The sequence below is a fragment of the Myodes glareolus genome, chromosome 1 (assembly GCF_982192425.1).
Source record: "Myodes glareolus chromosome 1, mMyoGla1.1, whole genome shotgun sequence".
NCBI classification, from domain to species: domain Eukaryota; kingdom Metazoa; phylum Chordata; class Mammalia; order Rodentia; family Cricetidae; genus Myodes; species Myodes glareolus.
Window position 1 is genome coordinate 32,000,073 of NC_142026.1, and position 144,179 is coordinate 32,144,251.

Sequence of the window (144,179 nt, forward strand, 5' to 3'; positions counted from 1 at the left end):
GTTGTGCCTTGGCCTTTCAAATGGAAACCCCAGCATGCTGGTCTATCTTCCGGGTGTACAATACCACCACTCATCTCCAGAATGGCCCAAGGTCTGTCATGGCTGAGGTCCTGTAGGTAGCTTGTCCTCAGAAGGACAGGAACTCAGGGGCTGAAGGAGCTGTCTGGAGTCTCCCTAGGTCTTTCATGAAAGAAGTAGGAAACAAGGCCCCAGGCCATCCAAAGCTCCACCTCTGCCTACAGCTGGCCTGTCAGACTTGGTACTCAGAACTTGAACCCCTCCCCGGGACTTCTTTGGCCCTATGCCTAGTGGAGACACCCTCACAACGTGGCCCCTATCCATGGAGCTCTCCTGGGGAGCAGCTGTAGGACCAGCTAGTGAATGAGGTCCAGCTGGGAGCTGTGGTTCTTGCATCAGCCCTTCCTGCTGCAGCTGGGGTGTCCTTTAACTCCCATGAGGAACAGCAGGAAGAGGATGTTTACACAGATCATAGAGGGTAAACAGTCAACATCATCTGAGCACCTGCCTGAGTGTCTTCTGCATTTGCTGCGCTGGTTTGGTCCCTGCCGTAGCTCCCGGATGTGGCCTGAAGGCCCAGGGTTGTGCAGGCCAGGGCACCTGCCATCTACCCTCTGAGGAAGTGGGGGACTCAGGGCTGAGTGTGTGCATGTGTGTAAACCTGTGCATATGTGAGTGTATATGGTTGTACGTCTAATCTGTGTCTATGCTTGTATATTTTTATATGCATCTCGGTGCGCATCTGTAGTGGTGGTATGTTCATATGTGTGAGCTTTCTGTGTACATGTGTGTATGTGTGTGTATTTGGCATAGTTTTATGTGTGCTTGTGAGCTTATGAATGCCACATGTGGTCATGCATGTAATCTGCATACAAGCATGCAAAGTGTTTGGTATTCTGTTTGCATATATGTCTGTATGTATGGGTGTGTTTGTATGTGTGTGACTGTACTGGTGTATGTTGGACTCAGCCCTGTCCCACTTGGCCCAGAGTAGAGAACCATGAGCCTCCTCATAGGCTGCTGTCTAGTCTAACTTCCTGTCAGGCTGGGACTTAAGAAGAGGAGGGGACAAGGCTCTAGAGATGAGGGGCTGCATCCCTGCATCCCACGGGTTTCCTAGGTGATACAGAGCTATGGATTCAGGAGAGCGTGACTCACACACCTCATCTGACTCCGACAGCTGATGATTCCCGAGGGCTGAAGCTAGTGGCAGGAAACGCGACCTCTCACACCAGCTCCCAGAGTGGTCCAGAGTTTGTATATACTCTCATCCACACAGCGTCTTATGAACGTTCATGACCACTGAACCACCCAGGAACTTCCTGAGCATCACCTAGAAGGTGATGGCCCATGGAAAGATCTATGAAGCTAGCTGAGCTGCAACTGAGCCTCTACAGAAACAGGATTGCTAAGGGACCTATGTTAGCAAGTGAAAACCCCTGAGAAGAGTTGTTTCAGGTGCCCTGCATGCTTTGGTTCAGGGTCAGCAGGGTTTTCCAAATCTTGCTCAGGCAGATGGTAGCTGGTTCCAGATCCTTCTGTTTTTACTAACATCATCCCTGCCTCCTTCACAATAAACTCTCAGGGTTTCAAGGACATCGGGAGCTACCTTCCTCAGTGGCTTAGGTACCACAGTGATGACAGAGAGCACAGCTGGGGTACAACTACCCTGTGATCACCTGCCGCAGGGCTTGCCTTGGCCACGTACGCCGACAGGTTCGGAGGAAAAGCCTCAGGAGCAGATCCTTCTGCATTAGGTTTCTGAGCAAAGGGGCTTGTCCAAGGACTGATGGTCTCTGGGGCACTTTGTGAGGAATGCTGGGGTGCCACGCAATGGTTTGGGGACCGGGATCTCTCTCTTCACAAGTGCAGGCTGGGTGCGGAACCATCAGGGAACTCTAATTCCATGCTAATCAGATGCCATGTCATAGAATGCTCCCTTAATGAGGGTTAATGACATTAATTACTGCCCCCCTCCACTTAGGAGCATTCTCAAGAGGAGCTCATTGCCACATGACGGCCCAGGCATAACCAAGGCCACGGCAGAACTGCAGAGGTGAGCATCCCCTCTTCTCATGCACCCCTCCACCCTGCCCTGCACAGGCTCGGCCTTAAGTGCGATTTCAGGCAAGCCTATCAAGTTTGACAGTTGCAGCTGCTTTGTGGAGTAGGGCGGGTCAGACTTAACCCAGAGCCCGAGCGACAGGACTCTCCGATGTGTCTCTAACTCTTGCTAAAGGACAAGGCCCAGAATCCGAAGAATGCATCAATGACTGGGCCCAGAAGTTTCTCTTCTAGGAATTTCTCTGGGACAACTGAGCTTTCAGGTGTGCACAGAGCATGTCTGAGACTTGCGGGTCAGCGAGGGTCTCTGTGTCTACTTGTTTGTGCTGCACGCCACATACAGATGCAGGCTGGGACATGTGTGGCTGATTGGATAACTAGTCTTCTGTGAGCCATGGGTCATGCTGCTGGGTCCTGGAGTACTTGGTTATCCGGCCTGGCTTGTTACTGGGAGATGTAGCGACTCTGCTGTATCCAAAACTGTTAGATGAGGTATCCTTAGCACTGAAATGACATCACCCCATCTCAGACATCTCAAATATTTTTATTTATTTCCTTAAAGTTCTCCATTTGGGTGTCATTTTATTTGCACTTACCCTATTTTATTTTTAAAAAGGATTTATTTTTTTAAATTATGTGTATGCATCTGCTCCTGTGTAGGTATATATACGTTAGCACGGGTGCCCTCAGAGGTCAGAGAAGGTGTTGGATTCCCTGGAGTTGGGGTTACAGACAGTTGTGAGCTTTGCCATATGGGTGCTGGGAACCTAACCCAGGACTTCCGCAAACACAACACACTCTCTTAACCATCTTTTCATTACTTACCCCAATTTTATGTTGTGGTTTCTGCCTAGTCTTTGGTCTACAGAGGTCAGATGTCTAGGAACCAGCCGTCTCAGTGCTGTGGTCCAAACATCAGAGGGGGCGCCGTACTTCCTGAGCCTCACCTACATGGGACAGACCCCGCAGTGAAGACCTTGCTCAGCTCTGACAATCCAATTACTGAGTCAGTTCAAGGGCAACAGCTTTATTTCATTATGTGATATTTATTACTACAGCAAATAATTAATTTATTAAAATATGTGCAATAAAATATACAGTGCATATGGGTTAATAAACAGCTAGTACTGACAACACAAAGACGGTGCTCTCGTCACAGGAGAGACCTCTGAAACATGTTGTAATCTTGGAGCTAATATGACAGGTGTGTGAGCTGGGGAGAGTGCGGGTCACGTGGAAAGCAAACTTAAATTATAGACAGACTTGGCAGGAGTTAAGGAACAGTGGCAAGCAGTAGAAATGGCTGTAAAAGACATCTCGCTTAGTGTCCAGACTCCTAAAGGGTGGCTGAAGAAGCCCAGTGGTTAGCGGGCAGTGCCTGGGAAGGGCTGCTTGCATCTTAGCTTCTCCTTGGGCATCCCCGGGTGGGCAGGGGTGAGCCTCTCCCGGATGAGCTGGGGCCGCCACCATCTCAACGATGCTCAGGGTGGCTCCTGAGGAAGAAGTTACTTCTTCTTTTTCCCCTTTTTCCCTTTCTTCTTTCCTTTTTCCTTCTCCTTTTCTTTGTTGCCGCCGATCGTTAGTGACAGCATTCGTTTCTTCCCAAGAGGGGTTTTGGCATACCAGTTCTGAAATGAGAAGATGTTGCGGAAATGATTGGACGTGAAAATACTGAGATAATCCTGGCGGTCAAGATGTATCTGCTAAGAAGGAGACAGTAAGTGGCTGTTAGACACTAGGCATTTGACGTGTGTTCAGTACAAACGTCTCGTTGAATTTCTAACTTGGGTTTCTGTGACTTGAAACTTTTCCTCAGGTAGTTAGCAGTGCTAGAGAACCACACAGCAACCTCTCCACACAGCCCTGCCCAATTAAGACTGCCCCGAGGACGCGGCTTTCCTGGTAATGCGGTCATTACCTCACATGTGGTCAGCTATTAGTAGCTCAATTGGTAGACATGTAAGACCACAGGGGGCCACTCAGCATCCTCTGTGGGAGATGTGCAAAACATGGCACTGATAATATTTTATTCACAACCTGAGACATATTCCAATGAACAACCTTACAGATAATTTCAGAAAATGATTATACTGGATGTTATTTATCCATTTTCTTAAAATTCAGTTAAAAAAGTTTTCTTTCTCCCTCCTTTGCCTCCTCTCTCTCTTTCGTGTGTGGATGTGTGTGTGTGTGTGTGTGTACACGTGTGTGTGCGCACATGCACGCGCGAGTGTGTATGTGTCCACATGTGTGCAGGTACCTGGAGAATCCAGAAGAGGGCACTAGATCCCCTGGAGCTGGACCGATAGCAGCTGTCTATTGCCTGATGTGGATGCTGGGAACAGAACTAGGGTCTTCTGGAAGAGCAGTAAGCACTCTCCTGAATGCTTCTCTCTCTAGCCCAGCTCACAATTGTGCAGCCCCTTGACATATGTGAGGGGACTTCCTTAGGAACAGTGTACAAAAAGTGAATTCCTTCTGGTTACATGATACGGACCCACTTGCTGCTGCTCTTGGTGAGTGAGACACTATTTCAGTCATCTGTCTCAATTGTCTTTGTCTTCTCCTGTCACTTAGATGCTAGTTTAGCTGGATAGACACATTAGTTAGATGATCATTTTCCCTCAACACTCTGAACATGTAAGTTACTGTTTTCTGGCATCTTCTGCTGTCAAAGAGATGTTTGATTGCACATGTTGTTTCTTTGGGGGCGATCTGATAGCTTTTAAGTGGAGTTTGTTATCTTATTCTTAGACTTCTAAGAATTGATAAAATGGACTCACTCCATTTGTCTGGCTGTCTGCCTGGAGTTTACTTTTGATCTAATACTTCATGCTTTTAATTTGGGAAAACTCTCTGCCAGTCTCACTTTGGACTTGTGTTCTTTTCTTCTGAGAATTCTGTTAATTGAAGGTTAATTCCTTTCAAGTTGTAGATTGTCGTTTTAGTTTTATAACTTTACGTGTTTTGCTCTTCTGTGATCCTCTGTAGGGGAACTCCCCAGGTCCATTTTCCAGTTCTGTGATTCGCTCTTTGACCTTACCTAGTCTAGAGTTCACGCTTGCCTTAGTTTTTGCCATTTAATTAACTACTATATTTTTTTCGCATAGAAGGTTTGTTTTGTGGTTTTAAAACATAATGATCTCTTATTTAATTTTTTTTGTTTTAAAAGTGCATTTCTATGGAAGTCATATTTTTCCTTATTTTCTTGAACATGTAATTATATGTATTCAAAGCATTTTGTCATATCATTCTTTTTAAAATTTTTAATGATTTTTGAGATTGTAATATAATTACATCATTTGTCTCTTCCCTTTGCTGTCTCTAAGCCTTCTGATATACACCTCTCCTGTCCTCTTTCAATGTCATTGCCTCTTTTCTCATTAATTTTTGTTACATGAACACTATATTTTCTGCAATGTTTTCCTCATTCATATTCATTTCCACATTCCTATCAATGGTCTATGGTTCCCTGACCCTCACAGGCTAGGTTTAGTGTCTATGGATAGCCAACAAATAGCACATTCATTGAATGTTTACTTTAATGTTTGTTAATTTTTTCGGTATCAGATATCCTGTTTGGTTCTTTTTCTCAAGTGTATTGTATTCCCCTTGTAATGTTTCTGACTTTCTGTAATTTGATCATACTTAATATGTAATGTCCCTCAAAATGTTCTATAAGTTCTTAGTGGTCCCAATTTGGTACTGGTATGTCATGTCATTTCCTTCTGGGTAAGGATGCTTTTTATTATGAACTTGTTTCCATCAGGAGTCGGGTTTCTTGTAGGAATCAGATGTCCCTTGACTTGGATGCACTTCCACATAGAATGTTTTTTCTCCTTGCTTTTCATAATGATTTCAGGGGTTTTAATGGTCATGCAACTTTTTAAAACATGTTAGCATTTCAAGTGAGATTCTGGTGTCCTGGAGTAGTGTATATATGAATTCTTGATGGACAATGTACAGGCAAGGTGTTTAGTATTATATGGAACATTTTTTTATTGAACAATTCCTGATTGTGACCCGAAAGCATCCCAATTCTATGCAGGACCCATTTTGCCATTACCTGGGACCAAGGTTCCCACACATGTGTACCTTATGCTCCCAGGACTCAGCTAAATGCATTATCTCAGAGGCTAGTACCTGTCTGAGAGTTCCCTAAAGACCCTTTCCTCCTCCTCTTAGCCTTGGCCCCACTTCTAGAACTTCAGTACTGAGTTCTTTCATCTTTGGTTTAGAGTCCTGCTAATGAACTTGATCTTGAAGTAAGCCAGGGATCATAGCTCTGCCGCTCTTGGCTGAGTGACTGTACAGTCACCGTTTCTTGTATTGCTTCCCTTTCTTCTCTGGTGTTTTGGCAAATTACTCAAATCTGTATTCAAAAACAGCACATTAGGACCTCACAGTCCTGGAAATGGTCTCATGCCAAGGCATCAGTAGGACTGTGCACCTCTCTGGAGGCCCCAGAATTTCAAAAAAGATTCTATCCCTTTTTAGAATATCTGTTAACCAATACAGTTAGTGCATCAGGATGTTAAGCAGTTGACAGGACAGAACAAAAAACTCCAGTACTCAACAAACTGGCTGCAGTTGGAGTTTTTTTCTTTTTCTTTCTCAGTTTTGCAAGAGCTGGGTCCATAAAACATAGCAATAGGCCAAATCCTGTCTGTTGTCTGTCTTGCAAAGAGTGTTGTATTGGGACACAGCCATTATTATCTATGTACACACTGGGTAAGAGGTTCTCTCATTAAGATTCACGGGTGACCCAGGCAGCAAGGCTGGCAAAGTCCCACATTCTTTCTGGGTCTTTTCTTTTTCCTCCCTTTCTGCCTTCTTTCTTTTCTTTTTTTCTAGATGGCGTTTCTCTGTGTAGCCCTGGCTGTCCTGGAGCTCGCTCTGAAGATCAGGCTGGCCTCAGACTCAGAGATCTGCCTGCCCCTGCCTCCTAAGTACTGGGATTTAAGGTGTGTGCCACTATGCCCAGCTCTCTCTCTGGGTCTTTACAGGAAACGCTCACCACCCTGGTGACACTAGCTCTGGGACATAGTTATTTTTTTCTTTTATTTTTGGCTCTTTTAAAGAACACAGATTCTTTTCTTTTTTTTTTTAAAATTGAGCTATACATTTTACCTACTCCTATCTCTTCCTCCTCCTACCCTCTCCCATGACCCCCACACTTCCAATTTACTCAGGAGATCTTGTCTTTTTCTCCTTCCTGTGTAGATCTACATATGTCTCTCGTAGGATCCTCTTTGTTGCCTAGGTTGTCTGGGGTTGAGGAATGCTCCTTCATTGCTGGTGGGAGTACAATCTGGTACAGCCCCTTTAGATATCAGTATGGCAATTTCTTAGAAAATTAGGAAACAATCTACCTCAAGACCCAGCAATACCACTTTTGGGTATATACCCAAAGGATGCTCAATCATACCACAAGGACATGTGCTCAACTATGTTTATAGCAGCATTGTTTGTCATAACCAGAACCTGGAAACAACCTAAATGCCCCTCGACTGAAGAATGGATAAGGAAAATGTGGTCCATTTGCACAATGGAGTACTACACAATGGTAAAAAATAATGACATCTTGAAATTTGCAAGCAAATGGATGGATCTAGAAAGAAAAACATATTGAGTGAGGTAACCCAGACCCAGAAAGACAAATACAACATGTACTCACTAATAAGTGGCTTCTCGACATGAAGCAAAGGGACATTATTTTTATGGTTTCTCACTTCCCACTGAAGCACTTGGGGACAAAGTAGGAAGGAAAAGCAGTTTAGGCTTGGTAGAAAAGTAGTGCATTCTAGAGTGGAACTTTGAGCAGGCGCTTGGAGGTGAGACTCTTGAATGAAACTCTGAAGCCTCCTTTTGGTGACAGAGTGACACTGTGGTGACCTTCTTTGTCACAGTAGTTCTCATCCCTTGACCTAGGACACACCTCTGTTCACACTGAGCTAAAGTGGTGGTTCTCAACTTGTGGGTCTTGACCCCTTTGGGGAATGAATGGCCCCTTCACAGGCGTCTTCTATGACCATCAGAAAACACAGACACTTATATTATGGTTCATAACAGTACCAAATTTATGAAGTAGTGATTAAATAATTGTATGGCTTGGAATTACCACAACATGAGGAACTATATTAAAGGGTCCACCATTAGAAAGGTCGAGAGCAACTGAGCTGAAGGAAAGAAAACAGTCTTTGAGGAATGTCTGCCAGTCTAGGCACCGGGACAAGGGCTCCTGACTGTGTCTTAGCCCAGCTACGTGAATGGAGAGAGCATGGTCTTTGGGTAGCTTTGTTCTTCACAGAAAGAAGGATGTGGGATGAGAGCTTTCTAGGCCTCCTCTGGATCTAAAACCTCCCACAAACACATTGGAATGCTCCCAAACACTAGCAAACCGAATTTTGATAAGCTGGATCATGTTTCATATTGTGTGTATATAGGAGACTGAGAAAAGAGGGAGTTTGTGAGGGCAGGGGCCAGATAGCTTCAGTTTGATAGTTCAAGAGTTTTCCCTACCTCAAACTTGTTCCATAATATGAAATGTGAAGTGAAAACAGAATAAAGGATGAGAGAGAGGGGGATGAAAAAAAAGGGGGGGAGAGAAAGAGAAGGAGGGAGGGAGAGAGAGAGAGAGAGAGAGAGAGAGAGAGAGAGAGAGATTGAGATTTTGTTTGCGGCAGGCAGGGATGGAGATCGAACCCAGGGTCTTGTGCACTCTAGACAAGTGCTGTACCTCTGAGCTCCGCCCCCACATTCCCAGCTCAGGAATTAGCAGCTTTGAATCCCGCAGTTTGCTGATACTCTCTAAGATCACAGACCACTGCCTCTCTGAGAGCCAGAGACATGTGCTCCATCTTCCAGGTGCAAAGAAAACTCAGAAGACCAAAACCTCAAAGAGGTCGTGATTTCAGAATGGTGGGCTTCAAATTTCCCTGAATGTGCCAGGACTCGAATCCATGGAACCCAGGCAACTGGAGGGAGAGAGGAGGTCACGTGATCAGAGTTTGCCTAGGATTTGGCTAGCAGGGCGTTACCTTAAAACTCTCTTCTTCCTCCTTGTACACGGGGCTCATGCTGGTCATCATGGTGATGAACTCGACAGCCGTGAGGGGCTTGTGTGACTGCTGCCGGACCCTGCGGTCTGTGAGGACCTCTTTGATCACTTTGACGATCTGCCCCTGTGTGAAGCCGTCGGTGACTTTAGACAGGCAACTGATGTTCAAGGCATTGGTGAGCACGCCTCCGTTGCGCAGGATGATTTGCTTCCACAGAACTGTCAACATCCAAGGTGGCGGGAAAGACGGAGAACAAAGTCGCGGCAAGGTTAGCAGCCTTAGCCAAGGTCTCCACCCAGAACCCAGTCTCACCTAGAGAAGAATTTCTCAGAGAAACCCACCCCAGTCGGCTTGCAATTCAACTGAGCAGCCAGCTGAATCCATCTCCTCTGGGGATTTCTCCAGCATCAGAGATGCATATTGGAGACCCTCAGGTCTGTAGTTCCACTTGGTTCCCTTGTAAAGTCTCTCTCTCTCTCTCTCTCTCTCTCTCTCTCTCTCTCTCTCACACACACACACACACACACACACACACACACACACAAAACTCATGAGGTTTTAATGTAGCACCTGTAAAGATATTTACAAACTTCCAAGATGGGAACCACCCTGGGCGTGTGTGTTGTCATTGCTCATTGAGTATCGCGTTTCTCCATGAGTGTGGATAAGGGGGAGATGCATGCCTTTGTCTTTTTAATTACAAGGTTCATTTCTTGTATTATCCTTGTAACCGGAATAAGAACACAGAGTCCCATTTTTATTAGCTGGTGCTGGACTCCACATAGCAACAGCACACACTGGACCAAACAGAGCAAATGTGCTCTCTGCCTCTGAATAGCTGTCCACACACTGGCTGACTGCAGCCCATCAGAAGGTGCTGGCTGAGAGTCATTTCTATTGCAGCACAGGGATGTGGAAAAAAGGAGTTGTAAAATGCTTGATGGTGCTTAACTTTAGAGACAGATTGATTGATGCCTTGTGTGATCTTCACAATAACACCATGTCCGGCACGCTGTGTCCCCACTGCTCAGGGACCTTTAAGGGGATTACTGGGGCCTTCTGTTTCCAAACTGGGCCAGATGAGGAGTATTCTTGTGACTGTCTGTCTGTCTCTTCATTTGGAAGGTCTGGTGAGATCCCAGAACATTTTAACTTCCTCAAGGAATACCAAAAACTACATTTTAAAAATGACCCAAATCTGATGATTGGGTCCACTGGTCAGGGATTCATTCTGGGTCTATTCAATGACTCCATGAATCCATTCACCCAAAGCAGCCAAGATGTAAAGTTCTGCTTATGACAATGAGGGATAAAATGGCAGAGGGAAGAGCCATGGCAATGTTAGGGAGTGCCATTGCCCAGATAAGAATTGCCCAGTGTTTATCGCTGGGTTGGGTGCATAGCTCCTGGCTTCCTGGGCTGTGTGTATGGCTCTTGAATGAGTCAAACTGCTGCATCATTAGGAAAGATGTTTTTGGGGGCTTGTGGAGGAAGTAGCCAGGGCCATGGGGAGCTCCTATTGGCTCAAATCAACACAAGAGCTGACTTCTTGGAATCCTGCTATATCCTTGATGGGTTTATTGGGGTTGGAATTTCAGTAGGTGCTAGCAGGAGAAGGAAGTAAAGCAATGTACCTGAAATACTTGGAAGTCCCATCATGGACAGGGATTTCTCTGTACCTGGATTATTACCGTTATTCAAATATTCAAATTAATAATGCCTTCAAGTTTGTTTGTTTGTTTGTTTCTATTTTCTTTCTTACTCTTCTTCCTCTTCCTCTTCCTCTTCCTCTTCCTCTTCCTCTTCCTCTTCCTCTTCCTCTTCTTCTTCTTCTTCTTCTTCTTCTTCTTCTGGTTTTTTGAGATAGGGTTTCCCTGCGTAACAGTCCTAGCTGTCCTGGAACTAGCTCTTGTAGACCAGGCTGGCCTTGAACTCACAGGGATTTACCTGCCTCTGCCTCCCGAGTGCTGGGATTAAAGGCTTGCGCCACCACCGCCCAACCCCATCCCCCAATCATCAACTATGAAACATGAACTATAGAACATTTGTGTGTGAATACATGTGTGTGTGTGTGTGTGTGTGTGTGTGTGTGTGTGTGTGTGCGTGTGCATGTGGAGACAGAGCGTAACAAGCCTGGAGAATTTGCATCCAAATATAAACACCACAGGGTGAGAAATCAGAAAACACAATCTCCAGCAAAAACAGCAGCCAGCAGCCTCGGCTAGACAACGGTGTCACTTCCAAACAGGTTTGGCTTCTGCCCAAGCATGTTCAACCTACAGAAAGACCAGTGGTTCCCAGTGGTGACTCTGGCAGGTGAGGAGGGGAGAGAGAGTCACAAACAGCTGAAACCACAGCCAGCAGAAACCAGGCTGGAAACTCAGATGGCTTTGGTCTTTGTGCACACAAGACTGCTACTGGTGGCCTGAGGTGGAACTGTCTCCAAGTGAGCAGTAAGAGCCCGGACACTCCAGAATCAGAGCCTCCATCCCGTCTCTGCGCATGTCAGGTTGTAGTCGGTACGGCCTTGGATGCTCCTGGCCTAGACCATCCAACTGCCTAATGTGAGCGATCTCTATCTCCATCAGGGAGGATTCACTAGTCATGGAATGTACATGTTTGGTGTAACCAACTATGTTTCCTATATACGGAAACCAGGCTTACACACACACACACACACACACACACACACACACAAACACACACACCATGCACACTCACGCACAACATAAAAACAGAAGAGAGACTATCTGGGGGGAAGAAAGGCACTAGAAGGTGGAGGAGAAGGGAGCTGGAAGGGTGGTGGGGGTTCCATATTAGCAAGCTACAATGATACTACATGACACCGTTTTAATGAAATTATTTTGTACAGCAACCAAAAATTATTTAAAGAAAACAAAAAAGAAATGTGTGATGCTAGAAATTGTGTAGCATTGTTCTGAAAATTTCTCAGGGTGCACACATTGCTGACAGCCCAAGGCTCATTACCCTGAGTGGAGGCACAATGCGAGAGCAGTCAGAGGACTTGTCCACCTGCTCACAGTCACTTAGAACTCAGGGTGGATGAGAGCAGAAGCCTGATTTCCACCTTGTGGCTGATGAACTTGACCTATTCACCTTTAAAAGAATGTGTCTGATGGGTGTGGTGGCACGTTCTGGGACAGAGGCTGGCAGATCTCTGGGAGTTCAAGGCCAGCCTGGCCTACACAATGAGTTCCAAATCATTCAGAGCTGTGTAGTGAGATTCTGTCTCAAAAGAAGGAAGAGGAGGAGGAGGAAGAGGAGGAGAAAGAAGAAGAAGAGGAGGAGGAGGATGAGGAGGAGAAAGAGGAAGGAAGAGGAAGAGGAGGAGAAAGAAGAGGAAGAGGAAGAGGAGGAGGAGGAGGAAGAAATACCCTGTGATGTCACTGGAGCCACTGTCTTCAGAACCTATGGGATCTTGCATAGGAAGTCTCAGTTGAGACAGGAGCTCCACAGTGGGCCTAGCTGACTGACAGCTGGTGTAACCTAGGAGTACAGAAGGGGAGGAACAAGCACAGATGTCTTAGGGCTGGTGTAGGTGGGGGGAGGACCCTGTCAGGACTCAAGAGTGTCCCTGACAGCAAGGGGCCTTCTGGTAGGGACTGTGTGTGTGTGTGTGTGTGTGTGTGTGTGTGTGTGTGTGTGCGCGCGCATCTCTCACATGTAAAAGCCAGAGGCTGATGTCCTATATCTTCCTTAGTGACTCTCTACCTCATTTCATTGAGACAGGGTCTCAGATTGAACCCAGGGTTCACTGATTTGACGGAGCTGGCTGGTAGGCAGGGGGAGGTAGGTGGAGGTAGGGAGCCCCCTGTCCCCGCCTCCGCAGAGCTTGAACAACAGGCATGCATTACCATGTGCAGCATGGAAAGTGGTCAGCAAGCAATTGGCTGCTTGGGCCATCACTCCAGGTCCATCTCGCACTTCCTCTTTAGGAAGGGCAGGCCCCTCACTACAGACCAATCCCCATTCCCCCTCCTTTGTGGAGAAGGGGAAGAATCTGGGCTCTGCCATCTGCTTTTGATGTCCCCAACTGACCTGACCCTGGCTGGGTTCACCATGACATAGTATCTTAACATTCGTTATATCTTGAGCTTCATGGGTGAAAGAGTTAAGTGATATGATCTGGGGGAGTGTCTGACCCTCTGGGGCCTTGAATTCCAAACAAACGTGAAGACACGGCCTCTGCATTCATCCCCATGTGGGTGGGGTCTGTGATGAATTGTGTAATTAGTTAGGTAGACCCTGGGGGAGATCAGCTATACTGAAGCATTAGGGTGGTCCGGGGGGCTTCTGAGGACCACACAGGGCATTCATCAACCTGGGGGTGGTTTGTATAGCGACTTGATTTGGGGCTAGGTGGGAGGTAGACACTGAGTTATGTCTAGGAAGCTTTACTTGGAGCCCCACAGCTGCCTGCTGATCTCTCTGGGCCCATGTCACCCCACTCAGCCCCGTGGCATTTTTTGAGTTGTGTGTGTGTTGGGGGGTGTTTATAAACCTCTGGAGCTCTTGCTGTTGGTAGATAAATGACCGAGTAGCGGCTCTGCTATGGATCTGCAGCCCCCGCCCGCAGGGCTGGAGGAAACCACGGTGATCACCTCCATCACCTCGAAGGCAGAAGTGGTCTTTCTCTAAGACAGATGCTCTACCGCACTGATAGCGAAAGCCTCAAGGTCCCGTGGGGAACACGGCAAGATTAATAATGTCAGCAAAAATGGTGGTCAGACAAATCAGTACCGGTAAGAAATGTGTGAGAAACAGCCACGTGGTGAATGGGCCCTGGGCCCAGCAGAGGTACTTTCCATCCCAGAGGAGGGGCTGCCTTCTCCACCACAGTGATGGAGTCAGAAAACATTCAGGAAAGAATCCATAGTTCTTGGACTTAGGAAAGAAACCCAAGTTCTTGGAGATGCCCAGCATTTTGTCTCAGACTGCAATTGCTGATGGCTTCCCTTTTGCCAGACAACAGAAGCCACTCAATCCAAAGCTGGGCCTCGTGCTGTGGTGCCTTAAAGTGAACACCCCACACAATAAAAGAAGAGGAAAAGTGAGCGAGATGGAGAGGGAGGGGAGGCCTGAGAGCAACGGCGTCCTCCACAGTGCTGCGGGAGCAGGGTCTTTATCCCTGTTCTGCACGGCACCCTCTTCTCTCTGCTCCCTACAGTGCAGCCTCCTCATTTCTCCCCATCTCCGCAGTCTCCTCTCCCATCACTTCTGCCTGGCTCCTGGATGCTCCATATTCTCTTCTCCTGTCCCATCATCTGTGACACCTGCCAACCCACCTTCCTTCTGCTCTGGTCTGGCTGGCTATGAAGAACCTGCTGTGGCCCTACATGATAGACAAGCCGTAGGTAGATAGAGACATAACGGGTCCCAGAGTCTTCCTTGCTACGCATGTAACATGGATTTTATGTAGTCAGGGTCATTCTCTTTGCAGATAGAGTGACTAGCAACCTAGGGCCTGAAGTGCCCAGGGTCCTTTAAGTCAGTGGTTCTCAACCTGTGGGTCGAATGACTCTTTCACAGGCCGCCTAAGACTATCGTAAAACATAGATATTTATATGATGATTCATAATGGTGGCAGAATTACAGTTAGGAAGTGGCGATGAAAATAATTTTATGGTTTGGGGTCACCACAACATGAGGAACTGCATTAAAGGGTCGCAGCACTAGGAAGTTGAGAGCCACTGCTCCAAGCCCACCTGTGGTCCTCCCGCGCTACCCGCCTGCATTCAAGGCTCAGGAACCAGGCCTCGGTGCTGCATGGAAGGTCTTATAATACTTGCCATATCTGGAAGCGTAGTCGGGGCGGGGGACCAAAATAATCTTTTGGTATACCCTGCAGAAGGACTGGAGATCGGCATCAAAGGGGCGCTGTGTGGTCCCCACTATCAGGATCCTATCATCCGGCTTCAGGAGCTTCAGGAGTTTGGGGAGGTGCTTTTTTAGGCGTTTTGGTTCATTCTGAAAAGAGAGGGGAGGAAAGATTAGGGCGCAGAGAAGCTGAAGGGGAGGGGGTGTGGTGATGTGCACTAGGTGAGGGGATTTTGAGGTTTCCATCGTGACTTCTCTAAGTGTGTCCCCTGGCTGAGCCCTGGGAGGTGCCTCCTACTTGACTTTCTTTTCTGTGGCTATTTCCTACCTCTGGCCTCTGATATTCACACTCAGGATTGAGAAGGACAGAAAGAAGGAAGGAAGCACCCAATGGAAGACCCAGGACTTGGACCCCCAGTGGGCCACTCCAGACGGCTAATCTCTTAGCAGAGGGACCCCACTTTGTTCTGGGCTGTCTGGAAGATGGGCTCACGCTTTCCTTTGCTGCTCAAAGAACCACAAGGACTGGAGGTGATGGCTCTCACGTCACCACGGGCTCTGCAGCTGGGGCAGCTTGAAGGCAGCTCAAGGCTGAGCATTCCAGGTCAAGTCCACACCAAGAGGGAGGGGCGGGTATGGGGAGGAGTCTGCTCTGGATCCCAGGGAGAAGCAGGGTTAGCCCTGTTGCCCTGGGTAATACCTGCCTCGCAGTTAAGCCTGACTGGTACAGCTGAACGAAGAGGAAGCATGGGAAGGCAGCTTGGGTGGAGATGCCCAAGGCCAGCCCTGCTCATTGTGGCTCCTATTGGCTGGTGTCTAATGATATTCTGCATCTTTTCATGAGCTTAGGGGGAGTCAATCATGGGTCTTCTTTGGAAAAATGCAGATTTTTAGCCCAGTAAAAATTAGGGAGCTTTATTATTTTGGCTGGGTCACTTGGATTTCCACATAAACTTTAGGATTAGCTTTAAATGTATATGAACGAGGCAGCTGCCATGTTTATGGGGGTCACACTGCACCTGTAGGGTGGCTCTTGGGGACGATGCCACCTGTGCTTGTTAGTCAGCACAAGCTAGTGTCACCTGCGGAGAGGGGACCTCAGTGGAGTGACATGGACTGACGGGTGACATGGAGGCCTCCGTCAGATTGGCCTGTGAGCACAGCTGTAAGACAAGGCATGTTCTTGACTAATGCTCGACGTGGGAGGTCCTAGACGACGGAGGGCTGGACCACCCCTGGGCAGATGGCCTGAGCTCTATAGAAAAGGCCGAGAGAACAGTGGGGGCCATGCCAGTGAGTAGCATCCCTCCATGGTCTCCGCCTCAATTCCTGTCCCCGGGTCCTACCCTGGCTTCCCTCAATGGACCTATAAGATGCAATGAATCGTTCCTTCCCCGAGTTGGTTTTGGTCAGTGTTTTATCGCAGGCACAGAAACCCAACTAAGATTCCATCTTAGCAACATTAAATCTTCAACCCATGTATACCAAATGTCTTCCTGTTTATTTAGGTCTTCGGAATTTCTCAAGGCTTTTGTAGTTTTCAGAGGAGACTTGTGCTACTTTTACACCACAGCACTTTCTAGAAACATTTTTCTGTGGTGTAGAGATGGAACGGGGGTGGGTTGAGAGGTGAGGGATGGTGGGGAGGGTAGACTAGTCCTTTAAGAAACAAAGTAGGGCAAAGAAGCCTTGCAGGGTGGATAGCATGGCGGGGGGGGGGGGTGCACGGGCGAGCCACCCAAAGACTGGCGGAGAAAGGACTGATCTGAGGGCTCTAGAAGGCTCGAAACAGGGGCACACCTGCATGGCTCAGTCCACCCACTCTTAGTACTCCGGTTGCTATGGAGATGGCAGTGTCCACTCTTCCCTTTCTGAGGCGAGGTATTGCTATTTGCATGCCCTGAAATGGCAGGGAGATCTAAAATTAAGTAGCCTATTTGGATGACAAATGTTGATACTGGGTGGCATCCATGGTGACATCTTCACACCGAGGGGCGGTCTTCTGAGCTGGGAATGAGGAAGCAGGGGTGTGTTCATCCGGTCCCCAGCTCCCCAGTGCTCAGGCTGGTACTGTTCTATTTCAGAGCTGTTCATTCAGCACAAGACGTGCTCATCAATCGTGCCGGGAACTGGCTTCTGATTAGCTGGCCACCTCCGCATCCGCCACCCACCATGGCTGGCCTGCCAGTCCCTCACAACTGTGTTACTGCGGGCAATTTCAAATTAGTGGCTAGCGTCCATACGGCAATTTCAGTTTGCTTTTCTGCAGTTAGCTCCATGAACCGAGTGTCACAGCCAGTGCCAGCAAGGCAAGCCATTCCCCGGTGGGGACCTATTGTGGTGGCAGGGAGGGCTGGGACTAGATGGAGTAACACGGGGCAATGGTGCAGAAAATGCAGGAGCAGGCACCCTTGCCTCAATCTTTACCTTCGTCTCTGACATGACTGACTGTCTGGCTAGAGCAACATCATGGGGCAGGCACCAGCAAGGGTTTACCAGGGCAGGGCTGGCTTCCTCAAAGCAGCATGGGTGAATCCCCGCAACCACCCAGGATGTGAGGTTTTCTGACATTTCTGAGGCCTTGCCAAGGGTTGCTGGGGTGACACGGAGGAGGATTGGGAGTGAGTAGGAGGAGGGGCAATTTCAGCTTCTCATCTTTGGCCCCTAAGACAAGGGGTCTTCAAAGGCGGGTCCCCAGGTCCCAGGAGAGGCCTAGCACGGTCTCAGGGGCATTATGGGAGGTACAGAGGAACAGAGGACTGGCCCTATAGCAGATGGGAAATTCAGAGTCACACTGAGGGTCTTCCAGTGTGTGGTGGCACCCAGCCAGGTTGAAGGTATGGCCTCCACACTTAGCCTGGTTCTGAATCCCACAGTACCCCTTCCCAGCTGTGCTCACTTGGATCTCTGGTCTCCTTTTGTGAGCGATGAACAGGCTTCCTTCAGGGTTGCTGGGAGTTGCTCTCATGGATCTATTGTGCCTCTTCTATCTGCCATCTCTGTCAGAATCTGTCTTCATACCCCACAAGTATGGCATCCTGACATAGGCTCCACATTCCGGCTTTCTCATGCTTGGCTAGGCCTTCTCCATCCCCTCATCACACAGAATGGGACAAACTCCATGAGTTTTACTGTGTGGGACCTTAATCCCAGGCAGAGGTACTGGGGGATACATTCCCATGGATATGATTTCGAGGGATGCTCCTAGAATCTCCGAGCACGGCGGGAGGTCACCCTAAGCCAAGTGGCCTTGCTCTTTGTGCCATGGTTGTGGTCATTTGGATCTGGCCTCCTGGTTTTAGGTAGATGTTTTCTTCTCTGGGCATTGGCAGTTTAGAGATCAGAGAATCCTTTGGGATAGAGGCTGGGACATGTGGGAGAAAGGACTCTGGGTCCCATGTGGCCAGGAGCTGGTGAGAATGCTGCCCAAGTCCTCTTTTCCAGTGTAACAACTGCTGGACCTGGCCTTTGCCCCTTCCCTTCTGAAACGGGTGCCCACTGCTGTTGGTTCCCAAGATCTGGTGACTGGGAAACATGGGTAGGGCAAGTCCAGCCTCAAACCCGGTGTGGTCCTGCTCTCCTGGGTCAGGTAGGAGGTCGCTGTGCCCGAGATCTTCTGGAGCTTGCCATGCCCATATGTGACTCTTTCCCACAGCACCCACCTCCTGCTGGGGTGACTGGGTCACCCCTGGGCCTTGTGTTCAGACACCTTAGGAATGTTTTTACTCGAATCCAATGGGATATTTTATGTGGTGGCTTGAATGATAATGGCCCCTATAGGCTTATAAATCTTAATGATTGGTCCCCAGTTGGTAGAGCTGTGTAGGAAAGACCAGGAGGTGTGGCCTGTCGAAGGGGGTGTGTCATTGGGGACAGGCTCTGAGGTTTCAAAAGATTCATGCCATTCCTAGTGCGCAGTCTGCCTCCAGCTCTCAGAGCCAGGTGTGAGCTCTCAGCTCTTCCAGCTGCCATGCCTTCACTAGGCCATCGTAGACCTGAGCCCTCTGAAACCATGAGCCAAATTAAGTGCTTTCTTTTCTAAGATGCCTTGGTCACGTTGTTTTATTGCAGCAACAGAAAAGCAACTACCATGTTCCGGGATTTGTGCAGGGTGCCATCTGTGGTCTTCAGAGTGGGAAATTCCCCTGACATCCAAGGATCTTCTGGTCAATGTGAACAGAGCAAAAGTTCAATTTGTTCCCAGCCTCCCCAGCCTCCATCACCTACAGACCAGACTCAGCTATGGATGGTGTTTGTGGGATCAGGGAGACAAGAGCGAAAGGGTGGCTGCAGAGACTGAAGAGTTGTCCGTCTGTACCACCAACGTCTCCATTGCTGCCAGCTTCCCCCCTTGCACACTGCTTCTCCACGGGAGGTATCTCATCTTGCTGCTTGCTACCAGCACTCCCTAAAGGCAACCCCAGCCCTCTGCCCTGGCATCAACGGGCTGCCCTCCTCGGATTCTCTGTGGAACTAGGTTGTAGTCGTTTGTGACAGCTGATTGGTAGAGCTAAGAGGTTACGGGAGAGGAAGTCAAAAAAATTTCCTGAAGTCAGAGGCTCTTCTGGCTGATAGTTAAGTAAGTAGAGACTAAGAAGGTTAAGTGACTTGCTGAAATACACACAGCCAGCTAAGGCGAGCGTCAGAACCCGCCTTTTGAATTTCACATCACTCAGGGTGAAGTCCCGTGGGAGAGCGATTCTCCATGTCCATTAGCAGCCCACACTATGATGACTCCTGTCTAATATGCATAGCCCTGCATGCCTCTTTACACATCTGATGCCCTTTAGACGTATGATCACAGTTTCTGTCATAGGTTTTTCAGATTGGGACTTTTTCCTTCCTCAATGTCTTGACACGGTCAGCAGAGGGCGCTAGCCACCAGATTCCCAGAACTATAACAAATGAGTCTTCCTAAGAGGTTTTGAAATGACAGGGCAATCAGGGCTCATTTGGAGAAGCAAAGATTGAGCTTTCGGGCTTTGCCCAAATCACCTCTACCTGCTGAAAATGATGTATAATACATAAGTGATTAAAATCCTTACCGATTTAATCAGAATCCACGGCTAACCACTATTTGCTTTGCTACAAATTGGTGTGGAATAACAAGCCTGTGTATCTGTAATTTTTTTTTTAAACTTGTGGGAAATTTGCTGGTGATTTGTGGGGGGAAGTGTGGGGGAGGGGGGCCATTGAAAAGAGAGAAAAGGAGGAAGGAAGCAATTGAGACTGAGCTCCCCAGAGGCCCCGAATGCGGGACACTTAGCTTTGCTATTGATGGCCTTTGTTCCTGGATTCTAGGCCCTTTGCTATTTATTATTATGAACAATAGGAAATTGTAATAATAACTCCGTGTGCGCCCCTGGCTGTAACTGAGCGGAGTTTTCGGTATTGTTTCTTTCCTCTGAATCATGTTTGGGCTGAAAAACCTCCCTCCTTCCTTTTTTTTGCCCCTCATTTTTTCTTCCAAATTATGCCTCATAAAAATCAAGGCACTGGCTTCTTTCAAATACTGACAAGCACTTAGGGCAGAGAGCCTACTGTGGGAGGATTTAAAGCCCCGGCGGTGTCTCCCTCACTGTTTTGAAAAAGCTAAGAGTTTCTTGAAAAGTAGAGATGGTTCCTGGTGAGCTCCCTCCCCCCGGAGGAAGGAAAACAAAGAATGACAAGAAGGCCACCAGGAGGACTCACCTGCCTCTCAGCCAGCGGGACTCTTTTGTAGAAGGTTTTCTCCGTGTCTTGGATCCACACCACCGATGGCTGAAACTGTCGAGCCACCTGCGGAGGAAAAGATCCGGCCTAGATGTGAACGTGTTTCTTCCTGAGGGGTGTTTGCTCTCTTTTCCTGTGTCATGACTGGGGCATCTCTGGCACGCCTCAAGGAGGGCCGGCTCTCAGGTCACCTGGAAGTGTGTCTGTCCCCTGCCCCCTTGCACGGATCATCTGTGCACTTTGCATCTCTGTTCCTGACTGGGAGGTGAGGCCATGGGGTGTCCTCAGGCCTGTCTTAATGGACACATCCCTGTAGCCGTGCCCAGAGCCCCTGCCTGGTTTGGTTTGTAATAAACCCCCGGGTTGCAGTGGAAAGTGAATGGGAACGGAGCCACGTGTCTGAGTCGCGGCCTATTCACAGTTCCCAGGTTCATTCACGTCTGCTTGCTACCGGAAAACAGTTTCATCGGGGCTCCCATGATGCTATTTGTTCGTGGCTGTTCACCTGTGCCTTTGTGACCGAGGCTCCCCTGCAGGATGGTGGCTCCGAGCCTTGCTAGGGCGAGCAGGGCTTCATGGCAGAGTTGGGACTGGACTAAACCAAGGCCTGCGAATAATTGCCACACGCCTAACAATTTCTTCAAAGAACCCACCTAGTAGTGGAGTTCAAGTATTTTTGCAACAATTTGAGCTTTGTGTGAAATCGTGGTGGACAAAGGCAATACCAGTTACAGCACACATACAGAGCTGGGAACTCTTATGTATACATTTCTTGAAACATCGTTGATGGAACATCGTTTTGGCAGCAGGTGGGATTTCAAACCCAGTCATTTGTTCAATGGCTGACAGAAAAGACACTAGGGGCTTGATGGCGGGGTCTGTCCCCTGGCATTATATGTGATATGGGAAAGTAGATTATGGACCTTCAATGACAAAGCAGGTGCTGACTGAACTTGATCCAGCACCTGTGTCAGATGCATCGGCGTGCCCCAACACACTAGGATCCAGCACAGTTGGGGAGATATTCGGCTTTTAGACGCTGTGCCACAGAGTTCGAGAATTCAAGTCTTATTTTAAAATCCCAGTCCTCAAGTGGTGTGGAAAGTAACTGAGGATGGTCTAGTGGTGAGTGGTGGAATAGCTTTGGACCAGACACAGGGCAGGGGCACGGCACACATCGGAGCCAGTGCGTGTGACACAGCCATCACCCGCTGAACCCTGCCCCCTCCCCAGGGGGTCACATGCATCCAGTGTCCTCACCTCGATCACACAGAGTGTGTCCCATTACCACACCCTATTCATAGACAGGAATGCTGAGAGTCAGAGATGACCTGAGCTACACAGCTGCAAAATGGCAGAAGCAGGACAGAGGCCAGGATGATGCAGAAAGCACAGGCGATGCCCGTGTTTCCCTAGTCTGCTCTGGACCAAGGACATGGGGCAGCTCCAGAGTCCCTGCTTCAGAGGAGAGAAGCAGGGGCCCTGAAGGTGAATGCATGGAGGATGGAGACCCAGACGCTCTGCTGATTCCACAAACCCAGCTCTTTCTCCCTAGACATGACCTCTACCTGAACCACTGTGACCTCTGAATCTGGGGCAACCTCCATTTATGGGGGCCTAATTTTTGCCTTGTTTCCTGTGGTTTATTTTTGTCACTAGCTATTTTCTCCTTTCTAGAGTTTGATTGCTAGAAAACAGAGAATAAAAACCTCAATCAAGGGGAGGAGTAGATGGCTCAGTCCGGAAAGCATTTGCTGTGCAGGCGTGAGGACCTGGGTTTGGATCCCCTGAACCCAGGTTTAAAGCTGTCATAGCGGTGCATGTCTGTAACCCCAGTGCAGGGAGCTAGAGACAGAAGGACCCCCTGGGGCTTGCTGGCTAACCAGTCCAGCCAAAACAGCCAGATCAGCTTCAGTGAGAGAGACCTTGCATCAAAAACTAAGAAGATAATCATTACTAATCTCTGGCCTCCACTCACACAGACACACACAGACACACACACACACAGACACACACACACACACACACACACCCTTCTGTCTATGCTAGTAATGGACTAAAACAATTTGTCTATGTTGTGTCTGGCCTGACCCTTCCATGCAGCTCCCCTCTCTCCAAATCTCAAGTCCATTCATTGCCAGTGATCCCTGGAATCGTCACAGCCATTCCCTCCAGCTCTGGTGCAGCTTTGCAAGGCTGCTAGTGAGGGTGAGGCTGCCTGGCAGAGGGCTGAAAAATCTCAAACCAATTATCTGATGAGTGACCAGCACAAACCAGGCCACCTGCCTGGCAGCTGTCACCTTTGCAGTGGATACATGCCACAAGATAAAGGGATACCCTCTCTGCTTCTTTCGTCCTCCTCTATGGCTTTTTATTTAATAAAATCAGTGCCCAGAGATGTCAAAACATCTTATTTCATGACTCTCCAGCTTCAACATTCTTCGAGTCTCAAGGGAAGGTCATGAACGTACTGCAGGTGGAGGGTTGGAGCCAGCGATCTATTATGTTGAGGCACCAAGATCTTGGCTGGGGTGGTGAGGACTCAGAGAAGACAATCTTGGAAGGAGATGAGGTAGGAGGTGGGTGGAGCGAAGGAGAGAGGACTACCACTATGGGACACTGTGACACTGTGAGAGTCTAGGAGTTGACTCCTTGGTGGGCAGACAGCGACAGGGGTCATTGCTAGGCAACAGAGGTGGCAAATCTCTAAGATGGCCAACTTCTTCCTCACTCTTCTGACTGGAGTCAGAAGCCTGGCAGCCTAAAATAGAGGCCTTGTGGGCTTTTATCCCTCAAGTGCCCCCCACCCCGTCTCAGGAGGTCACACAACAGTTCTGGACCAATCAACCATCCTTCCTTTCTTCAAGCCGATTTACCATAAACTAGGGGCAGGGGAGACTCTTCAGGGGCTTTCAGACCTCCAGCCCTCAAGAAGAGACTGACCAATTTCAGCTTCTCGGGTCACCCTCTGCAGAGCCTTCTCTGTGTGTGTGCCCGCTGCATGTGTGTTCCCTCACCCCCAGCAAGCACTATTCCCTGCCTGTTATTCTGTCTGCGGTGTAGGTTTCTCTCCTGCTATGGTTGTGGTTCAGATGGTTCCTGCCTTTTCATTAACTGGCAGAGAAAAGGAACCCAATCAAGACCCCTAGACTGTGTCATTTTGGGGACTCTTCTTGGATTTCTTCTGAAGATCGTATCAACTGGACACTGGGCAAACATGCCTGCCAAGGAGAGGGTCTCCACCGGGCAGAGCTCCGGAGCATAGACTGGCACAGGCCTCTTGAATCTGTCCATTCCACAGCTGTCTTCACACATTTCCCATCTTTACAAACCCCTCCCTGCCAGTCACAGACATGGGAAGGGTCTCTGGCTCTGAGCACTGCCCCACGGACTGTCGTGCAGGCTGCCTGTTCTCCAAACAGGAAATGAACTTCTCTGACATCCTAACACGAGGGACCTTCATTCACGGTTCTCTCTTTATTTTGAACATAGAGATGACTTCTGACCCACCTTAGACCTACTGGTACTTGGATGGGCATTGTGGGGGCACATGGTTGATATTCCCTTAGAAGGACAGGGCCTGGTAGAAGTCACACACAGACTGTGTGGCTTTAAAGTCATAGTCTCTTGGAGGGTCTACCTGTCTACACCCACTCACCTCCAGTGAACAGGTAGGGACCACAAGGGGACTAAAAGCTGTAAACTCTGGGCCATTAATCTGCCATCTGTTAGAAGTGTGGTGTGTGGATCTTTGCCTGGGTCCTTATACTCTTTCAAAGCTTTGTCACAAAAATAACCAGTTTAGGTCACAAGGTCAGACTCTGACTAGGCCATCATAGGACTAATGTGTTGAGTTTGCTTCCAGCATGGCTGTGGATAAGGCCTCTGGCATGGCAGTTAGGATGAACAATGGCCACTTAGGTCACCTTGCAAAAACTGAAAGTGGTGGCTTCAATAAGAATAACCCCCGTAGGCTCATTTATTTGAATGTTTAGTCATTAGGGAGTGCTGCTATTTGAGAAGGCCTGGAAGGATTAGGAGGCGTGGCCGTGTTGGAGAGACCCTGTCCCTGGGGGTGGGCTTTGAGGTCTCAGAGGCTCACCCCAGGGCCGTCTCTTTCTTCTAAGTTCTTTTCAACTTTCCCTTCTGGTGTTGGTTGCCTGTCAGGCTTGGGTTAACATTTAGCCTTTGATTGAGTTTATTACCCACTTTGGACGTCATTTCTAAGCAACCTAACTCTGGGAAGGACCAGGCCTAGGGTGCCAGGGCCACTACTGGCCTCTCAATGGCCACAGTCACTGCGTGGATCCCATTTGTATGATAAGGCCGTCTCTTTACAAGATCCTGCTGATATTGAAAGTGATACAAAGTGCTTGACATCTGTCTTTATGTCCTATCTGTACCCTTCACTGTCCTAAGGGGCCAGGCTCATCTCACCAGTACACAGGCCTGTTGGTCACCCAAAAGTATATTGTCAGATGGTGGGGATGCACACATTTAGTCCTAGCACTCAGAAGGCAGAGACAGGCGAATTTCTGAGTTCAAAGTCAGTCTGATCTACAGAGTTCCAGGATAGCCAGGGCTACACAAAAAACCTTGTCTTGAAAAACATAACAAACAAAAAGTGAGAGAGAAGAAGAAGAAGAAGAAGAAGAAGAAGAAGAAGAAGAAGAAGAAGAAGAAGAAGAAGAAGAGGAAGAAGAGGAAGAGGAAGAGGAAGAGGAAGAGGAAGAGGAAGAGGAGGAGGAGGAGGAGGAGGAAGAAGAGGAGGAAGAAGAGGAGGAGGAGAAAGAAGAAGAAGAAAAAGAGGAAGAGGAAGAAGAAGAAGAAGAAAAGAAGATGTTTTGCCCAAGATAACAATCCACGGCTGACTTGGATAGTTGCCTGCTAGAACACTTCTATTTCTTCCACCCCACACTTGCATTTTTCTACAAACTTCACCAGAGGGTCAGTGAGCCATCATAAGGCCAGGACATTATGCAAGAGGACTCTGGCCCCAGTAGCCCAGCAGTCTGTGAAGGAAGTCAACCATCTCGAACTCACCAAGTACAAGGTCAGGCTGTTTCTACCTGATAAGAAACGCTTTTAAAGCCACAGTTATCATCACCAAACCATAGCCGGTTCTTCTCCCTCATCAGCTAGTGGAGCAGTCTGGCCACTCGGCTTAGCACCGGCTCCTTCGGCTTGAGTTGGTGAGGCCTGGACGGCTGAGTCTCATCTCTGCTATTTCCATGTCTAAGGAGCTGACAGCCACGGTTACTGGAGGCTCTACCTGCCTGTACTCAACCATCTAGCGGCTTCACCTGCCTATCCACCTCTCTTGAGTGGAGGCTCTGTTGACCAACAATAAGAACTCGGGTCTGCTATTCATACGTTTTGTGTATGTTATTACTAAAAATCCCCCAAAAGGTATTTGACAATTTGTTAATGAAAAATGCTATTTTTTTGCCTGTTTAATTTTCATGCAGCTATGGAGAAGCTTCATTTAAATTATACAGCTAGTTTGAGGTCATGGCCAATTAAATGTAATTGAACCTCTGGATATCATGTGGGATAGTTCACACTGCGACCAGCAGAGGGCTCTTCAGTCCTACCAAATATCAAATGTTTCTGTCAATGACTAAGTCGGAGTGTCAGGAAAACAAGGCATCCTCAACGAGTTCTGTGATTTCTCCGAGGACACTGCCTGGTTACCACAGGCATCAGACCTCAGGGCACACTGTCTGAGCTGTCAAAACATGCTTACGTCATATGTGTTACAGACATGAGCCCTGGACATGTTAGGATTCTCTCCCACACAATAGGGAGAACTTTAGGAAAATAAAACCCAACTGATGCTGCCTCAGTTTACCAAGCTGGAAAGGACCACTCATGCCCATTCCTCCACCCACTCGCTCTTTATTCCGTGAGCACTGGCAGAGCATTTGTTATTGGCTGAAGGGAGGGGATCTTTGACGGTGGGGACCCCTCCCTGCCTGCAGGGGTACAATATCCCGAGTCTGTATGCAAGGTGCTGCCATGCTAGAGAGGAACAGAAGGGTTCAGGTTATTGGAGGTTCACATTCTTTACTAGCTAGGGGTCCATTTGAATAGGATATGAAGACATTTTCCTCTGCACGTCCACTATTTCAACATTCTATTGTTAATCGCTGTCGTCTTTTGCCATCTTTTATATAATCTGTGAAATGATTCAAGTCCTAGCAAGGGGCTAACTTAGTTGTGAAACTGCAAATGATAACCAACAACAGAGCAGAAGTATCCTAAAACTGATGAAAAAGTGGTAAACTGAGGAAGGGGAGAGGAGAAGGACTAGGTGTTCAGGGACTCGTGAGGAAGGCTTCTGATGGGCAGTGTGTTGGGGGTAGGGCAGCGCTGACAGGAATGGACACAATGATGCTGTAACTGTAAGGGGAGAGGTCAGGATGGAATGTTGTGTTCACACGTGCGAGGATACTGTGCTGAAAGTCCCATTCCTTCCAGTCCACGCCCTTCTGTACACTGGCCGAAGGACTCCCTCCATATTGCACTAATGTTGGAGCACCTTGGGAAGAACAGGGCATATATGGGCTAAATACTCAGGCACTCTTAAGTCCCCAGGGTAGGTTGAACTGCAGTTAATGTCCCATCAGCCCCCTAAGTGTTTCCAGGGTGGAGAAGCATCCTTCCATGCTTGTGGTGTCTAAGCCTGACCACAGATCACTCACTTCTCCATGAACAACATCAGCAGTCTTCAATCCCGCAGTCGGGACTTAGTGTCCACTGTTTTCCCTCACATTCTGCCGACAGTGCAGGGTGCTCACGGTCTGATGTGTGCTCTCTCCTCTAGCCCCGCTTGTCCTTGGAGGGCAGTCAAAGCTAACATCTCCCTGGAGAAACTGACTTCCTTCCTTCCTTCCTTCCTTCCTTCCTTCCTTCCTTCCTTCCTTCCTTCCTCTCAAATGACTTCCCTTCTTCCCAGAGCTGGAGACACACCTACTACATGACTCTGTGATCAAGAGATCTTACCTTTCCTTTCCTTTTTTCTAGATTACAATGCCCCCAATTTGGGGTGGATTTTCCCACATGGTTCCATCTGAGATCCTTTCGGGGTGTTCTCGACTTTCACTCTATCCTCCCAGGATTAAATGCTGAAGACTCAGAGAGTATAATATAATATAGATATCTCTCTGGCTACTCAGACACCTACCACTAACAGGTGTGATGAGGACATGGCATGCGGAGTCCTGGACCACAGCGCATTCACACTGTGGGATGCTGGTGGTGGGGGCCGTATGTGAGTGGGGAAGAATATAGTGAACTCTCCACACATCCTGCTTAAACCTGCCATTGGCTTAAACCTGCTATGAATAAAGTACGTGTGTAGGTAAAGGCTTGGGAATTGCTCTGGACCCCATCCCTAAATCTGAAACCACCCTCATCGTGCTGTGGGAGGTGACCCTGGCCTTCATACAGACACCCTTATGGGATTGATGCTCAGTGTCCAGGCCCTTGGTGTTCACACCTGAACAGTGCATATAACTCCTTATGTGCCTCACTTCCGGTTGGACGTCTCCCAAAGTCCAAAAGGTACCCTGCCTCTGACTGACTGTCCTAAGAATCTGGAGAGATGTGTGCCTGTAGATTCCTGGGAAACAGCCTCTCTGCCCATGCATACTTATTCGGTGATCGTCATATACCAACCAACCAATGTTTTGTTCTTTCTGTCTGCTTAAAAACAGAAATGCATTGGCTTATATTCTGGGGCTGCGAGTCCGAGATCAAGGCACCTGCAGAGTTGGGTCCGCTCTAGGACTCTCCCATGTCGTTGCTTCTGTCCCCTCGGGCTTTCTTTGGCTCCCTGAAGATGAAAGTTCTCCCTGTGTCTCCCCATCTTCTACCCCTGGTTCTCCCTGCCTACACCAGGAGACAGAGGGACGGTGACAGTGTTCCAAATGTTGAACTGATCACACGAGGAATTTCTAGTATTTCCTAAAGGCAACACCTTCTTGTCTTCATCTTACCCCAGCTGGACAGAAAATCTGAAGTAACTTGTTCCCATTTACACTGAACGTGTCTTAATGGAGACCCCTCCCCCTGTTACTCTGTGTAAAATACAAGAATCCTTCAGGAGTAATGGGCACAAAATGGACTTGAATCTATGGTTATGAAGCAAACCAGAAGTTTGTTTTCCCACCCTGCTTTGGGGGTGCCATGGGAGACTGAGTGCCCCCCACTGGCTGCAAGTTTCCTAGCAGTTGCAGGTTCTCCCCAGAGAAACTTCGAACAGCTAGTCACATCACATTCAGCAGAGGGCAGAGGGGAATGACTATCTCTTTCTTGCTTGCTCCTGTTCAGCTCAATTTCTTTATTCTTACACAGTTCAGCCCCCCCCCCCCCCCGCCTAGGGAATGGTGCTGCCCACAGTGGACTGTCTCTTTCTACGTCAATTAGCAACCAAGACAACCCCTGCAGACCAATCTGATCTAGATAATTCCTCTCTGAGACTCTCTCCAGGTGATTCTAGGTTGTGTCAAATTGACAGTTTAACCAGCACACATTCGGAACAATGTGCCCAGGAGAGGCTGGGGAAATGCGGATGCTTACAATTCATGAGTAACAAGGACATCGCATTCAGGATATACAAAAAATTCTGACAAACCAAGAAGCCAATATGGAAGGTAGGCCGTGAGGGGGCTGGTGAGACAGCTCAGTTGGGAAAGTGCTTGTTGAATAAGCGGGAAGAGTCAAGCCTGATCCCCAGTCAGTACTCGCTTGAGACAGCCGGGAATTGGTGTGTGCTTCTAATTCCAGAGATGGGGAGGTAGAGACAGGCAGATCTCTGGTGCTTGCCAGCCAACCAGATCAGCCTACCTGGTGAGTCCAGACCAGTGAGAGACCCTGTCTCCTCCAACGAGGTGGGTGGCATCTGAAGAATGACACCCAAGGTTGACCTCTGACTGTCGCATGCGTTCTGACACACTTGCACGCTTACCCCGACTCACACATGTGCATCCCACAGATGCAAACACAAACACACACCCACTCGCCCATCCATCCACCCAAAGCAGGCCAGGCCCTGAAGAGATATTTCACAAGAGGAGTCAGTCATCTGAGCAGAGCACATCAGATAGGCGTCCTGTGACCGGAAGTGTTGTGCTGTAGGGTTCCTTTGCCACTCACGAAAGAGGAGAGAGCAACATTCCCTAAGGGTCCTATGGCGAGAGCTGGCTGAGGGATTGAAGCCCACTTCTGACTTCACTCATCTGAGATTTCCTGGGCCAGCATTCCTAGGAGGGGCTCACTTCTATCTGTGTTTCGTTGACCCTACCGTCCCCATTTTTTAGAGCTCTGAAAGGCAGGTTCAATCCAGTGCCCAACCTGGATAGTGTGTGCAGCCACACTGGTTTCTACACTCCAAGCTGACAGGCAGGGGGATGACTGCAAGGTCCTCAGCCAAGTCAAAAATTACATCTTGTAAAATCTTCATAGCATAATAAAAGATTCCTATCAGAGTTCTTTAAGGTTCATTCCTTCTGGTGATGGGACCCAAAGGGGCTGTTAAGAACTTAACTAAGGTCACAGAGCTGGCAGTGCACTGGGTCCTCTGAGATGCTGTCTGTGACCCTGTGTCATCCCTGTCCGTTAGTTTCCTGCGCTGGGCTTAGCAACCCTGCACTTTCCTCCTTCGGACCTGTCGGGAGAGGCCGCGCCGAGAGGGAAACGGAGCAGGGTAATTTATACCACATGAGAAGCAATCTACACACAGATCCTACACTGATGAGTCGAGGAAGTCAAACGCGGGTCTGAGTTTCCAGGAGACGTGCAGGCATTTCGTTAAGGAACCCCGTGGCCGCAGGAGTCAGGGCTGGGCGGCACAGTAGGGTGTTTATGCTCCGAAGAAGCTGTTTCTAATTGTGCGGTGCCTAGCCAGATGTGAGAATGAGTTAATTTATTGTGGGGGGAGGGATGAAATGGGAATTCAACACAAATGTGTCTGCTGGTCTAGAAGGATGACCTGCAGGAACGGAGTGTCACTTGGATCCGAAAGAGGAGCCCCGGCACGTACCTTGAAAACCAAGTGTAGCATCATCTGCAGGCCGGTTTTGCCGGGGTACTTCCCGGCGATGTTGGAGGAGGACAAGTTGAAGAGGGTAGCTCCTGTTTCTGTGCAGATGGCGTGGACCAGCATTTTCTTCCCTACCCCCGGAGGCCCGGCCAACAGCAGCGACTTCACCAAGGGGGCTTTCTCGTGCACTTCTGGGGACCCTGGAAAAGACAGAGGCCAATGCGGCTGGATGCTGCCGAGAAAGCCAGAGGTCCTTAGTCTGCTAGTGGGCCTCAGGCTGCGGCTGCACTGTACAAAGGGGTCTCTGGCTACAATGAATGCGAGGAAATCATGTCAAGTCCAAGGCTCATCTTCTGCCCCATTGGGCTCTGAGGCCTCTGGGGTCCTCCAGGCCAGCTTTTCTTCCCTGGTTCTGCATTTTTTCAGACTCAAAATTTTAAGGAGCATTCCTGCAATAGCTTACCCAAGCTGTATGTGTGTGTGTGTGTGTGTGTGTGTGTGTGTGTAATGGTTGTGGGGTTTCTCTGTTAAGAGCTTCACTAAATCCTCTGACGGCTTGGGAACGGAATGCAGAGAGACAGACAATGAGATCGGCTGAGACGTGTTCATTTCTTCTGGAACCTTCTTTTCTGCTATGCATTGAAGCCTATGAGATGGGGAAAGGCCAAGGGCCGGGGGCAAAGTCGAGAGGTGTTTCTCCTGAGCTGGCCCCAGGCTCAGGAGCAGAGGTTATCTGGCACTTGGCCGTGAAGCAACTTGGATTATTGTTGTTGCTGCCTTCTGACCTCATCCACAGTCTACACCTCAGGCCAGGTGCTCTCCAACATGGGGGCTGGGGGTGGCAGAACAGAGCAGGCACTCAGGAGGTACAAGGTACACAGAATTCAATGCTGGTCAGTATGGCGAGGGCAACAGCTGTCCTTGAGGGACTCTGGTTTTAGCGACTCTGGGTGTCCATGTCTTGGCTGTTAATGTGTTAATGTTAATGCCAACAACATTAATCATAAAATCTGAGGCAGGATCTCACTGTATAGCCCAGGCTGGCCCAATCCTTCTCCTATTCCTTGCTAATGCTAGGACCACAGCTATATGCTATCTTGGCTAGCTCAATATAACTTGTCCCTTCTTTTCCTTTCAGGGACAACTGAGAAGATGCAGGGAGCTGTGTGACAATCAGAAACATACTTTTATGGTTGTTCACCATTCTCCGTGTCCTTTCAGGTGACACAAGCAAAGGGGCATTGTTTGTGGCTAGTGGGAGTTATATAGCAGCATGGCATGATGAAGGGGTGCACTTTTTTTGGTGGCAGGAGAAAGAGGCCATTCATTCTTCTTTTGTTCATACTTGGATATGGCAGGATGCTTTGGGCATGGCCCTGGCTAACCCTGGGTGCTCCCATGGCTAAGTAGGGTGGGTTTTAAATGTGGAAACGTCTTGGGATATGCTGCTAAGAGTTTATGGTCAGGAAGGAACTGAGCCCTGAGACAGTGAACCTGCAATGGTAAGCCAGGATGGTACTGAGCCCCAGGTGTTCCTGCCAAGGGAGGCAAAGGATGCTGGGAATCTCAAGATCCACACTGCTGGAGAAGCTGAAATTAAGCTAGGGGCCTCAGCTGGACTCTGGGAGAAGGGGACATATATGCTGGACTTTGGAGGAGGAGAGCCCAGGAGCAGTGTGCGAGGAAGATCAGAGTGATGGAGGCACAGAGGCTAACCAGGTAGGACTTGGGGGAGCTGTGTACATTTTGATTGGTGAGGTGTCTGGGAAAGACAGTGATGGGGCAGGTGGGGAGACTGGTGACAGACGTTCGGTGTCTGAAAGGTGGGTGGGAATCGTAGGCTTGCCAAGGGTGCTGGCTGGGGGCAGGGATGGGAGAGTCTGGGAAAGGGTGGCAGAGGGAAGGGACGGTGTGGAGAATGGAATCTGGGGAAGGGGCAGAAGGAGACTTTGGGAAAGATGTACCAGATGCGCATGCAGGATGTCACGTTTTGAGGAACGTGACCTAGACCTAGACCACTCAGAGGTGAAGAGGAGGTCCAGGGAAGGTCTCTGCGGTTGGGGTTCAGCAGGGAGCCAGGGGGCCGCACAGGCCTGGCAACCGCAGCTCTTACAGACATCCTTACGGAGTGGCCTAGAGAGTGAGGACACTTCCGGCTGTGGGCTTAGGGCCTGTCTGAGGTCTGGAGGACTTCAGGGTACAGGACAGATGGAGTTCTCGGCCCTGACCCCACTTCTGCCATCGGGAGATGGAGGGCTCTGGAGGGTAGGTGACCAAACCCAGATCTACCCAGCAAAGCGCCCTCCCCAGCACCCTCAGCCTCTTCTCTGGGTCTCCCCCACCTGATTAGACACGTCCTGGGATTTCTCTCATACCCCGAGGGGATCTATGGAACCGAGTTCTAGTCACTTAGGCCAGATGTGGAAAGTGGCTTAGTGGCTTCTGTGGACTTCCGCCATGGTTGTCACTGAAGTGACCTGACCGATCAGTGCTTGCCTGGTTCCTTTTGTAACAGGACACCACTTTCCCCACGAGGCTTCCCTTATGACTGTGGGGAGACAAGGGGCAGCCGCAGGAATTGCGCTAGCAGCCAACCCCTCCTTGTGTTGTTCTCACTTGCAGCTGGAGGTGACTTGTGAAATTTACATTCAACAGCCCCGAAGGCACATCTGCGCACACAGATCTTCTGCCCTGCTCGCGTCTGCATTCTTGACAGGTGACATCCAACTCTCTCAGGAGAACAAGCTCTCCAGCTGACTCTGTGGCCAGGAGGCCTTGGCAGCTGTTAGGGCCAGGGATGGGGGTGGTGTGGGGTGAGGGGTGGGGATGGGAGGGTCCTCCATGACAAAGGGGTCGGGGAGGTAGAGGAGGCGGGTTGTCTCCTCAAGGGAGGTTTTAGAAGCAGAATAGAAAACCAAGCATGCCAGGGTTCTGCAAACCAAGGGGGCAAATGTAGCACACCCACTGGCGCACTGTGTTTTCTATCTCCCACTATATTATAACAAGGTGTGAGGCTCAATGTACTTTATTAAGTTGACCCCGTGAATATTACATATCGAGTTTGTTGACATTAAATCGTGTTCTCCAATATGTTACACTTGTATGAGATACAATATGAAATATAGAACCTGTATATTTATCTGGCCCTCCAATTACATTTACTACTAGTGATGTAATGTCAGGGGGGACGTGAGGCTTTCTTGCCAACAGACTTAAGTTCTTAAGTCAAAGCGGGACAGTTATTGAAGCAGGTGAAACAGCCGTAATTTCCAGTTTCAGAACTGTGGGTGGAGCTCCACTGTTCGGGCTGCTGCCCTCCCAAGGCAGTCACCAACCAGAGGGAAGGAGGACGGACTCCATGCCTTCCTGCATCCTTAGGCATGCCCTAGAGAGGTGTCTGAAGTGATGGAACTCTTCCTTGGTAAGAAGGGCCATTGGGGAAGATCAGAGAGCCTCGGGGAAAGACCGAGTACACAGGAAAGGCATTCCACCAATTTCAGAGAGGCGTTACCTCCTCAGGGTGCAGTCACAGAAGGCACCATGTGAAGGCACACTGCCGCCATAGCCCTTGGGCTCCGCTGACTGACTTCACAGAGGCCACCTGTCTCCAGCGGATTGCCACACTGCAACCTGGACCCAAAGATGGCACCGAAACACTCTTCCCAGCAGGCCCTTCTCTGATGGGCATGTTGGGCACGTACTATGGAAGCGAGACAAGGCTTCATAGTCTCGGGTGGGAAAGCGAAAAGTCCTTTTGAGGTCAAACAGGAAAGACTATCAAAGCAAGAAGGGAGGCTGCTGCCTCAGCTTGTAGGAATGGCCAGTCCTTACCCAAAGGCAGGATCCCGTACAGTGTGATGAGCTGTTTGACATCCAGGAGGGACGGCATGGGCTCTACGGCTACCTGGCGCAGAGTGGTCCCCAGGTAGCTGTACTCACCTGGGGAGGAAGGAAACCTGGATGAGCGAATGGGAAACCAAGCTGGTCTGGAAAGGAAGGATCAGAGAACACAGATGCAACATGAAAGAGCCATTACAGAGGACACGTCTGGCCTAGTCATATTCCTGACATAGCCCACAGCCATCTGAGAGGAAGGCCTTCATCAAGAATTGCCCAGATTAGACTGAACTGTGAGCTTCTCTCTATTGCGGGGGTGATTGTCTAGATGGATAAAGGAAGACTTAGTCCACAGTGGGCAGCACCATCCCTAGGCGGGTGGTTCTGGGCTGTATAAGAAAGTCAGCTACACATGGATGAGTAAGTGAACGAAAGCCAGAGGAGCGAGGTGGCAAGAGGCCTCCCTCCACGAGTGGTTCCCACTTGGAGTTCCTGCTCTGACTTCTGCCAGTGATGAACTGTGACCTGGAAGTGTAAACCCAATAATCTCTTTCCTCCCCGAGTTGCATATGGTCAGAGGATTTTTACCCCAGCTGCAGAATGAACCCAGGACATCTTCTCGTAGATAAGGTTTGAAGAGAAACTAGGCAAGAAAGCATAGTGATGCCAGAAGTAATAAAAGGCAAATTACGTTAACAGCTCCAATAATCTCTCATGGGAAAAAATGCCGGTACCAGGCCCTGGATATGAAAAAATGCCAGCCGCTTAGCATGTACCAGGCCCCAGATGTGATCCTCAGTGCCACTCACAGTCACCATAAAGAGAGAGAGAAAAAGGCATTGTGTTGTTTGAAGTGAGATAAAGTTTTGAGTGACAAAGAAGCTAAAATGTTGCAGGTTTTGCTTGAGATGCTAAGAGATTATCCTTAAATTGTCAAAGTCCCATGATAAATTATTCAAGAGCCATGTGCAACGTGTGTCCGAGCAGTGCAGTGTGAGAGGAAGGGTCCGAGACTAATTTAGGATAAATAGAAACATCCCTGTTGAGGGCAATAGTAATTTACATTTTTATCATTTTTAAAGGGTTACCAAAGGAATAATACGGAAATAAATCTCTACAGGTTTAATTAAAGATATCAAAGGGCTTAATTGTAACTAGCCATAAATCTGAAGTGTTATTTTCTAACTCATTTAGATAAGGTCACCAAGAAAATTAGTTTGGCTGTCTCCATTTGTCACGAGGATGGACCTTTATGCACTGCTATGATTCCTGTGATCTGTTTCTGAATTCGCGGTGAAAATACTCCCGGAAGGAGACAGGGTATTTGAGTGTCCACCCAGATGCTTTCTTTCCTACTTTAGGTCCTCATTGACCCCGGAGTGTGTGTGTGTGTGTGTGTGTGTGTGTGTGTGTGTGTGTGTGTGTGATACAGATGCAACGTGCACACTCCTGTGTGTGAAATGCCAAAGACACCCAATGCCGACAGCATTTCCAAACGTGAGGAAAATTAGAGCTACCATTGGGAGACCGGCTGCTGTCTTGCACAGGGCAACCATCCAAATCCTCGGCATGAAAACAAGAAGACCTTGGCAAGGACGGCGGTATGGGTTGGCGGAATGAGTGATAGTGGACACTTCCATTACGGATCCGGCGACTCCTGCGTTTTAACAAGCAGGTAATAAATAGTGGAATGGTTAATTTAGCCTCTACCAGAAGGGAAAGAGACCCTGTAGCAACCGTTAAATCTAGTGCTGACTGCCAGTAAACACGACATGAGAAAGGCTGTGAAAGTGACCTCAATTTTCTTGCTTATGTAAATCCATATTAATATCCAGGCGGACCATATTTTCTGGAACCTAGCAGATTTTATTTAAACAAATTATATTAAATTAAATTAGTGGGTGTTGGTTCTGATAGAGAGAAGGGTCCAGATAGCCCGGGCTGTTTGCCAAGTTGTGAGCCTCACTCTGAAAGCATGCCTCTGTGTTTTAAGATTGCTCCAGTAGGGAGCCATTATCCCGTTCCATCTCCAGAGTCAGAGCTTAGAAGGTTCTGGATCCCCTGCATAAGCACCAGGTCTTCCAGAAGGGAGAGCAAAGGTGAAAGCCAGAAGAAAGGGTAGTTAGGCAAAGGACGTGAAATGGGGCTAGGAAATGCAGGACAGCTGAAAGAAAAGAACCCTGGAATGTACGGAGGGCTTAACTGAATTCTGGTGCAATCTGAATTTAAGTCTTTAAGCCCAGCTTCTCACCATGTGACCTTACCTGTGTGTGTGTGTGTGGGGGGGGGGTTTCATGAAGATGCTTTTAGAAAATGGGACCACCAGGTGGCCGGAAAATGAGCAGGATTCCTGTCCTTACGGAAATGGCAGAACTGGATACAGAGAAAGACATGCCTGGAGGGACGATGGAACCCAAAGACGAGGGTGCAGGGGGGGCAAAGCATCCACACATCAGAAGCAGAGGGGAAGCGTGGGGTGCTTTCCTCAGAAGGAACCCACCCCGCCACACCTCAACCTCAGACTTTCAGTCTGCAGAACTGAGAGTCCATCAGTTTCCACCGTTTAGGCTGCCAGGCTTGCGATCCCCCTTAGGACAGACGTACCAGGCAGGTACAGAGTGAGCAAAATAAAGAGAAGCCACGTGGAAGAGCACAGCAGAAAGCAACCAGAAACACACAGTACCCTGGAAATCAAAATAAAACCAGCTACTTGTGTTTCCGTTCTTTTCAATATAGAAATAATAAAGGAATGAAGGACGGAGCAGTTTATCAAAATGAGTGTGTGTGTGTGTGTGTGTGTGTGTGTGTGTGGCCAGAGGTCAATCTCTGTTGCTTCTCAGAAGCTGTCCACCTTGGTTTTGAGACAGGGTCTCCCACTGGCCTGGAGCTCAGTAGGTGAGTAGTAAGGCTTGTTGACCAATGAGCGCCAGGAAGCCACCTGTCTCTACTTCCCCAACACTAAGAAGGCGCCACCATACCCAACTCCTTATCTATGGGATCCAGGGACAGAAGTCAGGTACGAACACTAACTGATCTATCTCTGTTCTTAAAGGAATCCTTTAGGGACAGGGGTGAGGGCACTCAGGAGCATCTATGAACAAACACTGCTTTTTGACACATCACCGACATTGGCTAACTCACCCCTGTCACGCATAGTGGGAACTGTCTGTGGTGTGATGGTCGATGGACAAGCCTAGTGTTACAGTTACAGGGTTAAGGTCCAGCTATAATGATGCATATTGAGAATTTCTGGAAATGCTGAAGAACTACACTTGTGTTTGGTGTGAGCTCCCCAGCTTCCAGAAAGAGTACAAACACCAAGTGACTCAAGAGACGTCTCCAGGTGAACACTTGCAAGATCATGCCTGTGTGCCGTGTTGGCAGACTCCGGGCTTTTGGGACTGGAGTTTTAGAAGCTTGTGGAATCTTCCAAGTTTCAGCAGAGGTGATGAGCACCGAGGAGAATGTGACCTGGCATGAAGAGAGCTTCGGTCCACTTCTCATCAAGCGCAGCAGCTGCTAAGCCATGGTGTGCCAAGACCACTCAGGGGAGTCGTGAGTTGTCTGTAGGTGGCGGGATCTCCTCGTGCTCTGAGTAAATGTGGTGTAGGAGAGGGGTGGGGGCACCCTGAAGACACCAGCCCTTCTCATGGTAACCCCCTGAGTCCACCAATGAAGGTGACAACAGCTTTGGCAGAGGAATAACAGGAACAGCAGCTAATGAGGGGCTGAGAACTGGGGGTGTGACTCACGCAGTGTTGACATTCGTGCATTGGGGCTGCTGCTATGGTCATTTCCACTCCACAGTAGCAGAAATGAAGGCACTGGAAGATCCAGGAAAGGACAGGGATGCTGGAAGGCTGGGGTGGGCTAGATTTGCCTATCCCGATCAAGGGTTCCAAGCACTGAACATCCGGCCTTAACCCTGTGGTAAAGGAGTCGAAGTGCCTAGAAAACTTCACACACAGGAACCTGGAGCTTACTGCTCCCTAGGAGTGGGGTCTGGGCTCTTCAAGATGAGTGTGTTTGAACAGCATTGACCATGCAGTGGCTGCAAAGCCAGATTAAATGTTTAGTTTCTTGTGAACCTGAGATCTGGCCAGGAGCCTGGTGCTGGACTTCTGGGTACAGGGCCAGCCCTTGGAGCTGAGCATCTGAGCAGGGGCAGAACTGAGAGCTGGGAGGGCAGCCCTGACCTGCTGTGGTGCGGGTGACGTCTGGAATATTAAGGGGGCTAATGCGAGAGAGGAGATGCAAATAACAGGGCTGCAAAAGCTGGTTTCAGATCCTAGCATCGCTGAGCACTGTGTCCCTGGTCTTTGGAATGTGCAGGCTGTGCAGCCTGCTGTGTACGAGGATCTTGCTCTCTCCAGCCCCGCATACAGGAAAATCAGGGCTCCGAGATGGTATCTCTCTTAGGGCATGAGTCACCCAGGGTCAGCTGGGGGCCACCTCTGTCTAAAAAATGCTAAAGAAACCAAGGAAAGAAAATCAAAGCCAGTGATCCAGAGGAGGAGCGGGAGCTGATCATTTTCACTGACTGTTTCTGGGTGAGATCAGATTCCAGCTGGCTGAGTGCTGCTGAGAACGAAGCTCTTCCCAGGGGTGGGCCATGGGTAACATGGGAAGTCTGTGTTGCTTTTCTGATGAAGGGCACCTGAAGACGTGAGGTGGCTGGTCCAAAATCAGAAATAGATCCGGGAGATCATGATCAGTTATCAAAGAACTAACCAAGGCCCTCTCCATTTAGCTGGTAGGTCTATGTTCAGTAAGAGGCTGGGAGTGAAGGGCGGGATTGTACATTAGCCTCCTGTGTTGCCCAGCTTTGCCAAGATGGCCGTGAAGGAAACCAGGGCTGGGGATATGACACCGAGGGTAAAGTGCTTGCTGGGCAACCCTGAGGAAGTGAGTTGGTGGAAGCTAGGCTAGGGGAGTGCAGCTACCCCAGTGCTGGGGAGGCCTAGATGGGAGGATATGGGGGAACTCATTGCCTAGTAGCTCAATCTGTGAGCTCCAGGTTCTGTGAGACACCTTATCTCAAAACATAGAGTGGAGCACAACAGTAAGAGACACAGGTCAACCTCGGCTCTCCACATGCCTGTGTGCATACGTCCAACACACACGTGCAAAAATCTAAAAGAGAAAACCAAGGGATGGTGGGGTAGTGAGGAGATGGCTAAGACCATAGAACAGAGAATTCCATAATCAAGGCTCAACCAACAGAGCCAGACTCCTGGACAAATGAAAGTTGGGTGAGGCTGGCCGGAGCCTACATTCCTGTACTCTGAGAGGAGAGGAGGTAAATAGGCATCTGGGTGGCAAAAATTGCCAGTGGATTCTCAGGTGTCTGTATGACAGATGGCTTGGAGCAATCTCTAGAGTGAGTCACAGGTTCCACCCCAGAGACTGTTCACCGTCCGTAAAGGGAAAAAGGAAGCTTTCTAGGAAAGAGTCTGAGGACAACACCTTCACCACCAGTTCAACTTAAATGCCACCAGGCGAGACAAAGAGGCTTGGGGTACCTCCAGTGAGAGGCCTGAAAATGCACCGATGCATCTCCTGTCAAAAATATTTAACCTGTATGAAACAGCGAAGAAATCAACAAAGAACCCAGATGTCTGTAAAGCAACACAGACTGTTCAGAACGGCGCAGTTGGGAGAGACACAAGTGGCGTGCATTTCTAGCACCCACGAGTGTCGTGTGACAGATGCACACCCTGTTCTCAGTGTACTTTACCGATGTAATCGGAGAGGTTAACCTTCAGAGCCTGGATCAGCAGGCCTTCTTCAACCAGTTCCTTGTACAGAGACTCGATGGTCCTGGGGAGGAAACACATGGTCTCTGTCACCAGCACACGCTAACACACAGGGCCACGACTTCTCTGAAGTATGTTTTCATATATGCAAATAAATGGGTTTTTGAAATATTTCTACAATTTAGGGATAAATTAGGCTTTTTGAAAACAGTATTTTCAGCCAACCATGTGCATATTGGATATTTCCCATTAATAATTTCCCATTATATTTATGGGCTTCCTAGGCCTCCTATGACTCCATCAGTCTTTATGATGGTCCAAATATGAGTTAGAAATTACCCAGTAATAGTAATACAATGGGCCTAGAATTTTATTTTCAGTTAGTATCTGTAAGCCAATAAATCATTAGCCTTTGTGAAATTTCTGTTTCTTTTGAACTTGCTAGTACAGTGGCTTACCATCTACAAAAAGCAAGAGTTGCTTATACTGGAGACAATTCTGTGTGTGTGTGTGTGTGTGTGTGTGTGTGTGTGTGTGTGTGTGTGTATGTGCATGCGCGCGTGCGCGTATGAAATACAGGACAGAGGTTAATGGGTTGATGTGGTATCTGGAGCTTCACAGGCTGATCAAGCCATCTTTTCAGTCCTGAAGTTTTTTTTTTCCCCCCTACATATCCCTGGTTGTCTGGAACTCACCATTTAGACCAGGCTAGCTTCAGAGTCATAGAGTACCATCTGCCTCTCCCTCCTGAGTGCTGGGATTAAAGGCGCGTGTCACTATGCCCAGTCTGAAAATAATTTATTTTTGTTTTATTTGAGACAGGGTCTCACTATGTAGCCTTGGTTGTCCTGGAGCTCACTATGTAGACCAGGCTGGTCTTGAACTCACAAAGATCTGCCTGCCTCTGCTCGTGAGTATTGGGACTTTGCCACCACTCCTGGCTGAAGATAATTCTTATGTAGAAGATAAATCGTCCAAAACTGTGTTTGTGTCAGATGGGTGTGGCTCTCTGTGTTGTATACATATGACAAAACAACAACAGCAACAACAACAGCAACAACAACAACACTTCTCAAAAAGGGGCTTGGGCATACAGCCAGGATGCGGAAGATTTGTAACCTCCATTTGACATAGCTTATGAGTTATCAGAGAAAGGAGTCTCAATTGAAGGGCCAACTAGATCAGACTGACTTGGCCCTGTAGGTATGCCTGTCAGGGTTTGTCTTTATCATTAAATGATATTGGAGGACCCAGGACACTGTGGGCAGCATCATTCCTTAGGCCAGGATCCTGGACTATATCTGAAAGCAACCTAGGTGTGAGCCAGTGAACGAGCCAGCAAGCAATTGGCCTCCTCCACAGCTCCTGTTCTACTCCTTGGCTGTAAGTGACTTCCTTGGCTGAAGGTAGTGCTGTACAGAATAGCAAGCAGGCTCACCTTCAAGTCCCCATCCTGACTTCCCACAATGATGAGTTATGGCTTGGAGTTTTAGCTAAAATAACCCTCTTTTTTCCTGATCTGTTTCCGACCAGTGTTCTTATCACAGAATCAGAAAGGAAGCTAGGATAAACTGCTTCTGACTTATTTGAGACAGATTCCAGGGCAAGGAAGCATCCTAGAACACATTCAGCATCTAGCAGTCATTGCAGGGGAGCCACCTCTGCAGCCATGCCGGTCAGCACCACTATACTGGTGACACTTCAAATACAAAGGAAAGTGGACGAATCCTTTAACTAGGAAGGAGCAGGGTAATGCTGGGGGACCCCAGTGTTCACTCCCGGTTTCTCATTACTTCACTCTGTTTTGGAACTAAGGCAAAACAAAAAAACAAACAAAGGAATATAAAATCAGTGGCTCTATGTGTCCATCTGGCCAGACTCCCCTCAAAATAACCACATATCGTGTATCTCTGTCCTGGGTAGTTTCAGCATTCATGCAATGAAAGATGTCTGCTTTTCATAAATGAGGGTAACAGAGTCTCAAGATGTACCCTAGGACACTTGTAGGCGCCAAGCCATTGAACAATGTAACCTCAAGGGGGCTACTTCCAAGCACACACCAACTGTGGGTTACTCTGCCTGCCTCGGGGGTGACTGCAGGGGGACTTCCAAGAATTCAGTAGGTGTCTTTTTCCATGGATACCATTCATGCCTGCTATGAGCAAAACCCACAGTAAGAGGAGTGTGTTCAAGAATGACGCCTAGCCTCCAGTCGGCAGGCGTTCACTGAACTCCCTGACAAAGTGATGCCTGCACACCCACACTTAAAGTTCACAAAACACAAGCATTTTAAGCCATCTATGAGCACGGAAGTTGGGCAAATGAACCTCAAGATTACAAAGAGTCCCCTGGAGACCCAGCGGCATCACATCTTTGTTCTGGCTCCCTCAGCAAGCAGGAAGATGTGCACAGGGGACAGGGTGAGGCTGTAAAGAAAATGAGGCTCCCCCTGCCCAGAAGAAGCTCAGCTTGCACGTTCTGAAGTTCATGATGTTGTTTTCTCAGCCATTTTTAATAAGTACCACGCCCGACTCTCATGCAAATATTAGAATTTTTAGATGTAACAGGAACGTGGATGTGGCCAGCAGCTTTACATCCAAGCAAGTGGTCCTGTTGTGTATTTTTTTTCAATCTGGAGTCTAGACAGGGCTTCCTCCAGTGCCTGCCACTCCCCCACTCGGTCTAGGAAGTGCATGGTAGGGCTGAGAGGGGCTGCCTCACCTCGGCCTGCTCTGTGATTTGGGGGGCATCTCTACATTTCTTATGTGTTCTGCACCCGTCACCCCCAGAACGAGCCCACGCCTCACCTGTCAGCTGTTAGGTCCTTGTCCTTCTTTCCCCGTTTCCCTTTCTTCTTGCCTTTCTTTCCTTTACCCTGTTTAAAGAAAATGGAAATGAGCAATGTTTTCATAAAAAAAAAAAGAGGAAGCAGATGACTCTTGAAGGCATCTTCTCGCCTTCCTTTGAATTGGTTTTGCATCTTTGACAAAAGTTAGTTGTATGTATTTGTGGTGCAGGGCTCCCTGGGCCATCTGTCCTGTTGAACCGACATTCACTTGCTGTCAGTCTGTATGTCTGTATTCTCCTATGAACAGTACATATTGTTGATTAACATAGCTGTGTTGCATGGAGGTAAATTCCTTCTATAGTCAATTGGTTGAGAGTTTTTCTCACAATAAAATACTGAACTATGTCACACACCTTCCCCCATCTCTGAAACGGCATAGAACAAGACAATTGATCTTCTAATAATGAATGATTTAGGCTTTTCAACTCCATCCTATCAATGTGGTGGTGCACAGAGACCTATCTATGGATGCCAAACCATTCTTGCATTGCATGGTCCTGGAGCAAAATCCATCTAATTGTTGCCAAACTCAGTTTGCTAGTGTCTTGTTGAAGATATGTGTCCCCCTGTTAGGAATATTGACACCTAGCTTTATTTTATTGCAGTGTCTTTATCTGGCTTTGGTTTCAGGATTCTGGAGGGCTCATAAAAGAACTTAGAAGTCTCCCCTCTTCTATTACTGCTGGATTTTTAAAAACAAACTTTTTTTCTCTTTCTTTTTCACTTTCTCTGGAAGTCAGACTATGACACTCCAAATCATTCATTTAGTCTATAGGGACCAATCTCCATAGGAGCTAGACTTAAAAATAAATGCACACAATAAGATGCATTAAGGGTTTGCTCTGAGCCAGAGAAAGTTGTTTATGTCTAAACATTCCTACATTCATGGCCCTTAGGTAGGAGAAAAATGCTAACCTGGTGTCACCAGAAAATATAACATCCACCAGTGACAAAGCACAGGTGTGACACAGAGTGCGACTCATATGTAAAGAAACCAGAGCCACTACGGGATTCCCAAAGACCTCCCTGAGGAAGATACAGAGATGCCACTCGAGAGTGTGAATGAGAAGTGTCCAAATCAGACTTGTATTTAGGAAGGACCACTTAGGATGTTGGATAATCTCTGACCAAGTCTCGCCATCTCCAGAAAGGGCAGAAAACTGCTGTGGACTGTCCTTTTGTGTGTGTGTGTGTGTGTGTGTGTGTGTGTGTGTATCATGCCTGGCTAAATGGTTTTCCTATGAGACTCCTGGTAATCGATTAAGTTTTAGCTTGCTTTGAAGTTCATCCTTAGGTCACCCGGCTTGGGACTGGGCTGTGAAAACTCTTAGCTACACAGCCGCCCGCAGTCCTTTGAGAGATCCTGACACCGCTGTGATTTGGTGGCATCTCGGAGATGCTAGACTACAGGGAATGAGATGAGGTCGGAGGAGGAAAGCAAGATTGCTGTTGGCTTGGCTGGTGAGGAGAAAGCCTGCCATCTTGTAGGAGGTCACTGCCACTCCTGAAATATGTTTCCTACTGTGATCAGTTTAATTTCCATGTCTAGTTATAAACACATGCCCCTTTTCATAGATGAAGACACACATGAAGTTTCAAAGTGGTATCAAGAGCTGTTTCTGTAAAGGAGAGGGGACTGCTTCAGGTCACTCTGTTGTTTCTTCAGAACAATGCTCTGGGGGACAATTTAAATGACTTTAGAGTTAAGCTATATTTTAGCACAAAATGGACCAAGAGAACTGTCCTAAGGTCAGGTGTCCCCTGAAATGCCAAGACTCAACTCAGTGCAAGTGACGCATGAGTCACAGGCAAGAAGGCTTAGTGTCTCCAAACCATAGGATTCTTGGGTCTTTGATAACACTGCCAGGGAGGAGTCTTGGATTTCTCTTTTAAGCACTCTGGCTCAGTTGCTGGGCTGTCTGTGGGCTGGAGGTGGAAACAGGAGGCTAAAGGAAGGCGCTGTACATGCTTCCGTCCGACTGACTGCTGCAAACCGCCGCGAGATGGATGTGTGGCGATTCAAGAACTGCACCCACCCAGTTTCTTTCAGCCTGACTCTCGCACTCACAAAGCCCGCATGCTGTTACTGCATTCACTACAGACCGACCTGCAGGAACAGATGGGGTGGAGGGATTGGGGCATTTGCTACGGCCCCTCAGATAGTGCTCATCTTGGGTAAGGTGATATGAACCTGTAATGGGCGATCCTGGGGACGATCCTCTCGGAAGGCAGGGTTAGTCCTACTCAAGGGCCATACCACAGAGCACTGAGTGGTGAACCATGAGATCAGCGGAAGGGGGATGCTTGGTGTCTCAGTCGTCGCTCTATCCCTGTGACGAGACACCATGACGAAGGCAACTCTCATGACAGAAAGGCTCTAGCTGGGGCTTGCTTACAGTTTCAGAGGTTGAGTCCATCACCATGGTGGGGGAACATGGAGGCACGCAGGCAGACATGGTGCTGGAGAAGAAGCTGACAGTCTTACATCTAGATCCACAGACAGCGGGAGAAGAGAGAGCCACTGGGCCTGGCTTGGGCTTCTGAAACCTCAACCCAAGTCACTAGGGACATCTTAGGGACACGCTTCCATCAACAAGTCCACACCAAATCTTCCCCAAGCAACATTACTCCTTCATGACCGAGCATTCAAATAAGTGAGTGAGCCTATGGGGCCATTCTTATTTAGATCACCATGCTTGATGTAGCCCGCACATCCTGGGAACAGCAGCTATCCAGCAGGCCCTGCTGTGGCAGAGCCTGCTGCCTATGCTTGTTTAACACTCACCTTCTTCCCTTTCTTCCCCCGGGCTGGGAGCTCCTTCTCTCTGTTCACAGCCAGCTTAAGGTTTTTCAACTCTTGTCGCATCAACTCGTCAACCTAGGAGAAAATTCGTACATGGTGCTTACATGATTTTGCATGCTTGTGTCTCCTCGGGGTCGATCCTCAGATTGTTCGTCAATTGAAAACTGTAAAATGTGTAATTGTTGCAGCGACTGGTTCTGTTCTACTGGAGGCAAGTGCAGGCATACCTGAACCCTTATCTCCAACTCTAGTTCCTTCCGTTTCTCCTCCTTGATCAATTCTGGGTCATAGTCTTGAGGAAAATTCCAGGATTCATCTTTATTCAGCCACATGTCTGTACTCCACAAGGACAGAGAAAAAGGAAATTAAAAAAAATTCTGTTCCACATCTAGGTTAATGAGGGCTGTTACTGTAATCTCAACACACACCAATCTGTCCGGATTCTAGAACAGAAGTTTGGATAAAGAAGCCAGAGAATGACAGGGTTCATAGACCTGCCGTATGATATCCTGAAAGAAGGAGAAGAAAATGAAATGTAAAAACGTCAAGTAAAGCCATGGGAGCGGTTGGTTTTGTCAGCTTGACAAAACCTAGTCTTTCCTGAGAGGAGAGCTGAGGAACTGTCTAGGCCAGGAATTGTGATGCACCATTTTGGGGAGGCCTGAGCCAAGAGCCCTTGGGACAGGAGAGCTTCAGGAAGACAAGGACACAAAGGTCTGGTTTCTAAAGCGTGGGTCAGATCTGCAAGCTAGAGACATCAACCCAGTGGCCATGTGGTCACTTACGGAAAAGCAATGGATACCACCACGCACAGGTTAGGTGGGCCTACTTTAACGGATGTCACCATGCCCAAGTGAGAGGGCCCACTTCTTAGGCAAGCTCTGAGGTCAACAGACGCTAGCTGGCAAAGAGCCTGAACAGATTCCAGCAAGGATTTGCTTACCCTGCCTATATCCCGCCTGAAAAAGATGTGAGCAGATCTGGGTGAGCTGATCAGGGTCCCCCACCTTACCACATCACAGTCTCCACTACCAAGATCTGTGGGCAAACCTGTGGGGGATCTCATGGGTGAGAGACGGGTGCTTGAAAATGCAGAATGTGAACTCACAAGAAACCGAGAGAGAACAAATTTCAAACTGGAGTGTTCTCCATAGACCCGACTCTTCCCTGTGCCCTCCCCTAGGCAGGGCAGCTGCATGTGGCCTCAGTGGCTGGGTCCAGAGCGCAGGATGGACGCCTGGGTGGGGGGAGGGGAGGAATGGTGCCACTAGTGCAAAGGCGATGAAAGAGCTGGGGCTGAAGTTCAAGGTGTGCTGTCATCTGGTGTGGCAGGGGACAAGCCTGGAATAAAAGGGATGCCTGGCATGGGCAGACGATGCTTCTACCAGAAGACATATGTTATGAAATGAAAATCCCAGTGTCAGGGGCAGGACAGTTTCCTATAAGAAGAAGTTGGTCAATGAACCTCCAGAGATCTCCCGGAAGCAACAGAGGTCAATAGTTTTGGTTGCCCGTCATGACCATATGGTAAGACTCTATTGCTAAAGACATATAGAAAAGAGGCTGGAACTGACCAGGAAGCTTCTCTATGCTGGCCAGCTTTCATACAGCTAGAAGACACTGAGCAGCTGCTGGGGAAGGGAAGTCACACATGGTCTTACCCACAGCTGGACTCTGTAAGCTGCACGGCCAGATGTACCCACTGGTGAAACAGGGGTGTGCCCACTGAGGGACAACCAGTCACTTTCCGAGCTTTTGAGGCCTGCTCCATGGGACGGAATCCATGCCTAGAACTGTACACCAGGTCAAAACCCATGGCTGTCGAAGTCCCAGATCATAGCGGGGAACCTGTTACTGTTGGCTTGATAAATGGATGTGTCAAACTGTCTTCTGAACATTTATGTCTGTACCCATAGCACAGCCCTAACCCTCATCAGAGAAGCTTCTCTCTGAAATGGGCAATTGTTATTGGGCAAAGTGCCCAGAAAAAGCGCCAGGTGATATCTCTATCAGTCTAACCGAGACTCAGGGAACATTAAGGGATGGGGGAAGAAAGAATGTACGAGCAGGAAGATGGGGAGGAGAGCTGGGAAATGCTGGCTTCTGGACGTGACATGGCCACTGGACCCATGAACTCACAGCAGCTATGTTTACATGCACATGACCTGCACCCGTCAAGCCAATCAGCATTTCAACATGGGTGGGGAGGGGCTCATTAAGCTCTATGTCTAGCTGAGGAGCTACTGGCAGTGTATGGCTGCTTTGGCAGGGGGGTTGTTTCTTGGGGGGATACTACTGCTGTGGTCACCCATGCTCTGGTGGATGGTCCCACAGCATGCACCTGTGGGAAGCATTGATTGGACTCAGGAGAGGATAAAAAAACCAAGAGACCATGAAGGTTGGAGGGGACATGCTGAGGGGAGTTCAGGGAGAATGGGAACGGAGAACCGGGGGTGGAGATGATCAGAATGCATTGTATACATATATGAAATTATCAAAGAATAAATAGAAATATTCTTAATAAGCTCATTTCCTGAAGTACACATTATTCTAAAATGTAGAACAGACTAAATGTAGAGCTGACAGATACTTCATTTTTTGAGACAGGGTCTCACTATATAGTCCAACTGGCCTTGACCTAGAGGTCTCCTATTTTATGATAGGATTATGGGTATGCACTGCCATATGCCTGGCTCACTGGGTTCTTTCTCTGTGTTAACAAAACAAAACAAAACAAAAAACCCTTACATTTCCCTCTAACAATAACAAAGAGAGTTCCAGTGAGTTACAAAGTGCCACCTACTCATGCTAACTGCCTGGCGCGCCTCCACTTTGCAGGACTGCTAAGTTTCCAACCACCCTAAGTTTACCGCTTACATTAAGACATCAGAGAGCAGAGCCGCTTTGCTATCTATGCACAGGGACCCACTTCTCAGGCTCCCCAGACTCCGAGAACAAGATGTTCGGAATAGGAGCGTGGACTACTTAAGGCACCGCGAGTATTCCTGCCCTGTCACAGTTAGCCATTCACACGCTGGAGTCGCGGCTAGGCTTTGTTAGACGGCTCCTCACAAGCAGCCCTCTCATCTCCCCTCTAGAAGGTTTCAATGGGCTGATTTTTCCCTGCGAAGTGCTGCTTTCTCATGACACTTCTGCACAGGGCACTTTTCAATCCCTTCAGGAATTTCATGGGCATTTGGAAATGCAGGAGGCTGTTTGGGACCCTCAGAGGGCACTTGCTGCCCCCACTCTGTCGCAGCCAGAAGGAGCTTTTTATCCCGAGACTGTGAAAAGCAGGCCAGGGCCCTTTCACATGGAGGGGAAGGGGAGGGCTGTGCAGTGGGGAGGAGCAGAGGGGGTTTAATCTTAGTGATTAAAATGCTAATGCATTATTTGAGAAGGCAAACCTTTGGTTTTAATGAGAAGGAGTCGAAGATGAAGAGATTTCTATGTAAGTTACTGAAGAGACAGAGGATGACAGCCAAGCCCTCCAACTGAAGACCCTTGGGGCTTCTCCCTGCTTCTTGGATTTCATGGAAACCGGCTCTGCCCAGTAGGTAGTGGTAAAGACTGGACGTCGCAGGTTGAAAGACCTGGCTTTCCATGGCAATGCTGAATTACCCCCAAATTCATTTTTGCTTTTTGTCAAAAAAGAAGCACATACACAGTGCTTGCAATAGTGTTAAAAGACAGCAAAGATGAAACCCTTGCGCCATCTGCCTCTGGGTCAGACTGATGCGTTTATTTCTGCGTTCATTCACTCGCGAAGGAAGTAAATTCTGTGTTCATTATAAAGCTGCTGAGTTGATGAGTCTCAGACCAGGCCTCGCTTCCAGAGCAACTAGGTGACAGACCTTGCCCTCCAGGACTTGGGCCCCACTACGGGAAGCTATACGCCCATTGCTTGGCATCTGGGCTGAGTGCAAAGGGGCAAGGTGGGCACAGGTGGGGACAGAGACTGCCGCTCTGTGGAGGCCCCAGGAAGGCTTTTCCTGGCACAAGGCCCGAAGGGACAAGAATTGTGCACAAGGGGAGTAGGCGGCACATAGCTGCTGGGCATGCTAGAGAAAGAGAGGTGTGTGTGTGTGGGGGGGGATGAAGGTGTGGCCTTGTGAGCTTCTTCAGCTGGTAAATGCATCGCTCCCTCAGGTCTGAATAGTGCGCTCCTCATATGTTCAGAGTTCAGAGCCTAGTGTGATGAGGGAGGCTTTCCTTCCCCATTATGTCTTCCTCTGCCCTCATTTGCTCTGCATGGCTGTTTGAAAAGGGACGGGGTGGGGACGTCAGGCAAATTCTCAGGGTAAATATGTGCACATGGCCCTACACACCCTGGAAGTCTGTCCTGCTCAGAATATCTCAGATGATGGTGCCACCAAAGTGAGGGAGAGAAGAGAAGACAAGCGTGTGGCTGGCGGTGAGACGATTGGGGAGGGCCTTTGATGATTGTGAAGGCCTGGAGGGCTCCCAGGAGAGGGTGAGGGAGAAAATGAATGTGGAATTCCTCGGTTCCTCTGTGTGGAAGCCACCCTGAAGGCTGGTGGGAGACAATGAACACACAGCACACATGGGGTAAAAGGACAAGAGACAAGACTGTGCAGTACAGTGTATTGTCAGTTATCCTTGTACACACACACACACACACACACACACACACACACACACACACACCGCAGTGAAACCCTAGACTTGCAGAGTGGATTGCTGACTCAAGACCCATTTCTACTTTCATTCTCATTTTATAACTGCCCAGCTTGGACCCTCCCCATCTGATGCCCTGTGGATATGTTGGTGGGTGACGTCATTTTTGGATCTCTAGATCAGTGTCGCATCCAGCACAGTGGAGACAGTCAGTGTTTGCCGAGTGAATATGTGAGCGGATGGATGTTTTTGACGGCAACTGTTCTGCTCCATTGCAAGTCTATGTTAGGGTGAACTCTCAGACTTTAAGATGGCAGGCTCCCCAACAGTCAGTCCCTCCTGACAAGGGCAAGGACTGTGTTCATTGCATGGTTCCTATGAAGACTGAATGACACGGGCACACACACAAAAAATTGTCTTTGCATGTTCTGGGCACCTGGTGAATGTTAGTTGGTCCCTTTGGCTTCGTTCCTCCTTAGTGAACTCAGGGGCCGTATGCTAACAGTGTCACGGCCACCCCTGGCCTCTCCCAGAGCATTCTGCACGCCCTAGTGGTTTGTAAGAGGGCACCTGCTGGGATACAGTTAGCATAGTGAGCCTATAACTATAGTGGGTTTGCTGTTAAGGATATGATCCAATTTACTGGGATAAACACCTTGAATCAATAGTAAATATATACATATCTACCTGTCTGTTTATCTATCATCTGTCCATCTGTCTATCTACCATCTGTCAATCTGTCTGTCTGTCTATCTATCTATCTATCCATTTTTATATCTATCTATCTATCTATCTATCTATCTATCTATCTATCTATCTATCTATCTATCTATCTATCATCTATCAATCCATTCATCTATCTGACCCAGTGTTGTCCAGATCAGACTCAGATTAGGAAGGAGGTCCATGATTAGCTGCTATTTGAAAACTCTCTCCTCTACATCCTTATTTCATTTCCTAGGAATTTCCACAACAGTACCAGGGACCAGGGCCACACTGGCCAATCATCTGCTGCTAAGATTTGTCCCAAGGGTGCAAGGGAGCCAAGGAGCTGCATATCAGTCCTGGCAAATTACGGCAGATATCTGAAAGGTCAGAGCCCATGCATTCACACACTCGGCCAGGTTCTGGCTACGCTAATGGAGTTGAGCCCCCCGACAAAACAATAGTCAGAATGAGAGGGGTCTTGGTCTGAGGGGATTAAGATGTGTACATATGGAATCCATTTCCTTGATGTAATGCCTTTCTTCATGCCACTAAGCCAGAGAGTGGTCAGCTGCGGAGTGCACAACGGGAGAAAGTTCTAGAATGTTCCCACCCAGTGTGTGTGTGTGTGTGTGTGTGTGTTTGTGTGTCTTTCTCCTCAACTGGGAGAATGCTCCCACCCTGTGTGTGTGTCTTTCTCCTCAGTTTTTCTAGATTCATTTCTGTTGCTGTGAAAAACACCCTGACCAGAAAAACTATGTAGGGCAGGAAGGTTGATCTGGCTACAGTCCATCACTGCAGGGACACTGAGGCAAGGGCTCAGCCGGCTAGTTGTATCACATCCACCGTCAAGGGCAGGGAGAAAGAATCTCCCATGATGCCTTCTTGCTGTCACCCAGCTAGTCCTCTTTACTCTGATACAGTCCAGGAATCAAGTCAACGAATGTCGCCTCCCACAGTGGGCTGGGTCTTCCCATATCAATGAACACAGTCAAGCCAATCTCCCATGGACACTCTCACAGGCTGACCTTATCTAGACAATTCTTTGAGACTCTTTCCTAGGTGATTTTGGGCTCTGTCAAATTGACAATGAAAAATAACTATGCCGATGAGATTATTATTATTGCTAATTATTTACCAAATTAACATAAGATAGAGGGAATCTTAGTTTAAGAAGTGCTTCCATTGCTGAGTGATGATGGCACTTGCCTTTAATCCCAGAACTCATGAGGCAGAGGCAGGCACATCTCTGTGAGTTCAAGGCCAGCCTGGTTTACAAGAGTGAGTCCCAGGACAGCCAGGGCTACACAGAAAAACCCTGTCTGGAAAAACCAAACAAACCCCCAAACCAATCAACCAAACAAACTGCTTCCATCACATTGGCCTATAGCCAAGTCGATGGAGGCACTGTTTGACTAAAGATTAATGTGGGAGGGGCCCAGGCTACTGTGGGCTGTGCCATCCCTGGTAGGCGGTGCTCTAAGAAAGCAAGTGAACCAGCCACCCGGAGCAAGCCAGTAAGCAGCGCTCCTACATGGTCTTTGCTCCAATTCCTGCTTCCAGGCTCTTGACTTGAGTGCCTGTCCTGACTTCCCTTCATGACAGACAGTGAGCTGAGACACACCCTTTCTGTTCCAGGTCGCTTTTCTTAAACTAAGGAAACAGTAGCCACCATGACTCTACGCTTTTTGGAAGCACGAGGAGCAGGAGAGGGACAGGTTTTGGCTGGATTCGCCTAACACAGCCTCCCGTGATTGAGCACCGGAGATCTGCCCACCCACTGCAGCTTGGGCACACTCAGTAGACAGGCATTCTCCAGGACTGACCTTTGTATAAGCTATTTCCTTCCTCCATCAGTTGAAGGAAAAGGCTTGGTGACATCTTCCATTCCTCGTCTTCTTCCTGTTCACAGCAGAGTAAGATTCTTGTGAATCACAGGAGCAATTTATCTTTAAGACCAGACAGCGAAAGGCACACAAGCTGTAGTTGACGGGACTGGAGGTTCTGCCCCTCCCACCGGGGAGCAGGGAGTTTCACAACCAGCACTGGAGGCCTGGATGGTCAGGCTACTGAGACATTTATAACCCATACACTCTTTCTGCATAGTGGCTCTCCCACAGACCTGGTTTGGGCTCCACCTTATAAGGACTTGCTGTCTGAAGGCTGAGCTCTCAGCTGGGGTCCTATCTGCACCCCTATTGTCCCCATAGCCAGTGTTTGAGCTTCTCTGCACTCTGAGATTTACTGTACCCATTGCCATTTCTGGACTTCTGTGTGTACCAGTGCTGTTCCTTCTTCTTGTTACTTGTCCCTGGAGTTCAGGAATCAGCCACAACCTCTTCTTCACTGGGAATAAATTGGCTTCCCCCATGGAGTCGGGGTCTGGAGAACTCTGAAGCCCAAGTCTGCAGAGCGCAAAGATGCCACCATTGGCTGCTTCTGTCAGTTCTACACACCAGGACAGGAGACTGCCATCTGCCAGCTGCACGGTTGATAGCTCAGCTTGGAGCCCCTCTGTCCCTCTCTCCCTGAATGTGAGAACCAGCCTTGCAGGCTCTCATCTGGGGTTTCTATCACATCGGTAGTTTCTGGTGACAAATGTCATGCATGGTTCTTGTTAATGTCACAAAGGGCCAAAGGAAGCGTGCTGGCTGCTGTGCCCACAAGTGTCTCTAAAGCTCCCTGCATGTCCTGCATGCTCTTCGCATTTTCATGAAGAGGGTACTGTAGGTTCTTATGAAAATCTCTTCACCGGGACGCTGTGAGTCCCTGGACACTGGAAAACCGACAGCCCTTCCTTTTCCGGGTTCCAGTGTTGGGCTCTGTGGTGCACCAGTCCTATGCCCACGTGCTCCGGAGACTGCATGGCCTTTGTGCCTCTGATCCCCACTACTTCCCCCTCCTACTGTCTATAGACAAATGGACACCTAACCACATCTGTTCTGACACTTCTGATTCCAGGGACCAGACCCTCTTTTTGTCTCAGCCTCCTGAGAGGAGCCTGGCTTGTATACTGTCTGACTTGGGGCCTCCCTCTCTATCCTGCCAGAAGGAACTCAGGCAAGAACTGATCAACTTAAGACTCCCTTCAGCTGAAGCCCTGCAGAACCCAGAAGCTCCCCATCAGCTCTGTACCCACAGGATGAAGTACCAGCCTGTATAGACTGCATATAGCCTTTCCAGCCCTTGTCCCCAGGCTGCTTCCTTGCTCCCGACATTGCGGCTGTCACATGGAGTAGGATGCTGTCTTATGTGTACAGTGGCAAGTTCTTTCCTTCCACTGACTCCTTTCTCCTGCCTCCTCCTTTCTCCTGCCCCCTCTTTCTGGCTGCAAATGCTTTCTGATAATTTTGGACTTATCAGGTTCCTCCCCTCCAGAAATCCATAGCAGTCAGCTTTACACCCCAGCACTGGCTGAATTTTGCCTGCACTCTCATGAGCTTTCCGTCCTTGTGAGCATCCTCCACTTCCCATCAGACAGAGGATCAAAAATAGCGGGCTTCCCCTTAGTCTGGGAGCTGGCATTTCTGCCTATCACAAACACTTATTGGGGGGAAAGAAGAATATAAAACATAAATGTCTAGCCCACAGATGAATAAATACTACACTGCCCATTACCCATGGGAAGGAACGAGGCACCAACATCTGCTACAAGGATGTATCAAGCAAGGGACGCTAGACACAAGAACCATATTTCATAGGGTCCCACACATAAGAAACTTTAGTTAGATTCCAGGCAGTCTCTGACCCTAGATGAGCCCTGTGCTCTGCTTGGTTAAGCTGAGACCCCTCCTCCCACAGGCTTTTGCTAGGCTGCAGGTGCCATGAGGTCCCTGCTCACCAGGAAAGACACCTGAAGTAAGCGGTTCAGACTGTCACGTAGACGCTCAGGATGCTCCTAGAGGTTACAGAAGGAGTCCAGGACCACAGCTTGTCAGGCAGGTAAGGAAGCTGCCTGCCTTGCAGTGCCAGAATAGAATTTGGTTCCAGAAGTACCAGGGCTCAGAGCGGGAGAAGCAGCTAATCTGACTGCTGGGTCAGATTACTTTAGTCTCATATTAAAGTAAAACTCACTGACTGAGAAGCCCGCTGATGGCACTGTTATCCCAGGGTTGGCCATTGTCCGATCCTTGGTATGGAGATACCCAGGCATGAGCGAAAAGTCTGCAAGGGAAGTGTCAAACACAACAAAGCCAGCAGCAGCGACAGCTGGTGCTCATGGGCAGAAGTCCAATCTGTGTCCAATTAGAGGAAGGCACTCTTATCCATGTCCCCAGTGTCTTTTCCTCCGGCCTCGCCCTCACATGTGTGTTACTTTCCTATAATCACCCCGGTCACCCTCTTTTGTTCCCTCTTTCCCCTCCTTCTGGCCCCTTAATCCAATCCCCCCATACACCTTGAAGTCTAATTTCTGCACATCAGAGAAAACGTACAACACTCATGTTTTACATCTGGTTTATTCTGCATCCCATGATGACCTGTCCCATCTGTGTACCTGCCAAGGGCACACTATTGTTGTTTGTGGTTAAATAAAACTCCACTGTGTACATGGACCATGCTTTCTTTATCTAATCACGTGTCCATGAACACTTCGGTTTGTTTTTATCTCGGCTGCTGGGAAGAGTGCCTCAGTGAGCACGGACATGCAGGGATCCCTGTAGTGAAACTTAGAACCCTTCAGATGCATGCCTCAGGCTGGTGTAGCCAAACAATTCTCTTTAAATCAGCTTTTGAGGATCCCACACTAATATCTACAGTGACTACACTAATTTATACCCCACTGGCAGTGTGAGAAAGGTTCCTTTTCCCCCAACAACCTCACCAGCATTTATTGTCCATATTCTTTTTCCTTTGTTTGCTTGTCTTTTTGAGATGGGGTCTTGCTTTGCAGTTCTGGGTTCTGGAGCTCTCTATGTAGACCAGGCAGGCCTCCCCAACTCACAGAGATCTGCCTGCCTCTGCCTCAAGGCTTGTACCATGATGTCCGGCTATTTGTTTTCCTTATGAAAGCAATTCTACATGTGGTGTCCAGTTCTCTTAGCACTATTTGAAGAGGCTGTCTTTTCTCCAGCGTGTTTTCAGTTCCTCTGTAAAATGTTAGGGGGTGACAGCCGCATGTGTGTATGTCAGGTCCTCCCCTCTCTCCCATGGCTCTACATGCCAGGGATCCCCCCCGTCTCTAACTTCCATCTCTGCCTCCCACTGCTGGGCTTGCTTCTCTTTCTTTCTTTTTTCTTTCTTAATGTGAGTTCTGGAGCCTTTCATATTTATCTCAGCTTCTATGTCATGGATTCTTGCTTTTGTTCTCCAGCTTAGGATCCAGAGCCTTGCTAGCTGTGGGCATGCTTAGGTTTTGTTTTTGTTTGTTTGTTTGTTTTTGCTTTACTGTTGTTGGAGAAGAATGAACCCCGAGTCTTGTCTTCCATCCCAGAAAGTCTCTCTTTAGCTTGATCTATTCCATTGATGGTACTGTCCAACGTTTTTTTTTTTTTTTGTTTTTTTTTTTAATTGAGGTTTCATTTCTAAAATTTCAGTCTGGCGCTCTCTCTTTCTGTACAACACTTGTGGTCTCTCTGGATCTCTTCTTCGGCTGCAGGCTTTCTCACCCACTTCCTCGCTCCATTCATCTGCTCGCATCTTCACTGGAGTCACTGAAGGCTTTTAGTCAGCGTTTTCTCATTCTTGGCATTTCAGCCATTTCAGTCTGTTTTGATTAGTTTTTAAAGTAAGATTATTTACTTGTTACTCAAAAGATTCACTTTTTGGCTGGACTCAGACTTAGAAGCAGAAACTCCCAGTGAGGATATCCTATGTCCCTTGGCAAACTGTCCCTGGCGATTTTCTGCTTCCTTCATTCTCTTGGTCAAAAATTTAGCACATTCTGTAGCCTCCTGCTTGTTTTCCTTAGTGCACGGATTCTTCAGAGCAACACATTGGCCTTTGTGCTGTAGGGCAGGTGTAGTAACAGGGTGCTGAATCTTGAGTGCTTTGGTCCTGCTCTTCTTAGCTTCTTTGTTTAAGGGCTTTGTGACAGCATATTTTCGGACACCATCTTTTTTTTTTTTGTAGCGATTAAAAAGCTTTAGTTTCTGTTATCTGTTTTAGGTCGCAATGGATGAGGCATTGTAGTATCTGTCTAGGAATAGCCTCCTCCTCTCTCTCTATTTGAATTTAATTTAATTTTTTACAACAGCCAAGTTGGAAATGCTTAGACTGGCATCCACAATGCATCTGCAAACAGACTTGTACTTCCTCTCTCCGATTTTCCTTGGTTTATAACAGAAATGCCCCTTGCTCAACATCAGGTGCAGTCTGCCATGGGTCAAGCTGCTTTGCTTCATGGGCAAACCTTGTTTCTCATTCCCACCACTGATCTAGATAACACAACCCTTCCACTCCTCACCCACAACATCAGCAGCCACTTCTGTGGCCATGCGCTTCTCACAGAACGTACAAAGCTTTCATTCATCATCCACTTCAATGGTTCAAGAAGTTTCTGACAGTCAGTGGTAGGGGAGGAGAGATTCAGCTTCATCTTGACCTTGGGTTGTCTTCCAAGGAGTTTAACCTTTTGGAGTGGTTCTGCCATCTTGCTTTCCCCGGGTTCTTTGTTCGCTGTGCTGCAGTGAGTGCATCTGTTGGGATGCAATCCTCTTCTGGTTTTATTTGAGGAGCCCACACTTGAGGACTCAGTCCCTGAACTTCTCAGAAAGGAAGAAAGAAAACCCTGGAACAGCAACTACACCAAACCCAAGCACATATGGGAATCAACTCAAATCAATTACAGCAATGGTTAACACCACCAATGGCCACAGAACAATGGGTGTCAGAGAAGAGGAGGAGAGAAGACAGAAGAAGAGAACAAGGATGAGGAAGAGGAGAAAGAGTAGGAGGAGCAGCAGGGGGAGGATAAACAGGAGAAGGAACAGAAAAGAGGAGAGGGGGTAGGAACAGCAAGTAAGGGAGGAGGAAGTGGAGAGCAGGAGAATGAGCAGCATCAGGAGGAGGAGAGGAAGAGGAAGAGAGGATCCTGGGGAAGGTGCACAGTGGTGCTGCAGAGCCATAATAGAAGATGAAGACGCAAGTGGGACCTCCGAGCTGCAGAAAGGTCATCCAAGTTAGTGTGAAAACACTGGACACACACACACATACACACACACACACACACGTACACATGTATGCACAGAGAAAAAGCATCAAGCCTAGAGGAAGAGCCCGGGAAGGCCCTAGAACTGAACTCTGCACAGACCTTGGACTTGGCCTAAGGACAGGGCGACAGAGGCGGGGTTTGGCCCTTGGGACACTGCTTTGGCTGGAACAGGCATGGGCGCTGCAGAGCGGGGGGGGGGGTGCTTTCCCTTTTATGGGAATCTCTTTAAGGACTGTCAGTGTGCTTGCTTCACTGCTTTGAGCTGAGGCCCCCGCCAGGCAAGGACGCCATCTCACACAGGCTTCCTGCTTGATCTGAAACCAGTGTGCAGCTTCCTATGCAACGGGTGTTTGAGGCACGGACATAAAAGCAAAACTAGAGGGCTGTTTTGATTTCTACAACACAGATCACGTTCTCAAGGGCAAAACCTGTTGTGAGACTGGTTTGGCAAACATCTAATCCCGGTGATTTTAAAGGGAGAGCACTAGACATTCCCATGACATAATAGGGTCTGGCCTTCCATGCAGTAATGACATAATTGGCAGTTATATGATCTGCCTTCTCATTGGAGGGTAAAGCACAGTGGGAGCTTCTGCTGCCCCCTCGAAATGCATTTATTTCTTTGATAAGGAGCCTTCAGCTTCATTGAGTTATTCTCCTTTGGCTGTAGTTCTAAGCAACCCGTACATCACTCCTTTGGACAAATATTGTAGAATTTTCCTCCAGGAAGTTTGAATCTGCCATCTTAATCCTAAGGTCACTTATTTTCCACGAATCGTTACTTGGCTAGGGTCATATAAGTGCACTGCATATGGAGCTACAGCCCTGCGTTTCTCTGATGAAGCTTTCTGGCCATGACCCTGCTGTTCTCAGCTCAGTCTAGTGGTTGAAAAGAGGGAAGCCCAGCCCTAGGTTCTTGCAGGCAAAGCTCGCACAGCATTGAGTTGGGAGGACAAATGCCAGGTAGATAAGCGGTGAGAACATGGTTTTGTGTGTGTGTGTGTGTGTGTGTGTGTGTGTGTGTGTGTATACATTGTGGGATATTTGTACACTGTGTGAAAAGATATTGCTGTGATTGGTGTAATAAAAGTTGAATGGTCAATAGCTTTGAAGAGGTTTGGGGGGACTTCCGGTGACAAGGAAGACTCTGGGAAGAAGAGAGGCAGAGAAGTCAACCAGAAAAGGCATGAGACAGACTCACAGAATGGGTAGAGGTAAAAGCCATGTGGTAGAACGTAGACGAACATAAATGAGTTAATTTAAGATATGAGCTAGTTAGAAACAATCCTTAGCTATAGACCAAGTTTTCAAAATTAATAAAAAGCCTCTGTGTCATTATTTGGGAGCAGGCTGGTGGGACAGGAAAAGACTAGCTGCATTTGTCTTCACAGGAGACAGAGGAAGGAGCTGGCTCATGGATCTGAATTCTTAGCCTCTTCTCCTCCAGGCCAGGGAGGTCACACTTCTTTCCCCTGCGCTTCGCATGTCCCTGTCTCGTGTTATTGCTGATGACTTTAGCAAGCTTGTTTTGCCACCCAACAAGCCCAATGCTTCCAGGTAAGGAGTGTGACCTCCCACACGCTCCACCCTTGCATTTCCCCAGAGCTGTGTGAATGTTGCTCATGGCCTACTTAGGGTGCACACTGGCCTCCAGTGCCAGACAGCAGGGTGTGGCTCCCCTGAAGGCATTCACAGCACCCTCTGGACCCTCCCGCTGCCTCGCAGCAGAGCCACCTCACTCCATTAATTCCACAAAGGACACCATCACACACAACACTGTGCACAACCTAAAACTCAAAGGAAAAGGGCCACACGCACCGCTCTACGCGGAAGGAACTTTGCATTGTTCTCCGCTGTTTGCAGGCCTGTGCGTTACCTGCCCATCACATAATGCCAAGGAGTTACAGGTTTCACGGGCTGCATAGGTACAGCAAGCCGTTCACTCTTGGTTCTCACTCTGTTGGTTGGTGTGACTAAACTTCATTTGTCCTCCTAGTACCTCGCCACCACTTGTGTGTGGCAGGGAGCTCTCTTTCCTCGCTGCCACTTCTCAGACAAACACCAGGGCATCCTTCTGACAAAATTCACACGCACAATCATCAAAAAAAAAAAAAATGGGACAGATTTGGGTCAGAGCACCATGGTTTTAGGTTTCGTATTTCAAATTCTATCAGCTCGGTTGCTGGTTCTGTGTGGGTGAGAAAAGCCTCTTCAAACCTTGACAGGCAAGACAGCTCCAGGTCTCTAATGACGACAGAACATGCCACTCTAATGCAAGGTCAAAGCAGTTCCAATATGCTGAACTTTAGATCTATATTTCAAGCTAATGTGCTGTCACGTGATCTTGGCACACTTTACCTTCCAATGTAGTTTCCAGCCATGATCGCTCTCATTCAGCGATGAGATCTAGATCTGAGATCTAGAGAAGGGAAGAGTCTCCACCGTAACTGTTTCCTGTACCCCAGGACAGTGGCCAGGCTGAGTAGGACACCTGGAAGCCACCAAGAGGTCAACTCTCCTGCCCCTTCTGCAGTTTGAAAATCACTTTGGATGTATTTTATTATTTATTTTATGCACATTTGTGTTTTGCCTGCATGTGTATATGGGCACCGTGTGTGCCTGGTGCCCACAGAAGTCAGAAGAGCGCACTGGGTCCCTCAAAACTGGAGTTGTGGCTGATTGTGAGATAGTCTATGGGTGCTGGGAACTAAACCCAGGTTCTCTGCAAGGGCAGTAAGTGCTCTTAACTAGAGCCATCTCTCCAGACCCCATACTCCTTCGTTGTCGATGAGAGTCAGTTTTTAAGACGTCACCTGCCTGTCTCTGTTACATTCTTAGCTCTCTCCTCTCACAGCGGAGGGACAGAAAGCAATGTGTGTGTGTGTGTGTGTGTGTGTGTGTGTGTGTGTGTGTGTGTGTGTTTATCTTCCCGTATGCTGACACAGTGGGCATTTAATATGGTCTTCATACTGCTGGGTTTTATCCTCGTGCCAGGCCATTCCCAACCCCCACTGGTCTTATCTGAAGGTACCTGTGATGATTAATCTCTGTTGCCAACTTAATGGGATTGAGAATGCCCATGGAAACAAACCTATGGGCGTGACTATAACAGTCCAGAGTGGATCTCTGAATGTGGACAGCAACATCCCATGGCTGGTGCTCAGTCTTCAGTATGAAACTCCTCCTTGGGCCAAGAGACTAGACAGAATGCTGCGGCCAGTCCTGGCTGGGTGACACTGTCACCCAAGAACTCTTAGAAATGACAGTGCTCTTTGGGGGCCCAAAGGTCTTCCCAGCAGCACCCAGTCTGGCTGTGTTCTGTTCCAGTCAGAGCACTGATAACAATTCATAATGGTATACTCGGTGACTTGCAAAGAGAGAACAGTTGTCGGGTGGGCCTATTTCCCTTGTTTTCAGTCCTGAAGCCAGAATGAGGGCCATAAAAACCACAGCCAGACAAATGAGATTACTTTGCTGTTGACAGCATGCTTGCAGAGGTGACCACACATTGGCGGAAAATGTCCTGTGGCTTTAGTGTTTCCTCACGGATGTACTCCCTCCCCCAGGGACTCCCCTCATGAAGGTATCTATCATGGACATACATACTCATTGAGAAATCCCCCTAGGGAGGGATCCCCTCAAGGATATATACTAATGGGAGTCCCTTGTCTGAAATCCTCAACAGTTTTGATGACAAACCGAAAATCCACTGAAAAGTATTTTTTAAAACCGTGCAACTGTGCGAATTCACTATGCATGTGCTATATCATCCCTTGTGAGAAACTTGTACACATTTTCTTTCAGCTCCAGCTGGACATGTCACTCTGAAGACCTCCTTGTCATGTCGTTCACACTGCAAGGGGTTTTCCATTTGATGGACTCCAACTGTGACGTTTAGAAGGGATTCTCCACCCCATCCCGGCACCCATTTTCTTGTATATGTGTTAGTAAGCACATGTGCGTATGCCTGTTTGCGTGTGTGTGTATGGGGGGGTGCATATGTGTATATGTGCATGTGAAGGCCTGAGGCTGGTGTAGGAATCATCCTGGATTACTGTCAATCAAACCTGGAGCTCATTGATATCTCACTAGTCAGTGGGCTCTGGGTCGTTTTGTCTCTGTCTTCTGGACTTCCAGGAGGTTTGTTAGGCCCAGCTGGCAATTATGTGGGTTCTGGGGATCTGAACTCTGGTCCTTGCATTTGGTTGGTAAGGGCTTTATATACGAGCCATTTCCCCATTACTCAGCTCTACTTAAATTTTATTTTTACTGTATGTATGTATGTATGTATGTGTACCATGTGTGTGCATGGTGCTCATGGAGGTCAAAGAGGGCATCAGATATCCTGGAACTGGAGTTACAGATGGTGGTGACACTATGCAGTTGCTGGGAATTGAGCCTGGGTCCTCTGGAAGAGCAGCCAGTGCTTAACCACTGAGCCATCTCTCCAGCCCCTGGATTCCATTCTTGATGACGAATCTGAAAAGCTCTTTTCCTAGTCCTGGTCCTGAAGTTTCTCCTCACAATGTTTGTATCACAAATTTTCATTCTTTTTGGTTCCAAGTGCACAGCACAGTCTGGGTTCACATCCACAGAAGGCACGAAGTTTAGGGAGAGATTGATTTTCTTAACTATGACTGAAAAACGTTTTTTCTATGTTTGTGTGTGCCCTTGTGTGTCCCTATTTGGTGCAAGTATGTGAGCACATGTGTGGAGTCTACAGGTCAACTTCAAATGTTCTTTCTCAGGAGTGCCATCATGTTTTTAAAGACAGGCTCCCTCATGGCTCTGGAATTTGCCAGGTGCTCGGGCTGGCCTGACTGGGAGCCCAGGGACTCACCTGTCTCCACCGTCCACACTGGGAGTACAAGTTAATGCTGCCACGCCAGGCTACGATACTAACATAAATGTCTTTCTAAATTCTTCCATGAAAAATTGAAATTTAGAAGTTCAGATGTGAATGTGTTGTTTTGGCTTTTCCGTTTTCCCTTCCGTTAGCCTGAAATGAAGTTGAAAGCACCTGCGAGATCTGTCTTCTCTCTTATCCAAAAGCTTGTTTCTAGATGGATCTAGGAGAGGAGGAGAAATGCTCCTGTTTTCACCATTTAATTATTTTGCTGAGCTTCTGACGGCAGGCTCAAGTGATCCGCAGGTGTTTTATTTTAAATCATTCTTCTTTTTTTTTGAACTTTTCTGTCACTTGAGAGTTTCATACAAGTATATAATGCAGTTTGTACAAATTCATTCCCATTCATGTCTTCCTTTTTCAAATCGGCTGAGTCTTGCCGTACGTGCATGGACCACATCCTTGAAGACAACAGACTCCCTCTGCCCCTGAAGTCATCAAGTGCTAGCAGTTCCTTAGCTGGGGATGGGGGCGGGGCCTTCACAAGCCCCTCCCAGTCCAGGCTGGGATTTGGGCTGGGTTGGCCCCTTGCAGGTTTGATCTGTGCAGTCACAGCCACTGTGAGTTCATGTGTGCGACGGTCCTGTCTTGTCTGGCAAATACTGTTTCCTGCAGACATCTACTCCTTCTCTGCCTCATCTCTTCCCATCTTCCTGCTCCTCTTCCATGATGATGTTCTTTTGTGCAAACCCAGAGACCCAAAGATAGTGACTCCACCCTTTCCTCATCCCACTGAGCCATGGGATGCAAAGTCCAGACACCGCATCACTGCTGACCTCAGCTAGAGGCCAGCACTCTCTCAGGTCATTGTTTTCCACCCATGTGGGTTTTTTTTTTTTTTCGTCTCAGTGATGATTGTTGGAGACTGTCTCGTGGTCCTGCAGAGTGTCCGGCTTTCTGCTTGTGTGATGTTTTGGAAAGAGCATACTTTTAACTAATAGCAGGTAGTTAAAAGGTAATCAGTCATTTCTAAGATGAAGTCTCTCCAAGGTTTGGAAGAACCAGCTCACTGTGTGCACTCAATTCTTTAGAGAGAGGTGACTATGTCTGAGTGGAAAAATGAAGCCGAGCACAGGCAGGCATGCAACATGCACGCATTCATTTCTCTCCGCTCTCGACAGCTGTGACTGGCTACTTTAAGCTCCTGCCATGCCGCCATGACTTCCCTGCTATGATGAACTATAACTGGAGTCGTGAGGTGCAATAAACCCTTTCTCACTTAAGTTGCTTTCCCCCTCCCCCAGAGTGTTTTATCATAGCAAGAGAAATAAAACTAGGACAGTATGTAATTAAAACAAATAAGGCAAGGCTAATATCTTTTTACCCAACTGTCCCCTGGGGTAAAAGCTAGCTGCTTACACTTTATTGGTGATTTCTACAGGTATGCTGTTGAGGCACACCCGCAGTGAGTGTTTCTGATGAATTCAAATGAGCACGCATGGGATAACAAAGACAGGATTATTTACACTTCACGGCGGCGACTCCTCAGCTTGCCAAGCAGCTTGCCACAAGCGTGATGGTTTAATTTGGGGGGATAATTATGTAAATTGCACAAACTGACTGAGTTGTCCACATTGACAGTTATCCTGGTAGATATTTATAAAATAGAGGAAAGACTGTGACGGGATGCTGATCAACCTAGAATGCAATGAACTCTGATGCTACCGAAGGCAACCTTAGTAGCCCCGAGGTTACCCCCCGCCCGAGAGCCCGGCAGAAGGAGGACAGAGTCAGACTTCTAAAACTTCCACACACTCTTTACCTTTGTAGTCTTTTCTTTCGTACTGCCTTTCCTCTCCTTCTCTTTTTTGCTTTTTTTGGGCTTATTCTCCTTCTTTTCCTCTTTTTTCTTTTTCTTCTTGAGTTTTTCTTCTTCCTCTTGATTGGCTAAAATATCCTCAATAACCTACAGAAAAGACCAAAAACGATCATAGCACCTCACCCACCATGATCAGGAGGAGGACCGTTTCCCCATCCTGCTGGGCTCCAACCCTGCTGGAAGCAGCCACCTACCTTGAGGAGGATTTGTCAGGAGGAGCTGTCTGTTCACTCTCGGAGGAGGGATGGTTGGAGGTCAGACACCTCTCTCCACAGCTACACACTTTTCGGGGGGGGGGTTGCTTTAACACTAGAAGAGGCCATGCTTTCCCCAGCCCGTCAGTGCAGCAGGGCATGTCAGTCTTGTCACATTTTAAACCCAAGTAATTCAACCTGAAGACTTCTCCTGCTCTGTTTTCTACCCAGACGATGACTCTGTGTGTGTATGTGTGTGTGTATGTGTGTGTGCATGTGTGTGTGTGCACGTGTGTGTATACAAGTGTGTGCATATGGAAGCTAAAGCTTTTCAGCATTTGCCCACTTCAATTGGCTCCTAATGAATGTTTTAATATCTGGAAGAGTTGATTTCTTTCCCCACAGGTCACTTTTGCATGAGGTTTTGGTGTGCAAAGTCCTTTTGTATTTGTGTTGTTTTTATTGGTTAATGAATAAAGCTGCTTTCGACCAATGGCTTAACAGAGTAAAGCCAGGTGGGAAATCTAAACAGAGACGTAGAAAGAGAATCGGTGGAGTGAGGGAGAAGCCAAGTAGCTGCCCACAGGAGACAGATACACCAGAACCTTGCTGGTAAGCCACAGCCATGTGGCACTTCACAAATTGATAGAAATGGGTTAATTTAAGAGGTAAGAGTTAGCCAGAAATACACTTAAGCTATTGGCCAAAAAATATTGCAATTAACACAGATTTCTGTGTGATTATTTTGGGATTCCGGGCAGCTGGGAAATGAACAAGCTGCCTCCCCCAACAAGGTTTGACTGAGTGTCCCCGACTATTTGTTTTCTGCCCAAAGCTTAGAGCAGTCACCCTAATTCCCCTCTCTTCCTCAAGGCCCCAACAAATAATAATACTATGGGGATTTTTTTGGATCAATTATATCTATAGAACAATATTCAGCAGAGGTGGGGGTTTGTGGTGGTGATCATCTCAAACAAAGGACAGCCCCCACCATGGTCTTGCCTGTAACTCTCGAGCACGCCATCATTGTCATGTTTACCATAGACACTGCATCTTTATGGTGGTGTTGGTGCTGCATGTGGTTTCTGTGATGTTTTCTCTCCACCAGTGTTTGCACACACAGACCCACTGCTCTGCTCGCTAACAGTGTAAGACTACTATTTCAGCCTTCATGCTATTCAGTTCTTCAGGGGATCCTCTTTGTTTCTGCATATAGGATACATCTGCAGGACACAATCCCTTGCCCGCTCCAATTTCTGTGTCTTGCCCTTTGTCTTGTCTGAGTGTGCACAGCAGTTCATATAGAACAATGTTTGATAATGGTGGTGTAACAGCCGTTCCTATGTGTTTCTGCCATTAGCGGAACTGTTTCTCATGAATTTAATTAGGCATGACATTGGGTTTCAAAACAAGATAGAAATTCATTGTTACGTTAAAGAAGGGTGGATATATTTCAAGTTCATTGACTTCAATTTTTTATTGAGAATTTCATGCATGCATATAATGTGTTTAGATAAATCCACCCTCATTCTTAACTCCTCCAAGTCCTATCCTATCCACTATTTCCTCCCAGCCTCAGGTATTTGCTATTTAAAACAGATGGACAGACAGACACTGAGTCCCCTTAGCACTTCCTGTATGTGCATTGGTGGGTGCAGGACCATCTGCTGAAGCATAGGTAGTCTTCTCAGGGGTCACATCACTGAAGAACATGAATTTCCCTTCCCCAGCAGCCACCAAGTTCCAGTAACTCCTTAGCTAGGAATGTAATCTCGTAAGTCCCTCCCTGTCCATGCCGGGATTTTGATTGGTTTGATCTTGTTCAGGCCTTGTGCACGCACTCACAGCTGCTCTGGTTTGCTGTCATGTCCATCAAATAATGTTTCTCTGTGGACATCCTCTTCCTCTGGCTCTTACGATCTTTCCCCTTCCTTTTCTGCAATGATCCTGAGCAGTTTATTACTCTGTCCATCTAGCAAAATAATAGTAGTAGGTTCTTCCTATGGCCGATGACCCACCCAGCCATGGGTTTAGGGTCCAAGAACAAATTATGTCTCCTGGAAGGCTTTACTCTAATCAGAAAGTATTTGATTACGTCTAGAACATCCATGCCACTATTGCACCAGCGGGCCTATCTTGCAAGGGCAGTCAGTCCGTGGGGTTCACAGCTGGGTAAGATGGCTGAATACTTTCTCCTCCCTCAGTACTGTAAATAGAACCTTCTGGCACTATGAAATCTAGCCAGCAAGGATGAAACTTCCAAGTCCGTACCAGATTGATTTCTCCATGCCCTGTGACTCAAGTGTGTAGTTAACTGCAGCAATAGGGTCTCACCATCACCTTCTGGAGGGTAACGGAGAGCAATAGAAATGGTTTGTAATGTTTGAGGGTGTCACTGGGACCCCACTGACCAAGTACTTAACAGAGATTTTTATTTTTTAGTATCAGAAGAGAGATCCTAGGTTTGGAAACGGCCCTTCCACATCCATTGGATAAGTTCAGGCTCTTTTCTTCAGTCTACTTCCCATGATGCAGTGCGTTCACATATACCTTCAACTCAAAGTGCTGTGGCATTATGAAATGATTGCCACTTTATTACCATGGTTTACCTCTTTAGTATGCTGCTAGTTTTAGTGAGCCAGTATTCCACCCTCCCCCACAGTGCTGGGAATTGAACTCAGGACTTGATGCATGCTCTCTCATCTGATGACGCAGGGTCCAGGCAGGAAGCTTCAGCCTGATCTCCATCTCTAGACTGGCAGGCTCAGGCTGCGGATGCAGCCTTGGGTGGAATGCAGTCTATAATTGCTGGTCTTTTCTCGCTTTCCATCATCTGTCATTTAATGTCAAGCTGCTCTGTGGTCCCCTTTGCTTTACCGGAATGCATTAACCAGGCGCCCTCAGGTTTGTTTTTAGTTTGACTAGAGTCAGCTCCTCTTTTTCATGTTTCTTGTGGACAACTGAGACATTCCACCAACATTCTTAATCCCATAATCACTGCTCTCTAAACTACAGTGAAGCATGTTTGGCTGCTTGCCCTGGTCTGACTTTCAAGACCCTGCTTGTTCCTGAAGACTTGGCGGTAGGGCAAGATCTAAACACACACACACACACACACACACACACACACACACACACACACGAGGAAGAAAGAAAGAAAAGAAACAACAGAGTTAAAGTGATGGTCCCTTAGGGCAAGGCCTGCTAAACTGCCTGGTAACAGTGCTGGTACTGCATGCTTACAGTATTCTGGGGAGGGCCAGAGTGTGGTATGGAGGAATGGGAATGATGCTGGCTTCAGAACATGTTCAGCCAAAACATGCCAGGTTGAAGAGGAACCCTACACCTGACCCCATAGGCAATGGGGCACACATTGGGCAGTCTGCCTTAGGGGCTGGTGTGAAGTCTCCGACCCTGACCTTAAGAGTGGGTACTCCACTGCATGATGCTCCAGGTACTTAGATCCTCATAAGAACACTGGAGGGTTGGGGGGACAGGAGAGATGATGCAGCATTTAAAAGTACTGATTGGTTTTGTAGGGGACCTGGGTTCAGTCCCCAGCACTCACATGGTGGCTCACAAACATCAGTAACTCCAGCTCTAGGGAATCCAATGCCCTCTTCTCTGGCCTCTACAGGCACACAAGAGGTGTACACACACGTATATGTATACATATGTATATATGCAGGCAAAACCTTCATATACATAAACTAATATAGATCTTAAAAACAAAACAAAACACCAAAACCAACCAAACAAAACAGCTGGGGATGTCACCCGGCTGTAAGGGTGCTTGCCCAGCATGCATGAAACCACCTTGGGTTCTATCTTTAACACCACATGTGCATGTAGTGATATACACCAGTAACCCCAGTACCTAGGGACTGAAGTCAGAAGGATCTGAAGTTCAAGGTTATCCTTGATACAAAATGAATGTGAGGCTAGCCTCGGGTACAGAGACTATTTCAACGCCTCCCCCTGGGTGTTCTTCATCCATACTATAAACAAGGCAGACATGACCAATTTTGACCAACTTTTATACTCAGGCATGGCAGGGGTAATGAGGTATGGCACTCAGGGAAGATCTGCACAGCCCCATCACTTACATACCATCATGGCTGCCTTCTTGCTATCATGGAAGTGCTAAGTTGTGGCAGAGGCTACCCATAACCAGCCTAAGGTCCTTACTATTTGCCCTATTTGACAAAGGCTGCCATGTCTAACTTTTGTCAACCTGCCTAGTTACTTCCTGCAGCATAAATTCTTCAAATTGGTGTCCCTAGGGCAGAGAGCATCCATATTGAAATTCTGGATGTCAACTTGGTCCATGCCCCTCAAGAAATGCCATGCTAATGAGTTTACCCAACCATAGTGTTTGAGAGTGACATTTTCCTACAGGCACACCAAGCTGGTTTTCTAACTTAAAATTTTTATTAGTTGTGTGGATAAAGAGACACAGCAAAATTGTTTGATATTGAAAGGTCTTTGCCAATGATTAAAACTTTTTAAAAAAGTTCTGTTCATTTCTTTTCTATGGAGATGATTTATTATTTTCTAAGGACTCTTTAAATATGAACGAACTGTTCATCAGAGATGCCACCAAACATTTTTCTTAGTTTTTCGGAACTCTAACTTCACTGATGGTGCCATTTTTAACTGCTTGGGATCTGTGCAGTCAGTTATATCAGCCTGTCTTCTGTATGATTCCTGCCTATGGCAACATGCTTTCAAAGCTATCCCCCACCCTTCTGATTATTAAATATTCCAGCAATTTCTTCTGGCAATTTGCAGACTAATATTTTTAACATGTAAATATGCAGTGCAAAAGAAATATATTTTGCAAAGTCAGGGGAGTCTACGGATGTAGTGAATTCTGCAAAAGAGGGCCTGGCCTTCTCTTCACCTGCTGCTCCATTCTCCCACCTTTGAAAGGGACCGTTAGGATGACCGACTTCTCATCTGTGTCTGAATTGGCTTCTGAACATATTATTCGGCAGTTGGCTTCTGTGACTTGACTTTCAGAACCACAGTTTATTAACTGTGAGTTTGCCCAGATTGCTTGATCTTGACAGGGGTAATCTGCATGTCTTTGCTGGCATAGAACGTTTTCTTGGTGAGTGAACGTGCTGCTACTGAGCCCGTCATCTTCTACTCTTTCCCTAATTCTGTGGCATCACCACCGTCAAGGACTCTTTTACAAACCCTTTTTGAAGATGTCCCTGCATTCTTCCATACAAACTTGAAAATATGGTTGTCAATATGAAAATGATTTTGGTTTTGGTTGAAATTGCATCAAAGATTGAGATTAATGGACAACGTATACTTCTATTTTATTGAGTCTTCAGGGAAATGATCCAGCAATCTCTTGGTCTAACTAAGGCTTCTCTTACCACCCCAGTCAAATTTTACCTCTTCAGTTCTAGACAACTGTGTATCTGTCAATGATTTCATGTTGAGATTACTGCATTTTCTAGGAAAATAACCCAAAATGTAAAAACAATAAAATGATGCTTCAAGTATTTATAACTGTCTGTTTTAAAATCTTATTGCATTTGTTAGAGTTGCGAAGGAAACATTAGATCTGAGAGAAGTCACCTTAGGGCTAGGGAGAGCCGCCTGAGATGTGGGCAGGCAGGAGAGAGCATCCTGAGATGTGGGCAGGCAGGAGAGAGCATCCTGAGATGTGGGCAGGCAGGAGAGAGCATCCTGAGATGTGGGCAGGCAGGAGAGAGCATCCTGAGATGTGGGCAGGCAGGAGAGAGCATCCTGAGATGTGGGCAGGCGGGAGAGAGCATCCTGAGATGCAGAGATCATGAGAGAGCAGCTTGAGGTACAGAAGATGGGGGAGTGAATGGCTGGAGTCCGTGGTCTGATGATGGGGGATGGCGGAGGAGGCATTGCGAGGTACCAGGAACCAGAATTCAGACTGCTAGGAACTGACAAGAAAAATGGCTTGATATGACATCACAGTCTTTTCAAAACTGGACAGGAGAAAGAATGAATTGATCATGAAACAAAACAGAAAGGAGAGGTGTGATGACATTCCCTCTGGGATGCGTCATGTAAGTAATTCTAAGAAAATAACGGAGACATAATATACTGCGAATCCATCTGCATCCAAGGCTAAGGAAATGTGACTGTGGCTTAACCACTTTTTACTCTCATGCATTGCTTACCTGTTCTGGGGTCTTGTTAGAGAAGATGATAGCTGAGCCTCCGTCTTCTTGGTTGGGGTAGTCTGGAAATGTACCCGTTAAATTCCTGCAGAGAGAAAGAATGCAGTTTGAAAGAGAGCGAGATGAGTATCTTTGGTAATGCCCCACTTGCCAACCCGTGTGCGTGAATATCAGTAAGTGGTGGTGGGGACCCCTGTGCCGGTGCTGGCAGAGTCTCTGAGTAGCAGAGGAATAGGGACAAGCAACCTGAGGTTTCCTGCCCCTGGGGACATGTTAGTCTGAAGTGGATATCTCTCTCTTAGACAGATTCTATTTTTCCTCCTCTGTCTCCCCTCCTCCTTTTAATATCAAGATGCTTTGTGGTTTAGTTTCAACAAAGACAGAAGCACAAATCATTTCTTTCTGTTTAAAATTTAGGGTAAACACAGGACTTTGAAACTAAACAGAAGGGTGGAGTTGAACAAACGACATGTCCAGAAAGTGTCCGAAACCTTTAGGTTTTAGGAAGTCTGGGGCCCCATGTTTGATAGGGTCCAACAAGTATTTCTTTCTCTAACCACATAATTTCTCCACAGAGAAAGCAGACTGCAGAATTTAGTGTAGAGAATTACCAAAGGGGGATGTGGTCATTATTTATAAGAGAGGCTGACTTTGGCATAAGTGTTACACTTATTCCATGTGTAGGAAAATATACTACACATATATAATTCAGCAGCTGAATTAGGGCCTTTCCTTCCCAGAAGCAGAGAGCCCAAAGCGTGGAGGAGGTGGCCATGTTTAACAGCTTCTCAGACTTCTGCTTCAAGGTACTCTGTTCACACTTAACGATTTTTGAGGATCTCTAAGGATTTCTGTTTCTACAGTTGCATTCTTGGTATTTACACTATTAGATGTTAAAATTCAGAAAATGTTAAAATATGTATTTTTACTTCACTTAAGAATAATAACCCTAGTATTAGGGGAAGAAATTAATCACCAGTCTTATCCAGCTCTGAACATGCTGAGCTACAGTAACCAGTGGCCTAGCAAGGCAGACCCATGGCTACACCAGCGGCACAAGGGTCATGGGAGTGACCGACCACATTCTGATTGCATGGAAGTCCAGCTTCACAAGAGGAAACTCATACCTAGCATCGTTATTTAAGACAAGAACCTACAGCTAGACAGGTCATAGGCCCCAGGGAAGAACTTCCTACTATTATTCTGCTAAATGGAAACAGAACCAAATCAATTCCTAATGAGTTATCACTATACCCACAGATTAGCACATTTCTCAACTATTGCCGTGAAACTTCTGTTTGTAGAAGACGGCACTGGCTAGTTTTCAGTCGACTTGACACAAGTTAGAGTCATCAGAGAGGAGGAAACACCAATTGAGAAAATGTCTCCATAAGATCAGGCTGTGGGGCAGGCCTGTAGGCTATTTTCTTAATTAGTGATTGGTCGGAGAAGGCCCAGCCTGGGTTGTACAAAAAAAAAGTATGGTGAACAATGTGATGAGAAAGCCAGGAAGCAGCACCTCTCCATGGCCTCTGCATCAGCTCCTGCCTCCAGGTTCCTGCCCTGTTTGAGTTCCTGTCCTGACTTTCTCCGGTAACAGACTATTGGAAACATAAGCTAAATAAACCCCCGTCCCCACCTTGGTTTTGGTTATGGAGTTTCATCACCGCCATAGTAACCTTAATTAGGACAGCGACTGACATAGAGACCCATAGAGACCCACATCCGGCCTAAGTGAAGACAACAAGAGACTGCAGAATGCTCAGCCCTAAACAGCACATTTAAATCACGCTCCCTTCCTCCCAAGGTTCAGGAGTCACTGTGGAAGAGGGGATCGAGAGATGCAGCGCATGACAACAAGGAAAGAGCGTCTTCTGGACACAAGGGGACAGCTGCACATGGGGGCTTAGAGTGATGGCGGCAGCATTGCACAAGTCCTGTGTGAGCTCAGGCTAGCCCAAATCCCAACGTCGAGGGACGGGGTGGTCTTGAAGGCCCAGCTCTAGCCAAAGTGCTACTGGCAATGATAGAGAGGGAGGGTCAGATTGCTTTCAGAGTGTAGCCCCTGGTAGGTTGGCTATGCACCAATGGAAGGCCACACATCCAAGAATGTATGGGCAGTGCAAAACGCCTTGAAGAGCAGAAGGAAAAAGAGAAAATGAAGAAGTCAGGTGGGTAGGGAAGTGGGCGTGGACCTGGGAGGAGTTGGGGAGGGGGTAGGTACGATCGACATACACTGCACAAAAGGCTCAGAGGAGTGGCGAACGAACAAGAACCAACCATGCTGATGTTTGAATAGATACAATTCTATGAGCAGTAAGCACAGTCTCCAAAGTCCTAGACTCTTCAAGTCGGCTGGAGTCTGGTTTAATGAGCTCTCGCTGGGGACTCTGCTCTGCTTCCGCGTTCCCATATGCGGCAATAGGTGTGCGCTAGCCAGAAATTCAGGGAGAACGAGCGTGCTGACGGTCTCCCGTGCTGACGGTCTCCCGTGCTGACGGTCTCCCAGGCAACTTGGAAGGAACATCCTGCTATGACTCGGCATTGCGGTTGGACAAGTGCAGTTTGCGGCAGCGGCTTGCGATAAGGAATCAACCATCTCAGCAAACATCTCCTCCATCACGGAGCCACTGGTCTGACGGGGTGTGCTGAAAATGCCAGGCCCTGCTCATTTAGAAGATGGTGGTCCACTTCGTTCTTCAAGGTCCACCAGACTGATGATGGGTCGCCTTCGAGTTTCTGTGCTAGCTTAATTGAGGTGGGAAGACCCACTCTAAATGTTGTTGGCATCCTCCCTGGGGCTGTGATCCCACACTGGAATAAAAGGGAAAGAGATAGCATCTGGGAGGCAGAGGAAGGCGGGTCTCCGTGAGTTCTAGGCCAGCCTTGTCTATATAATATAGTAAGACCTTGCCTCGAGGAAAGAGAGATGGAGACTCTCTTTCCATCTTGTACATACAAGATGGAAAGTTGTATAGATGTAATACATCCAAGTTGTATTTGTGTATTTAGAAGCACACAGGTATGCAGGCACACGCACATGCACAAACACACACACACACTTTTCATTGTGTGTATATATGTGTGTCTGTGTTAGAGTATTGTGTGTGTGTGAGAGAGAGGTGTTAGGTCTCCTGTAGCTGTAGTTACAGGAGGTTGTGAGGTACCTGAAATGGGTTCTGGGAACTGAACTCATGTCCTTTGGAAGAACAATGCATGCTCTTAACCATCTCTCCAGCCTTGTGACTTACATTTTTCCTCCCCTGAAAAATCCAAATTCACACGATCCCATTTTGCGTGTTACTTCTTAATTTTAGAATGTATCAGTTTTCATAGCAAGTGTTAACATGAGAATTCACAGTAACTTTTGTAAAATAATTTAAATATATTCATCTTCATGATTGTGCTTTATGTCTTGTAATTTATGTTCTGCATGTCCCTGAGCAGTTTAGGCTCTAGGAGCAGCTCTCATGGTGTGAGAGCCACAGAGCAGAAGGGCTGATGGTCTTGTAAGATAGAACGGCGGATGCTATTTAGGCTTCCATGGTAATTTTAGCATTGTTTATGGGGCTTGACAGCTGTGACTGCAGGGGATGCCCTTCTGGAAGGAACCACCCTCCCAGACGGATCCGAAGACCCCAAATTATACAGTGTCAGGACCTCAAATTATACAGTGTCAGCACCAAGACACTTTTGATTAACGGTGGAAAACCAAGTATCTGTCTTGGGGAATCCTATGCCTCTGCCCCCACCCTCACCCCCATAGCACACTCCCCCCCCCACGCAGTCTTGGATCCTAGGGGTGGTGGAAGCTGACACCTGGACACACGCAGTCATCCCACCCATGGGACTGAGAACCCGTAGGCACGTACCTGGAATATTTGATTGCTTCAGATGAGAGCACTGGCGTGGGGACCTTTTAATGATGGTGCATCTTGACAAGTCCTACAGCCAGGTACCCCATCCATCAACGAGCCACCCCCTTCCTGTCACCTCCTTCAGACACACTTCTGTCCTTAAGGGCTTGGCTTTGTTCTTTGGGCTCTGGCCTTCTCAGGGGCCACACTTCTTGAGGTGCTTTCTCCCTTAGTCTTCCATACTTCCTCCCCTCCCCACCTCCCCCCTCCCCTCGTTCTCTGACGTCCCAAGAATCCTGCAGCCCCTCCTTCGGCATGCTCACTTTCCTTAGCTCTCGCCCCTTGAACCCAGCTGGGAGAACTGTCCACGCACGACTGCCCCCATTAAGATAGCTCTCACAGGTGCGAAGTATTGAACTGTGACCCTGACCCCACCAATGCTTACGTTGAAACCCTAACCTCAGCACCTCAGGATATGGCCTTGTTTCTTGCAGCTGCACTTGGTTAAAACAAGGCTCCATCTCACAGTCCCCAGAAAGAACCAACCTGCTGACACTCCGGGCTTCCTGCCCAGAACCCAGACAATGCAATCCTGCTCCTCAGCCACTCAGACTTAGGACATCATTATGGCAGCTGGGGTCCAGCATTCTAGTACACAACTTATGGCCTGGTATGGGTTTGCTGCTTTCTAAAGGGCATTTGATCATGATGCCGTGTCTTAGGGTTTTCATTGCTGTGATTAAACACCAGGATCATATGCAGCTTGAGGAGGAAAGGGTTCATTTTAGCTTATAGTTTCATACCACAGTCCATCACTGAGATAAGTCAGGGCAGGAACCTGGAAGCAGAGCTGATGCAGGTGCCATGGAGAGGAGCTGGTGTAGGAAGTCCTTCTGTATATGTGTTTCTTTTCTTGGTTAAAAAAGAAGCTGCTTTAGGCCAATGGCTTATAGAGTAAAGCCAGGCTGAAAGATATATATGGAAAGAGAGAGAGAGAGAGAGAGAGAGAGAGAGAGAGAGAGAGAGAGAGAGAGAGGGAAGGTGGAGACATCATGTAGCCGCCAGAGGAAAAAGATACAAGCTGCCAGCTGGTAGGCCATGAGCCTCGTGGTAAAATATAAAATAATGGAAATGGGTTAATTCTAGACGTAAGATCTAGCTAGCAATATGCTAAACTATTGGCCAAACAGTATTACAAATAATATAGTTTCTGTGTGATTATTTTGGGGCTGAGCAGCCAGGAATAAGCAAGTGGCTCTCATACAACAGGGTGATGTTTACTGGTTTGCTCCCCATGGTTTGCTTGCCCTGCTTTCTTACAGAACCCAGGACCATCAGCCCAGAGGTGGCACCACTCACGGTGATCTGGGCCCTCCCACAATAATCATCAATCTAGAAAACACAGGTTTGCCAACAGGCCAATCTGGTGGAATATTTTCTAAATTGAAGTTCTCTTTTCCCAGACTGGCTTGTGTCAAGTTGACATAAAACTAGCCAGTTGGAAGGCAGAGTCCTAGTTCTATAAAGGTTCTCTTGCTTCTGTGTCCATTGTTCTGTACCGCCCTCAAGGTTTCTTCCTCTCTTGGTGAGTACCTTCTTTCTTCCACAGAGACAGCTGGTCAAATATAGGATGGGCACAGTTCCTGTTCCTTTCTTGATGAGGATGCTCTGTGAGCTCTCCTTTCTCACACTGACCCCTGCAACCCAATCCTCTCTGTTGAGTCCTTTCCCACCCTTACCTATGTGTGTATGTGTATCTGTGTGAGCATATACTGTGTGTGTGGGTACCTCGGAAGCCAGAGGTGTCAGATCTCCTGTAGCTGGAGTTGCAGGAGGTTGTGAGCCAGCTGAGGTGGGAGCTGGGAATTGAACTCAGGTCCTTTGGAAGAGCAATACAGGCTCTTAAACTTAATGGCTGACATCTCTCCAGTCCCATAACTCTCACACACACCCCATGAATTCACATGATCTCACTTTGCTTCCATTTCCAGGGTTCTGCATTCACCCCTTTCCTTGAGCTCAGGGCTCAGTCTTAGGGCTCTGGTTCTCTGTTTGTTCACCCTCACGGCCTGTGGTCTCACCCAGTCCACATCTTGACCCACTATCCATATGCTCAGCTCCAATGGCAGCTCCAGTTCTCACCTCTCCCTGGCTCTCACCTCTCCCTGGTGCTGACCCAGAACCAGTGACCCACCCAACACCCAGAAGCACAGAAGTTCCGAGATTAAGGGACTGCAGCCCAAGCCTTCTTGGCACTCTGACCCCCAAACTCTTCCTCTGCCTGCTGTAGAGTTTCGATGTGCTCCATGGAGCACGGCCTGGAGTCATTCTCGGCTGTCTCTTTTCCATTCTACCTTCCTAGCATGTGTCAAGGGTGAGTGGTATACATCACTGCATTAGGCCCAGGACACTGCCACCAAACACTTGCTTACACCATGAGCTGGTCTCTTCTCACGGTTCTGTGGACACCTGGGGTGGGTGGCAGGGGAGTGACCCCTTTAAAACATGAGTCATACTGTGCCACTTCTTTGCTCAAAGGTCACCAGTTCTTTCAAAACAGAATTCTTGTCCATATCATTAGAATAAGCTTTTTTCCAGCTCTCCTGGGACAGTTGATACCAGGAACCCTTTTATTCTTAAGAGGCCTTAAGCTGTCCTGGTTTGTGATTTCAGTTATGTGGTTTCTCCAATGACCCTGGCCCCCTGAGACGCTGCACCCAGCCTTCCTCACCCTGTCTCTGGGACCTTTGTCTGCGTGTCTAGCTCTGGTGCATCTGGCCACCTTCTGGTTTCTTCCTTCATTTTAAATCTGCTCAAATTCACAGTGTCAGACAGGTCCTGCCTAACCCCACTGCATGGCATAAGCTGACCAAAGACAGTAACTTTCCTCTCACTTTCCAACCAAAGATCTGGTAGAGGCACAGATCTGTGGAATGAAGAAAGGGGAACATCAAATAGTTTTGGGAGTCTCTCTCTGCAGTCCAGAAAACAGTTTAATAAAGGCAAGGATCTTTTCAGTTTTAAATGAACTTGCGGCAGAATTTTCTGCACAGTTCCAAGATGTTCAATATGCTGAGATTATGCATAATTATTAAAATTACAGCTTTCCCTCAACTATGATTCTAAAGCCCTGATTATCTTTCAACTTGCACTGTCTTGCTGACATGCAGCGGGTAGCATGCTGTTCCAGAATTCTGCCTCCTCCCCACTTCCTCACCCATTTCCATTCAAGCTCAAATTGCCACAACAGGCGTGGCCAGAGAAGGCTCTTCAAGTGGGTGTCAGAACCACCGGGTGGAAGAACCTCTGCAGAGAGCTTTGTGCCAGAGCCACCAGCATGAGACCTATGGGTTCACCTTTGTCCACAGAACAACACGGGGGAGAAGGGGTGGAAAGGGTGGGATGCTGGGAGGGAGAAGGGGGGGGCGAGGGAGCAAAGGCAGCTAATGGGAACAGAAAGCTTGAAAATGGTTGCTGTCTTGGCAAAACAAGTCTTCAGTTTTAGTTTTCTTAATGTGTTTCCTTAATGCATTTCCTGAAATGTATTGAGAAAATGAAAACACTAAATTTTAGAGATTATTTAATATTTTTAACAGAATGAATACCACCTCTCCATCAATAAACGATGAATCACCTCTCGATGAACTGTTTGTCAGCACTACAAGCAAACACTGACCTATTTAATTAGGGATGATATTTTCTAAAGCAAGCTTTTCAACTTTGAGGGGTATTTATTTATTACATGTACATCTTCATATGTGTGCATGTGTATGCATGCATGTGGAGACTGGAGGACAACCTTTGTTGTTACAGGGTCTCCACTGGCCTGGAACTCACTAGTAGGCTAGCTAGCCAGCGAGTCCCAGGAACCTCCTGTCTCTACCTTTCTCATTAACTTGTCTGTTACATGGATTCTGAGGGTTGAACTCAGGTTCCTGAGTTTACAAGAGGTAAATAATTTGCTGAATGAATGACCTTCCCAGCAAATGGTATTTCACTTATATCAAGACAAATATTAATTTCCCAAAAGAAAACTTTTAGTTTTCTTAATGTGTTTCCTTAATGCATTTCCTGAAATGTATTGAGAAAATGAAAGCACTAAATTTTAGAGATTATTTAATATTTTTAACAGAATGAATGCCACCTCTCCATCACTAAATGATCAATCACCTCTCGAATGTTGAGAAACAAAAACCCAGAGAGCAAGCTAGCCAGCCAAGGGGGAGCCTGGGGTGCTCATCCCTGCTGGAGGCCACCAGACTCTAGCTTTGTAAGCTGTGTGCCCTGGAGCTCCACCGGGGTGGGGAAAGCTCTAGACAGTAGCCTTGGACATTTCCTTTTCTTCTTCTAGGATCAACCACAGGGCTTGACTCTCAGTGCTTTGATCCCAACTTCTCAAACCCCACTCTTCCTCCATTGTGACTGGGGCCTCAGGACCTGGCCTTCATCCTCCTGTCTTAGGTCTCTCAGATGTGGTAGTGTCATCCCAAGCCTGCTCCGTCTCAGACAAGAACCCCTGGCCAGGCACCTTGGAGCCCAAGAACCGCTAGACAGATTGCCTCCAATTCCAGCTGTGGCCAGCAGGCCTGGCAGGGTCGGTCTTTACACAGGGGATTTTATACCATATTTATGAAACATTTACCTGGCTTCTGAGAGACTTGGACAGTAAGTACTGTTGGCTTCTCTTTCTGGGCATTAAAGAGCACACGCCTATACCTCTCAGCTCCAAGGCAGAGAGGCTACTACACTGGACTCCCGTGGGGAGGCAGCAGCCAGCCTTTCCTGCCCTGCCCTACCCAGACCTATTTAGCCCATCTCAGCCACTTTAGGTTACAGCCGGCGGGCATCTCTGCTAACAACAGCCTGTTCCTCAACATCAGGCGTTCTGTGCAAGAACCATGCTCCAGGAGCTAAGTTCTCATAGTTTTAAGCAGAGGGAACAGAGCTATGCTGCACGGTCACCACGTTCTTCCTCCCACTGAGTGTTTTCAAGATGCTGGAACTGCATCGAACACCCGTCAGCTCCTGAAACGATGATGTGGCTCCTAGTGGGAAAGACCCGCTGATGGAGGCCATCAGCACTCCTTCCTTTTGCTTAAGAGCAAAGGTGACAGCAGAAGATGCCTGGGGACAGGGAAGGCCTGAGGGTGTCCTGGAGCCGAGCTGTTGAGCTCTCTAATCCACTTCAGTATTGCTCTCTTCAACACAGCAAGTAGGAATGATGTGTCAAATGAAATAAACGGCAGAGCCAAACAATTTGTAATCACGGCCAACTGTCATATTCGGCTGGGTTCTCTCCTTACTTAGAGTCTTAATACTAAATAGACGTCATCATTTTGGCGGTGGGTTTGCCCAATTTTATTTTAAAATATTTATGCTTCTGTGGCATCTCTCCCAGGACATTAAATTCTCTGTTTCTGTTACCAGTCAGCTCTAACAATGTAGTTACCGTAACTGTATTTTTATGTTCTGGCTCCCTTTTAAAAATGCATTTATCAGGAATTACTTGTCCCATCTACATCTGTCAGCTCCCGGGCCTCCCTCTTCCTTCACTGATCTACGTTCATGCTTTATTAACACCAAGCAGCTATCTTATTTTTCTTTATAATGTACTTTAGAATACATGGTCATTTGTTCTTCCTCGTTGTCCTTGCTTCTTATTTTAATCCTAATGACTTTAATAATTATATTTCCTGTTCAACAAATAATCCTGTTGGGATTTTAATTGAAACTGTTTTATCCCTATAAATCTCCTGGGCTCAATTCATCGTCTTTCCATTTAGCCAGGAGCAGAGTCCACCTCTCCATCTATCCAAGGGATTCTTTTGTTTCCTCATGGCCGGCTCTCATTTTCACAGAGCTCTGTGGGTTCCCTTGCATAAGTCGTCCACCGTCATCTAACAGTGTGGTTTCCCACTCTCTGTACAGCGTTTATCCTTGTTACTTCCCCTTGTGCTATCCTGGTTGTCAACGCACATTCATATCACGGTACCAGTTACGGGTAGGGACAAAGGTTGTGCCCATCGTCTATGAAGTGTGTCTCTGTTGAGGATACGGCATCTTTGATTCATCCATCCATTCATCCTGCATCTCCTCATTCACAATACGCCCACTGAGTATGTGTGGTGTGCCAGACAGTGTCTATGGCCCTGAGAAAGTCATCAGGTAGAAGATAAAATAGTCTTTCTACACCTGGCTTTCATCTTGTCATGCAAAATATCATTACAGTTTATGGCCTTTTTTCCCATGTTTTAGATTTTAAGATAAGACAGGGACATTCAACTTGATCAAATGTTTTCTCTCTGCACAAGCAGAAGTGATCAGATGGCTTTATTAATGTCCAACTTCCCTGCTGTGTAACTGTATTTGTAAGGACAGATAACTAGTATTCTAATTGCTCATCTCTTGGAAAGGCCAATGGTGCTTTCTGAAGTAACAGAATGGATCACGGAAATTCTGGATGTACCAACAAGGAGGAAGTGAGCAATCAAAACAAAACAGGATGTCATGGGCTCCACAGAAGCCCATTTAATCCTGCACAGCAAGGATTGAACAACGTGAGCCCAGCCCACTCTCTGCCCCTTTACCATCATCCATAGAATGATTAGCAAAACACTAGAGACAATTCTGAGAGCAGAAAAACATGAACAGGCTCTCCTGAGCTAGGGTTCCTATGAAAGAGGGAACATCACACAGCCCTGACAAAAGGGTGCCTGAGAGCCCAGTACACACTCTGACGAGAGCACAGTACGTCATACTTGAATTTGGGGCCTTCAGCAGGACTGTTAAGGGTACTGTGTGTGTGTGTCTATGTATGTGTGTGAGTGTGCATATGCCCATGCATGTGTGCATATGTGCAAGGCATGTGTGCATGCATGTACATGTGTGTACATGTGTATGTGCATGTGTGAGAGCATATGTATGCATATGTTTATGAATGTGTGACTGTATATGTCTATGTGTGTATATATGTGTGTGGAGGTATGCACAGATGTGTATGTGTGTGTTTGTGTATGTATTGGGAATTGTACCCAGGGCCATGACTCTGCGTATCTTAGAACATACATCTCTACAACTGAGCTACATCCTCAACCTTAAAATGTTTTGCTTTTTGTTTTTTTAATTTTGAGGCCAGGTCTTGTTAAATTGCCCAGGTTGGCCTTGAACTCACTCTGTGGCCTAAACAGGTCTTGAATTTCTGATCTTCTGGTTTCAGTCTCCCAAGTAGGTAGGATTACAGGTCTGTGCTGTCAGCCCCCTCTCTGCTTTAGGATTTGAAAGAACAGTTCTAGCACCAGGTATGGTGACAGACTCCTATAATACGGCATGCAGGAAACTGAGGTAGGCAAGCACACTGACTGCCTGTGAAGACGTCAATAAACTGAGCTTTGCATAAAGCCTCACACCAGATCAGGGAGCAGCTGGGAGATGGGGTGTACGATAAACAGGATTTTACTGGAAATGATGAAAGCCGCATGGTAGCTGTCGTTCCTGGGATGGGGTAAAGTAGGAAATCCCCTTGGATAGCTCAACAGTTATTTTCTCAGGCCCACCCCCAGCCAAGCCTGGCAATCTGAGTTCAATCCCTGGAACCCATGGGGAGGGAGAAGGAGAGAACTCACTACACAGAGTTGTCCTCCGACCTCTAGTCATGTGCTATGGCATGGGTACACACTAATAATAATAATAATAATAATAATAATAGTAACAATGGAAAATGACATGGACACATGCACACTAATAATAATAATAAATTAAATTAATAAATCTCCATGGGGATCAGGGCATTTCTGTCTCTGCAAAATCTTCGGTTTATTGTTTTAAAAATAGGAACCCTGTGCCCACGAGACAATTGCTGTGTTTCCTTTGACTTCTGGAAACTCTACAATTTACATGGGACAAATGTGGGAGCAATGTCAGCTTCTTATAGAATTTATTCAGTGGCTAATGTTGTCTTTCTCACTAAAAATATGACGGACATTGAGTGCTGGTTTCCTGCTCTTTTATCAGAACGGCTGAAGGGGAAACTCTCTGGCCTCGTATTTTTCTCTTAACAAACAGGAGGTGTGGTGTGCTTGGTAAAGTTCGGGCGGGCCTATTAAAAATTTATGGATATTGTCAAAAATTCTCATACAAATGTGCAAATGGCCAGTCTGGAGTTCACAGTGATTTAGAAAGCAGAACTCCTCAAATGATAAATCTCCCCCCGAGGCCCGGCACCGAGCTTCGACGGGTCTCACCGTCTCAGACACATGGACAGAGATTTATCCGTGTTTCATCAAGTATGAAAAATATATGGGTGGAGGGGTTTCCGGCCGAGCCCCCCCAGTCATCCAGCCACCTCCATTAATGTCAGCAGTGCCATAAATTTCTCCCCAGTTCTAAAGTAAGCAGCTTGTGCCACTGCACAGAAGCCTCTGAAGGTGTCACTTGCGGCCTATAAATCCACAGACACTCAATAAAGGCAACGAACTTCAGATGGACTTGATCACATGGCCTCCTTGCGACACCGAGTGGACCCGTGTACAGAGGAGAGCGGGAGAGCCCCGTGCGCCCAGGTTATTGATCCCCTAGTGCCGGATAAGATTCGATCTATTCATAGACACCTTACTTATTAGTGGATGCTATTAGCTGGTACCAGTCAAGATCAAGGCTTCCTTCTTGGCCAAAGAGAACCATCTTGAATTCCGCTCGTTTGAATGTGACAAGCACTCCCCCCCATCCATCCAGCCTGCCCTTCCCTTTACAAGGTAATTAAGAGAAATAATACATTAGGGAAGACATGAGAGCCTAGGTGGGTTTGCTCCTCTCTTGAGAAAGTGACACGCAGATGATATTTCTACTTTCCTGTCCCAAATGCCATTTTTTTTGTAGGGGAATTAATGCTCAGGACAGAGCTGGCCCTGTCAGGAGAAAAGCAAAGGCCTTTCTTCCGAGTTGTTCTTTCCCTTCAAGACATGGCTCAAACCCAGGCAACTTCTTCCCCATCCCTTCCCCGTCAGAAGGAGCTTCGTTTGTCATCTGTCCTGTCCTTTCTAACCGTCTGTCCTCATTTGACCAAGTGGCAAACAAGTGTCACTATATTTATAAAACACAAAGGTGTGGCTGTTTCTGTCCTAGCAGTGTTTATACAAAACCATGAAGTGCAGACACAAAGTGCTTCTGTCTATTCAGTGGAAAGACCTGTGTGTGATGTCACCATAGGGTTATACACACTGCAGCAGAAACACTTAGGAGTATTTAGGTCACATCTAAGCCTAAGACAAGTTTTCATTTCTTGGATGGTCTTGGGCCACCCTTTGGAGATAGAAGATACACAAAGGGCAGCTAGTGGCCACAGTGCTTCTGGGAGACCATTATCATGGAGAAGACTGTCCATCCCTGCGGTCTGTGGGGTACGCTGAGAACTGCAAAGGGCCCAAGGTTTTTGCCTGGACCTATTTACGGGTCTAGACAAAGGAAGTTAGCCGACTGTATTTGCTGTAGAGGCTAGTATCTGCCTTTTGGCGAGCTCTGGCACCTGGATTGGGGACCACAAGAGGCCCTGGATGCTGGGTGCTCTGAATTTGATTTCCTGTGGTGAGCCACACCAAAACCTGTGCTTTCAAGTGGCTTATGCACCTGTCCCCAAAGCCTCAGTGAATAGTGCCTGGACCTTGAGTCCTTACCCGCCCTTTCTCGTGTTCTCTGTTCAACCTCATACATTATCCATGAAAGCAATGGCAGGGAAGAAGCTAATCTGGCTTCTTATGCAGGTCACCCACACGCGTGTCTGAGTCTCCTCTGTTGACCACAGCTGCTTCTAAAAATTCACGGAATGTGTGATTGCACAAAGAATTTGCAATAACGAGCCCCTGACTCATCTCTCTACGTGGACCATCCCCCTGTCTTCCTTAAACTTCTGTTTCCCATTGCACAGAACTCAGGGTCCCGGAAGAAAATGTAGAAACCATGAAGAATAAAGCAGCTATAGCTCAGCTCCCGGCCGCCGGAGGGCACCTGACAGGAGCAGGCTCGTGGCTTCTTTTGATGCTGCTGAAAGTTCTCAGAGGGAATCCCTGTCCTTTCCCAGTAGACCACACTGGAGCTACACAATGTCCACATGTCTAAAAGTCTCTCTCCTGCATCACCATTCTCCTAGTCTGCTAGTCACTAGGTGGACTTCCAGCCAAGTGCCCAACTTCCATAATCTGCAAATGTCTCATGAGAAAGAGCTAGAGCAGGCCACAGCCAGGGAGTTCTCTAATCCCTGGATTCCCCTCCATTTCTTCCCTCCTCACCCCATTATTTCTCTCTGTGTGGCTCCCTCTTTTCCTTTTAACTATGCCACATGAAGACATGAAGCAGCGGAAGAGGAGGAGGAACCAGGAGTGGGCAAAGGCCTGGGCTCCCAGGAGGTACCCAGTGAGCCCTACGCCCGTGAGCACTATTGTGGGTTTGAGCATGAAATATCTCCTACAGGCGCATGTTTGAACACTCAGTTTCCCCATGTGATGCTGTTTTAGAAGGCTGTAAAACCTTTAAAAGGAAGTTCATCACTAGGTGTGAATCTGAGATTTGATAGCCTGGCCCTACTTCCTGTTGTTCTCTATGTCCTGACTTTTCTGTCCCCATGCCTTCACTACCGTGAGTGTCTGTGTCTCCTTAAACTGAAAGCCAAAAGAAGCCCTTCTTCATTTAGGTTGCTTCTTGTGGGCCAGCACATTTCTGTTCCCAGGCTGACCCTTGCAGGGCCAAAGCATGGAGACCCTGCATTGGCAGTCTGGTTCTAGAGTTCCCAAAGCATGAGGGAGAAAACAGGGCCCTGCACCCAAAGTCTCCCAGACTTAAAATGTCAAGTTTACATCACAGAACTGTATACTAAGATGCAGATGGGGGGAGCAGACTTAACTTCATTTAAACTGGATCTCAGTTTTTAAGACACAAACGGAAAAAAAATAACAGAAGTGAAAAAAATAATACAAGTATCCACCTTCCTTTTGTACAAAGTGGTGGTGACCATTTCTCGGTCTTTTGTGGCAGGAGATGTTGGTGTGATGGCTAATATTTTTAATATTTAATTAAAATAATAATTAATTTTACAGGATCTGGAAATCAGCTAGGAGACCAACTTCTGAGCGCATCTGTGAGGGAGTTCCTAGATCAGGTTAACTGAGGGGAGACGTTCGAGGGCTTGAGATCCTGAAGGGAATATAAGGCAGGAAGTGAGCTGAGCACCAGCGTTCACCTTTCCTTGCCTCCTGACCGTGATGCCCTGCGATCAGCTGCCTCATGCTCCTGCCACCGTGTCTCCTCTGCCGAGACTGTGCTCTCTCAAATCCTTCCTTCCTTAAATTCAGGTACTTGTCACAGCAATGGGAAAAGTTAGTGATGTACTGGGCATTGGGGATCAGAGCTGAGAGAGAATTCCAGTCAAGAACCCCGAGGAAGGCCCTCAAAGCCTCCGGGGTATGTTAGGTCTGATTCAGGGATTGCATAGAACTCGAGACTTAGATCTTTCCTATCTCTACATTACTAATTTCGATTTCATTGGTGGTATACTGTCACCATGGTTACGGGTGGGCTGTCCATCTGTATTATGTAAAGAATTCAAAGTGATGGTGGTGACATTAAAATGAGAATGGCAGCGGGGAGGATGGCTCCGCTCACAGGGGTGGGGGGGATAGGAGGGGAATGGGGGGGAAAGGAGGGGGGTGGGAGCCTGCCCTGATGGCTGTGTGGGCTAATGGCGCTAGTCTTTGTGCAGGGTGTGGAAGGGAAATAAGCCGGAAGACCAGAGAACTAATCAGACAGATGCCTCTTAGGGGATGGTTATGAGCACCTGACACAGACCCCTCTCTAGCAGAGCAGGAGGCAGGTCGGGCAGACTGTTAGGACTGAGTTCGTAGGAGCTGAGGTGTCCTGGAAGAGCTGGTTCAGGCAGGTAGTGCAAGGGCCACAGTGGGGGAAACAGGACTCTGTTCCCTCAGGTCAGTGTCAAGGCCACTGAAGACAGCAGCACAGCCAGCAAACCTCTGCTCTCAGCCTGACCCTCCTAGGGCCAGAACATGGGGACTCTGCGGTGACACTGGCTCTAGAGTTCCCAGTGCATGAAAAGGGAAAGACAGGGTCTGGCATCCAGGGTCTCCCAGTCTCGAAATGCCAAAGGTTCACATGTAACTAAGATGGGTGTGGAGAACAGCCTTAATTTAAATTGAACTTTACTTTTTAAAAACAGCTCCCCCCACCAATGACTGAACCCTCCTCCAGAAAGAATGCACATCTGCAGGTGATCTCAGACAAGTTGCTCCCATGCCTGGGGGCGTGAGCACATTCCACATTGGCTGCTTGGTGTCTCGACCCTTTTATGACCCCTCTCCCATCTATGCCTTTCCCTCCCTCTCAGACCTTCCTCCCCGCTCCCCCCCCCCCCAGCCAACCTTTTCCTTTGCCTAGGTTGGTAGGCAACACCGTGACTAGAGGCCACAAAACACGCCTATGGCTGTGGATGTTTGCTGCGGTGCGCAGGAACCGTGCAGTGAGATTTCAGCTGATAGAGCAGCAGGCTGACCCACCAGAATGAATGTGTTCTGAAGGAGATAAACCGAGTTCGCAATGTGCTGGGCCATCACCTTTTGTATATCGGGTATTCTTACAGTAGATCTCTCGTGAAACCATAAGCACTCTCCCTTGGTGCAAGATTCAGCAGAATATGAATTATTGGGCACAATTCTTTCCCAGGTACTGGTATATTAGGTCATCCCCCCCACACACACTCTGTGGGTCCTTTAGTGAGACATTTAGTCACACAGTCAATAACCTTGGTTCCCACAGCCGTATCTCCATTCTGTTTTCTGAGATACATGAGAAGTCACCTCCCTGCAACTATCTTTCATTTGGCAGGACATGCAGTCAGGAAAGGAGTCTCTCATATAGATCACATTTGGAACATTCAAAGATAAAGGAATGACCAAGCTCAGAGAATTGCCTTTGTTTTGTGTGTGTATATAAACTGAAAGCTTTACAAAATAGGAAGAGAGCAGCAGGAAAAGAATAAAGAAATAGATACAAAAAAGTATGTAGTGGAGAGTTCATTTTGCCCTCAGATCTAAGTCCTGTGCTTGTTGTAAGTCTTCTTCTATACCCTGAAGGGGATACTGAGGCTGGCACTCAGAGATCCCCCTATAGATGTCAGAGTGCTAGACCCAGTGATAAAACATGGGGTACCAACGATATAACACATGTTCTGAACCCTAAGTAGGCTGTCTGATGGAGCACCAAGAGTCTACATTATCCTAATGGCATCATATTTATCAGTTTATACTATTCTGTCCATGAAGTAGGCATTAAGACTGTCCCCATCACCAACACACATTTAGATGAGGGAACAATGGCAGACAGAGGGGGGTATGGCTCAAGATCACAAAGACTAAGTGGTAGAGTGGAGACCTGATCCCACGCAGCCTCTACTCTAGAGCCTCGACTCCCGAGTTAGCAAGGAGCATGCGTGTGTGCGGCCTCCACAGTATAGTTAGCTTCAACTGTCGATTTGCCATAAGCCAGAATAACCTGAGAAGAAAGCCTCAATGGGAGACTTGCCCAGATCAGGTTGGTTTGTAGGCCTATCATCTCTGGGAATTAGCTTGAATAGTATCTGACAAAGCCCCCTGTGGGTGACACCATTCCCTAGGCTGGGGCCTGAACTACATGAATGAAGTGGGGAACAAGGGTGCATTGTTTCTCCTCGCTCTCGAGTGGATATGACGTGAGCGATGGCTTCAAGCTCCTGCCTCTGTGATATCTCAGCAATGAGGGGCTGGGACCTGGGCTAACAATACAAAAAGAACCTCTCCTCTCCTATGCTGCTCTTTGTCCAGATGTTTAATCACAGCAACAGATAAGTCAGTGAGCAATGAATGGCAGTGGGCAGAGAACCCACAAGACTCCAGAACAAACCTGGGATTTCCATCTGCAAAGACCTTAAGACCTGGAATTAGTCCCGTTTTTCTGGTGAGGGAAACAGTGTACGTGGTGCTGATGCAGGTGACTGGGAGGAGGAAAGGCTGCTGCATCTTCAGTGATGAGAGCCTGGTGCGGGAGAATTATCTGTATTCTGTCAATCATATTTTAATAAAACGCTGATTGGCCAGGCAGGCAGTATAGGCGGGAAAGCCAGACAGGAAGTAGGGGTGGAGCAAAGAGACTGGGAGTATTCTGGAAGCAGAAACTCTCTCTCAGCCATTCCTGTCCAGACCACCGAAGAGGCAACATGTAAGCTGTCACACTGAGAAAGGTACTGAGCCCATGTGGCTAATGTAGATAAGAATAATGGGGTAACATAAGTTATAAGAGCTAATAAGTAGCCAGAGCTAAGGGCCAATCAGCTTTATAACTTATAGAGTTCTCTGTGTGATTGATTTTCCTTGGGACTTGCTGGCTTGTTGGGGTACTGGGCGGGACAGAAACCCCAACAAGCCGGCCCCTCATTCTAAAAGAGCCCCAATTCCATAGACTGGCTCTGGGTGTTGCAGCCTAGCTGGGCTTTGGGGTTCTGCTTCGTAACTCTGCATTGGATGTTGCTGTAGCTAAGACCCCTTCATGAGACTTTGGGATGATGTTCACAACTGATCCCTGAAACTTCAGGACGTCTGCACTGGATGTCTCAAGTGAAGACACACACCAAGCACAGTAAGCGATTTCTGGAAACAAGCATCCTCTCAGCTGTGCTGCTCAACGTGGTAACCACTGGGGACATGCGGCTGCCTCACCTACATTCGAATGAAGTAAAATGAAATACACGGTGACTGTTTAACTTCCAGGCTGTGTTCCATAAACACAATGTATGTTGGAAAGCATGCTAAGTGGAAAATGCATGCAATATATCTACCCTGTTGAGCATCCTAGCTTGATCACACAGCACACCTTAGATTCTCCTTGAGGTCGCTGGACTGACTGGGAACTGTACCCCACCCTACACTGCTATTACCCACTACTGCCCATCATCGAGGATCAAATCGCATAGCTCCAGCCCAGGAAAACTTCATGTTGTTTCTGCTAGATGTGCCCAGACTGACTCATCTTCTCCCACTGTGCTAGGTGGCAGAATCCAGAACATTTCCAGCACAGCAGAGACTCCTGTTGGGCAGTAACTATCTAGACTGTCCCAAAGAACTGCAGTGTGGTTCAATGGGTGGAAATGATACCATGCTATCTCATAGGGCTGTAGGTGTGTGGTGGGCTGAATGGTGAACTGAAAAGTCCCTTGGTCTTAGTTCCTGGAGTCTATGACACCGTACATGGAAGAATGGCTCTGGAAGACATGAATGAACCCCTAGTAGGGGTTGTCTGTGTCCTGTGGTATTCCCTCCATGTTGTTCTCAATGCCTTGCAAGACATGGGCTAGATGGCCAGAGACACACAGAGGAGAGTGCAGTGTGGCCACTAATGAAGGCTAGAGTGACCCAGACACATAAACCAAGGAGTGGCAGCCGCCGCCAGAGGCTAGAAGAGACAATGACTGGATTATCCTTGGAGTTCTTAGGGAACACAGCTCTGCCCCTTCATCTCAGACTTCCAGCTCCCACTGAAGTCACCAAGAGTGTGGCAATTTAATATGGCAACAGAAGCAAACTGGCAAAAAGGTCAAATGAGTTCAGGTGCAAAGCATTCTTGAGATAGAGTAAATATTCAAGAAACAACAGTTGCCCCTGCCCCCCGTAGTACACCTGATGTACCCAGTCACTAAGATGGCCACAATTGCAAATGAGACCCTGGGACCTACAGCAGGAAACCCCACCTTTGAGTTTGGCCTGGGGCTAGAAGAAGGGATGAAGGCGAAGCCCAGGAAGTTGGTTCTTGCTTAACCAACGACTGAAGCAGCTTCTAACTAGTTGTGCTTCCCAGACGGAGATTGTTGACAAAGGCTGCTGTTTCAAATAGCCCACACCATAGCAAGGATGACGTGCACACTGCCATACTCTGCAGGAGATCCTAGGCCCTTGGAGCGTAAAAGAGGGGGAGAAGACACACCAGAGGAGAGGTGTGGAAGGTACCTGGCAAGGGCTTGATGCCTCCCCGGCATACTAATGACAAATGAAAAACTAGGCAGTCATCATTGCAAAAACATGCCAAAGCCAAGTATCTTTAGCATTCACATGCACAACTACATATCAGAGATCATTTGAAGAAAAAAAAAACCAATACCATGACACAGAGAAGTAGATAAATGACAGAACGGCTCAGAGATGAAAAACTATCAACAAACAGAAGCTCAAGTAAGCTGGGGCTATGTACCTGAAGTCCTAGCACTCGGCGGCAGGAGAATCTTGATTGAATTCAAGACTATCCTAGGCTGCATAGTTAGACCCTGTCTCAAAGCAAAAACAGAAATGGAATTATTCTCAACCCCCAAATGACTAAATTAGCTGGGTGGTGCAATGTCTTTAATCCTAGCACGCCAAAGGAGGAAGCAGAGACCAGTGGATCTCTGAGTTCAAGGCCAGCTTGGTCTACAGAGTGAGTTTCCAGGACAGTCAGGGCTACCGAAAGGAACCCTGTCTTGAAAAAAATGAAATTAATAAAAATTCCAAGATCACTTGATAGCCTTTTTATCGGCTCTGCAAAATATTAAAAAGATTACAATCAGTTTATTAACTAGTGCAGCCATGCAATTGAATGCCAAGCATTCATTAAAAAAATATTTTGGAAAGCATTACAGGGTCATGAGAAAGTTCAATTTTGAAACATCGAACTTAAACATTAGCAAAAATATGAATAAATAGAACTAATTAAAATATGCATTAGAGAGAAAAGAGACGAGAAGGGGCTAGACAGAAAATGCTACCGTTGCTGTCTCTGTATGCTGAAACGAAGGCTATACACAGGCCAAATTTTCTCCTTTAAACTCTACCTCAAAGGAATATATGTTATTTTTGAAGTTTAACTTTTCAGTGGGAGGGGGAGGGGATGAGAGATGAGGATGAGATTGAAAACAAGCAAAACTCACGGTACATGTGTATAAAACCATTCATTTTTTTAAAGCTTAAGAAGCAAATAATCAGAGGGCATGGGATGGCACACTGTGACCCAGCGCTCAGAGGTCAGCTCCGTCCTCCGCAGCACGGGGAACTGGAGCCCGTACGTGCTGACCAGATGAGCTAAGAGTGAGTGTCTGTGGACTGCTTACGGCTTCTCATGGTCTGCTGCCCTGCCCTGCGCATCGTTTGGAATTCATTCTGAGAACTGACTGTGCTTCATACTTCAAAAGACAATATTTGCTTTTATTTGCCTTTGATTTAAAAAAGCAAGGAGCAAAGCTCTTTATCAAAGTCCATCAGATGACTTTAATCCAATTATGAAAATAAATTTACCCTCGACCTCACATTACTTCAAAAAGAGGAATCTTAGGCCTTTGTGGAGTCTGCCCAGTGTACCCGCGAGGGAGCCTCGGACCGGCCCCCAGACGGTGGGGTCAGGAGGAAGTGTCCTCAGAGGACCCACCAGCTGTATCTTCAAAGAAACTCATAAATGCTGAAAAAGCTGGGCATTCCCAGAGTGACAGTCAGGGCCTCCCAGGACTCAGGTAGGGAAAATAATTCATACCCGGTTCCATTCCACTTAATACTGATCTGGGAACGATACAGTCACGCATAATGAAGACATCACGTCACTCTACTTCCCTAAAACCCAAGTGTCTTAAATATTTTAAATCCACACAAGCAGATTGCCTATTTATCTCTCGTGTATTTTTATTTGCTTTTTAAATCATTAAAAGCAATATGTACTGAAACAAAAAAAAATTCTCCCAGTACAGAAGAAGACTCTAGACTCTAGAGTATCCCTCTCCCTGGAACCTAGCTGGAGGCAACCTTCAGTTTCTTTCTGCCGCACCCAAACGCTTTCCACGTGTGCGCACGAAGCTCAGGGTGTTCTATGTGTTGTGAGCTCAGGAGCCCCTTATCTGCACTTTGCCTTCTGTGGTTTTGGCTTCGGTGACCCGCTGTCAGCGGCGATCTGTGAACACTGAGCTCCGAATTCCAGAGTAAACAGCTCATTCCCTTTAAGCAGTGTGCTATTTGGAGGAGTGTGACAGAACACGGTGCTGTGCTATATCACAATGTTCTATACACTACTATTGGGTGTGTGTGTGCACGTGCGTGTGCACGCACACAGACAGACACACATTATCTAGAAGCATCATGGTACCAGGCATGAGAGAGGCTTGAGCATCCAGATGTGTGTGTGTACTAGTGATGTACACACAACAGTGAACTCACCTAATGCTTCTTTTCCCACCATGTGACCCGGTATGAAGGTGATAATTGACAGATGTCTATCTACACCCGCAGTCTGGTTTACTATTCACCCAGGTGTGGCGCTGGGTGTTTGCTGCTTGATTCGTTATGTAGGCAGGCTCCACAAGAAAAGAAATCAGGCAAGATGCTTGAGAAGACGACACCTGAACTGATCTACATCTATATAGAAAAGACAGTTGACCTGAAGCGACTGTTTGAAACCAGAAGTACAACCTTTTCCCTTATGCTATGAGCCAGTGTGGGTTGAGAATCAGGCTGATACACTGGGTGTTAGCATTCTGAGAAACAGCTCTTCATGTGATTTTTAAGAAGTGACACGCTGGCATATTGTTGGTACCCTAGCCATCTCATAGCTTCTAACAGTGTGTCGAGGTATAACTGATAGGTGATAAACTGCTCAGATTTCAAGAGTGGGATTTGATAAGTTTTGACAAACGTGTGCATTTGTGCAACCATCGCCAGGAGGAGAAGACAGGGAGATTGGCGGGAAGGAAGGGTGTGTGTGTGCGTGTGTGTGTGTGTGCTTGTCTGCATATTCCTCCCCCAGGATGAGCCCACCTGTCTCCTAGAATGAGTTCCGAATTATCCATCAAGATCCTCATTTCAATGCCCCTCCCAGACAAAGGAAAAGTTCCCAGAGTCAATCGATGTTGAAGATGAGGAAAATCATTAAAGGTGTAGAAATGCCATTTTTAAGAAAGAGTGAAAAAGAACTCTCTCGCCCAAAGCATACGGTTGTCATGCCTAAGACCCACCATGAAGTTTTGGATAAAGCTCGACTATCACACAGGGAACAAGTGCTCAGTTTCCAGAGGAGGCCAACAGAGGGAGGTGGAAAGCCGTTGCCTCTGTCCATTCCCCAGCCCACTCATGCGGCTGCGGACAGGGCTTGGCCTCCAGCTGCTGGAACCAGGTCCCCTGCCCCTTGCCAGCCTCCCTCTGTCCCTTGTAGGCCTCCTCACTGGCAAGAAGAGGAATGATGACCCAGAGGGAGGCTCTCTCGCTTCTGCTCAGTTCTTTTCTGTGAGGAAACTTCCTCAGTCTAGGCCCCAGGAAGGGTAGGGTCCCCGGATGTCTGCTCACAGCCTGCCTGCCACACACACACACTCTTCGCTGTCATTTTATTTCAAGAAGAGATGACTTTTCTACTCCTCACAATTTGGTTTTCTAGACCCAATGAGCTGACTCGCACTGGCACTAGAGAGTTTCAGGACCTAATGTTGATGTAATACAACACCCTAGATGGGAGGAGATGTTTGAGTCTCCTTCTTCAGCACCCATGACAGAGCACCCTTGTTTTAAAGTATGTTTTATTTAAAGACGCACTTTAAAACATTTCCAACAAACAAGTTTCAGACCACGTGGCATTTCATCTAAAGGCAGTAAGAAGTCTAATATAAGAATAGGCCTGGGACCTTGGCCTCAGAACTAGTAACCCAACACTTGAGGGAGTCCTAGGGCCCAGAATTCACAGCTGCCCCTGACTGATGGAGGACCTGGGCTCAGAGCCTGAAGAAGGCTCCTATAAGCAATGGATTGCTGGTTCTCAAGGGAAAGGCAGCCAGACCTGGCTATTTCTAGCTCCATGGGTTTTAGACACACCTGGCCATCTGTCCCCTACTCAACACATTCTTTTATGCAGTCACAGAGCAAACACAGACCGAGAAGCAATTTAATTCAAAACCTCTCTGAACCCTTAGTGTCAGCATTTGACTTTTTTTTTGAAACGAAGCCAAGAAACCTCATGTCTCCATCCTGGGTCCCTGGGTGTTTAAGAACACAACCAGCCAGGTGGAGGCTCGTGTTTCTAATTCCGGCACTCCAGCGCTGAAGCAAGAGGCTTCTTTTACGTTCAAGCCTGGCTTGAACTGAATGATGAGACCTCGTCTTGAAGCAAAACCAACAAACAAGCTACGAGCCAGCCAACAGCAAAACCAGCTACTGAGCTAAGCCACCCGAGCGGAGGCCGACTGGTCACCTGCATTCAATGAACCACTGCCGGATCTGGTCCTGGAGGTGCTCCTTGATGTCCTGGCCTTCCATTAGCTTCAGCTCCTCCTTGATGTTGATCAGGGCTTCCTGGTAGCTCTGCTCGTGTTTCAGCTGCACCTCATTCCGCAGGCGGGTCACGTGTTCCGACTGGACGATGGCAGCGCTGACTTCGTTAAAGAGAGGGGGTGGCTTCTGAAAAGAAAAGCCCCCAAAAGTTGAGATTCTGAAAGTCACAGGACTGGGGGAAATACTAGAAGCGAATCGAATGTGTTATGTCGTTAGAGGTGTCTCGCCACAAACCAATACAGGAAAAAAAAATACGTCTACCAGTGTGCGCGCTTGAAGAACTCACTCACTGTGGAGGGAGAGATTACAGGGCTAGCTCCACACCCCCTCACACACCTGGGTGGGCAATAGCTCAAAAAACACATATTCAGATCCAAAGAAGCGAGGACCCATTGATTATGAACAATTCCAAAACTCTTAGGTAAAATAAATCTTTTATATTTGAGTTGACCATCTCGGATATTCTGTTATAGTGACACAAAAGTAATACATCCAGGAAACCTAAAAGGTCCCCAGACTTCAGATACCACAGCTTCCCAATCTTCCTGTTCAGTGGGAGGAAGCAGAGTGCAGGGAAGGGATGTGTCGTGAAGGCTACAAGGGGCTGGGTTCTGATTATTCAGAGTGACCCAAACATCAACTCTCGACTCTCTACATAAGACATTGTGCAGCCGAGTTCAGACATACATCCCAACACATCTTATAGAATATTCTCCCTCGAGGCCTGTCAATCAACAAATTGAAAGTAGTTGGTTGTGGCGCATCTTCTGGTCCCCAGCCTCGAGTCACGCACAACTGTCTGCACCAGGCTGTAGACAGACATCCCTCAAATGGTGTTAGGACAGACCTCAGTTCTTCTGAAGCTGCAAGGGAGCAAGCTCAGGTAGATTAGCCCATGCTGCTACACAGCAGACTCTTCGAGTGCCACACTGGAGACTTGGATGAGGTGAAGTAAAGGAACGTGGAGAAGGAAGGTAAGCCTGGTGCTTACAATCCCTGCGACCAGAAATACAAGAGCAGGACAGTTCTCCAGTACAAGGGAAAAGTCTGACCTCTACAGACACCCAGAAGTCCAACCAAGGCTCTCAAATCAAAGGCAGAGTGACTCGGCACTGAAGCCAGCCTTTCACAGGTCCTGAGAACCAATATACCTTTCTGGGAAATTCGCATGTTGGTGTTAAATCTAAAATTATATGAATAATTTAAATCAATTAAGTCGGTAACCAAAGCTACCAATACTCAGAATTCGTTCCTTGTGAGCTATTCTCCTGCCACCTACGCTTTTGCGGCTGTTTGTGTCTGTTGACTCTCTGGCAACACCTACCGTGTTAGTGTGAGTACCTTCTTAACTGCTCGGGGGAGTAGCCTGGTCAGTCCCGGGGGACGCTGGGCTAGCCAGTGTGTCAGTGACTTTGGTGCTCATGTCCCAGAACAACCAGGCAAGTCCAAGTCCTGACTCAGTTGTTCTGGGAATTCTGTACCACTGCCAGTGGGACAAACAAGCTTCCATGTGTGCGCATGGGCACACACACACACAAACACATCCCTCGAAGGAACACTGCTGGACCTTCATGTGGGAGAGATTCTCTCACCTTTCCATCTGCTAGAATTTAGAACCCACTTAAAACCAAACAGTCAAGTGAAACAGAAGAGGAAGCTACATGCGTAATACTTTATAAACGTGCCCACTAGAAACTTAAAGATGACCCAGTTTTTCATTTAGTATAAAGAGAACTTAATATGAAGAGCACAATTTTTATTAAGGTGGATCCAGAGCAAGAATTACAAAGTCTTTGTGTGTGTGTGTGTGTGAGAGAGAGAGAGAGACAGAGAGAGAGAGAGAGAGAGAGAGAGCACATATAGGTACAAGTGTGTGTGTGTGTGTGTGTGTGTGTGTGTGTGTGTGTTTGTGTGTGTGAAGATCAGAGGTTGACTTTGAGCATCTTCCTGGAGTGTCTCGTCTAAACCCAGAACTCCTGGATACGGCCATTCTAGCCAGGAAGCGTGCTCTTGGATTCCCTTCCAGGGAGCTGGGATTACAGGTGGGCTGCTGTGTCCGTCCAGCATCTGTGGGGCTGGAGATCCGAACTCCAGTACTCCTGTTTGCACAGTAAACCCGTTGTCCCCCTGAGCCATCCCTCTAGCTCCTATAAAATCATTTACACCTCATGCTTGGCTGTACTTTGTCCCATACGCCCTGGCCCTGTGTCTCCTCAGGGATGCTCGAATTCATCTTTGGAGGTAGGAATGAGGATGTGGAGGATCCCACTGGGCAGATGTGGAAGCAGAGGTCTCGTGCCAACGCAGATGGCAGCAGCAGGCTTCGGGCCTCCTGCCACTCTGTGTTGTCGCTCCTTGCTGTGTCATTCAGACAACACAGTTCATGCGTGTTTCTCCATATAGATTTTCTCGGGCAAAAATACATCTGGGTTATTCATAACTCGCTCCGCTTGCTGTTTTTGCATTTGAAGGCTCTAATAAATTTGCACCCTAGGCTAACGAGTATCCTGTCCTTTGGGCACAAACATCTTATCTTCTTTAGCAACACTGGTCATATGAATTCCAATTTGTTAGCTGGCCACATAAGCAGCAACTCATTTAAAAATAAATTAGGGATATTAAAAGGAAAGGGGGAACATGATAACATACGATGTATTGAAATGCATGGGCTGTAGATTAATGCATCTTAATGAAGGCTCCCCGTGTGAGCAAGCCATTACAGTTGCCGGCTCTCCACAGTTAACGACCCAGAACGGAATAACGAAACCTACATTTCCAGCGAGGTCCTCTGTCAGCAAAAAACACACACATTAATAATTGATGTTGCTGAAGAAACGCGACATGAAGTGATGCTTCCTGAGTTGGGTGGGGGGATGACAAGACTCCACGCTCCGTTTCTGTCCATGTTTAGCTAACATTCGACAGGCCTCGCATTTAAAAACCCTTGTTGAAATTAGGAAGGGAAAACGGTCATTTGTAAGAAACTGTTCAGTGTATCAGTCCCAAACAGACTGGGAGTCGTGCGGTTTGGTGCTGGCAATTATCCAAGGAACATCTTTCTGTGGGGTGGTTGTCACCCAAAACAGAAGAACAGATCTCAGCTAGTGCCCGCGCCACGCGCCACACCAGGTCTCCCAGGGCTTGCGTTTGTGCACTCGTGCCTGGGGGAGGGGCTTAGAAAGGCTGCCTTGGCATCCAGGGCTCCGACTTCCTATGAGGAAGACCTCAGGTGGTACAACACCCCACTTTTCATCAGGTCCCATTGTGAGTGTGCCAACTGGTGGATGTCTGTATATATGCACTGTGTGCCCGCAAACATGCCCACTCTGCGCAAGGACAGGCAGAAGCGAAAGTCAGGGCCTACAGGAAAGAGAATCTTTTTCTTTGGTCCTCTGGCGAGAAGGATCATGTGAATCTTTCAGACTCACTATTTTAGCCAGCACCAATCTGCTAAAGAGTAAAAAAGGTTTTCTAGCCCACTCGATTCAATTTCTTTAAAAAGAAAATATACTAAAATATTGGTACTAAAAATATTGCTTATTTAAGAACTATGATAGGACAGGGTGTTGGTGAGCTTTGGGGTCGTCAGCGACCGAGGCTGAGTCTGCCCCCCTTTGTGCTCTTAAAGTCAGCGCTGTGAGGCAAGTTTGAGTGGTTTACAAATGTGAATTCAATTAGTCCTCACAGTGGCCGTAAGCAGAGAGAAGGTTACTACGTCCACTTTATATGTGAGGAAATAGAGGCACAGAGATATCAAGGGCCCAGGGTCACACAGGCAGGACACACAGAACGAGGCTATTCTTTTTCTTCCTTCCTTCCTTCCTTCCTTCCTTCCTTCCTTCCTTCCTTCCTTCCTTTCTCTCTTTCTTTCTCTTTCTTTTCTTTTCTTTTCTTTTTTTTTTGAGACCGCGTTTTTCTCTACCTTTGGAACCTGTCCTGGAACTAGCTCTTGTAGACAAGGCTGACCTCAAACTCACAGAGATCCGTCTGCCTCTGGGATTAACAACGACAGCCACGGGCGCCCGGTCCGAGAGAACTCTCACTCTCTGTGTTTGATGAATCTCTTGGCTGGGTCTCGGGCTTAAGCCACTTTTTCTGAATATCGTTTCTTACAGATGCCGTGGACCAAACTTTGAAAACAATGTGCATTTGAACTTGGTGGCTATTGCTGAACTGCCTTACATGGTGACTTTCACAAGGCATTCTCCCTGTTGAGTCGGCGACAGCGCCCTTTCAAGACTTTATGGTGACATAAACCTTGCTGGTTTCTCTCTAACCTAAATGGGCTAAGAGACAAAGAGAAAATACCCGCTAGCACTTTAACGGGCATGTTTGGGTTGTAAATGATGTTGGTATCTAAGCCAGGATCTTAAGCTTTCTGAAGAGCAGAGCGGACCACGCTTGACCAGTGTTCATGTATGCTGTGAGCTGGACACAGCTTCACGTGATTTGCTCGACGCAGGACAGCATGGTGGCACCCACAGGCCCGGGAGACCCACGGGAGCCAGCCAGGCTGGCTGGAGCCCTGAGCCTTGCCCACAGTCCATGAAGCATCGAGAGGCTTTCTGAAGAGGCTCCTGTGAGATGAATGAAAGCAAGCCACCAGCTCAGGGGAGCCCGAAAGGGACTCCTGGGGCCAGAGGACAAAGGGAGGAAAAAGAAAATAATTATTTTTGTCACTTAGTGTCTGATGTCCTGGAAACCTGGAACCATAATTAAGCATAATATTAAGAACAACAAACAATAATAATAAAATATTATTTCTTAATATATAATTGATATATATGCATGGATATATATCATATGTGTATGAATATATTATATGGTATATAATATAACATATATGTATGAATATATATAATGACTATAAATGCACGCATATATCTAATAAATATATATTTATACATACACAAATATGACTTGAAATCAAACTAAGGTATGTCACGTCAGGCAAGTGGATGGTAAAATCCCACTTAAAAGAGCGCTGGCCTCGCCTTTTCTCCAACACAGGTGGATCATGCTCGCTTCCTTTTGAAACAGAGCCTCACACTGTAGCCCCGGCTGGCCTGGACCCTGTGAGCGTCCTCCTTTCTGGGTGTTTAAGATGGAAGGCATGGGGGACAGGGCCTGGCTGTAGCGAGCTTTTGAGAACAGTGGGCACTTCAGGGAAACCTCCTCACGAGAGGGCGTGGTGGGCAGGAGGGACAGCTTGCAGTATCTGTAGGCTTTCCTCTGTCAGACCCCAGTGTAGGGTTCCCATCTGTCGCCTTGAGAAATCTCTAGAAGGCCCCTCCGCAGCTAGGTAAGGCGGCATCAAGACAGACTCTGCCTCATGGACTTTTCCAGATCAAATTTTGACAGGCTAGTTTAGGTATGCAGATTCAGTAGGGCGTAGCAAATAAGATCCTAGACACGCCAAATCTTTAGGTCTTTGATACATGTGTTTTACACAAGAGGTCAGTTTGAAGTATGTCGTGTTTCTGAACATGAATTTTCAGGGCTGTTTAAGGTGTTTTTGTTTTCAGGATCACTCAACCATCGTACATCTTATCATTTTCTGAGATGACGTCAACCACGTTCCTGAGAGGTGTTTCCCCCTTCACACTCTGGCAAGGCCTCTCCCTTTAAAGGCTGTCTTGTCTGCCGCCCTGTGCTGCAGGCAGTACTGTGCTGGCCAAAGAGGAAATTAAGGCTCGCAGGAAAGGTGTGTGAGACTTGGGGCTCCGCCCCTGACAAGGTACAGAGCTGGGCTTTGTAACAAGTCTGCCTCTAAGGTGTCAACCAGAGGCACCAGAGGACAGTGATTGCAGAAGAAATGCTTGTGGCTGGGTGCTGCCTCTGCTGGGACACTTAGGGGACAGGCAGCACTTACAATTTTACAGCAGGGGCTCTAAGAGCCTCAGTCATAGGCTATCCCAGCCTGTGCTGGGGTTAACAAGAATAAAATTCTCATTTATTAGCCCCAAAGTTGTGGAGAAAATAGCCTGTTTGATGGTGTTTTCAGGATTCTGATGATGTTTGTAGAAGGGACAGACCCTTCCCTTTAATAAGCGCCCCCAGAGTTCCTCATTACAATGCAAATAGTGATGGCTACAGGGTAACATAAAACATACAGGGCCCCGGCTACAGGACGAATGGCTTTGAGGGGTCCGCAGAAGAGAATGGATTGTGTTCATTAAGTTTCCTTTCCTGGGATCCACGCCATTGGCTCTGCCAATTAAAATAGCTCTATGTGAGTTTTAGACCACTATTTATTTTCCTCTATAGACTCTATAACCTAAATATTTAAATGGCAATATCGAAACAAAATAATTGATATGCCAATGGCTACGAGAAACATTTGGTTGGGGTAGGAGACGGAGTGATGCCCTTTGCTCTGATTTTGCTTTCAGAGACCAAGCCGTCGCTCCTGGAAGTGTGGTGGGCTCATGTGAAGGTAAAAGCACAGCTGGGTGCAGCTAAACCACTGGCTTTTACATTAACAAAATGGATTTGAGATGAACACATGGAAAACTGAGGTTTGAAATGAGGAGGCAACATCCTCATCAATGACAGAGTGGAAAATATATTCAATTGAAAACATGCCTTTGGTTTGGGATAGTGGATTTATTTTTTTATGGTCATCAGCCAGCAAACTGCAGATAACATTCTTTCAAAAATTGAATCCATGTATTTCTCAGTGGTTAAAATTCCAATAAAACATGTATTATCAAGAGGCGGCATGCTGGGTAAAAGGCATGCAGAGAAAGCGTGCACGGAACACACAGCGGGGGAGCTGTTCTCTTCATGTTGGGCAAACTACATGTGCTGTGGAGAAGTTCTTACACTTGGCTCTCTTAGAGCCCAGCACACGGAAAATACAGAGGAAAGCAGAGGAGATTGAGTTATACACGAGAGAGCCACCTCTGAATGGTACCAGGGCAGGCAGTCAAGATTGAAGGGTGCATGCAATGGCCTTTGGCTGTTGCCTGGGATTCTGGCCTTTGTGTGCGTGTATATACAGAAGATAGCCAGTAAATGGAGGCTAATGCATCTCATTAAATAGAAGTTTACTCAAATAGAAACTGTTGAGCCAAAAGTTTGACCATTGTGAAATTCCATACAGCGCTTAAGCACACAAATCCTAGATTGCTAATTTTGATTTTTAAAGTAAAAACAACCAATATAACTAGGATATTTTTTGTATGTATACCTCTCTCTCTCTCTCTCTCTCTCTCTCTCTGTGTGTGTGTGTGTGTGTGTGTGTGTGTGTTTATGTGGGCATTTGTATGTGTGTAGGCACACCTGTGCATTCAGGTACATGCCTTGATTACCCTTTACCTTATTTATACAAGAAGGCTGGGTCTCTCACTTGAACCAGATTGGACTAGTTTAGCTAGCTGACTTCCTCCAGGGATCTAGCCTCTCTGCTCCTGCACACTGGGATCACAGGCAGTCTCAACAGAGGAACTGCCCAGGTCAGACTGGCCCGTGGGCACGTCTCTGAGGGACTGTCTTCATTGATGATTGCTATGGGAGGGCCTGTTGTGAGCAGGTGACATTTCAGATGGCTTATTCAATGTTCTGTGTTGTTCTTGACCTGAAGTCCACAGCTGAGATTTATTTCTTCTTCTATCTTTTTCTTTCTCTATTCTGATCCAATGTTTATCGTCCTTTTTACCACATGTCATTTGGGAGAGGGGACATAAGCTGTTTATGATTGACTTTCCAACAATAATTCAAAAGCATGTAAAGTAGTCCCAGTTCCTCTGTATAAGAACACCCAATAACAGCAGCCCCTTACCTGCCTACAGCAGGCCAGTGGAGCGGGGAGGTGACAGGGAGGTGGCAGCAGGGAAGGTCCTGAGCAGGCGCTTTGCTTCTGTGGTGGGGGCAGTGTTATGTTCGCACTTCACTGTTGTCTGCACTGCCCCAACTACGACAGAAATGGCATAAGACGAAGGCCACTTCTTGTTGGCAATTCACTCTGTCTCCCAAGTGAAAATCAACTGTATTATATTGGCTTTGTTTTGTGATGGTCTTGCAGGGCCCTCTCCAGAGTCTGATGGTAGCTGAACGCTTGGGTTGAGGAATGGAGCAGGATGAGATGCACCTCTCAACCTTCAAGGGCAAGAGCTCCAAGCCCCAAGGTCCAACCAGGCCAACTCAATGTAATGGGCATTGGTGCTCAGCCACACATGAGGTCATCATTATGTGGTACACAGTAGCACCCGAGCCACCTCCACTGCGCTGACTGAGCTCAGCTCCATCCAATGGTTTCCTGAATGACCTTGCTGAAGCCCTGGGCAAACACCTCTGCCCTTGGTGTCTGCCTAATTCTCCCAGGCCCCGAATAACCCAGAGGCTGGAGAATCTCTGCTACTGTGACTGGCTTCATTGAGGTTTCTTGCGGCTTCCGTGAGTTTTGATATTTATATTTCCCGAGATGATCTTCTCTCTTCAGTGTCTTCTAATTTATGACCGCAGAGGTTCAAGACACAATCTAATAGTTTTTTTCCCAGCCTGTTAAAGTCTGTGGTTATTTATGGTATATTTATATTCCTATCTCTTCTTTTCTTGCTTAGCCTCACCAGAGCTCTCCAGGCGGTAAGTCCTTGTCCTGTCGGCACTGCTGTAGGTGTGTTTTTATCTGAGGGGACCAGTGGAGCCCCCAGCAATTCGGCTGCCTCCATGTGATGCACCTGAAGCTGTTTCTGCAAGACTTGCTGGGGTCCTGGTATTTTTAGCTAAAACTTCCTTTAATGGAAACTGAGCCTGTCAACAAACGAGGCCCCATCAGGAACGATCACATCTCTGGTGAAGCGAGTGTTACAGAGCTGATTTCCTGGGCTCTGAAGGAAGGTCATGTGTAAAGGACGCAAGAGATCTCCTGAGTGTTGACAGGAAACAATACCCAGTAATTTAGCAGGACCTGGGGCATGTGGGGGGAGAGAATGTGTTTCACCTGGAAGGCGTGGGCTCTCCCCTGGGAGGCATGGGCTCTGCCCTGGGAGCCACAGGCTCTGCCCTGCGAGGCATGGGCTTGGCGCAGGACACATGAGACGAAGCCCATACTCCATGCATAAAAGGCACTGAGGACCCCTTACACCAGACTCTAAAGGCATGCTGGTCCCTAAAGCCTGTCACAACACTTCTGAGGGAACCTGTCACTCGCTTTTAACTAACATAGGACAATGGTGAAGATCTGTGTACCATGAGCGTACCCTCTTTCTCTGCTGTCTCTGGGGCAGCAAGCTGCCACGTGGGAGACTCCAGGTCCATGAGATCAGGTGCTGGGCTATCTCCAGCTGAGAGCTGGCAAGGAGCTGATGTTCCTGCTCTGACTGTCCACAAGGAGTTGGATGCTGCCAGCAGCCACGTGACGTGGGAGGCAGATCCTTCCTCACCTGCGCTCTAGATGAGACAGGCCTAGCTTGTCCAACAGTTAGCCACCCCAGGCAGAGAACTGAGCTATGCCAGACTCCTGACCCAGGGATCCATGCCATAACACAGGTGGTTGCCTAAGCCTGTTTTGTGATGACACAGCTTTATGGCAATGCACCCATGACTTCCTCATCACTGTGGAAACGGACCCTCCAATACCAGCTGGACCAAAGCAATTCCAGTCTCACCAGCAGGACACTCAGGAAACCAAGGGTTCAATGCCTGTTTGCCATCTGGAGTCTTCTGCATCCTTGCAGGGACATGTGAGGGACACTCCCCATCCTCTTGGGTCTCCTGCCGGAAGTCACTGACTCTTCTCTCCCCTCTTTCCTCAGACACCAGGAAGATGCACATACTACGGAATCTACTCTTCAAGCAGTGAACTTACCATCCCCAGGAATACCATCTCCTCTTCCCTCTCCTTCACTGTCTTCTTGCTTTGATGGAAACCTCGCCAAACCTGTGAACAAATGCATGGTTACTCGCAGCAGACATTCTCCTATAGAAACTGCCCGGTCCCCGTAGTGTGACAGCCAACTCCAGCCTGCACTTGTGGGTGTCATTGGATTATTTTTCAAATGTTGGGATAACAGGCAACAGCTTTCTTTTCTCCTTCCTCCTTCCCTGCCTCCCTCCCTTCCCCTTTTTTCTTTTCATTTATTCTCTCAGATAATGCATCCCAACTGCACCCTTCCCTCCAGTCCCTGCCCCTCCCCCTGCACCTTCCAGCTCCCCCAGGTCCATTGCTCCTCTGTTTCCCTTCAGAAAAGAGTGTCATCCCACAACAAGTTACAATAGGACTAGACACAAACCCTCATATCAAAGGCTGGACGAGGTAACAGTTTCCTTACATGTTTATTTTATGTGATGTGTATGAGTGTTTCACCTGTGTGTGAAATATACAGGTACCAACAACCACAGAGGTCAAAGGAGCGCACCAGACCCCCTGGAACTGAAGTTATAGATGGTTGTGAGCCACCATGCAGGGGCTGGGAATTGAACCCAGGTCTTCTGGAAGAGCAGCTGGTGCTCTTAGTCACAGAGCCATCTCTGCACCCCCACAGACAACAGTTTTAAAGAAGGATAATTACAGATATGACTCATAGCTTCTCTTGAATCTTACTTGGGAGTCTTCAAGGGATGCTTCTAGAAGTCAGAAGAACGAGGCAGTACCTAACGATAATACTTCAATTTTACAATTAAAACCTTCCAAAGTAACATGGAAGGTAACAGCTCAGGCGCTCCCCAAAGCTGTAAAACCAAAGCTTAGCTTAGGGTGCAGAGGCCAGAGAGGTGCAAAGAAAGGAAACTGTCTGCCTTTCCCACCGCCCTCGCCCATGACAACTCGGGCACAGCTGGGGACACTGTCCTGCCCCTCAGGCTCCGCAATATGTCCCTTGTCTCTAAACTTATTTTCTTTTTAATTTAATTCTGATTTGTGCCACATGGCTGTAGTTTTCCTCTTTCCACAAGCAACCCTGCCCTCCATTAGGTAAAAGGATACACTACTAGTAACACTGTATAAAGAGAAAAATCGGCCCCTAGGGCCGCACTAGCAGGAAGACCTAGGCTCTGGCCCTTTAGTGGTGGTGGCTGGAATGTGCTAAGTGCTGAGTTTGTCCTCAAGGCCCCAGGAGTGGCTCCTGGCGTCTCCTTTCTGCAATTGTCTCAGCACGGATGCAGCTTTTAAAAAACCTCATTGTGGGTTTACATCCTTGCAAAGATCCTAGCAACATTCTTTCCAACAATCATCGGGGGCCCTTTTGGACGTCTTTGGACACAGTGTTCTGCATCTTAAACTTCCTAGTTCACAACAAACAAAATAAAAACAAGACGATGGTTCTCTAGGGCAAGCCAATAAATCTTTGTGGGGTTTACTAACTCAACACAGCTTTCTTATAGGTAGAGCTTTGGGTTTTGAATTTCAGAGCTCAGCCGCAAGGCTGAACCGTGTTTTCTGCCCCTCCCACCCCCAATGCAGAAGCGCCCCCACGTTCATACTTTCTGAATCTGCAGAGCCGCCAGGCTGGTGTCAGTTAGTCTGTGGCCCAGCAGCTTCATCTCCCTGGCTCTGCACTCCTGGAGGAAGATCTGCCTCATGAACATCGCCCTGAGGCGGCCCTGCCTTGCTCGCTCCGCGATCTGGATCAATTTAATAGCCTCTTCAAATGCTAGGCTCTTTACAGCATATTTCTGCAAAAATAAAAAAAAATTAGGCAAATCAACATTTATAGATGTTGAACTGAACCAGCAAGATGGCTTAGTAAGTAAAGGTGCTTGCTGCCAACTGTATACTATGCTACAGCAGCAGTAAGCTGTGATTCTGACTTAGGGACTGTGTTCTAGCTTGCCTTTTTGTTGCTGTGACAAACGCCATGACCAAAGCAGCTTGGAGAGGACAGGGCTCATTTTCACTCTCTAAGTTTCCGTTCATCACCAGGGGAAGCCAGGGCAGGCGTTCAGGTCAGGAGTATGAAGCAAACACCACAGAGGCACAGAGGCACAGAGGCACAGAGGCACGCCATACTGGCCTGCTTCCAGGCTCCCGTTTAGCTACCTCTCTGTAAAGCCTAAGCCCATCTGCTGAGGGATGGTACCACCCACCATGGGCGGAGATCTCCTACAGATAGCAAGCAAAGAAATGCCCCCACACTACCAAGGGAGGAAGAATTGGTTTCTTCCAGGGACAAGTTCCCAAATAGGATGCCCAATCTCAAGTGGTCATCTCAGGACACATGTACACATGAACAATGTTAAATGGACTTAGTAGGTTGTAGATTATATATATAGTATATATATATATATATACTATATATACATACACACATTACTTTATAATAAATTATAAATATATTATATAACTATATATAATTACATATAATATATAATGTCTATGCATATACATACAACAATTGTAATTACTTTATAATGAATTATAAATATACAATTATTTATATTATATACACATTATATATCTGTATACAATTAAATATAATATATATAATGTATATATACATAACAACAGTAACTAAAGTCGAGACCATAAATTTGGAAGGAGGCAGAGTCACAGGAAGAGCTCGTGGGAAGCGATGTAAACATGGGACTCACATACAAGATTCTCAAAAAACAAGCCCAACCAAATATCCTTTGTAAAAAGAAAAAAAAATCCTCATAGACATATCCACAGGCCAATCTGATGGAAGCAATTTCTCTGTTGAGGTTCCCTCTTCCCAGGCGTGATAAGTTAATAACCTAGGGTTGCCCCCAAAGACCAGACCACGATCCTTCCAAACAGAAAGCTACGTGGCACTCCAAAAGTTTAGTTCCATAGCAAATTAGACCTGAAATGACCAGAAATGTACATCAGACATACTGATTGATGTTGCAAATTCAATCATTTGCTTAATGGGAGAAAACGCGATGGAAACCGTGCTTCTGAGAAGAGGACTTATGCGTCTGTCAAGTAAAAGACTGAAGCCCTCTGTAGACTGACCAGCGGTGAGGATGCTAAACCATTCAGGACTGTTTGCACCTGTATGTGAAAACGCAGGACCTGGGACTCAGTCACTCTCAAGGCTGAGGAACTGAGTTTGAATTTCTAGCACTCAGCTAAAAGACTGGGTGTGACAGTGTGTGTCAGGAACCCCAGTGCTGGGGGTGTATGTGGGGTGTAGGCAAGTGGATATCTGGCACAGCGCGCTCAACTAGACTATGAATCAGTGAGCTCCAGGTCGGGGGAGAGAGCTTGTATTAGAAAATAATGTGGAGACTGATTGAGAAATACACTCAACATACAAGTGCACACACACATACTTGTATGCATGTGAATAACACACACACACACGTAAACAAAAGAATGTGAGTTAGATGCAGACTGTGGGGTCTCAGGTGGGGTATGTAACAACAGGGCTAGGTGCTTGGAGTGTGCCATTTTTAGGGGGGCAGACAAACATAAGCAAGGTTTTTGGGAGTCTTTAGAAGCTCACGGAGACCTGAATGGGATCAAGGTGAGGCCACTGTTGTCCTGAAAGCAGGGGAGGGAGCTGTACAAGAATGAGGAGCATCATGGGATAGAGTGTCCCTGCAGGGGCAGAGGCACATTTGCTGCCACATCCAGCTTTACAAGGGGTCTGGGGGTTTGAACACAGGTCCTCATGCCTGTGTACAAAACCCTTTATCCCCTGAGACCTTCTCCAGGCCTTTCTTTTCCCAGTGACATTCCTTCTAGGTGATCCAAATGTCACTCAGAACTCATAAAAGGCTAGAGAGCAACTGAGAACACACAGTAAGCTTTGAGTTTGTGAATTCTGAACTTGGTGGGTTTATGTTCTGACTTTACCTGGTGAATTAGAGAGGAAAAGGCCAGCTGGTAACGGGCTCATTCTTATGGCTCCCAATGTATGGCACAAAGCATTATCATTTGATTTTTATTTCACATAAAGCAAGCATAACAAATCCCTAACAATCACCCCCAAAGTTACATAATCTCTTATAGACCTCATAAAGCAAACAGAGAGGGGAAGCACTTTTCTCTACTTGAGAATAAGGGAAATGTTTCCCAGAATGTTGGGGGTGTGAAGGAGGAGGTTTTACAGACAACGAACGACATTTGTTAAAATGATACAAACCACTTTGGGAAGGTCCAATCCACATTCATTTAAGATCCGAGCGAGGGTCTTCTCTCTTCCTTTTATGACTTCCAACCTCTCCTTCAAAAAATACCTGGGTATGGGGACATCCAACTGTTGCTGAAGAAGAGAGAATAAACGCAAGACCATTTCGTTAGGATCCCAGGACTCCAATCCACCTAGAATTATGGTAGGATTAGTGAATCACCGAGAATTGCTTGGGGGTCGGGTCGAGAGAAGGTTCAGTGGGTCAGATTGCTTGCTGCACAGCATGGAGAACTGAGTTCAAATCCCAGTAGTCACTTATGGACATGTAGGCCCTAGGGCAGCTTGGTACACACTTACCAAAAAAGGCTCTATAGAGACCAACCAGAAAGTAGGCCCGAGTCTCAGTTTACCCTAAGGCAATACCTGACTCCAGAAAAGACCACAAACTGGGACTACCCAGGCACCACCCAGAAATGGACAAATCAGCATTTAAAGAAAATACCTAAGGTTCCAACCATTGTAGATAGGATCACCTGGAGTCCCTTAGTCCAGCCCATACCCATCCCCTTTTCACCAGGGCATCCCTAGATAAATGTCAGTCAATCAGGGATCCTGAACCTTAGAAATCCCTCAGACCAACCTCTACTATAAAAACCCCACCCCACTGAGCTCAGGGATCTCTGTTTGTGCTAATGCACTGGACACACGGAGAGTCTGAATTCAAACTTGAATAAGAATAAAGGCTCTTTACTTTTAGATACAGGACTCGGGGTCCTTGTTGATTTTTGGGGGACTCTGAGATCTGGGCATAACAGAAACATTTTGGGGAAGTCACAGGGCCAAGGCAAGGGTGGGGATAAAGGTGTTCTGCTGTTCCTCCCCAGCTTTCTCTCTGACTCTAGTAGCTCCTCTTGCACCATTCTTCACAACTGCCAGCTGCCAGCTGTGAGACCAGTTCAGACCAGAGGCAGATACCATCACTTTCTGGCTTCAGATTCTCTCAGGGAGGGTCTGCCTGATACAGTTTCCTTGATGTCCCAGTCTCTGTGGTGAGGACTTAAGCCCTACCATACAAACAGTTGGGGGCTGGCCAGAAAAACAGCAAGGAGCGTGGACTTCGTGAGAGAATGGCCACAGTGACCAAGAGGATGCTGGCTGGAATGGCCCATCCCAATTGCTGGAATATTCCTAAGGCTTGCTTCTTTGCCAGGACACTGTTCACGGAACCCAAACGCTGCTGCTGGTCCAGTGTTCCGGCCCCTGCATGTCAAAGACATCACACGGCTTGTCCATCGGTTTCAAGGCTGGAGGAGAACATTGTTGATGTCACCCTATAACCCAGACTTCCGGGAGATGTCTGTTCTCATCACCCCTTTCCTCCCTGGGCACAGCTGGCTTCTCCCAGCAGCAGCATTTCCTAGTTGTAAGGACGGTGACCAGCTGAAGGCTGGGATAGTGTAAATAGCAGGAAAGCTGGAGGTCCCCAAACCTCTTTAGACTGTAACTGTTTAACAGCCTTGAAATTAGATTTAGACACTGAATGTCACCTTACTAATTAAATTTGAGACTGTAACTCAATAAAAAGTGATACGCATTTGGCCCAGGCTGTTCTTCCTCTTTTCACAGGGGGGTGGGGGGTGTCAAGCACACCTGACTGGATCTGGCGGTTGACTTTTGGTCTTAGAAATGCAGGAAGGCACATGCAAATTCTGGAATGCCTTGACTCATTCCAATTGCTCTTTTTAGTCTATTCTGACATCATCAGATAACAATATTAGAAGAATTTTCCCCAGAAAAAGGAATGGCCTTTCCAAAAGTCAAAATATTTTCAAAGTGAAGAAACATTAAGCCCTGTGGTAAAGACGTTTTGTCTTCTTAACTTTACCCGAGGGAATCCCCCTTTGAAAATGAGGGGTGAGCTCACAGGGCCTACACTGGAAGAAATGAGATGCGTAGTGGCCCCGCAAGTCCATCCACGCAGGATATTAGAGAAACTTCAGGCAAATGTCTGTCAGCAGATAGGGAAAGGTTCAGTGGCAGGGACTGAGTCACCACAGGAGGTGCCCAGGTCACCAGGTGGCAGAGGGAGACCCTCTGGGTGATAAAGAGGGTTACCTCCTCCTACAGAACCTAAAGAACAAAGGCCATAGAAATAAACGTACAGGGTCAGTACTGACCCAAAGCAAAGGAAGACATTCATTCAGCTGGGCACAGGTCCAGGCCATTCAGGACTATTATCCAAGTGACGATGGGGTAACACAGGCAGAAGAACATTGTGGACCAGAGAGTGGGTGGCATGGCCCAGAGAAAATGGGAGCCTTTGGGTTATGGGGTATCTGTGAGAAGGTCAGTCAACTAACTCCACTTCAACCATCGTGACATTGTGGCATCTCTGTGATAACAGGACTTCAATGTCAGACCCCTGAGCTGTGCCAAGATTAGCCCACCCGGACAAGGAAGCAACCAAAGCCTTCCTCATGCTGGTGAGGTTTAAGTGAAGAGAGTGGTCACGCTTTTAATTCAACAAGGTCGTCGTCACATGCAAGCATGCCTAAGGAGTCTGCAGACAATGGGACATCACCCTAAGTATCTCATTTACAACAAAAACCTAAAGAGGAAAACAATAACAAAACCTTACCGGCGCCAACTTCAGGTCCTGTAAGATATCGTCAAAATAATGGAACTCTGTCAACTCCAACTCTACCATCTCGTTCTTCAGTTCCAGAATGCGACCCATCACTCCATCCAGGACCTTGCGAATCAGCATGCGTTTCTGTGGATGGACGATCTGGTCGTAGACATTCTCCATGTTCCTGAAGATCTGCACATACTTTATGTAGAAGGTGGCTAACATCTGGAAGACTAAGACCTTGTTTCTTTGTGGTTCGGTCATCTTCTGAGACTCCTTGTCAAGCAGAGTATTGAGGGCCTCTTGGGTCTGGTGCCACATTTTATTGTACATGCTGGAGAAACACATGGAGTTTAGAGACCTCATATATAAACTTTACCCCACTGGACACACGTATCGGCCACCTGGTGTCATAAAACAGAACACAGGCAGGAGCAAGCTCAGGACACGGTAAGTGGCTGCAACGTTCTCTGGACAACTTATGGTGTTTTGACAAGCCCATTTTTTAAAACAAGTATTACTATGATTAGTAAATAGTTTTTAAAAGACTTATTATAAATAATATAATTGCTCTTCAGTATGTCTGTGAAGCCAGTGTTACTGCACTAATTTAAATAATAGAGCAATCTATAACCAGACCAATGAACTTAACTGATTTAAATGTATATATGTATATATGATGGAGTTTGCACTGAAACTACCATTTTGGAAAGTAATTCCACATTGCCTTGTAAAGTTGGATGTGTGCAGGCTCTGTGGATAAAATTTTATGACTATGTAAGAAGTCTAATTGTAGCAGTATTTTTTTTCTGTGCTGGGGAAAGAATTCAGGGCTTTGGGCATGTTTAGTACTCTTCTACCAAAATATATCCTTAGCCTTTTAGAATCTTGGTGTGTGTGTGTGTGTGTGTGTGTGTGTGTGTGTGTGTGTGTGTGTACGTGTGCGCATGTGTGCATGCGTGCAGGAGTGTGGAGGTCAAAGACCAACCACCATGTCATTTCTCAGGAGGCAACAACCTTATTTCTTGACTCAGGGTCACACTGGCCTGGGAATTCATCCAGCAGTCTGGACTGACTGGCCAGTGAGTCCCCAGAATTCCCCCTTTTCTACCTCCTTAGTGCTGGAAGTGTAAGAGGGCATCACCATATCCAGCCTCTTCCCCACTCCTTTATAATAAACTCAGGGTCCACTCGCAAGCCAACACTTTATCGGCTCCAGCCTCCAGCCCCAGTATTTTAAAAGACAAGAATAGCAGATGTCTGAGGCCGGTGGCTCAGTGGTTAAGAGTACTAGTTGCTCTGGTAAAGGATCTGGATTCAGTTTCAGCACCTATATGATTGACAGCTCACAGCCTTCTGTAATTCCAGCTCCAGGAGAACTGATGCCCACTTCTGCTCGCAGCGGGCATTGCATGCAGATGGTAAACATATATACATAAAGACAAACATTAACACACATAAAACAAAAAAAATATTTAAGAAAATAGCAAAAATCTAGAGATAGCCTACCAAGGAGCAGGGTAGGGTAGTCACCAAACTGCTTCACACAGAGGTGAGAAAGTGTGGATGAACCATAGCTAAAGACAACAGTTGTTGCCCTTAGAGTCATGACAGCATATGAGAAACCAGGGTCTGACAGGCTCTGGGCCTGCCGGGTCCTCTTGCCTTACTTACTGGATGGAGTCTATACAACCAGAAGTTTGCTGGATGAATGTATGAAATGCAGACTGTTCCATGCCCTCCCTGGGGTGGAGGGCAGCTGGAGGTTGGGAATATCATTTACCAAAGGAGCTACCAGGGCACCATACCACCCCCATCTGTCTTCTCTGTTGATTCTAGCTTGAGATTTGCCCAATAAGCTTGTTCAGACCGAAATAATGATGGTAGAGATTTCCCCTTCTCAAACTTTGGCCTTTCCCACCAAAGACCTCAGGCTGAGATCAGCCAGACATCACGGGTGTCTGGGCAGAGGTGGCTCTGGAAAGGATGACAGCCCTGTCCCCTGAATCTGAGAAGCCAGAGCTTTAGGTCTCTGACGTCCTTATGGCTCCAGTCCAAACCATTTCCAGGTGTCCTAGCGCCTGGTCTCCAACTACCTGTTTGCGTGTGTCATTTTCTGCTGGACCTGGAGTCACTTAGCCACCTGTTCCCTGGAGTGTGCAATAAACAGCCAAACCACTAGAGAAGTCTCACCTCTACCAAGGCTGGGAGACTGCAGACAGGACAGACCCTGAGTCCCTGTCTCCTCCTGTCTTATAGTCCCTTTAGTGCTGGGATTAAAGGCGTGACTCCCTAGTACTGGGATTAAAGGTGTGAGTCACTACCACCTGGATCTATTTCTGCACTGATCTTGTGTAGCCCAGGGTGGCCTTGAACTCACAGAGACCCGTCTGCCTCTGTCCCCCAGATCCTGGGATTGAAGGTGTGTGACACCACTGCCTGGCCTCTAGCGGCTTAGTTTTACCCTCTGATCTTCAGGCAAGTTTAATTTATTAAAATATAAATAAAATGTCACTATACTCATGGTTCCAGAGTGTTAGAGTCCATGACCATCACAGTGGAGAGTGTGGCCCAGGGCAGGGAGGCATGGGGCTGGAGCAGTAGCCAAGAACTTACATCTCATCAGCAAGTAGGAAGTAGATGAGCTAATTGGGAATGACATGGGCTTTTGAAACCTCAAATCCTGCCTCCTGTGACTCTCTTCCTCCAACAAGGCCACACCTCCTCATCCTTCCCAATAGTTCCACCAACCAGGAACAAATATTAAAATACACGAACCTAAACCTATGGGGGCCATTCTTATTTAAGCCACCATGGCAACTTACACCTCAAATTGCTTATCTCTGGGGCAAGTACTGTAAGACAGCTGCCTCCTAAGAGCTGGGCAACTTGACCCCACTCATGTATCCATGGACTCAGTCTTCCACCATGGGGATCACCTGAAATGCAGGGTGAGTGGGTGCTGTGATGGGGAAAGCCAGCAAGGCTTTCTTGTAGGGTCTGTGCCCGCCAGAGTCCATGCCCTCCTGTACCCACTTTAGCCAGGGTTAGGGCAGCAGGGAACATCCAAGGCTGTGGCAGACTGGTCATAGCTGGAACACTGATTCAGGGACAGTCCTGGTGACTGGAGCCTCAGAGGTTCTCCCTCTGGGCTGAAGCCTCTCTCTTCCGCCTGTACCTTTCAACGGCCCTAGAGGCATGGTGCTGGCTGAAGGGAGATACGGGGCGCTAGGTGAGCATGTGAGACCACATCTTGGCCGGATTTCTTTACCACTAAAGATGGCGCCATCGCATGCTGACAGGCCTGTCCCCTAGAGACTTCCGGCCTTGATCCCTATCTATAGCCACACCTGCCGGGGACCTAACTAACGTGCCTCAGTTGCACCAGCCTGCAGAGTGCTGAGCTCCTTTATAGACTCGGTGTGCATGAGCCCACATACCTCCCCACAGCATCAGGTCACACTGTCTTTAGTATATTTACGGTGCTGTACAACCGCCACACGGTCTTTAGTGTATTTGCTGTGCTGTATGTATATACAACGGGTACACTGTCTTTAGTGTATTTACGGTGTTGTACAACCATCACATTGTCCAGTTCTAGAACGTTCTCATCACTCCAAGAGAATCCTGTCTAGTTGGTTACTCTTGAGTCTGCCTCCTCCCAATTCTTGGTCGTGAATCCTGAGTCTGCCTCGGTTGGTCTCATCCAGACAGTCCCACATATGCCTGCCCCTGTCGCACACATCCTACAGGAAAACCTATTTCAGTAGCGTGGCACACTACAGAGAGGTGGGAGTTTCTCTCTTGATTAGGAAGTGACCAGGCCGAGCATCCAGAGAACCAGACATAAATCATTAACACAGGAGAAGGCCCACCTCCAAAACTCCTAGTACAGTGTCTACTTAAATCCAACGGCTTTTGATAGCTCCCTGAAGCAGAGAGATTGGAAGTTGAGCCATCATAAGTCTAGAGCTGTCTGTAAAGGGAGTCTGTCCTACATCTAGCTCTGTGAGTGGGTTCCTACACTCATACCGTGCAGTGAGTTCACTCCCGTTGTAGCACACACCAGGACTTCTTTTATTTTTAACACCAAACAACCTGTGATGCTGTCGGCACACCCTTCTCCAACACCAGCCAAGGGACCCGTGGGACATTTCTGCCCTGCAGGGTGATGATGCTTCAGTCACACAATTCTTTGTGTGGACATGGGTTTGCTTCTTTTATTGTAGCCTGGCGGGGATCAAAGGTAAGAGTGCAGTAGTGATAAGGCTGTCCTTCCTCTCAAGGTAGCTAGGTACCATGTCACTTCCTGTGCTCAAGAGTCCTCAGGTGTGGACCTCTGTACCTAAAGGGACTCCAAGGGGTTGGGTCACACAGGTATGGTGTGGAGAACTTATATATATCTCAGTCCTGAGACTGCCTAGTGGTTTCAAAAGCCCATGATGGATTTCAGAGTTGAGAGCATGACCTAGAATGCGAAAGACTCTGGAGTCAGGAGGGCAGTGGGTAACGGCCCAGAAAGACCACATAGCTATTCTATGGCTTGACAGATTTCTTCCTGCCGCTGATGACTGGGGAGCAACCATGAGCTGAGCTTCCTCAGGAAGTCTAAGGGTGTAAATGGGGATTACCTCCTGCCACTGACAGACAATAATAAACCTTCCCTCCTTTGCACTGAATTCATGGTTACCCCTTTCTGTGTGTTCCCACTTCCTGCTCTAGAGACACCTAGTTTTTCCCCACATGCTCTCTCTCTGTCTCTGTCTCTCTCTGTGTGTGTGTGTGTGTGTGTGTGTGTGTGTGTGTGTGTTGTGGGGTGCAGTTTGTATGGGGGGTGCTCTCTAATGTGGGTCCCCTTCTGTGTGGAACCTTTCTGTCCTGGCTGTGTGCTGTTCTAGGGGCCTCCTGGCAGTTCACACGGCTTCCAGCCCCACTCTCCAGCTCCCAGCTCCCAACTCCAAGTCCTGAATCCTCGGGGGCTAACATTACTGCCCCTGATGTTTCTGTGTGATCCTTCCACATGCCCTTCCCTCAGAAGAGCACTCTTTTTCTGCCTTCCTACACTCAGTCTGGGCTTGCATAGTCGGTACCTGGAGCTGTCTACTGGCACAAGAGCTCCCACTGGCCCTCACTATCAAGGGTGGCACCCACCCACTCCTGGCCTCCTATACTATCCTGGTTCCTTCACCGCCAGGCATTCCTTTGGTACACCAAAATGAAGTGATTTCACATCTATCACCTCTGTCTAACCTGTCCTCTGCCAGAGTGGCCACCTGGTCACCCTCTGCCAGGGTGACCACTCTGCCCCCTATCCACTGAAACTCTCGGGCCTTCACTGCACTGGCTTCTCTCCTCTGTCTCCAGAATGATCTTTCTGACCCCTCACTTCACTGTCAGCTACAAGCATGGACCTTATGCTGTGAATCTGGCTTCTACTCTTGCCTCTCCACAGACTCACCCCAGCAGCACAGAGCGGAGCCTGACCTCTCCTTCCGCACACTGTTTTCCCACTGGGGGAAGCTTTAGTTCCTTAGCTAACTTAGCTCTTCTTCCCTTTTACCTGCTCTTGCTCCATGTCTCATATGGACCATCTGGGCCCACACTGTCAAGTTCCTACTTCATCTCCAGGAGGCTTACACCTGATGTTCAACAGCCTTCCATCCAGCTCCACCGGCCTCCATCTGCCTTCCTGCTTTCCACACACCCCACTCCTCATCCCTTCCTTCCATGAGCTGGGAACGCCTAGGCTTAGGCTTCCTGGCAGACAGTATGGAGAAGCTGGACCTGAAGCTGTGGTCTTCAGCTGCCCACAAATGTACACTGTGAGCCACTGCCCTGCATGGTGCTGGGAACTCTCTTCTTCAGTATGGAAACAATATTGAGAGCTACCACTTTGCAGGGTGGTGGTGACCAAGGCTGGGCCTGGAACTTACTCCAGTTAGCCATACCACACACACACAACATAGGGTAACTGCAGAGCCAAGGCTATAAGGAGGTGAGAGAGACACACTCAGCAATGGCCTTGGGTCTTTCTGGAATGCAGTTTATGGTCTGGGGTTCTCACAAGCAACCCATTCACAACTAATAGAAAAGTTGCCTCCGTCAGCCATGGGCATGTGATGGAGGCCTGGAGGCAGACCCTCCCTCTGAGGAAGGAGGGAAACAGATTAGTGTCCTTTGCCAACGAGACAGGGATAATCAATCCTAAGACATATTGAACTTGATAAAAGATAAAAAAAAAAAAAGGAGGAGAGAGGAGGACGGTGGAGAGGAGGTGAGGTGGAGGGGAAAGGCAGAAGAAGTCACCTTGGAGAACACACAGAGATTAACAGGTGACCCACCACTTACAGGTTCGACATGGCTGGCCTTTTTCTGTCTTTCCTTCACCCACCAGGAAGCTCTTCCTTGCCCTCTGAAGGCTGGCCTACTGAAGAGGTCAGAGAAACCCTAGAGATTCCCAGAAGTTGTCCCTCTGGAGGGAGGGACAGGGACAGAGTACAACCTGTCGCTTGGGGCAGGGAAAAGCTCGGAGAGGTGGGTTACCCTGCCGTCACCCCCCCGGGGGCGCAGACACGAACTGGGTTCCCTCGCTCTGGTTGCTGCGTGGGACTCTGGAACCTCACTTCTCCCACTAGAGCGGCTCCAGGTGGCCCTAGCAACAGGGACTCTACGCCTACGCCTAAGCCTGCGCAGTGCATGCTCGCGTGTCCCGTTTCCGTGGCAACTGCAAGGCAGGGCGTGGTTAGGAACGGGGGCGGGGCAGGTTCTACAGCTGCTCGAATCGGGAGCTGCATCTGGCTTCGAGGTCCAGCTGGCCAGGGTCCCAGCTCTCTCTCTGCCAAGGGTCTTGGGCACGGACCTTCCTGACAGCAGACCTTAGTCTTCCCACCTTCAGAGTAGGCGCAGAAATCACTCCTTCGTCCAGCACTCGTTAAGTGCGAAGAGGCCTGCTCTGCTGAAAGGGGAGAGTTGTTAGCGACCCACAGGGAGGCTTTCTTTCTTGGTTCCTCTTTCTTTGGCCTTGGTTGAAGCTGAGATTTACTGGCAAATTTTACAAAGAGCCTACAGTTCCCCTAGGGACGTGTCCTGAACCCTCGCATTGGTGCTGCAGAGGGCCAATGCAGGAAACAGACCTGGACCACAGACCCATACTGACCATTAAGACCATTACCGAAGGAGAGAGAGCAAAGGTGACTGGAACCTTTCCCCCATCCGGTAACAGTCGCAGGGGAATTACAGGAGTTTGCTATGAACCTCCAACTAGAAACTGCAATGGAGATCGGATCTATGCCCGGCCCAGTTCCCAAAGTCTTTCTGGGGAAAGCAGCCAAACAAACGACATATCCAGGGTCTCAGGGATGCTCTTTGATGAAAGAGGATCGAAAGAGCTAATTCGAAAGGAATTAGGAAAAGCTGAGAAAGGCCAGTGTAGTCTGTTCTGTTTGCTCCAGGCTCAGGGAGAGATTCTAGCTCAAAAAGCAACATGGAGATCAGTTGAGGAAGACTCCGATATTGACTCTGTCATCTATGCGGGCAATCGGGTACACATACTCCACCCCCCAAAAAAGCCAAAACAAAACCCACATACACATACAGGGAAAGGAGACATTTCTAAAATGAAATCATTTAATACAATAAATAAGTAAATTAAACTTCTGCTGTGCTCTGGGAGGACCAACGACACCAGGAGTCAAGCTGGCTCTCAGGAGCAAGTGCCTTAGATGCCAAATAGAATGTGCAAAGCTCCTGAGTGAAAATGGGACCCAAGTTAATAGTCGAATAGCAAGGACCCCAGGACCTAACTTAGCATGCTTACAAAGGCAAATTGAGATCTCAGAACCCTACAGTTTAACCAGTGAGGATGCATAAACTTCCCTGATTCACCCACATTCCCAGGCAGAGGTAGAAGAAATAGCCCAGTCAGGACTCAGCTGACAGAAGGCAGTGCCAGATATATACAGCCAATAGGAGTCACGCATGAGTTCGAGTGAGTTCTTCTAGAAAGCAAACTGCTTGATGAGGGCATTCAGACAGCCAAAGAAGGTACATGCTGTGTTAAATAACCACGCACAACCCATATGCAGAGACTGTGGTGCTCCGATAAATTTGGTGCTAGGGTCTCAAGCATGGGTCTACTCAGATGACAACTTGTGACGCTGGCCATGGCCTCACTGCTCACAGTTATGCTCGGTGCAAACTGAGAGCCAGAGGGCATGAGCAACTGGTTTCAAGGCTGCATGCCAATGGATGCTGGAATTGATGCAAATCGCTGGCTGGTTGGGCTTGGACCATACTCAGTTTACACCGTGTGAAGATGGGAACAGCCACACCTTGTCTCATGAGATCCTTGAGAATACAGATGGCTACATGACAGGTCCAAAATGGACCTGCTGAGGGGCAAACAGCAAAAGATCTCTGTCTCTGCCTGGGCCCCCACATTGCCCTTGCTTAAAACTTTCAGGTTTCTGTGAGATGAAAACAGTGGGTTCCCAGCCACTTAGCCATCAGGGAAACCTGACACTCCTAGCTGCATGTTCACCTCCTCCTCAGACTTTAATATTTACGCCGCCTCAGTATCTGGCTACCAGCTCAATGAGAAGGGAGTGTTTCTTCTTGCTGTGTCTGGGGCAAATAGACCTTTATGTTGCCATTTGCAAAGTCCAGTGGGGCAGGAGAGTGCTTTGGTGGAGTGAATTGCCTTCATGTGGTAGGGGAAGACGTGGTCATTGGGGGCCTACAGGCTCTCCCTACAGAAGAGCACTTCCTTGACAGGGACTAGGCTCTGATGTGGCCAAGGACGACCACCTGAGCTATGTCTGTACCCAGTACCTAAAGGTGACCTCTGAACACACATCAACAGTTTAGCACTCAGAGAGGCCAGAGCAGAGCCCAGGCATTCCTGGAAGCCTAGGAGTGGCTGTGTCCCTGGGAGCTTGGTCTGCCTAGCAAGCCCTGGGAGCCACTTGTCCTCTTATGTTGGGTCCTTGTCCCTTACTTCCTTGGTGCAGGGTCTTCCTGCCTTGATATGTTTGTTACATTTCTGGGAAATGGGCAGATGTTAGGGAGGGAGGCAAGGAGGATACTGGGTCCTGGAGAAGCGGTTTCTGGAGTCCCCATGAGGTTCCACCAGACTGGATAGTAGAGGTATGTCTGCCCTGGTGGCAGCAAAAGGCCCTGCTGACCCTTGCAGATTGACTTGTCCCTGAGAGTCTAGGCTCCTGAGCACTTGTGTGGACCACACTGGCAAAGGGGGGGGGCACATAAAAACCTCTCCTTCCTGCGTGTAGGCTCAGTCGGCCCCTCTCAAGCCTCTGCAACAGGAGCAATTTTGTGGGTGCTTAAACTCCCATGCCAGTCTCCCTCAAGTCTTCCTGTATGCCATTTGTTGGTATATTGTGGTGGATTTCCTCTTCTGTATTCTTTGAATGGAAAACAAGGATGCTACCTCCAGGGAGGGAGCAGTGGGTACCAGGTTGGCTCATACAGAGCCTTCCTGTCCACCTCATCTATTTCTGGGTGGCTGCTCCACTCTGGTGTTTCATGGGGTGCTCATGGCCAGGGGACTCTGTTAGCCTGCAATGTTTTCTGTCATGTAATGATTCATCATCCCATCAAGGTCCATGTAGTCCTTCAAATCTAACCAATGCCACTGATTAAAATGCTTCGCCTGCCAAAGCTTAGGAGCCTACGGTATATCTCAGCTAAAGGCACAGTGTCAATCAACAGTTTATAAGCCCACCCTGCTCCTGCTGCCCTGTCCTTAGCTGTTCCCTGAGATGAAGACAGTGGCTGGTGCTGCTGACTCATGGCTCCATTTCGGTAGTCACAGCATCATTCTTAACTGTGAAGCCAGAACCGCAGGCTTCCATCTTCCTGTTGCCCGGCACGTTTGTGGGGAACCCCAAACAGTGGCGCTTGCAATGTCTGCTTTGCCTAGAGTCTCAGAAATCATTTTAATGATCTGCGCTGCTTCCTGGGATCACAAGAAGTTCACAGACCTCAGCTCGACCTTCTTATCAGTGAGATGTTATTCTTCACGGCCCCTCGATAATCCTGTCAGAGCAGGAATCTGGCTGCCCAGGCACATTCAAGTGTCTTCACTCCAGCTCACACCTTGTCCACCTCAGCACTCAAACCCTATTCCCACCAACACCTCAGGCACACCACCACCGTCCAGTCCAGTGAGTCTCTACAGGGACCCTGGAAACCCCCTACAAAGATCCCCGGATCTTCCTTGCCTCTTTCCCTAACATCTGCCCATTTCCTATAAATAACAAGACTTAGCAAGGCAGTAAAACTGCACAGGGAAGCAAGGAACAAACACCCAGCCTAAGAGGACAGAGGGCGTATTGGGCAGCCCTGGGATTTCCAGGGATGCCTGGGCTCTGCCCTGTCTCCTCTGGCCTCTGAGCTGTTGATGTATATTCAGAGGTCACCACACAGGCCTCGGTGAGTGCGGAGGGTTCTTCTTCCTCTCCAAGAATATTTTAGCACTTGTGGTCTGCTGTGCTGGACATTTGAAGCCCACGTCTCTCTTCTAATTTGTCATTCTAGAGATATCCTTGCACGTGATCAGTGTCTCTTCTGCAGTCGCTCCTTTTTGTCTTAATAAAAGATGCCGTACTTCATGCAAAGTGTGACTGTCTTCTTGATCAGCCTCCTGGCCTGGCTACCAGGTCTCTGGGGGAAATTCTTCATCCTTGTCCTTTTGACATACACTAAATAAATGGGACAGATATTTGCTGGTGCCTCCTCCCTCTCTGAAAGCAGTACTCCTTGCAGTAGTATAAAAAACACAATACTACTCACTCAATACTAGGTGAAGCACAGCACGCCATTCAGTGCTATGCTTAGCGCAGTATATGCAACCATAGAATAGGGAGTTGCGATAGCAACTCTGCCTTTAGGAGGTGGGCGGGAGACAAAGGCAATGTGTGAATAGATCTCCTCATGCAAAGCCCTCTGGAAGCCTGGTTCTAAACTGGATGTTCAACTAACATGAGTAAAACTGCAGTCAATCAAAATTGTCAGTCCCGTTCTTTCATCTTGGATTAATGCCACTAAAACTTCTGAACCCCAGTCTCCCTCTACAGGTTGAGAGTACCCCTTGTGCCACTCAAAGCACATGGTGGTGTGTCCTTGATAGTTTCTTTTAAAGGGGAATTAATTTTAATTTTAATATGTGTGTGGGTATGTGCATGTGAGTGCAGTGCCTGAAGAGACCAGAAGAGGGCGACAGATTTCCTGGGGCGGAACTTGTGGGTAGTTGTGCTCTGCTTGGCATTAGAGTTGAAACTGAGCCTCGATCCTCTGAAAGAATAGTATATATTCTTAACTACTGAGCCACAGCTGCCCCCAATGATTTTTATTTGTTTATTTTAAGCTTCCATGTGCTGGAGAAACTGGGCAGTGTGGCCTTGTGTATTCAGAGTGACTACCTCATGGTTTAGAAGGTGGAGTTTGTATCGGTTACTCAAAAGGAAGAAAGGTTTCTATTGGTCTGCAGTTAAGAGGTGTGCATTCATCATGATGGGAACAGCCCAGTGGAGCAGAGCTGCTCTCTCACAGCGTTCAGGAAGCAGAGGGGTCAAGAGGTAAATGGAGCATCCAAGACACACAAACATTTAGCTACCTCTAGTAGCTGGTCCTCACTTCCTGAAATCCCCAGAGCCTCTCATAAACAGTGCCACCAGCTGGACACATCCTGCAAGCCCTTAGGGCAGGGGCCTTTGACTGCCAGACTCTGCCAGGCTCCTCCTCTGGTAATCAGGGCTCTGGTGTCCTCAGCAACTTCCCTCAGTTCCCTCCCTGAGCCCAGGCAGGAGTGGAGTCTGTCAGAATGAGTTTACTCAACCCGAGCAGAGTCTGGAGTGCGGGAGTCGAACAGTACTTCGGGATCTAGACATCATTTGATGGGCACTTCAAGGCCCAGCGGAAAGGAAGCAGGAGTTTCCGGTCGACTTTGATTCTGTCCAGCTCGCCGCTCGGGTAGACCGCAGAAAGAGAAGTGTACCGGGCTAGATGAAAGTCAAGGTACCCGAAGTTCACTCGGAATTGGAAGGCCCTGCTCCTCCAAACCGAGATGTAAGAAACGCCTCTGGGCTTCTGAGTCAGAAATGTCATTCTTCAGAGAGAAGTGTTTTAAGATGACAGCTACGAAGCTGTCTGTTGCGGCGGGCCACTTTTATGTCAGGCGTCAAGTCCATACAGAAGGAGCAGAGGAGAACTGGGCTCGTTATGTCGCTGTTATGTGTGTATCTGGACCAGGGTAACATGTGCTTCTAGGGACTTAGTTACGGCATGCATTGATGGCACCTTCACCAAGATCACAAGAGAGACAACCACAGATTTTACCCTTCCCGAGAGCCCCCCGAGGTCCCTAGGGAGTTTCCAATTTGTAAGGGGGAGACTTCTGACTCCCCTCGGGCAGTTATGGGGACTGAATGGATCCTGAATGCAAATTTGCACCTGCGTTCTGCTGGCGGCTATGTAGGTCCATAAGCTACGTGGAGTCCGAAGTTCTCCCCAGAGCTGTTCATACATTGTTCATACAGCATTATTCTGAGGCTGCCAGAAACATGTCTCTCATGTAGAGGGGGTGCATATGCACATGTGTGCATGTATGTGGCCATGCATGTGGAGGCCAGAGGTTGACGTCTGACGTCTTTCTCAATGGTTCTCCTTCCACCTTATTTATTGAAGCCGGCATCTAGTTGAACCCAGAGCTCAACACAATCAGTCAAACAGCCAGCCCACTCCAGGGATCCACTGGGTCCTAGTCTGTTTTCTGTTGCCATAAAATCATCACGACCAAAGGCAACTTTGGGGAGGAAAATGTTTATTTGGCTGGCAGTCTGTCATCAAGGGAAGCCAAAGTAGGAACTCAAGGCAAGAACCCAGGAGGCAGGGCTGACCGACGCTGGGACTCTGGAGGAAGGCTGCTTACTGACTTGTCCAGCTACTTTTCCTTATGCAACCCATGACCGCCTGCCCATGGGTAGCACCATTCTTGCCTCCAGCATCAATTAGCAACCAGTAAAATGCCTCGCAGTTGCGCACAGGGTCATCTGATAGGATCAGTTATTCGGTTGAGATTCCCTACTTCCAGGTATGTCTAGATTTACATCAAAACTTAAGTAGAACAAGTGCCTCCACCTTCCGAGAACTGGAATTATAGTTGCCCTGCCGTGACCTCCTGGCGTTTGCATCCGTCGTCCTGGTTTATACCTGCATAGCAAGCTCTTCAACCCTCAGGCCACCCTCTAGCCCCAAGGACTAGCTAGGGATCTTAGGGCACACGCCAGTCATCCAGTGTCTGCCCCACACAGGTCTGCAGATGAGACGTGGCACAGGTGTCCCTGGGAGCAGCTGTGCTTGGGACCCTGCCAGGTCAGGTCATTCCCAGGCTACAGTTTGGGTTGCCAGTCTTGGCTTCTCTCCAGCTGTCACAATTGTGCCTCCAAGCACCGTGTATCCTGGAAATGAGTCTGATTTGGTCAATGTCATGGAAAGGAAGCTGGTAACAAAAAAAGATTCAAGCAGCAGAGCACAGCATTCTGGACAGAGTTCCGGGGAAGAAAAAGTCTCCCACAGACACCGCAGCCGAATTACGTCAAGTAAAGTTCACCTCTCCTGGGAAATGAGTGTGTGCCTGTATGGGTATGTTGGTGTGTGTGCCTGTGAATGTGTGCATGCGTGTATGTGTGTGTGAATGTGTATGAGTGAATGTGTGTGTGTCTTGTAAGCCACTTCTGCTATCTATAAATAAAGCTGGCCTGCGTGAGAACAGAGTAGAAATGCTCTCCGGAGCGCAGGATGTTGCTTTTATTATTGTCCTGTTTCTTCCCAAACACTGAGGCAGCTTTCCTAACCCTGAGCAGAGGTCACTTCTCATTGTTTTAACACCTGCTCTCTTCGCAAAGGAACACAACTTCCCCAAGCCATTGAGAAATCCAGCCTGCTCGCCCCCTCCCCCGCGTCAGTCTCCCATAGTTCACTCCCGATCAATACTTCCGCGTAAACAACACGTGTCTCCGTCCAGTTTCTGTTGGTTTGTTTTGGGTTCTCGCGTCCCGTCTCCTTCAATATTATTTTCACAAGGCTTATCAGAAGACAATAGGTTGGGTACCCATGACAGGGAGCTAATTGCAAACAGCAGCTGGCCTGTTCATCAAACAAAAGTGACACATTTAGCCACTCTGGAGTCGGGAGCCAGGGATCGCCAACAGCCCAGAGACATAAGCAAGGCGCAGCTGAAAAGCAGGGAAAACAACTCCTCGGCTTATCATCTACCGTATTAAACTGTCAGGATTTGTAGAAACATCTCTGTTTTAAAGACAGGAGGCTGGAAGATGGATTGTTTTTATTACTTCCCCTGCTGCCTCCCAGGCAAGATTCACTGTTTACCTTCAAGTTCAACACTTCCTAGATCTAGCTTTGACCTGGACCAGGGGTCAGGATGACAGCAAGCCCACAGACTAGGGATCAGGATAGTAGTAAGTTCACATCTCCAGAATGTTGGGTTTCATCTGTGGCTCTTGCCCCGCGTCTTATGGGCTCAGGTTTCAGATAATGTTGCCTGCCTGTGCTGTGAAGGAGCGGAAGCATCAGAGGAAAACCTGGTCATGCTCCTGCCTCAGCATCTCAGTTTGGTGTGTGCCAACCCTTCCCATGCCAAAGACAGGACTTTGTAGTCATCTCAGCACATGAGATGTGGACAAAAGAAATTGGGGCGGCAGGCAGGGGGGTGGATGTGGTGGAGTTTGGGGACAGCATTTTAGAAAAGTTCCTGAGGTCTGGAGAGATGGCTCAGTGGTTGTGAGCACTTGCTGCTCTTGCAGAGGACCGAGTTCAGTTGCCAGCACCCACATGAGGCAGCTCACAAAAGCCTGTAGCTCCCATTCCAAGGATCAGATGCCTTGCTCTTGCCAGCACCTGCTCTCACGTGTGCAGACCCCCACACAGACCCACAGGCATGCACACAAGTAAAAACACGAAAATAAATCTTGTAAAACAAAACAACTCAGTAAAACTGCATTTACCAAGAAATGCCAATCTGAGCTGAGGTGGGGGGGGTTCTCTGCACTGCCCGGCTGCCTGCATTAAGAATGTGAAGGGTTTTGCCTGTGTGCTAATGAAGGGCAATTGGCCTGTGATTTTCTTGTAACAACTGTGTCACGTTTCATTATCAGGGTTGTGCTGGCTTCATAAGATGGGATGCATTCCTTTCTTCTTGTATTTTCTAAGCATTTACATAAGGTTGGTATTATGTCTTTATGTTTGATGGAAACCAGCTGGGTCTGGAATTTTCTTTGTGGAAAACTTTCAATGAAGAAACGTCAGTGCGACTTGTAGTGGTCCAGGAGGGCCCAAGCTCCCTTTGCCTCTCTGGTCTGCTCGGGAGGTTGTCTATTGCATCCGGCAATTTGATCACTTCATATAAGTTGTGGACTTCCTTTGATTCAATTGTTCATGATACTCGTCACTATATCTTTAATGTCTGCAGGGTCTGTGGTGACCCTACACAGTTTCGCTAATATCTCTAGGGTCTTTGACGACTCCACATCATCTCCATAGTATCAGTGGGGTCTTAGTGACTCCGTGCCATCTCCCTAATACCTGTCGAGTCTGTGGTGACTCCCCACCCCCACCCCTTTGCTATGCCTTGTTTTTTTTGTTTGTTTTGTTTTCTGTCTTTGACTCCTCTTTCTAGGAGTTTATCATTCTTTTCAGTAGTTTTGGAAACTGCCCTTGGTAGATTTGTTTTCTTTATTATTTCCTGCCCCAGCTATTCACTGTTGCATAACTAATGATCCCCCAGCCTCAGTCACTTAAACAAATCGACCCGAGTTCTGTGATCAGGAACGGGACAACTTACATGGCCCTGACAGAGAGTTGCTCACAGGCTGAGGAATCTAGGGCTTGTCTGGCACAAAGGCATCACCCAACCTCCTGACCTTGGGGGAACAGCTTCCCGTTGACTCACAGAGCTGTCAGCAGGGTGGGGATCCTGTCCCCTGAGTGGTTGGCATAGGCTAGAGGAGGTTCCCTTTGTGCCTGTCTACAATGGGGAGGGAAGGGCTTGTCACAGGTAGGCAAGGCCATGGTGACTAACTCCAACACAGTGAGCGTTTGGTTGGAACTAGAAGGAACAACAAGGGAGGGGAGGACCAGAGCCACTTTGTCTTCGGGAAGCCATGTCTCTCTTCTCTCAATTTCTATACCTCTTAGTTCCTAAAGAAGAAAAAGGCTCAAAAACAGAAGGGTCACCAATTCAGTCCCTTCTATGATTCTGTCATAAGAAGACTGGTCCAATGTAACTGCAGAGTGGGACAGAGTCAGTAGTATTTAGTATTCATATTCATATTGAGTAGTATTGATTATTAGTATGTTGGCTAATAATCCCCTTAGTATTTTAGGCTGTTTCTCACTGATAGATTGCATCTCCGTACACAATTCTTTCTTGATGTTCTCTGCCTTGGATCTGCTCTAGCCTCTGTTCTCTTCAGGTTTTGGCCATTGTCTAGACTTAAATGATGTAAACAGTGTGACAGCACGGGCTGTTCAATCAGCAAGGTTTTTTTTCACCCATAGCTCTGGCGGCTTCCCACACCTGTGACTGAGGCGCTTAGGCGGTTGTTACACAAAGGCACCGTGTCACAAAGCTCTATCCTGTGGGGTAGGAATCAATGCTGGACACTCAAAACCAACAGAGTTACAAGGCTTATTTATTTATTTATTTATGTGCTACATGTGTCTCAGCCTGTGGGTATGTCTGTGGGCACACATGTACCACAAGGAACGTGTGAAGGTCAGAGAACAACTTGCAGGGGTTGATTCTGTGTGGGTTCCTTGGATTGACCTCAGGTTATCAGACTCAGCTACAAACGCCTTTATCTTACCTGCCCTCCACTATAAATCCGGAGACAAGGTCTTTCACTGATGGCAGAACTCACCATTCTAGCTAGGTAGGCTGGCCAGCAAAGTCCAGGGGTTCTCCTGCTTCTGCCTCCCTAACCCTGTGGTGACCAGAACATAGCACCATGCCTGGATTTTCTGGGATTTGAACTCAGGTCCTGGTGCTTTCATCATGAACACTTTACCCTCTGACCCACCTCCTCAGCCCTCCACTTGCTTCCGTTTTAGACGGTTCATCCCATTCCTGTTAGCGTTCCTCCTCCCCAATGTGCCTTCCGGTTCAGCGCGGCACATCAGTCTGGCTCCTGGCAGGTCCACGGTTTTCTTTTGGAATTGAGACCATCATCTGTGCTCCCTGAGAAAAACTGTGAGATGAAAAAGGGGAAGGAAGGGAGTCCCAAGATGAGAAGGCAGGAGGACAGGTGTGTAGGGCCATTTGCTGATATATCTGGTATATAAGTCACCATCTCCACATTGCTGGGCAGCAGTCAATCAATCACATCTCCCGACTCTTAGAGAGAGTGTGATGTCCTCAAAGATCCCAGCACAGGGCTCTGGCTGGGTCTGCAATACTCCCAGCTATGGCCTCATGGGGCAACCATCTTCCACACCAAACACTTGGTTTACTCACAGAAAGTACGGGCTTCTGTGACAAGGATGCAATCCCATTTCCACAGGACCAGAGGACACACTTCACTTGCCCCCACTCTTTCTGCTTATTTCATGACCTTGGGTGGCTCAGAGAGCCAGGGAATGGTGGCCACCGAGGGTCACACTTCCTCCTCTGTCATTTGGAGGCTCTGTGGTGGCTATGTGGGGTGAAGGGCACAGAATTCAAGTAGAGGTTAACAGTGGCGGTAAATGGCCACACGCGAAGAAGAAGCCAAAAGAAAAAGGAGGACGAATGGGTAGAATTCATGGAAGACGGGCTCTATGTGACTATCTCAGCCCATTTGTCAAAGTGAACAACAGTATCCTTGGTTCCCTGCTCACAGCCTTGCGCTAAGATTGAGCTCCATCCGGGCCACGATCCTTCCTAATGCTCTGGATCCCTTCATGAGCATGCTTTGATTGACAGAGAGCATCAAGGCCGTCTTTGGCTTTCTAGTCATTCACCCTATCCCAGCACGCCCGTTTACTACTCTAAAGCCATTTAACCTCTCTGCACTCAGCTAGAGTTTCTTCCAGGGGATGGCTGCCCCGTCCCCTAGCTGTGACCTCCCCAGATGGAGGCAAACCCAGCTTGGGGTATGTCTCGGTCTTCTGACAGGAACAAGTCGGGCAGAGACCCATCAGAAGCCCAAACCCTTCTTGCCCTCTGAGAACTGGTAAAAGGCTGCAGCTCAGGGCATAAAATAAATACCTGTGGTGGGTCAGCATCCATCTCGGGCATGGGAGAATTATTAGCGCTGCGCTGACCTGGTATGAATTTGTGTTAAGAGATGTTATGGATGGCACTTCTCATTCCTCAGGTTCAGAGAGCCATACCTGGTCCTGACGTGTAAACACATCAGGCCGGCTTTCAGTAACCGCTGTTAGACCCCAAACTCCCTTCTGTTTAGGGCTTTGGACGCTGCACTTAAGACTGACCTGGCACCAAGAATTCCAATAATACAGGGTACTTGAAATGTCAAGCTGTTTATCAGACCAGAGCTGGTTCTTATCTCCTCAGTGAGAGATTAACCAAGACAAGTCCCAGAGCTCCACGTGGGCCTGCCCCACACTGAATCCTTCTGTCTAGAGAATGAAAGTCCGACTCCATTTCTCCCTCACCCAACTGAGACCTGGTACCCCAGGGAGGACCATGGCTAAGCTCTCGCTAGGTTGCAGCTCTCACTGGTACCCTGTTTCCATATCCCTCATCCCTAGGCTGTCTTCAAAGGCCAGAGGCACCCTAGTAGTGCAGTGATATGTCTTCTTGGCCTGGGTTCTTCCTCAGCGAAATTCTAGCACAGTTGTTTATGTTTTTAAGATTGTAAATGTCAGGAGGTAGGGGTAGTGAACAGCTTCAATTGACTAGCTGTTTATTGACTGGCATCCCTTCGAAACCTGGGGCTGATGGAGTCTCTGAACTGGGGCTGGATGCAGTGATTGCTCTTTCTTCTGTCCGTTGGTATCTTCATCTCAATCTCAATCTCGATGAAGGACTCACAGTGCCTGTCTTCAGTTTCTCTAGCCTGTCTCTAGCTAGCCACCCACGCCCGCAAGCTGCAAGTCTGACAAGGTAGGAAGTTAGGGGCCTGTAGGTGATAGGCTATCTGGATAACATTCTTGTTTGTTTGTTCATTTGTTTGTGGTATTGGGGTTGAACCTAGGGCCTGGTGCGTACTAGGGCATTGCTCTACTATGGGATTTTATCTCTATCCCTTAAAACACTGATGAAGCAAATGAGGACAATGACCTCAGAATGTAAACAATGTGTAAGTATCTTGATCTGAGGTAGAAATATACAATGAAGTATGATAAATAAATCAAATCGTATCAAATTGTATCAATATACAAAATGTCTTAAACAGAGGTATGATGTGGGAGTCCCCTCTGTGTGCTGTGATTACCATTAATGAATAAAGAAACTGCTTTGGACCTATAGCAAAGCAGAACTTAGCTAGACAAGGAAAACTAAGCTGAATGCTGGGAGAAAGAAGGGCAGAGTCAGAGAGAAGCCATGGAGCTACCGGAGACAGATGCTGGGAACTTTACCTAGTGAGCCACTATCATGTGGTGATACACAGATTAATAGAAATGGGTTAAATTAATATAAAAGTTAGCCAATAAGAAGCTAGAGCTAATAGGCCAAGCAGCGATTTAATTTAAAAAAAAAAAACACTGCTGAAGAAAAAAAAATTGAGACAGGTTCTCAGCAATTTTTCTGGGTTGGATTTGAACTCACTGTGTGGTTCAGCCTAGCCTTGAATTTGTTTGGTCTCATCCTCTGGAGTCCCTATGTTTACTGTCCTGTACCACCATAGTAGGCTGGACGACTTCTTATTCCATTAATATAGAGATGGAGGGCATGGGAGCTTCCCCAGGCTAGCCCAGACGGCAGGAGCAAAGGCAAGACTTTACCTCATGACTTTTCTAGCTGAGAAGCCAGCTTCTTAAACCATGGTCTCCAATGTGAGGGTTGCAGAACGTTTGGCAAGAGGCAGGAAAAGGTATCTGAACATACAACCATAAAAATTAATTCACATTCAAATGCGCAGTGAATCGGGGTGGGGGGTGGGTTCTGGCAGAACTCGCCTGTACTGTCTAAGCCACACAGCTGCACGTCCGCTTTGGTTCCCGACACAGCACACAGAGGTTGCACTACTTGGACCCTCAGGCCACACACGACACCAGCAAGCACTGAAACACAGACTCAGACTATGAGAGGCTGTGGTGGGTCACGGGCTGCGGGGTTTCTACTGCACACGCATTAGCAACAGAAAGCAAAAGGTGTCTACTATTCTCCTACCATTGTTCCTCAGCATACACTAGTCGGGCTGGTTTATCATTGCATTGGACTGTGCTAGAATATCTGATTCTAAAAATGGATGTTTGAGTTGTGGACTTGAGCTTCATTTAAAAAAAATATTTAAATGAATTTTGGCTGGGAATTGGGATAGAATCCCCAACAATTTCTGAAGCAGGCCTAAACGTCTTTCTGCCATGTTGTGTTGTGTATTTATGTGAATCAATGTTCTCAGCTTCAGAGACTACAAAATCAAAATGCCAGTCGGCTCTGAAAACCAGTGAAGATGCTCTCTCTGCCTTTGAGCCCTTCAACTGGGAGCAAAAATACCCATTTCTTCTTTTTAGGCTGTTTACATCGGGTATCTTGCCATAGTGACTAAAAGCTCATACGAGAGCTAAAAAATATTGCTGTTGTCCAAGGTCAGGGCCCCAGAAGACTCGGGGCAGGAAGCAGGTGGCTGCTGCTGAGTCACCGTCTGCAGCCCTGAGTCTCAAACTCTGTTTGCTCATGGGCCTGTGGCTGTCTCCTCCACATCAGACCTCAGATCATGAGCCCTGAGCCTCTCCGCCCATTGCTCAGCCTAAGTAGTAGGCATAGTCTGGACAAACTGTAATTCATGTCCTGGCACACCAGGTCACCAAGAACACACCTGAGGCTACAGGAAGGGAAATGTCACATACCAATTACTTTAAAACTGCCAGTCATTCATTTTTAAACAAGGTGAAATGGGTTCTTTAAATTATTTATTTTGTGTGTGTGTGTTCACACATGCTCTCTCTCTCTCTCTCTCTCTCTCTCTCTGTCTGTGTGTGTGTGTGTGTGTGTGTGTGTGTGTGTGTGTAAGGTGTTTGCAAGTGGATGCATGAGTGCCACAGAGTTCATGTGGAGGTCAGAGGACAACAACTTTGTGGAGCTGGTTTCTCCTTCCATCTTCACGAGGATACCAGAAGTTGAACTCGGGTCCTTAGGCCTTGCACAGTGAGTAAGTTGCCTGCTGAAGCATCCTGTCAGCCCCGGGGCAATGATGGTGATCCATCATATATACACTGTTGTCTGTTCTTTACTCAGAAGTTCCCAGATGGTCCATTTCCCCAAGACTCCTCTGAAGTATTTCTGTTTGATGGGATGTTTGCTGATCTTCAGCACTGAATGTTGAATGAACCCCCTATAAAAGAAATGAATGGAGCTTGGCCTTTTCATCAAGCTAAATATAACTAGTGGATAAGAAACTAGGTTCTAAAGCAGGAATCATAATGCATAGAAAGTTCTAGAACATTTATAGAGAACAGATGATAGAATCAACACTGTTAGTGTGGGTGTCAGTCTCTGAAATCCCTCAGTCATGTGAGCGTAAGTTCACTCAAGGAGTGATGGACCAGACCTTTTGTAGATCAGCTACGATGCACCTATACAACACAGGCTATGGACACATGGCCCTTAGTGGCTTACCAAGTCAGGCATAGAAAGAACTCATAAAAATCATAATGAACTACCTGAAAGACAGCTTAGTGTGTAAGATGAGGAACCCATGACCCCAGTTAAGAACGCTGGTGTGTTTGTACACTTGTAAAACCCACCTTTGTGGCTCCAGAAATAAGTGGATCCCTGGGACTTGCTGGCCAGTCAGTCTATGCCAATTTGTGAACTCCAGGTTCAGGTTAGAGAGCGTCTCTTAAAAAAAACTGACTAAAATGAGTTAATTTAAACAAGGTAGATGACACCTGAGGAATTAAGTCAAAGGTTAGCCTCTGGCCTCTACACATATGCTCACATTTACATGCATTCATGCACACACACACACACACACACACACACACACACACACATACATACACACACATACACGAGTGATAAAAAGACACGTTATATCAACATCTAAATAAACTGATAAAAATTATGAATAGTAAGAATCTGTAGATGGATAAAATTATTAGCAAACATTTTCAAAAAATAAATCCAATTAGTAAATAAAATGGAAAATGTTCACTTATTCATGTAACCAGGAGATGTAATTGATTTCCCCTCAAGGGAAATGATTAAGAATATCCACTTCGGAGAATTTATCCAAACGGGAACAACCTGTCTGAATATTTATTTCAGTGAGGATGTGACATTGCGTATCTTTAGAACAGTGTCCATGCCAACGGTAGGTGAACACCTAGAAAACTGACCAGCAACCCCAGACCTTCCACATATAAAGGAAAACAGAGTGCTTAGCAGTGCTTGCCTTTCCTTCATCCTCCGTGTAGACTCTGCATGACTCATGGATGGGCCACACTCACGAACAGGGGTGATGACATTTGAAGAGTGTCAAGGTCATCAGAACACCCACAAGGAACCATGGAGGGCCTGAAGATACCTTATGCTTGGACAGGCACTGAAAACTGAGTTATCTTCCAACACACACATAGACACACAGGCAGGCAGGCAGGCAGGCAGGCACGCACGCACACACACACACACACACACACACAATTTTTCACAGAGCAGATACAGGAAAGTAGCCTTCCTAGCTCAATAACTAAGTTTAGAAAATTATTATTTTATTTTTATTTTTCAATTCATCCAGCTTTAAGGCATACACAATGTTAAGTCCATACATGCCTAGTATATGTAGCTATGTGCGACAGTTCAGACTAGTAAGTACCTCTGTGCTGGCTGGTTTTTGTCAATCTGACACAAATTAGAGTCATCTGGGAAGAAGGAATTAATAGAGGAATTGTCTTCAACAGACTGACCTATGAGCAAGTCTGTGGGGCGTTGTTTTGGTGAATGACAAATGTGGCTGGGACCAGACTACTGTGGACAGTGCCATCCTGGGCTGGGGTCCTGGGCTTAGAAGAAAGCAGGCTGAACAATGGAGAGCAAGCTAATGAACAGCAACCCTTCACAGCCTCTGCTTCAGCTCCTGCCTCCAGGTTCCTGCTCGTGCCCTGACTTCCCTCAGTGATGGACTATGATCTGTGAGTCAAATAAGCCCATCTGTCCCCCAAGTTGCTTTTGGATGAGGTGTTTTTCACAGCAATGGGAAACAATCGAATACAGCGGACATCTCTTCAGCATTCACCACATTGACATGCTGGGCATCTTCATTTCTGCGGTGGCCATTTAGAAACGTACCATTGATTCATTTGCCTTACAGTGCTAAGCAATAACAAGGCGTTCTCCACCCCATCTGGGCCTGGCACCTCTCCTTGAATGTCTGTACCAACTTCCCAGGGACCCGCTCTTCCGCCTGTTCTACAAGGAAGGCTTACTGGTTACTATAGAAGAATAAGATTTCATTCTTTTTCTGGGCAAGCAGTATTCTGGTAGTAAATCTGCTACACTCTCATTATCAATTCATCCAGAGAAGGACATGTGAGCTTATTCTATGTTTGGCTCTAGTCTTACTGCACAATTTGATTTCCCCTGGTGTCTATGGGGCCATGCAGATACCCATCACACGGGGGCATGGCACTCTACCCGGGGTGAGAGTGTGAGGGTTGCCACTGCAGCTGTGTGTACTCTCTTCTCATGTGATCCCCAACACCATCATCATGATCTCCTTTCTGTGAAGCCGGAGAACTCTTCCCTTCCCTCCTGGTCTGCTCAGGCCTCCATCAAAGCTGCAGCCAGCTTCCAGCCTCCAGCAGGGGCTGTGGCTCATTCACTTCAGCCCTAAATTATAAAGGAGCAGTATCTGACACCAGCACTGCCTGGACCACTTGCCAACTAACAGCCTGTCTTCATTATGTTTCTATAGCTGTGATGAAGTGCATCATCAAGGCATCTTAGAGAAGGAAGGGTTTATTTGGACTCACAGCTCTCGAGGGATGAGAGTACATCAGCATCATGGTAGGGATCCCGGCAGCAGGCAGGAAGGGCAGCAGAGGCTGCTGAGATCTCACATGTTAAATGTCAGGCAGGAAGCCGAGAGCAAGAATTTGAAATGGCAAGAGTCGTTAAACTCTCAAAGCCTGCCCCCAGGGACCCGCTTCCACCAACAAGCCTGCACCTCCTAAATCTCTGAAATAGAGCCCCCAACTAGGGACCGAGTTTACAGGGATCATTTCACACTCAAACCATCTTCCACCGTGTCTACGGATGTTCTTGTTTCTCGGGTATGTGCTCAGCTCACCAGCCGAGGGCTTGGAGACATTGCGTCCAAGCGGAGCGCATGTGTGCATTTGGGTCATTGGCTACTATCACTGCTTGTAAAGAGAGCTGCACACAGTGCGTGTGTACACATACATATGTATATGTATGTATGTCCACTGCCTGCGAAATGAGTTGCATGTGCATATGTATATGTGTGTGTTTATACATATATACACAATATATACATATACATAAACACACACACACACACACACACACATACACTAATCCATGTAACTGCTGATCTCGTAGGCCATGCAGTCCTGAGCCCTGTGTGGAGCACTGTGGGATCTGCCTCTCAGAATTCTCAGTCAGGGGAAGAGGGAGCAAGCACTCTTGATTGTCCCTGTACTGAACTCAAGGCTGCTGCATGCACCTCTTGCTTTTCTGAGCTGTGTCTGTGCCTGTGGACCAAGCAGGTATCATAGGTGAAGAATCCACAGTTACCCCTCATTCGGGAAGCTGGTTGATGCCATAATGGTTGGGGTGAGAGGCAGGATGGAAGGTCAAGGATGGGTCTCGGACCTGCCTCAGGGCCTGAGTCACAGCTGTGGTGTGTGCAGGCATCAGGGTCCAGCAGTCCCTCTGAGGATTCAGGAACTTGGGTGGCACACAGTGGGTAACTTGTGTCTTTTATATGCAGAGAAGGACTCAGGTGACTTTTAGCTTCTGGATTTCTGTCCCCATGGCCTGGCTCTGGAGGGCTGTACTAGGGTTGGGAGTCTAGAAAGTGAGCTTACCTGGCCTGTCCGGGACTCAGTCTGAAGTGAGAACGATACTCTCTTCTGTTCCCGCCTCTTGGGCATTGCGCGGTGTTGACAAATTAGGAGTGGTGGGTGCTGAGGAAAGCGCCTTCAGTTTTTAAATCCTGGGCTACAGTGAAGCCAGACTCTCAGTGGAAGGCAGACGGAAGAACCCGGACTGTGGGCTGCTGCACCGATGGCATCCTGCAGTTCTGGAGAACCTGATGGGCATCCTGTGTCTTGCCAAGATGCATCATTGGTGTTCACTGTGGTCCCCAAGGTGGCTACGCTTAGCATCTTCTCTCACAGGACACCGACTCAGAGACATGCAGGTCCTTCTAAAAGAGGTACAGTGGAGGGAGGGGATTGGCAGCCCACAGCCTGCGCCAAATCTTTCTCTGAAGCTTAGGTCATGCTTGGTGGCCTCTGGCCATGGACCATGGAACTGTTGACGAAGGTTTCTGTCCCACCAGGTCCCACAGCCATTTAGTCCTAAAGAAATACACAGAGGCCTACATTAATTAGAAACTGGTTGGCCTATTAGCCAAGCTCTTCTTACTATCTAATTCTTATAACTTATATTAGCCCACAATACTTGTCTATGGTAGCCATGTGGCTCGGTACCTTTTTCGGCAAGGCAGTCACATCTTGCTTGCTCTGTTTGGAAGGCGACTGCAGACTGCGCTTCTTACCCTCATTGCCCTGCCTCTACTTCCTGCCTGGCTACTGTCCAATCAGCGTTTATTTAAAATATAATTGACAGGGTAATAGACCATTGTCCCACAGCAATGGGACCACTAATTTCACCTTCCGAGTCTTAGAGTACCATCTTCAGAGAAGAAGGGTATAGGGGTCAAAGGTTAGTCTGCCAGTGCGAAGTGTGAGAGGTCAGTGGCCAACAGTCATAGCTCTGAGAAACTACAACTGAGCTTGGTTTTGCAAGGCACAAGATGATTAACCTGAATGAATGGGGGGGGATAGTGTCTGAGACTGTTGGGCTTGTTGGTCTAATATCTCTGGCTATCTGGACTCTCTTCTAGGTATCAGGCTTGTGATTTTAGTGTAGTGTCCTCACAGTGTCTGAAACAGAGATTTTTAACTCTGCTCCTGCTGCGCTATTCCAATGCATAAGCCAGCTCACAGCACAGAACCTATCTTAGGACAAACAGTTGCACGGCCTGGCCTTTCCGAAGTTCACAGTGTACAGCCCACCCTCCCCAAAGTTCACAGTGCTCAGCCCGCCCTCCCTAAAGTTCACAGTGTACAGCCCACTCTCCCCAAAGTTCACAGTGCACAGCCTGCCCTTCCCAAGTTCAGAGCCATGGTTTTTCATTCTGTTATTACCTTTTTTTAAACAATACAAAACAAAACAAAGCTGTGGCTTAATGACTCAAAGTTAGTAATTTTTTGCAGAGAGCCAGCGGGAGGGGACATTCATAACAATTCAGTCAAAGTGTTTATCTCCTCTCTCCCATTCTGCACCTTCCCCCAGATGTGTGATTTCCTCCTCCAGTTTAGTCTTGTTTCGACTTGAGTGTGCATTCACACCCCTTCTCCCAGAGCGCTTCTGTAACACCTTTGGCTTTTGCACTCGGCACCTTTTCTTCACTGACAGGAGGGAAGCTAAAAATAGCCTTGGAGAACGTGTTGTTGTTGAACCGAATCTTTGAAATTCTTCCCAGAGAAAATCTTAACAGGGTTGGAGTTAAAGTCCTCTTTGTTTGTTTGTTTATTTGTTTCCCTTCCTTAGTATGAAAATCATTCTAAGCAGAACAGGGTTCCCTTTCCTAGTGCAAGGTGACATCATCTCATCTGGATTGAACTTCTGGGAAATTTTCTGAAGGCCGTTGGCAGATTAGTTTCTAATTTAACTCACTGTGGTTAAGCCTGTCCTGGAGAGTAATGGAGGCTGTCAATGTCTCCAGAAGGGACATGCAGAACATCCGGTCCCATTACAAACGTGAAAAGTGGCAGAGTGGTGTTTCCACAATGTGAACCAGCAACAAAAACAAAAACCTGATCAGGAGGAGCCATCTGAGCTAGAGATTCAGCTCTGCACCTACAGGGGGCACTATGTGCCCTCCCTAGGTTCAGAGCATCATCACAACCTCTGAACCTTTGATGGACAGGAAGATGGGATGGATCCTTTGAGACACCCAGGGCAAAGGGCATCAAGTATGTGGAGGAGTTGGTTGCATGCTCGAGATGACCTGGGCAGGGCTTGGTACGTGTCTGAGAAGCAAACAGAGTGAGGCCAGGCTACAGGACCTCTTGACCCTTGACCTGTCAATGCCAGGTCTTTAGTTCATAGCTCTGGTGTTATTTGGGGCTCTATGTCTTAAAATCATTCCTAGTTTTTTTCTGAAGTAGAAGCATAGCTGATCATCCTGCCGACCCTGGCCACCCCGACTCAGAGCAGGGAAGGACCAGACAGACTGGCGATGAACTTGGCTAGCCCCATCAGATTGGTCCTGTTGTTGGCTCTGTGGTAAGTCAATAGTCAGTACCAATCCTTGTCCTGATCGGAATGAGAGATGTCCACCAAATTAGTAGAGCAGGTTTGTGGGTATGTATGAACGGGGCATTTCCAGAGAGGGCAGCAGAGGGGGTGGGGGATAGCTACTCTGAATGTGGGGGCACAGTTCAATAACTGGGGGCTTGAATGGAATCAAAGTGTTACTCTGTTCACACATGTACACTTACATGTTTACACACACACACACACACACACACACACACACACACACACGGTCTATCTGTCCCTTTATTGGCCTTTTAGCCTGGCTTGATACATAGACAGCACTGCCTATGATTACATACTGTTCATAAGAGTGAGAAGGTATAGATTTCCCCTCTGTCTTTTTGCAGTTACTTCGCTTTTCACATTTTAAGGCCTAACAATAGAAAAGTTTGTTTTTTAGGTTTACATACACATATGTAATACACACACACACACACATTGACACTTTAAACTTTAGCTCTCAGTGTCTTCGACTTTTGCCACTAAAATGCTATCCCAGCAGACAAACACAAATGCAGGTTCCTACTCCAACGGCAGCAGCTGTCCCCTTTCCTCTCTCACAAAGCTGCTGCAGGCGGAACCTCCTTTGTTTAGCGCCTTCCCACAATTCCCCTCAGATTTCTGAGCCATTCTGTGAGCCAGCTCCATGCCTGTGTGTCAGATTAGTTGAAGCTCTGTTGTGGGAGAGAGCTCGGCTTTCTTTTGTTTCTCCATTGTGTGTGTGTGTGTGTGTGTGTGTGTGTGTGTGTGTGTGTGAGAGAGAGAGAGAGAGAGAGAGAGAGAGAGAGAGAGAGAGAGAGAGAGAGGGGTGTACATACTTTTTTGTTTGCTTTTGCTGTCTTTTTTGTTGTTGTTGTTGCCAGTGTGTGGGAGCATGTTTCCATATGGGTGTGTTTGCAAGAAATTAAGGTCATCCTCAATAGCCCTTCTACTTTTTTTTTTTTTTACTGACTCAGAATCCCTCAGTCAAACCCAAAGCTTACCGATGTGGCTGGTCTTGCTAGTCAGCTGGTTCTAGGGTTCTCTGGTCTCTACCGTCTCATGGTGGAGCGGCAGGTGAGCTGCCATGCCCACCCAGGGTTTACGTCGGTTCCGAGGACCTAAACTCACAGGCTCCTGCTAGCACAGCCAGAGCTTTGACCGCCGAGTCATCTTCCCAGTTTTCAGTTTGTTTTTAAATGATCAGGATTTCTGTGCTTGTATTGGCGACTCGGCCTCTTCATGACGAGATGGACACCTGACAGAAGCGGCATAAAGCAGGAAGGTCTTATTTTGTCTCTCAGGCTGAGGGGACACCGCACATCCTGCTGGGACGATGTGGTGGCGGAGTGGGCCACACGTGTGGCAGAAGGAGCATGAAGCATCTGGTTAGAGCATGTTGACAGAGGTAGCAGAAGGTTTGGGATGGGACCAGAGCCAGGCTGTGACCCATAAGATCCTCCCAGTTTTCTCAGGGCAGGCTCCGCCTCCTGAAGATCCTTCCTCGCTGTCCGCTGGGGGTCAAGTGTTCACATGTTCAAACAGTAGCTATCTTTGATACTTGAGAGAGCACAAGAGTTTGTAGTGTCCTGGCCCCCAGTAGAAATCCATTGTCCTGCATTGTAAGACCCGGCATAGCACCATGTATACAGTAGGTGCATCATGTTTCCAGGGCGAATGCACACGTAAGCAGTGGAACAGTTCCTGGTACTTCCAGGCAATGGCAATTCATGGCCCATCATGAGGCTCACTTGCGATAGTCTGCATAAGTGGGCGGTGCTTATCTCTTCCCACTTGCAGTCAGTGAGGTAAGTTTTGGAAGCTGAGGTCAGCCATGGCAGAAGCATCTACACCACAGGACTGGGTAAGAGCTTCAAAGCCAGGGTGTCCTACCCTTAGCCCTAATGGTCATTAAGTCATTAGCAATATGTGGAACACATCGCCTGTACAGGCTTCCCGCTTGGAGGATGACCATGTTCTCACAGGATGTGACTACTGTGGAAGGACCAAAGGCTTGTTTCACACGAGAAGTTGATTTTGGAGCTGGGCATCCTCCTGCCAGGGAGAGACACACAGGAACACATTGTGTTCATTTGTAGCACCAGGATGGAATCAAGCCCAAGACCAACTTTGCAGCCTGTTAGTAGAGGGTGCCCCACTGGAGACAGTGCATAGTCAGTGTGTAGGGCCTGAGGTGTCTACTCTGGGCTGAGCCTCTTTGCCCGTGACTTCTCTCCTGCCCCTCCTATGTTCTAGCAAGTGCAGGCAAGAAGGCGGCCCTGTCCGCAGGATGGCCGGCCTCCTTAGGCAGAGAGGCTCAGCGCTTGAAAAGACTTGGCAACACTCCCAATTCACTTCAGCTGAAGTTACCCACAGCCCCCGAACCATCTCTTGGGTCTGTTACTACAACAGACCAAATTGGCAAAGGGAGCATTATGGTCTTACGTGCACGTGTTTGGGGTTAGGCAGGAATGGGGTGGGCTCTTTTCTGAACAGTGCGGCCGTGTTTCTGGAGACATAGCGTTTCAGTTTGTATTAAGGTTCCGTGGGACTAAAGAGTATACGGCAGTTTTTATAAACAGTTTGAGCCTGAAAGGAAAGCCTGATCAATTCTGGACTGCACTTAGGTATAAGAATCCAGCATGGAGTTTCCCCCTTCATTTGGAGAACATTCCATAACCTTGATCCATGAGGTCATTCCCTCGGGGCCCTTCAGCTATGCCTTAGGAATGATGGGTCTAGAACCTGCTGTACACAGACCCTGTGGGCTTTAAAGGTTTAAGGAAGAGAGAACACTTTCACTGCTGTTTTATTTCATTTTAATTTCCTTTGCTTATGTGTGCTCGTCTTTGTGTGCATGCGTGCATAATTGCTTTCATGTGGGCATGTGTGTGTGCATGTGCAGGTGCACTTATGTGTGCATGTAGGTTATAGGTACACATATGTACGCATGTGGATATTAGAAGTGGAGGTTGTGTGTTTTCAAACCTTCTCCATCTTATATTTCTAGGCAGGGTCTCTCATTGCACCTAGCGCTCATTACTCAGCTGGTCTGGCTAGACGGCTTGCTCTAGGAATCTCTCTCTCTGCCTACTGTAAGATGGAGACAGCACATTTGGGGATACTGAGGATCCAAACTTTGGTCCTCAGGCTTGATGTACCCATCTTCTTAGTCCTTTGTTCTGTTTTTTTTATTGATCCATCCATCTATCTATTCATCCATCTTATCTATCTATCTATCTATCTATCTATCTATCTATCTATCTATCTATCTATCTATCTATCTATCATCTATCTATTTATCTATTCATCCATCTCATCTATCTATCTATCTATCTATCTATCTATCTATCTATCTATCTATCTATCTATCTATCTATCTATTGAATCTATCATCCATCCACCCATCTGAGAAAGATTCTCACTGTGTAGCCAACCCTGGCCTAGAACCCATGACTCTCCTGCCCCAACTTCCCGAGGCTAGGATTACGAGCACGTACCACAGACCAGGCGTGACCAGATACAGTTCTTTGGAACCACAAATCTATTGTGGGACACAGTGAGGTCAGACACTCTCAGTTTAGTCTGACAAATTCTTTGCTGGGTCTAAATGGAAACCTCCCCGGGCCAGGTTCTTTTGAGCCAGAGAAGACAAGGAGGTTATGCGCCCACAGAGGGAGGGCAGGAGCACCAGAGCCTCAGGCCTCTCAGGACTTGCGTGGGGGTGCTCAGTTCAGTGTCAGGCAAGCTACCTGGGGAGATGGGGCCATGCTTTGTGATGTGAAATAGGGCATTTAATGTGGAATGACTCTGTGCAGTAGGAACTGATACCCAAGAAGGTGGAAGCCATGTTCCAAAGCGGCTTGAGGCCACCAAACAGGCGATGGTGGAAGCCAAAGCAATTCCATAGCTCTTAGCTCTTCACTCACAGTGAGCCTTTAGAAAGGGCTTAGTCAGGAAACAGATTTAGGAGAATTAG

General features: G+C 47.7%; 1 protein-coding gene and 1 pseudogene across 1 annotated transcript; both read right to left on the bottom strand.

Moving 5' to 3' along the window:
- Positions 1-3,093: 3,093 nt before the first annotated feature.
- Positions 3,094-119,107, bottom strand: Drc11 (dynein regulatory complex subunit 11). The gene is made up of 19 exons (XM_048441795.3): positions 118,795-119,107; positions 112,456-112,780; positions 109,830-109,949; positions 107,203-107,394; positions 105,590-105,661; positions 95,699-95,904; positions 71,571-71,655; positions 65,144-65,287; positions 53,152-53,227; positions 46,210-46,316; positions 45,965-46,057; positions 43,139-43,206; positions 40,313-40,395; positions 34,570-34,677; positions 30,739-30,938; positions 20,673-20,759; positions 14,954-15,131; positions 9,123-9,361; positions 3,094-3,710 (listed from the first exon to the last, which is right to left on the bottom strand). The coding sequence occupies exons 1-19, from the start codon at positions 118,803-118,805 to the stop codon at positions 3,588-3,590; spliced, it is 2,517 nt and encodes an 838-aa protein (XP_048297752.1). The 5' UTR covers positions 118,806-119,107; the 3' UTR covers positions 3,094-3,587.
- On the bottom strand, positions 56,876-58,148 carry LOC146896119 (small ribosomal subunit protein eS6 pseudogene; annotated as a pseudogene).
- Positions 119,108-144,179: the final 25,072 nt, after the last annotated feature.

Excerpts from the sequence above, each read along its gene's own strand:
- Drc11 (XM_048441795.3), bottom strand. Across the intron at positions 107,395-109,829 it reads GATTGGACCTTCCCAAAGTG|AAATATGCTGTAAAGAGCCT; the intron begins GTTTGTATCATT and ends TTATTTTTGCAG. Across the intron at positions 95,905-105,589 it reads AGATGGTATTCCTGGGGATG|AAGCCACCCCCTCTCTTTAA; the intron begins GTAAGTTCACTG and ends TTTTCTTTTCAG.